Source organism: Moschus berezovskii, chromosome 9 (genome assembly GCF_049115385.1).
Source record: "Moschus berezovskii isolate FMDL1 chromosome 9, NW_MosBer_1.0, whole genome shotgun sequence".
NCBI lineage: Eukaryota > Metazoa > Chordata > Mammalia > Artiodactyla > Moschidae > Moschus > Moschus berezovskii.
Window position 1 is genome coordinate 100,407,815 of NC_142468.1, and position 144,179 is coordinate 100,551,993.

The 144,179-nt window shown below is 38.1% G+C and overlaps 5 protein-coding genes and 8 pseudogenes across 5 annotated transcripts; all 13 read left to right on the forward strand.

The window, feature by feature from the left end:
- The window catches only part of LOC129563257 (olfactory receptor 4K2-like), a 953-nt pseudogene extending 652 nt beyond the window's left edge, over nucleotides 1–301 (forward strand).
- A 15,697-nt stretch (nucleotides 302–15,998) lies between these two features.
- LOC129563400 (olfactory receptor 4K15-like) lies at nucleotides 15,999–16,962 on the forward strand (annotated as a pseudogene).
- An 11,508-nt stretch (nucleotides 16,963–28,470) lies between these two features.
- LOC129563362 (olfactory receptor 4K15-like) lies at nucleotides 28,471–29,467 on the forward strand (annotated as a pseudogene).
- A 10,597-nt stretch (nucleotides 29,468–40,064) lies between these two features.
- LOC148776666 (olfactory receptor 4K5-like) lies at nucleotides 40,065–41,035 on the forward strand (annotated as a pseudogene).
- A 9,501-nt stretch (nucleotides 41,036–50,536) lies between these two features.
- LOC148776667 (olfactory receptor 4K1) lies at nucleotides 50,537–51,472 on the forward strand. The gene has a single exon (XM_088840366.1). It carries the CDS (start codon nucleotides 50,537–50,539, stop codon nucleotides 51,470–51,472), a length of 936 nt encoding a protein of 311 aa, XP_088696492.1.
- A 6,910-nt stretch (nucleotides 51,473–58,382) lies between these two features.
- On the forward strand, nucleotides 58,383–59,307 carry LOC148776668 (olfactory receptor 4K1-like; annotated as a pseudogene).
- Nucleotides 59,308–61,779: 2,472 nt separating this feature from the next.
- LOC148776669 (olfactory receptor 4N2-like) lies at nucleotides 61,780–62,715 on the forward strand. Its single transcript, XM_088840367.1, has one exon. It carries the CDS (start codon nucleotides 61,792–61,794, stop codon nucleotides 62,713–62,715), a length of 924 nt encoding a protein of 307 aa, XP_088696493.1. The 5' UTR covers nucleotides 61,780–61,791.
- Nucleotides 62,716–67,409: 4,694 nt separating this feature from the next.
- On the forward strand, nucleotides 67,410–68,405 carry LOC148776670 (olfactory receptor 4K15-like; annotated as a pseudogene).
- An 8,702-nt stretch (nucleotides 68,406–77,107) lies between these two features.
- LOC129563079 (olfactory receptor 4K5-like) lies at nucleotides 77,108–78,076 on the forward strand (annotated as a pseudogene).
- Nucleotides 78,077–87,155: 9,079 nt separating this feature from the next.
- Nucleotides 87,156–88,091, forward strand: LOC129537449 (olfactory receptor 4K1-like). Its single transcript, XM_088840368.1, has one exon. It carries the CDS (start codon nucleotides 87,156–87,158, stop codon nucleotides 88,089–88,091), a length of 936 nt encoding a protein of 311 aa, XP_088696494.1.
- A 7,148-nt stretch (nucleotides 88,092–95,239) lies between these two features.
- LOC148776671 (olfactory receptor 4K1-like) lies at nucleotides 95,240–96,062 on the forward strand (annotated as a pseudogene).
- Nucleotides 96,063–124,286: 28,224 nt separating this feature from the next.
- On the forward strand, nucleotides 124,287–125,396 carry LOC148776672 (olfactory receptor 4K15-like). Its single transcript, XM_088840369.1, has one exon. The coding sequence runs from the start codon at nucleotides 124,353–124,355 to the stop codon at nucleotides 125,394–125,396; it is 1,044 nt and encodes a 347-aa protein (XP_088696495.1). The 5' UTR covers nucleotides 124,287–124,352.
- A 10,576-nt stretch (nucleotides 125,397–135,972) lies between these two features.
- On the forward strand, nucleotides 135,973–137,039 carry LOC148776673 (olfactory receptor 4K15-like). Its single transcript, XM_088840370.1, has one exon. It carries the CDS (start codon nucleotides 136,065–136,067, stop codon nucleotides 137,037–137,039), a length of 975 nt encoding a protein of 324 aa, XP_088696496.1. The 5' UTR covers nucleotides 135,973–136,064.
- The last annotated feature ends 7,140 nt before the right edge of the window (nucleotides 137,040–144,179 follow it).

Sequence of the window (144,179 nt, forward strand, 5' to 3'; positions counted from 1 at the left end):
TGTTATTGTCTTGGTTACTATCAGAAATCATTCTTCAAAAGGAACGTCTAAAGTTCTTTCTACCTGCACAGCTCATTTCATTGTTGTCTTCATGTTCTTTGGGCCCTGCGTTTTCATCTATATGTGGCCACTAAGCAGTTTTCTGATAGACAAGTTTCTATCTGTGTTTTATACCATCTTTACTCCCATTCTGAACCCAGTAATCTATACTTTGAGAAATCAGGAAGTGAAAACAGCCATGAGGAAACTGAAGAATAAGCTTCTAAATTCTTACAAGGCAACTCCATTGCATTATTTTTAGTTTTAACATCTAGTTTTATTCCTGGGTATTAATTGCCACATTTTTTTGTGTGCACACAGTACACATTAGGCTTTTATTTCTCAAGCTATTATCAACTTGAAACTGCCAAAATTTGTGAAATCACAAGTTCATGTTAAAACTATCCTCATACATGTATTTTAAATACATTTTAAATTTCAGAAAAGCAAGCTGGCAGAAGCAAATTTTTCCAGCTGCAAAGAATATCTATAAAAATGTCAAGAGTGATTGCTTCAGTTAGGAAATTCAATATTAGCATTCTATTCATTGGAAAAGAGGAATAGAAAATGAGAAGAGGAAGTATTGATCAAAAGATAACTAGAAGATAATGACATTTACATACAACTAACAACTGAGTTACTCAGAGAATTCTAAAGTATGACAAATTAGTAAGTTTCTGTATGCCTTACAAATTCAATACTGCTATAGGAGTAGCCTCTGATCAATCAACAATGATTATCTATGCACATTCCTGACATGACTACTTAACATTTAAACAAATTTGTGAGTTCTATTAAAGAAAGTCTGAGTATATTTCATTATAAATGTTGATGAAGTCCAAAGTGAGTGCTGTAAGTAGACACTCACTTTTAGCTGATAAGAAACACATTCATGATAACTCCTTCTCATAATACAGACTGAAAAAAGAGGCTAGAAAATTCTGCCAGTAGAAGATATTATGAAATGAGTTTCAAAAGAGTACACTTGCTTCATACAGACCCTAATGTCAGTTTAATGCCTGGAAAGTTGAAACTGGAATGAAATGAAAGATACAGTATATGATAGGGAATTAATGGAAAGTTTATGCTTTTCGAGGAGAAGGGGACGACCGAGAATGAGATGGCTGGATGGCGTCACCGACTCTGTGGACATGAGTTTGAGTGAACTCCGGGAGTTGGTGATGGACAGGGAGGCCTGGTGTGCTGTGATTCATGGGGTCGCTGGAGAGTCGGACACGACTGAGCGACTGAACTGTGCTGAACTGAAAGTATTATATTGTTTTACACTTTTGTTAAATTACTTCTTCCTCTTAATATTTGGATGCAAAAATAAGAAATTTGTGATTAGTAATACATTATCAATATAATAAGTATATTTCTGTCAGGAAAGTTTTTTGTTTTGTTTTTTTTAATACTTTTAAGTAAGTTATAGGTTCTTAGAGTCGGACACGACTGAGCGTCTTCACTTTCACTTTTCACTTTTTCATGCATTGGAGAAGGAAATGGCAGCCCACTCCAGTGTTCTTGCCTGGAGAATCCCAGGGACGGCGGAGCCTGCTGGGCTGCCGTCTGTGGGGTCGCACAGAGTCGAACACGACTGAAGCGACTTAGCAGCAGCAGCAGCAGGTTCAAAATTAGACTGAAGGTACACAAGGAATCATTACCACCTGCTGGCAGATACTGGAAATGCAGGCATTGAAAGTCATGGTATCTCCTGGATGCTTTACTTTGCAAATCATTGGCTTGCTGCTGCTGCTGCTGCTAAGTCACTTCAGTCGTGGCCGACTCTGTGTGACCCCATAGACGGCAGCCCACCAGGCTCCCCCATCCCTGGGATTCTCTAGGCAAGAACACTGAAGTGGGTTGCCATTTCCTTCTCCAATGTGTGAAAGTGAAAAGTGAAAGTGAAGTTGCTTAGTCGTGTCCGACCGATAGCGATCCCACGGACTGCAGCCTACCAGGCTCCTCCATCCATGGGATTTTCTAGGCAAGAGTACTGGAGTGGCTTGCCATTGCCTTCTCCAGAATCATTGGCTTAGTTGATGGCAAATCTTAAAGAATTAACTGTTATTTGGAATTTACTGAATTATACTTATAAAATATGGTGTCCAATATATTATCCAATTTGTATTTACAAGAGGAAAGATCAGTTACCACCACAGTGTTTGATAAATATCAAGTTGTTATTCTTTCCTGGCATTATTGAACAAACAGAGAAAACCAAGAATTATATATGCATTAAATACCACTAACAAGAGAGAATTTACGAAAATGAAATTCTTAACTTTTCATTTTAAGCCAAATGATGAGAAATATGTTTTGCTTCCTTAGTGTGTGTTTTTAATTTTATTAATTAAAGGATTAAACTAAGGGATGCTTACAGTTTAAAAGTGTGATATTGTGTTTAAACTAGGCATTTTTGAAAGTGTTGAATAAAATCATCTGCATTATTAACACAAGAATAAAGTGTGTCTATAGCTGCAAAGTAATAGCTTAATTCTATTTGAAATAGGGATACAGATGGACAAATTTTGGTTGTATGCATAAATTTTCTCTGTTTCAGTTACATGTGCAAATATGTTCAGGATTAAAGAACTCATTTATATAGAATTTTCCTATCTGTTGTTTTAGAAATGCTCCAAGTAATGCTTTCAAATAATATCTTTATTTGAACTGGAATTATGTTTTTAAATGAACTGCTTTTTGCAAGATAAAACTGTGGAGTCTTTTTAAAGGGATGCCATCAATCTTCAGTGCTTATGTGGATAATTCTAAAACCCAAGGGCATTTGCCAAACTCTCAACAGTATAACTCATCAGCAGATAACTCTGTAAGGCAAGTCAATAATGAGATTGAGTAGTTGGATTGATAGTAGGTTTTTCTAGCTGAGAATGAAAACGACCATAGGTAGCCTCTGGACAACTTCCATATATAAAGAGAACTACCACTTTCTCTGATTGCTCAGCATGAGGAGTCATCATACAGGATACTTCTACACATTACAGAAACACTAAAAACTTAATTAGGAGCCACTGGTGGATTATTTTATTGCCGTGTCTCCTCAACATGCTGCTGACACTCTTTAACCAAGGGTAAATACAGTCTAATGGCCACAGGCTCCTAAAACAGGTAAGATGGTGCCATTTGCCACTAGGGTATCTAAAGGCAGAAATAATGTTTTATAAAGCAGGCTAGATGAAGAGAAGCCAGTATAAACATACCAGGTTGAGGATAGCTTTAAATGATCTGAATTTCCAATAACACATTTAAGGGAACATCGGGACATGGAGAATTTACAAGAAGAGTATGTTGACAAACAACTTCATATTCCCTTAGGTGTTTGGGAAGCTTGGCAATACCAAACCTATGAGTTCTTAAAAACTGTAAAAGCTGTTTAGTACAATTAAGCAATATTATCAAATGCAGGTGAAAAAAAAACTGTAAAGTCATGTCTAGATGAAACGACAAAATTTAAATTGTAAACCACTAAGGAATTGGATATAAAGGAAAGTTATGACCAACCTAGATAGCATATTAAAAAAGCAGAGACATTACTTTGCCAACCAAGGTCCGTCTAGTCAAGGCTATGGTTTTTCCCGTGGTCATGTATGGAAGTGAGAGTTGGACTGTGAAGAAAGCTGATCGCCGAAGAATTGATGCTTTTGAACTGTGGTGCTGGAGAAGACTCTTGAGAGTCCTTTGGACTGCAAGGAGATCCAACCAGTCCATTCTAAAGGATATCAACCCTGGGGGTTCATTGGAAAGACTGATGCTAAAGCTGAAACTCCAATACTTTGGCCACCTCATGCAACGAGTTGACTCCCTGGAAAAGACTCTGATGCTGGGAAAGGTTGGGGGCGGGAGGAGAAGGGGACGACAGAGAATGCGATGGCTGGATGGCATCACCGACTCCATGGACATGAGTTTGAGTGAACTCTGGGAGTTGGTGATGGACAGGGAGGCCTGGCGTGCTGTGATTCATGGGTTCCCAAAGAGTCGGACACGACTGAGCGACTGAACTGAACTGAACTAATGACAATAAAATCCAAAAATGATATACACTTTATATACTTCCAAAAATATTTGAGGAACATTTCAAAATATTATACAGTGTGATGATGGTGAATTTGCATTGAAGGTTAAGGTTTAGACCCCTCCTCTGCATGCGTTTCTTCAAAAGCTCTGGAATGAATCCCAGCAACAACTTGTTCACTAATTTTGAATCTTTTTTTCTTACAGAAGTCACCTTATATTACCTAAACTTTGGGCTCTGCAGAACCTGGATCTACCCTGAGTGTAGAGGTTAGACTGCTACAAAAATGTTAGACTCGGGCATGTTTCTACCAGGGTTAAATGCCTGTTTTACAGTTTGTTGGTGCTGTAAACTCGGGCAAGATACATAACGTACCTTTGCCTCAGTTTCTGCATCTGTAAAAGAACATGGCAATGGTACCTACATCACAGCGTTTTTTAAGGGATAAAGGAAGTTATTCATATAAAGCACATAATATGCATTCAATAAATGTTCCGTTCCGTTCAGTCGCTTAGTCGTGTCCGACTCTTTGCGACCCCGTAGACTGTAGCCTACCAGGCTTCTCCGTCCATGGGATTCTCCAGGCAAGAATACTGGAGTGGGTTACCATTTCCTTCTCCAGGGGATCTTCCCGACCCAGGGGTCGAACCCGGGTCTCCCGCATTGGAGGCAAACGCTTTAACCTCTGAGCCACCAGGGAAGCCCTCAATAAATGTTATTAAAGTATAATTCTAAACAACTCTGGGTATTTTTAAGGAACTTGGTACTTTCCTGAGCTAACAATTGACATGTTTAATTTGACAGGTAAATTTTTACTTTATAAATTTAAAATATTTGTGTCTGTATTGTTATTGTTGTTGTCCAGTTGCTAAGTTGTATCTGACTCTTTGCGACCCCATGGACTATGGCCTGCCAAGCTCCTCTGTCCATGGGATTTCCCAGGCAAGAATACTGTGTTGCCATTTCCTCCTCCAGTGAATCTTCCCGACCCAAGGACTGAACCCACATCTCCTGTATTGGCAAGCGGATTCTTTACCACTGAGCTACCAGGGAAGCTCCTTAGGTCTGTATATATGTACATAAAATTAATGTGTATTAATTAACTAGGAAAATTAAAAGTATCTTCCACTAGAAAACTACACTGGTTCTAATATTAATTCAAACCTCTAGAAACTTGTTTTTCTCACTGGTAATAATTTTTGTGAACCAAGAGAACTTCTAAATTGTTGTTTTACTACTATGTGATTGCTTCTATACAATGTATAATTATTAAATAATTGATTTTAGACTGGATTTTCACCACAATCGGCCGGAATAAGAAAGGTGATGTTTGATCCTCTGTATTATTAACGTGAAGACATAGATAAATGCACAGATTAGTGAATACTAACTTAGATAAGTATAACTTGTATATGAACTTGTGTTTATGTGAAGAATTTTTCTGCATTGATAAAGGCATGGGATAATGCAGTTACTGGACTCTGGTGCCAAGTGGAAGAAGTTCTTGGTAGATGCTATTATTTCAACATGTTTATACTCTTTGTAGATGTGTTTCCAAACTTAAACAATGACCAACAACAATGAAAAGCAAAATAACCTTGCTTTTCAAATGAACTTTTAAACAAAACACTTAAAGCAAAATTGACGAGAAAGTTGAAATAACCCTATTCTCTTCCCATGTTTTCCTTATTATTTTACTTGGTTATTTTTGGATGCATGAATCCAGATGGAAAACAAGGAGGAAAAAGCAGTCATGTAAATATAATTCATGTGAACGTCTTGCATTTTTATATTTTACTCTGGTAATTTACTCTCAGATGACAATAAAATCCACTGAGCAGTTTGACAGTCTTTCTTATTTGCTTCAGTAGTGATGATTAATTTATAAAGACCAATGTACTTCTTATTGTGAATTATGTTCAATGCTATTAGTTATACCATGAGGTAAATATGCACAACTTATGATGGATTCAGAAGAACCGACATCCAAATAAGTTTGGAACTGTGACATGGATCATGGGTTAATGCAATCTGTATGGTTGCTGGTATAATTCAGTTGACATTTTATCTGCTTCTTTCTGATTTTTGTTAAATAGAAACATGTATACATATACACATGCACGAATCCCAACATCTATTAATAGCATGTACTAAAGTATCATGTTTGTGTTTTATATTTTACTCTGGTAAGTTACATTGCCAGTGTATGGAGATTTACATTTACTATCTCTTTAAAATTTGCTTTGTTATTAAAGAAAATATTCAGGCCTAGAGGGTCCAGGTTTTTTCTTATCTCTAGTAGCCTTTTTATGGCTACTAATCTCTAGCCTATCAGCAATTTGCCTGACCCTGGTTTTTGCCTTATAATTGTGCTGAGACTCTCAAGCCATCAATAAAAGTTCAGTTTTCCCCTTTTCATCATCCACCACCCACCAAAGGAAACTGAAAGGAGAAAGTGTATCTTAGACTGAAAATGCCAGTGCTTGAAAGCACACTTACAAATTTGTTTTAATCCAATTAAATATGTATCTATTAACTTTCATCTTGTCTGGTGTAATTATATTACTTAGCCTTCAGTGAAGAAAACAGAAACCACTGTTCCCATTGCTTCCTATAGCTTGCATTACCACCTGAACTACCCCCCGACACCCAAACAGGTCTTGGAAAAACTGTCTTCCATGAAATCAGTCCCTGGTGCCCAAAATGTTGCTGATCACTGCATTCAGTTCAGTTCAGTCGCTCAGTGGTGTCCGACTCTTTGCGACCCCATGAATCACAGCACACCAGGCTCCCTGTCCATCACCAACTCCTGGAGTTCACTCAAACTCATGTCCATTGAGTCGGTGATGCCATCCAACCATCTCATCCTTTGTTGTCCCCTTCTCCTGCTTTCAATCTTTCCCAGCATCAGGGTCTTTTCAAATGAGTCAGCTCTTTGCATCAGGTGGCCAAAGTATTGGAGTTTCAGCTTTAGCATCAGTCCTTCCAATGAATATTCAGGACTGATTTCCTTTAGGATGGGACTGGTTGGATCTCTCTCCTTGCAGTCCAAGGGACTCTCAAGAGTCTTCTCCAACACCACAGTTCAAAAGCATCAATTCTTCGGTGTTCAGCTTTCTTTATAGTTCATCTCTCACATCCATACTACTGGAAAAACCATAGCTTTGATTAGATGGACTTTTGTTGGTAAAGTAATGTCTCTGTTTTTTAATATGCTATCTAGTTTGGTCATAGCTTTTCTTCCAAGAAGCAATTGTCTTTTAATTTCATGGTTATAGTCATCATCTGCAGTGATTTTGGACCCCCCCCCAAATAAAGTCTCTCACTGTTTCCATTTTTCTGCATCTATTTGCCATGAAGTGATGGGACTGGGTGCCATAATCTTAGTTTTTTGAATGTTGAATTTTAAGCCAACTTTTTCACTCTCCTCTTTCACTTTCATCAAGAGGCTCTTCAGTTCCTCTTCGTTTTCTGCCGTAAAAGAGGTGTCATCTGCATATCTGAGGTTATTGCTATTTCCATCAGCAATCTTGATTCCAGCTTGTGCTTCATCCAGCTGGCATATCACTGCATTAGATATTTACCAAACCACTGGAACAAATAGAGAAGTAGGACTTGGGGGTTACTACTAGTGTTGTTGGGTTCCAGAATAGACCCCAGTAGTGAGATTTGAAGGTCAAAAGCTTCAATCCTTATGCTACTGCCACTGCCCCACTATTCTCAACACCCATGCAGCTAGTGCAAAGTCACTAGAATACAGGCCAGGCTGCCACAATTACTTCTCTCTTGCATCTCATCATCTTGCTCACCAGCAGTGATTACATTGGTGCTGCCATCTGCCTCGAGCCAGCCTTCTTAAGCTCATGTTGGTGCATCTAATTGGTGGAACCTAATTTGCACAGAAAACCTTCGCTAAAAACACCAGTTTATAGATTTCAAGTTTTTTATGCAACAGAAAACACCCTGGAGGAGGATGGATTGGAGGCTGAGTCAATCAATAATGCCTGTCATACTAATATTCATTTTTTATCACCATAACCTTTCTGTTGTACAGTAAAACCAAGGTTAAAAAATACAACAAATGCATACCCTAATGAAATTTAAGGCACTCACGATTATAACTACTTCTCAGATGAAAAACAGAACTTCAACCCAGAAGCCCTTGAGAACTTATCCTCATCAATAGAGATCCTATTTGGATCCTGGAGTCATTTTGTATCTGCTGTCCCTACCTCTCATTTCACACAGGCTTTCACAAATGGAGAAAATTAAGTCTGCACTGAAGCAATTAAAATAATTTTTCTGCAAAAAGACTACATGGCTCTTCTTTGCTCTAAAATAAAAAAAAGGAAATAGGTGAATATATTGTGAACTAGCTCAAGCAAGGCAGAGATTGACCTTTCTCTGTGCCTGTTTTACCTAAATCTCAATCGTAAAGCACACACACCCGAAAAGAAAGGGGAGAAAAACATTTATACAGACTGAGGGCTTTCTCTGAACCAGATCACTACTCCTTTATCTGTGGTCTAGGGCAGGGGTCTTCAAACTCGGGATAATGCCTGATGATCTGAGGTGGAGCTGATGTAATTAGGACAGAAACAAGAGAGTGAGTGAAAGTCGCTCAGTCCTGTCTGACTCTTTGTGACCCCATGGACTGTAGCCAGCCAGGCTTCTCTGTCAATGGAATTTTCCAGGCAAGAATACTGGGGTGGGTTGCTGTTCCCTTCTCCAGGGTACATTCCCAACCCAGGGATTGAACCCAGGTCTCCCACATTGCAGGCAAATTCTTTACCATCTGGTGCACTAGGGAAGACCAAGAACACTGGAGTGGGCTGCCTTTCCCGTCTCCAGGACAATAAAAATAAAGTGCACAATAAATGTAATGCATTTGAATCATCCTGAAACCATCCCCAACCCCTGTTTGTGGAAAAATTGTCTCCCATAAAATCAGTTCCTGGTGCCAAAAACATTGGGGACCATTGGTCTAGGGGATAGCTGTTTCTGGCTAATTATATAAGGTAATCTGTCCACAGTACAGTTTTGGCCTCTTGGACCAATGGTTCATTTCCTTGTTCATTGTTGTAAAAATGTTTCATAATGAAATAAACTTTCAAACATTGATTCACATTAATGTTCTAACCTGACTGCACTCTAAAAATGTCTGCTTTAAGAGGAAAAAGGTTACCTTCTGCACTGAATGTACTAGCCAGCACTTCCAATTCACATAGCAATGCCTCCATCTTCTTTATAAATCACCTGCCAACAACAGCAAAACAAGAATGGTAATATAAGCATTAATAAATGCCAACTTTTCAGCTTTTTCTTAATTTCCAAAGACTATGCAGATTCTCTTAATCCAAGATGCTATTTAAAAATACTTTCTCAATAACTTACAAATCAAATGGTTTTCCAACAATTGTGGAAAAAATCTGCAAAGATTCATCTACAGAACACTAACACCTGAAAACTAAAGAATGTGTGCTCTTTCCAGGAATTCATGTACCATTTACAAAAATGTAATTAACATGTGGGCTTTAGAGTCTCAATAAATACAAGAAATTCTATTATTATACAATGCATTATCTAATTACAATTCAATAAAATATGAAACGATAATAGTCTTCCCTTCCCCAACCCCCTTCCCCTTAAAAAAAAAAATAGAACCCTGTGCCTTTGGAAATAAGAAAATGAATTTTGTAGGTAAGTCATGAGTTAAAAAAAAAGTAATGGCAATGAAAAAAAACATTTAGAGCTCAGTAATACAAATAGGGTACTATGCTCAGTCACTCAATCATGTCCTACTCTTTGCCACCCCATAGACTGTAGCCTGCCAGGCTCCTCTACCCATGGGATTCTCCAGGCAACAATACTGGAGTGGGTTGTCATTCCCTTCTCCAGGGGATCTTCCCAACCCAGGGACTGAACCCAAGTCTCCCACATTGCAGGTGGATTGTGTACCATCTAAGCCACCAGGGAAGCCCAAGAATACTGAAATATCTTATCTCTTCTCCAGGGGAACTTTCTGACCCAAGAATTGAACTGGGGTCTCCTTCATTGCAGGCAGATTCTTTACCAGCTACCAAAGTTCCTGGGAACATTTTTAGTTATAAATACCATGTTAAAATATAAATAAAATTGTAAGCTTAGTGTTCTACATAAGAAATTAGCAGTGGGGGATGGGGGGCTTCCCTGGTGGCTCAGTGGTAGGGAATTCACCTGTCAATGTAGGAGACACAGGTTCTATCCCTGATCTGGGAAGATCCCACAAGCCATGGAGCAACTAAGCCCATGGGCCACAACTATTGAACCTGTACTCTGTAGCCCCGGAACCCACAGCTACTGAGCGCGCACATTGCGGCTACTGAAACCCAAGTACCCTAAAGCCCGAGCTCCACATTAGGAGAAGCCACTGCAAGAGAAACCTGCATATTGCAACTAGAGAGTAACCCCTGCTGGCAGCAACTAGAGAAAAGCCCAAGCAGCAATGAAGACCCAGGACAGACAAAAATAAATAAATCAAATTATTTTTAAAAAAAAAGGAATTAGGGAGAAAAGAACTAATGAAGAATGAAAGAGTAAAAGGATAAAAATTATAAAGAAGTAATGGATAAAATTTATAAAGAGCAGAAAATAATGAAATTTCCTGTGGCTCCTTCTGTGAATCTAGCTTAAAACCAATGAGGATACTAGAAGAAAAGGGCTTCTGCAAAATTTTGTTTCTGAACAACTATAAAATCCAAATATCAGTTTGGATTTTATGAGGATAGCTGAACTACTAAGAGTGACATGAAATAAGGAATTCATTATAAAGATCAGACTTTACACAATAATTAGACAGTGGGAAATACTAAGTACAGAAGGTAGGTTGTTGCTTCTGAAGCTGAAGTTGAATGTATGTCAGCAAGATTGATGACTGAGAAGGTGTGGCATCTAAAGTGGGTTGACAGCTTATAATTGACAGCATAAAATCGGGTCTTCTATTTTTCTACTCTGATCATCTCCTCACTGGCGTGTCCAATTCATTTACATCTAATTCGATGATTGATATGGTGCAGCTAAAAGTTGGTGATTTGATTGCTATGTGTCCCGTGTCTGTCTGATCATGCTACTCCCTTTAATAATTCAGGGCTTTCCTCCCAATGGCTTTTTAATTTTCCTAGGAGAAAATTTAACACTATGTAATATTTCTTATACAGGTAAATCCTATACACTCTAGATTTAAGCCATATTACATTTTGTTTAATTCTTTAATTTTACATCTTCACCAAATTTTGCCTCTCTACGTATAGACACTGGCTTATTTTCTGAATAAAAATGTCCCCAATCTGTCCACCAACCTGGCTAAATTTGGCTCATTCTTTATATATCAGCTGAAATATTCCATAAATTTCTTATTAAGACCACAACTTCTATAATGTACCCACACCACTATCTACTTCTTCTGTGGTAAAACAAGTACGATTTTACTTTAGTTCTTTGTTAAGACACCGGCTCTCTGCCTTAGAATATACATATCCTGTGAAGTCAGGAACTGTACTATCATGTACCCCAATGTATTCCTAATTTCCAGTTTAGTAACTGAAAATTAGTATTAAATGACCATTTGATGAAGAGATGCAATAATACATTGTTATGAAATGAGTTCAAATTGACTTGGACTTTAACTCAAGAAGCTTTTAATACAGGACAACAAAAGAATCTATATAACACAAAGAATTTGTGATATAAATATAGTTAAAAGCAGCAGTCACTTTTTAACTTCTTAATAATTGAACATTGAGGAAATATACAAGACACAAGAAAACGTCTACATGTTCCTCTCCATGTATTCACTACCCAGCTTCAATTCTTATCAACAGATGTCTCATTGTGGTTTTTTCTCTATGCTTCAAAGTAAAATTGCTGAATGCAAGGGTCAATGATGTATATGATTTTATAGATACTGCTAACTGCACTTCTATAAGTTTCTGCATTTTGCAACCCACTCGCTGTATATGAGAGTGTCTCTAGCCTGGTCAAGACAGTATGATGTGAAATCTTAAATTTTTGCCAGTATGTGAGAGAGATATTTCAGTATAGTTCTACTTTTAAAACAGAAGTTCTTCAAATAAAAACAAGTGACTTAGTGCATTTATCAGTGAAAGAAAAATATACTGAGTTGGTCAAAAAAGTTCATTTGGGTTTTTCCATAACATCTTATGGAAAACTCCAAAGTAACTTTTTTGGCCAACCCAATAGTTCTTGGACAGGCCAAAAAAGGGAAAGAAAAGACCAGGACTGAATAAAATATCAAGGACCTATGCTATCCATGTAATCATTGGAGATTAGAAAATGGCCATCAATTCACATGCTGAGGAGATTAAACAATTAAAGAATATTATATAAAAGTAGAAGATGACAGATTTACCCAAACGAATTTGTTAATTTCCTAAAAAAGCTTAAGTTGCCACATTTTCTTAAGGAGAAGAAAACTGAAGACATCAATAGATATGGAACACAATGAAAAAGAGGTTAAAGATGCTACCCTATAAATCACAGGACACTTTCAATTTTAAGTACAAAATCTTCCAAAACCTCAAAGAACAGATAATGCTAGGGAATAAAAATTCTTTTCTGAGTATTTTGACTCGTTTTATGAGTCTTTCATTGTCTCAGCACCAAAACTGGATGTAGATAGCACATCTTCAAAACACTACAGGTCAGTTTCACTTGTAAATCTATGTGTAAAACTCCTACATTAAAAAATGAGAACATCAAACCCAGGTTATGATATTCTCATATAATATGTTATAAACAGGATTTATGCTAAGTATGCAAATATATTCACATTGAATGCTCTATTAATGATTTTTAATAGTTGAGATTAAAAGAGGACTTTATTATATATTCTTATTGTGGGGGATCAGATGTTCTCTGCTGAGTTTTTCCATATTCTCATTAAGGTGGAAAATATCACTAAAGATCCAATTCTTCATAAAATATTTCATAAGTTCTTGTGTCAGATTTCCCTAAATCAATTTGAAGCACAGTGCCTGTCATCAGTGGAGGTAAGATGCAAGGTCAGAGCTCTGGGAGCTGAGGGAAAACGGAAAATGATTTGGTTCTCTGAACTGAAACCATTTTCTCTATTCAACAAACCAGCAAACATCTAATGACAAAGAATCACCATGGGACACATTAGACCTCCCACAGTCCCAGTTCACTCCCTAGTCCTGAACCAAATAGAGAAATAATAAATTGAGCAAAAGGTGAAATAAAGTGTTGTAAAGAAGAGGTGGTTTGACTAAGTCAATATTTTTTTTTTTTTATAGTTTTACATCTGATTCAGCTTTGTTATAGGAGCATTTGATTTGAAAGAAACCAAAACTTGTTTCAACTTTCTTGAGATCTGTAGATAAGTAAACTTGGTATGTTTTCTTCATTTAGTGTCAAGCACTTGCTTGATCCACTTGCTCGGGATTTCTTTCTTTAAAAAGCGTTGGGACCTTTAACTAGAGAAAGAAACTTGGAGCAATGACTTGTGATGCTTGGACTTATAATTTAGTTGAAATTCTTTTGCCTCAACCACATAATATTTACATCCATGTTGGTCTGGCACATAAAATTTTACTTTGATTATGATGGAAAATGGTTTAAAGATCTGTATCTGTAATATTTAAGCTAAATTTTAAATTTTATTTTAAGGTCTTCTGAGCAGAGGAGGTTTTCTAGAGGCATATCCATGTGCATGCTAAGTTGCTTTAGGTGTGTCCGACTCTGTGTAACCCCATAGGCAGTAGCCTGCCCGGTTTCTCTGTCCATGGGATTCTCCAGGCAAGAATACTAGAGTGGGTTGCCAGTTCTTTCTCCATAACATTTTGTATTTATAGCGGTTCATCCCAGTCCAGTCCAAAACATAGACAAAAATGGCACTCAGTAGGATACAGTGTTACTCTCCCTGAGGATTTCTGGCATTTTTCTTCTCCTTCTTCCACATTCATTAATTTCTCATTCAATTTCACGAATAGAGAGTTGTCATTTCATAGGAGACTGACAAAATTAAAAGGTATGATCAAGAATGCTTACTTAGACCTATACTTACTCCTTTTGGTTACAAATTCCCTTCCCCACAAGAGAATGCAATAGAGGACGCCCGTTCCACTCCAGGTGACAGTTAGTGACCTAAATATCCTTTGGAATGCTTAGGTTATTTCATCACAGCATTCATTGTTCATTCTCTTGATTATTTTTTTACATTCACATTTTTGGGAGAATCTTTGCAAAGCGTCAGATAGCAATAACTCATCTAGAAAATATTATCAGAGAGTAAAATTTTCCAGGCTAATACATTTTAAACCTAAACTTATCTCTTTAAGCAAAATGCATTAACCAAATATATATGACCTCCTATCTTTTTAACTAGAAAGGGCCCTTATTATCAAGTTCGTTTATGGTACATTAAATAATATTAAATGTGACTTTACATCAACTGTCTAAACTCAGCTCCTGTCATCTTCCAATCTGGATAATTCCATTTGTCACAAACTCTTAAACCATACTTTTTAGATTCTATTAGAGACTCTATTATCAAGGATTGTGGTAAGGGTTTTAAAGCCCTGGGATGAGGTTCTGGATGTGTTGCTGACTAGTAATATAATATTGAGCACATTAGTTAACTTTTCTAATACTCAATTTCCACATATGAAAAATATGGACAATAATCATCTCCTCACCAGATTATTATAAGTACTTTAATGCACACAAAATGTATGTGAAAACACTTCCAAACTAAACAGTTTTGCCCACTGACATTATGCTTTTTACACTATTTTTTATAGATACTGACCCTTATCACTTCTAATTATAACATAGAAAATGAAAAGTGAGAAACTTTTTCTTAAAAAAAAAAGCAAATTTTTTTAAAGGAATTCTCAAAGTCTATCTTCTTAAAAGCTCTCTCTGCATTCTTCCAAAGAAGCTGCAGAGAGAACATAGGCAGAAAGGATTATTTTATAATCTATTGACAAAGTGTTTATTTGCTCAATTGTGTATTATCTTGTTATTCGTGTTTTCACTTATTGCTTATCTCAACTTTTGTCTAATTAGAAATCGTTGTGTAGCTGGATATTTTTTAAAGGATATATCTTATTTCACTAGGTCTGAGAAATTCTAGACAAAACCTAGAAATTCCATATACTGAATAAAAGTCATCTTTTGGAAGGTTTCTGAATTGATAAGTGAAATGCTACACTTGACCTTCAAATGATCTATGTTAATAAATCAGATCTTTGCATTTCATGGCTGTCACCTTATCTGTTGATATTCTGTACTATATTCTGGTCATCTCAGTTTACTTCTTTTCATATGATACAATGTTAGCTTCAAAGGACCGTATTTCAAACCAAAACAGCTATAATAACTTCAGAGACAACATATATTAAATGGTTTTAATGATGTGGTAGTGGAAATTAAGTAATAGAGAAAGGATAGAGGCAAGAGGAGAGAGACCCTCACAGTAAAAATCACAGTTCTTTTCCTTGTAAGTGTGGCCTCTGAGACTTCTCTAAGAATTGAAGCTGCTTGTGGATAATCCCAAATGGATAATGACAATTAGCCAGGCAAGAAGGCAATACAAAATTCTGGATACCTTAGCTCCTCCTATTAATTGTTGTATTTGCAATGTAGATTTATTTTTTTGCTTAGCATCATATTTGACGCACAAATGTATAAAATAAAGTGTTGATTTACTGCATCTGCACCTCTTAGCTATCCTTCATCAGTAAGGATAATTGAGAGAAGGATCTCTTTGTTAAAATTATAGATAAAACATTTTCTATTAGGAGCAACTCCAGAGCATTTTAAATGAATGTTTAGAAGAACCCTTTAGGATCAGGGTCTACTTTTCCTGCTCTTGATAAAGATCAATGTTTCTCTTTGTAGGTACTTCATGAACCAAGAAAATAATTCTAGGGTGGCTGAGTTTGTGTTGCTGGGGCTCTCCAGTTCCTGGGAGCTCCAGTATTTCTTCTTCATGTTGTTTTATTTCTTGTATATCCTCGTTGTGCTGGGCAACCTCCTCATTGTACTCACAGTGATCTCTGAACCTGCCCTGCATACACCTATGTACATAATGCTCAGTAATCTTTCCATTTTTGATGTCTTTCTGGCCACTTATGCAACCCCCAAGATGATTCATGATTTCCTTCATGAACCCAAGACCATCTCCTTTGAGGGCTGCATGGCCCAGATATTCTTACTCCATGTCTTTGCTGGTGGTGAGATGGTGCTCCTTGTAGCTATGGCATATGACAGATATGGAGCCATATGCAAACCTCTCCATTATGCAACCATCATGAACTTGTGCAAATGTACAGGTCTGGTAGTAGGCTCTTGGGTGATTGGGGTCATGCACTCCTTGAGCCAACTAGCTTTCACTGTAAACCTGCCCTTCTGTGGTCCAAATGTGAACAGTTATTACTGTGGCCTTACTTTGGTCATCAGACTTGCCTGCTTGGATGTGTATGTCCCTGAAGTGTTGATGCTTTGGACAGTGGTCTCATGGGGGTGGCTTCATTCCTGCTCTTGCTGGTCTCCTACGCGGTCATCCTGGTCACTGTGCAACGCCGTTCCTCAGTGGACATGACCAAGGCCCGCAGCGCTCTGACTGCCCACATCACTGTGGTTACCCTCTTTTTTGGGCCCTGTATCTTCATCTATGCCTGGCCTTTCAGCAGCTTCCCAGTGGATAAAGTCCTTTCTGTGTTCTCTACAGTGTTCACACCTATACTGAACCCCATTATCTACACATTGAGAAACAGGTGAAATTGGCAATGCGTAAACTGAAGACCCGCTATGTATGTTCCAGGCTGCCTTCTCAACTCTCTCCCCTAAGACTAGATGTGTTGAGGTGAGTAGACAGAAACATACTCAAGGAAACATGGATTGTCTCCTTTCTTGGTGACCACCATCGTTTTTTAAAAATACTTTATTTGCTTAAAGTGATAAAGGTAATACAAGTTCTTTGTTAAATATCTATAGTAAAGAAGCTTATGTACAATTATGCATTCTCTAGCTACAATTATTTTTGATATAGTTTTATAGTTTATAGTTAATTTGCTTATATTTGCTACCTAATGTCAGTGACAAGATATTTCACAAACTATTGTATAATTTAAATTGTATGAGTATGTTACCAGCACAAACACAGACATATAGATCAATGGAACAGAATAGAGAGCCTAGAAATAAACACATGCAATTATTGTCAATTTGTTATTGTTTAGTTGCTAAGTCATGTCTGACTCTTTGTGGCCTAATGGGCTGCAGCACGCCAGACTTCCCTGTCCTTCACTTTCTCCTGGACTTTGCTCAAATTCATGTCCATTGAGTCAGTGATGTTATCTAATCATCTCATCCTCTGCTGCCCTCTTCTCCTTTTGCCCTCAATCTTTCCCAGCATCAGAGTCTTTTTCAATGAGTTGGCTCTTCGCATTAGCTGGCCAAAGTATTGGAGTTTCAGTATCAGCATCAGTCCTTCCAGTGAATATTCAGGGTTGATTTCCTTTAGGATTGACTGGTTCAATCTCCTTGCAGTCCAAGGGACTCTCAAGAGTCTTCTCCAACACCACAATTCGAAAGTCGTCACGGTTCTGCACTCAGCAATTCTTCTGTGCTCACAACTGCACGTGAGTACTGGTAAAAACATATCTTTGCCTATTCAGACCTTTGTTGGCAAAGTGATTTCTTTGCTTTTTAATATGCTGTCTAGGTCTGTCAGAGCTTTCCTTCCAAGGAGCAAGGATCTTTTAATTTCATACCTGCATTCACTGTCTGCAGTGATTTACATTCAGAAAACAAAGATCATGGCATCTGGTCCCATCACTTCATGGGAAATAGATGGAAAAACAGTGGAAACAGTGTCAGACTTTATTTTTGGGGCTCCAAAATCACTGCAGATGCTGATTGCAGCCAGGAAATTAAAAGATGCTTACTCCTTGGAAGGAAAGTTATGACCAACCTTGATAGTATATTAAAAAGCAGAGGCATTACTTTGCCAACCAAGGTCCGTCTAGTCAAGGCAATGGTTTTTCCCGTGGTCATGTATGGATGTGAGAGTTGGACTGTGAAGAAAGCTGATCGCCGAAGAATCGATGCTCTTGAACTGTGGTGTTGGAGAAGACTCTTGAGAGTCCCTTATACTGCAAGGAGATCCAACCAGTCCAGTCTTCTAGAGGAGATCAATCCTGGGTGTTCATTGGAGGGACTGCTGCTGAAGCTGAAACTGCAATACTTTGGCCACCTCATGCGACGAGTTGACTCACTGGAAAAGACTCTGATGCTGGGAAAGGTTGGGGATGGGAGGAGAAGGGGACGACGGAGAATGAGATGGCTGGCTGGCATCACCGACTCTGTGGACATGAGTTTGAGTGAACTCCGGGAGTTGGTGATGGACAGGGAGGCCTGGCGTGCTGTGATTCATGGGGTCGCAGAGAGTCGGACACGACTGAGCGACTTAACTGAACTGAACTGAACCTACATCAAAGGAAGCAAGAATATACCATCGAGAAAAGACAGTCTTATCTATTCAAGGCACAACCATTTACTTTTCTGTATTTTGTTAGCAGATGAAGAATTATTCAAATAAATAGTGTTTTAATTTTGGGAACATTTCTGTTTCCTTCTCATTTTATAGTAATTAATCTGTCCTCCTACAATTAAAATTTCCCTCTTGAAGTATTAATTAGTAATTCTAATAATAATATATTCTCCTTTTAAGTAATCTTTTCCCAGTTATTTTTAAGGGATATTTGATCAATACATACATTTTATGTATCAGAATATGTGGTAGAAAATACCATTATAATAGCTAGTAGAATATTCACCATGCGAGAGGTATTGCTCTAAACACATTTCATCTTGTTAAAAAAAAAAAATAAAGGCAGTCTCTTCAATGAGTGGGGCTGGAAAAACTGGACAGCTACATGTAAAAGAATAAAATTAGAACATTCTAACACCACATGCAAAAATAAACTCAAAATATATTAAAGACCTATATAAGACTAGATCCATAAAACTCCTAGAAGAAAATATAAGCAAAACACACTTTGACATAAATCGTAGCAATATTTTTTGGACCTATCTCCTAAATCAAAGGAAAAAATAAACAAATGGGACCTAATTAAACTTAAAAGCTTTTTCACACCAAAGGAACTGATCAACAAAACAAAAACACAACCTACTGAATGGGATAAAATATTTGCAAATATGGCTGATAAGGGGTTAACAGCCAAAATATGTGAGAAGTGTCATACAATTCAGCATCAAATAAAGCAATGACCTGATTTAAAAATGGACAGAAGAACTGAGTAGACATTTTTCCAAAGAGGAAATGCTGATGGCCAATAGGTAGATAAACAACGAGTGGTGAGGATCTGGAGAAAAGGGAACCCTTGTACACTGTTGATGTGAATGTACATTGGTATAGTCACTGTGGGAAACAGTATGGAGGTTTCTCAAGAAACTAAAGAATAGAGCTACCATGTGACCAAACAATTTCACTTCTGAATATATATTCAAAGAAAACCTCCTTCCCCAAACACTAATTCAGAATGATACATGAACCCCAGTGTTTGTAGCCTCATTATTTACTATTGCCAAGATATGGAAGCAACCTAAGTGTCCATCAACAGATGAACAGATAAAGAAGAAGCAGTATACTTATATATACAATGGAATACTGCTCAACCATTTGCACCAGCATAGATGAAGTTTGAGGGTGTTACACTAAGTGAAATAAGTCAGACAGAGAAACACAAGCACTGTATGATATTACTTACATGCAGACCCATAAAAGATTTATACACACAGACATGAACTTTAGACACTTGGCAATAAGACAAGGACAGCAAAGGGTGAGACTGAGGCATCACTGACTCAGTGGACGTGAGTTGAGCAAACTCTGGGTGAGAGCGAAGGACAGGGAAGCTCGGGGCGCTGCAGTCCATGGGGTCACAGAGAGTTGGACATGCCTAGGGGACTGCACAGCAATAACAATAAAATTAGAACAAAACCTCCATCATACCTGTTATGAATCAGGTAATTGCTGAGCCCTAATGTGGTGTCTGAACGTTGGTTTAAAGGGCAGCAAACTGAAAAGGCAGTTATTTTGGAGATTATTAAGCATTACGATCCAAAAGCACACTATGATGTCACTCCAGTGACAACTTCTTACCTGGTAAGTTTCCATGCTTCCAGTCTTAGCCTTCAGTATACTCTAATATAGCAGCCAAAGTAATCATGATAAAATTTGTCACTTCTTTGCCCAAAACACTCCAAAGTGTTCCTCCATTTCCTGCACGTTGAAACTAAAGTTGTCAAGACCAACTCTAAGTCCCAATACCCTTATCCCTTGTTACCTTTCTGATCTTAACTCCACCACTTCTCACACTTAACCCCGCTTCAATCATCCTTGTCTTGTTACTGTTTTTGGAAATTCCAAGCACCTATACCAGGCTCTTTGCATTTGATATCCCCTCTTTGTGGAAGAAACTTTCTTCCTTTTGAAATCTGTATGCTTATCTCTTCATTTCCTTCAGGTTTCCTCTTAAAGTAATCTTTTCAGTGAAGTTTTCTGTGACAACTCTATCTACAAGTGCAATGTTTTCAACAATACTTATCATGTTTCACTGTTTTATATTTTGCTCCATAGCACTTAAACTCATTATATCATGTACTTATTTCCTTACAATAGATTTGTTTGTTTCTCCCAACTACCCAGTAAAAGCTTAAGTGAGGACAGCAGCTTTGTTTCATTCACTGCTACATCCACTAAGCTTGGAAAATTCCGTGGTAATTGGTTCAGTTCAGTTCAGTTCAGTCACTCAATCATGTCTGACTCTTTGTGACCCCATGAATCACAGCACGCCAGGCCTCCCTGTCTATCACCAACTTCCGGAGTTCACTCAAACTCACGTCCATCGAGTCGGTGATGCCATCCAGCCATCTCATTCTCTGTCATCCCCTTCTCCTCCTGCCCCCAATCCCTCCCAACATCAGAGTCTTTTCCAGTGAGTCAACTCTTCTCATGAGGTGGCCATTTGGTAGGCATGCAAAAATGTTATTGAATAAATTGGTCTTAATGCTATTTAAAGCAAAAAAGAAAAGAAAAACAAACTACTCTGCATAAACATAGTGGGAGTAAAAAGCTACTCATTCCACAACTGATATTTAATCCTCATTTCTTTCTCCAAACCATAGAAAGGTTCTAAGCAAAAATGCTTCCCCTTCCCTCCCCACCCTCATACAATGCTATATAAACAACCGGAAATGAATACCTAAGTCTATCAAATATTCCTACCGCAGGAAGCAGCACCCTTTTTCTGATACTTCCGCTGACTGAGCAAATCTGTAGAAAAGTTTGAGTTTTCAGTCAGGAAGCACAGTTTTTAGAGTCAAATCTTTCCCACAGTTTAACGTTCTTGAATCCCATTTCATCATGTACAGAAGAAGGAAACCTAGCTAAATTAATTTTTTTCTCAGCCATAAAAAAATAAGCACTGGAACACTTTTATTTATTATGGAATTGAGGGATCTTGATGTTTTGAACTGTGGTGTTGGAGAAGACTCTTGAGAGTCCCTTATACTGCAAGGAGATCCAAACAGTCCATTCTAAAGGAGATCAATCCTGGGTGTTCACTGGAAGGACTGATGCTAAAGCTGAAACTGCAATACTTTGGCCACCTCATGCGACGAGTTGACTCACTGGATAAGACTCTGATGCTGGGAAAGGTTGGGGGCGGGAGGAGAAGGGGACGACAGAGAATGAGATGGCTGGATGGCATCACCGACTCTGTGGACATGAGTTTGAGTGAACTGCGGGAGTTGGTGATGGACAGGGAGGCCTGGCGTGCTGTGATTCATGAGGTCGTGGAGAGTCGGACACGACTGAGCCACTGAACTGAACTGAACTATGAAAACAGATGAATGTAAAGCTAACATGATTATAGTGGATTGGAGGAGATAAGATTTGGAGTTTTCAGTCCCCTTTAAGAGCACATGGGGGCATCTGCACAACACATCCAGGGTTCCATGAATCAGAGTTTGAAATTCCATGGGCTGTAAAGTCTTCCTGGCTCTTCCAGGATTTTTACATTCTGATTTGTCTTCTCATTCTGATTTCCCTCCCTCTCTCACGGTCCTTGCTTGCAATCAACTGAATAAGTCTGAATAACTTATTCCTGTAATGTTTAATCCCTTTGTTCTTCTTTGCACATACCCATCTTGACTTCCGAAGGCATATAAGGAATTCCTGAGGTATAACTTCCAATTGCAATTATTCTCCTCTAGCCTTTCTCTCCTCTTGTCATTTCCACAACCATCAGATGCATGCTGCTGCTGCTGCTGCTAAGTCACTTCAGTCGTGTCCGACTCTGTGTGACCCCATAGACGGAAGCCAACCAGGCTCCCCCGTCCCTGGGATTCTCCAGGCAAGAACACAGGAATTGGTTACCATTTCCTTCTCCAATGTGTGAAAGTGAAAAGTGAAAGTGAAGTCGCTCAGTCGTGTCCAACCCTTAGCGACCCCACAGACTGCAGCCTACCAGGCTCCTCCGTCCATGGGATTTTCTAGGCAAGAGTACTGGAGTGGCTTGCCATTGCCTTCTCCGATCAGATGCATACTCCTAATCATATTCTCCTATACTGAAATTGTGAGTCGCATTTCATTTTCCAACAAATCAATTACAGAACCCTCAGTTGGTTCAGTTTAGTTCAGTTGCTCAGTTGTGTCTGACTCTTTGCGACCCCATGGAGTGCAGCACACCAGGCCTCCCTGTCCATCACCAACTCCCTGAGTTTACTCAAACTCATATCTATTGAGTCGATGATGCCATCCAACTATCTCATCCTCTGTCGTCCCCTTCTCCTCTCATCTTCAATCTTTCCCAGCATCAGGGTCTTTTCAAATGAGTCACTCTTCGCATCAGGTGGCAAAAGGATTGGAGTTTCAGCTTCAACAGCAGTCCTTCCAATGAATATTCAGGACTGATTTCCTTTAGGATGGACTGGTTGTATCCTAAGGGATGCAGTCACTTGCAGTCCAAGGGTCTCTCAAGAGTCTTCTCCAACACCACAGTTCAAAAGTATCCATTCTTCGGTGCTTAGCTTTCTTTATAGTCCAACTCTCACTTCCATACATGATTACGAGAAAAACAGTCTTGACTAGACAGACCTTTGTTGGCAGAGTAATGCCTCTGCTTTTTAATATGCTGTCTAGGTTGGTCATATCTTTTCTTCCATGGAGTAAGCGTTTTTTTATTTCATGGCTGCAATCACAGTCTGCACTGATTTAGGAGCCCAAAAAATCAGAGTGTGCCACTGTTTCCACTGTTTCTCCATCTATTTGCCATGAAGAGATGGGATTGGATGCCATGATATTTTTTTTCTGAATGTTGTGTTTTAAGCCAACTTTTTCATTCTCCTCATTCACCCACATAAAGAGACTATTTAGTTCCTCTTCGCTTTCTGCTGTAAGGTGGTGTCATCTGCATATCTGAGGTTATTGATATTTCTCCTGGCAATCTTGATTCCAGCTTGTGCTTCCTCCAGCCTAGCATTTCTCATGATGTACTCTTCATATAAGTTAAATAAGCAGGGTGACAAAATATAGCCTTGATGTACTCCTTTTCCTATTTGGAACCAATCTGATGTTCCATGTCCAATTCTAACTGTTGCTTCCTGTCCTGCATATAGGTTTCTCAAGAGACAGGTCAGGTGGTCTGACATTCCCATCTCTTGAAGAATTTTCCACAGTTTTATTGTGAGCTACACAGTCAAAGGCTTTGGCATAGTCAATAAAGCAGAAATAGATGTTTTTCTGGAACTCTCTTGCCTTTTCGATAATCCTGAGGATATTGGAAATTTGATTTCTGGTTCCTCTGTCTTTTCTAAAACCAGCTTGAACATCTGGAAGTTCATGGTTCACATATTGCTGAAGCCTGGCTTGGAGAATTTTAAGCATTACTCTACAAGCGTGTGAGATGAGTGCAATTGTGTGGTAGTCTGAGCCTTCTTTGGCATTGACTTTCTTTGGGATTGGAATGCAAACTGACCTTTCCCAGTCCTGTGGCCACTGCTGAGTTTTCCAATTTTGCTGGCATACTGAGTGCAGCACTTTCACAGCATCATCTTTTAGGATGTGAAATAGCTCAGTGAAACAAAGCCATGCCATGTAGGGCCATCCAAGATGGACAGGTCATGGTGGAGAGTTCTGACAAAATGTGGTCCACTGGAGAAGGGAATGGCAAACCACTTCGGTAGTCTTGCCTTGAGAATCCCATGAACAGTATGAAAAGGCAAAAAGATAGGACACTGAAAGATGAACTCCCCAGGTCGGTAGGTGACCAATATGCTACTGGAGATCAGTGGAGAAAGAACTTCAGAAAGAATGAAGGGATGGAGCCAAAGCAAAAACAACACCCAGTTGTGGACGTGACTCATAATAGAAGCAAGGTCCGATGCTATAAAGAGCAATATTGCATAGGAACCTGGAATGTTAGGTCCATGAATCAAGGCAAATTGGAATAGTGAACATTGACATTTTAGCAATCAGTGAAGTAAAATAGATTGGAATGGGTGAATTTTACTCAGATGAACATTGTACTTACTACTGTGGGCAGGAATCCCTTAGAAGAAATGGAGTAACCATCATGTTCAATGAAAGTCTGAAATTCAGTACTTGGATGCAATCTCAAAAATGACAGAATGATCTCTGTTCATTTCCAAGGCAAACCATTCAATATCACGGTAATCCAAGTCTATGCTCTGACCAGTAACAATGAAGAAACTGAAGTTGAACGGTTCTATGAAGACCTACAAGACCTTTTAGAACTAACACCAAAAAATGATGTACTTTTCATTATAGGGGATTGGAATGCAAAAGTAGGTCCTCCCTTAGGTAATAAAAAAAAAAGTATCTTAGACTATCTTCTGATCAAAGGAAGCTCTGGTATTTTTATCTTTCTCTGGAAAGTCCTTATAGTGAGGCTTTCTTATTTTAAGGCATTAAAGTGAGGGATAAGATATTTCCTATTACAAGGAACATGCAAAAGAGATTAGCTTATTTATAAGGTTCCTTAGTCTGGTATTAGACTAACTAGATGGAATAGAAATTTCATGGAGTTATTCCAGAGGTATGCTGAAAATTTTCATTCCTTACCTTCCCTCACCCTTTTAGTGATATTTAAAAGGTATTTGTAAAAAAGATATGCATTAATATGTGTCTTCATAAATACACATTAAAAAGATGAAGAGTCCATTAGAAAATGGGCAAAAGACGTGGAAAAGCAATTGTGGAGTGAAAAAAGTACAAATGGACAATTCAGGGATTAGTGGTTAACCCCACTAATAATCATTAAATACATTCATATATCAGTGAGATGCATTTTCTTTTCTTTGGGGAGCTGTATTGTGTGGCTTGTAGCATCTTAGTTTCCTCACCAGGGATTTAAACCAGACCCACAGCACTGAAAGCATGGAGTCCTAACCACTGGACTGCCAGGGAATTCCCAAGATGCAGTTTCATATAGCAAATTATCAAAATTAAAAAACCAAACTATAATACACTGTCTTGTCAAGAAGATGGGAGGTGAAGAATGGGCATTCTGAAATATCATTTTAGTGAGATAAATTTTGGTATAGTTAATTTAAAAACTCTGAAGTGCATAATTATAACGATGTATCCTAAATAAATAATGTATATAATCATAAAATTATGTTGAAGAAACCAGTACTCGAGAAACCAAACACCACACTTGGAGAGTTGGAGAACTCAGGTTTATTATGCTGGTGGGCCCAGAGGAGTTATCACTCTAAGCTCTGAGCCCTGAACGAAGGGGTTACAGAGCTTTTATACATGGACAAGCATGATTAAGTGGGTTTGCCGGTTTGCAGGGGCTGGGCGATTGCAAAGAACAGGACAAGGGTGAGTGAGATAAGCTCCAGTTCCTAGTATTGTGAGTCCCCACTTTCTGAGACCTACGCGATCCAGACTTTGCAAGGAGCAAGCTGAGTTACAGAGGCAGAAGGAGTAGGAGGCTATGTAAAATTTTAACGTTTTCTCTTCCGTTATAGCTAAATAAAAGCAAGGTTATTATACATTAATAATAAAGAAAATTTAAAATGTCCATATAATAAAATACAACAAATATATTTTAAAAGTGGTATAAAATCACTCTATTGACCTGGGAGATATTTATTATATATTGATAAGTGGTACGTTTAAAATAATATGTACTGTGTATGTAATGGTATACCTTTTATATATACAGTTATCTCTGTGTTCTCATCACAGATACTTTTTATTCTTATTCTTTACTTGACTTTTCTGATTGGAAAGATAACATATGCTTATCGCAGAGCAACAACAAAAAACTTCAGCAAACATAAAAATTATAAGGCATAAATTTATTGCATTCTTTCACTCAGAGATAACCACCATTAACACTTTAGGGTAGACCTTTATAAGCTTTTCTGTGAGTATAACATTAGCAAGAGTTTTGTATACAGATGATTTTAGTACATGGGTCTCAGACTGCTCTAGAAAGTTTCCTTAATTTCAGATAAAGAAACAGAGGTTTGGACAGTGAAGAACACTACTTTATCTGCCTGCAGGTTTTACCAGGTATCTGTGGAAAGGAGTGTGATGACCTTGAATTCTTAAGTTGGAGCAGTCAAAAGGGGAAAGGTCCACTGAGTTGATGGTCAAAGGAAAGTAGAGACAGAAGAACTAAGTGAAGTGCAGTTATAGTCGCTCAGTGGTGTCTGACTCTGTGACTACAGAGCCTGTAGCCCACCAGGCTCCTCTGTCCGTGGAATTCTCCAAAGATAGACTTTATTTACTATCTTGATTATTTTGCCTAAGGTGGAAAATGGTCTTTGTGTAAAGAGGTGCCACTAAAGTGCATGGAATAACCATTCTCTTAAGTGGGATGATATCAAATATCACACTTTGATATTTACGTACTACATTAATTAACACATGCAAATATTTTATCATAGATGAAACAAAGGCATTGTACCTAACAACTGTTGAATAGCTTTTATGGGCCAAGTATTGTTATAAGTTTAACAGAGGAGGACTTTATGAGGCCTTCCCCCACAGCCTCTGCTTTAGCTACTCTCTGAAGTACCTAGGTAATAGTATTTGATGCACATTTCCTGAGTTGTTTTATCCAATGGAAGATGCTAAGTACTTGATGACCAGGAGCGCATAGCCCCAGGCCTCCTGGAGCCTAAGGACTGGTATTGTTAACCCCTTTGGCACTACCCTGTTGCCTTGCCATCAGCCAATCAGAGGATTGTGCATGAGATGGATGATCACAAACCGTGTGACCCTTCTCCCTCATCTGGCTTTTAAAAATGCCTATATTTTGGGGCTTGAGTCACCCATCTCCTTTCATGGCCCTTCTATAAAGCTTTCTCTGCTACAAACTCTGATATTTTGGTTTGTTTGAACTCTCTGTGTGTCAGGTGCATGAACTTGGGCTAACAGTAAGTGTTTTATCTATTAATATTATATAGATATTCCCTACAATCCAAAAATAGGGCATATCAGTGAAACATTTGCAAGCAAAAATGCATAAAGTGAAGCAGTAATTACCTTAGGACATAACTTGCTAATGGATGCACAAATGACCTGAGATAAAACACAGACACTCCCAGATACAGTTCACAGGTATGCTGGCCAGATGCTAAGAACCTAAGTGTAGTCCTGGGAAGAAGCTTGGCAGTGCCACTTCTTGCTATTCATGGATCTTGACACCTCTATAACAACTTACTGTAAAATAAATGCCAAACACTATTTTTGCTTTTATCCATTTTTTATAAAAGCAAAAGTCTTCTTTGAATTTATGTTAGCAACACAGGCACTAATACAAGTCTTTTTCTGTAAAGCAAACTTTCAATAAGCAAGGGACACTTGTAATTCTTTTAATTTTTACAAAAATCTTATGAGTCATATATTATTATTTTCTCCAGTTTACAGTTGCAAAAAGTGAAGCCCAGAGAGTTTAATTAATATACCCAAGGTCATATTGCTAGAAATTACAAGGCATAGTATTTGAAAGCTGTCAGTATGAATCTAGAGTTTCTTTCTTGTTTCAGGAATTGAGATGTCTGGTAAACTTCTATTTTTAGAATAAAACTATCATGCTCCAATGCAGAGATGAATGCCAAGTTATCCAGTCATTAAAAAATAAATGATTGTATACAACATGTATTTAATGTGCTAATAAGGAATGTAAGTATGTTGAGAGGGATTTGACACCAAGCTTGGCCTTGCTCATTTTCTCTCCCAATCCTATGATATATTTCTATTTTACTTTACAGGAACATTTCCGACCCAGTTTCAGAAATTTGAAACCATGGACCAAGAAAATAATTCAGGAGTGACTGAGTTTGTGTTGCACAGTCTTTCAGGTTCTCGAGAGCTACAACTTTTCTATTTTGCATTTTTTACACTTTTCTATTTATCTGTTGTGCTGGGGAACCTGCTCATAGTGCTCACAATCTTCTCTGAACCCTCCCTACACACAGCCATGCACTTTCTACTCAGTAACCTCTCCTTCACTGACGTGTGTCTGTCCACCTTTGCTTCCCCCAAAATGATTGCTGACTTCCTCGTGGAGCACAGGACCATCTCCTTTGAAGGCTGCATGGCCCAGATACTCTTCCTGCATGTCTTTGCCAGTGGTGAGATGATGCTCCTTGTGGCCATGGCATACGATAGATACGTGGCCATATGTCGCCCCTGCATTATGTCACCATCATGAATGTGCGCAAGCGCATCAGCCTCGTGGTGGGCTCCTGGCTCACTGGGGTTCTGCACTCAGTCGGTCAGTTGGTCTTCACAGTAAACCGCCCATTCTGTGGCCCCAACAGAGTGGACAGTGTTCTCTGTGACCTGCCCCTGGTTATCACACTTGCCTGCACAGACACCTTCACTCTGGAGGTCCTGATGCTGTCAGACAGCGCTCTAATGGCCGTGTGCTCCTTTGGGCTCTTGCTGGTCTCCTGCACGGTCATCCTGGGCACTGTGCGGCGGCGTTCCTCAGCGGGCATGGCCAAGGCAAGGGCCACCCTGACTGCCCACATCGCCGTAGCAACCCTCCTCTTCGGGCCCTGCATCTTTATTTACGCCTGGCCTTTAGCAGTCCCCCAGTGGATAAGCTCCTCTCAATATTTTATACAGTTTTCACTCCTCTTTTAATCCCCTCGATCTACACCTTGAGAAATAAGGAGGTAATATCAGCAGGGCAGAAACTGGGGCACCAACAGGCGCGTTCCCAGCGGTCTTCCAGTTCTCCTTTGGGGCGAACACAGCCCGTGATGATAGCCAGGTCGGTGTGCCCTCTTCTGTGAATTACTGCTGTGTCTCAGATACCATCGGACACATTTTCTTCCTTTTCCTATCTTTTGCTTATAGAACAGCAAACTAGCTATCTTACATAATAGAAGAATAGGACACCCTGTCTTTTGCTTGTGAAATAATTTTTTTACATTTCATGGCAAAATTATAATGTTGGGAAGGGGTGGGGTGTATTTTTCCTATTACCCTTGTGAGGTCTTGTGGATAAACTAGTAAAAAAACTGACACAAAGATTAACAGGGGAAAAAGAAACACATTTTAATTCATCCACGTGAAGCTCTCATAGAGATGAAACCTAATAAGAGGCCAAAGTAGGCAGCTTTTATACATTTTCGACAAAAAACAAACAAAAAACAACAAATTTGTGAGGAATTGACAGGACAAAGAAACTTAGGATTTGGGTGCCCAGTTAGTGAAGAATCTAAGCAGAGTTTGCACTTGGGACAGTAAAGTAAAGAAGTAACCAGGTTTGCTTCTGTAGGCTTCTTGGTCCAATTCCCTGTCTTTGGTGATAAGTGTGTCTTTCTACCTCCAGATACAGAGGGTGCAACCCCTCATATAAGAGAGTTCATACTTTCAGCAGACAGACATGTAGGTCAGTCAGAGTGTCCTTCTTGCAATGGTCATTTCTTAAGTAACTTTAAGAATCAAAATAGTAACTTTAATAATCAGTATGCCACTGAGGCACATTTTGAGGCAACCTACTATGGAGAAGGCAAAGGCAACCTACTCCAGTACTCTTGCCTAGAAAATCCCATGGACAGAGGAGCCTGGTAGGCTACAGTCCATGGGGTCGCACAGAGTCGGACACGACTGAAGTGACTTAGCAGCAGCAGTAGCAGCAGCACTATGGACACCAACCATAATATTAAAAGTCTTCTTTTTCTAAGGGGACCCTTGTAGATTATTGATGGAAATGTAAATTGGTGCAGTAAAAAACAGCATTTAAAAAAACTAAAAATAGAACTGGCATATGATTTAGCAATTCCACTGTACACACACACACACACATCTGGAAAAAATGAAAGGACTAATTCAAAAAGATATACACACCTTGATATTCATAGTAGCCCTGTTTACAATAGCCATTATTAGAAGTAACCCAAGTGTCCATCAATAGATAAATGAATAAAAAAGATGTTATTATATATATATATATATATATATATAAAGCAATGGAATATTACTCAGCCATATAAAAGAATGAAATTCTGTCTTTGGCAGCAACGTGGATGGACCTAGAGAATATTACATTTAGTCAAATAAGTTAGACACAGAAAAACAAATACACTATGATATCATTTATGTGCATTATTTAAAAAGTAAGCAAATGAAGGCATACAGTAAAACAGAAACACACTCACAGATATAGAAAGCAAACTAGTGATTACGAGTGGGGAGAAGAAATGGGAGAGGGGCCTGTTAGGGGTCTGAAATTAAGAGATACAAATGACTGTGTGAAAGTGAAAGTGAAGTCGTTCAGTCATGTCCGACTCTTTGTGACCCCGTGGACTGTAGCCTACCAGGCTTCACCATCCATGGAATTTTCCAGACAAGAGTATTGGAGTGGGTTGCCATTTCCTTCTCCAGGGATCTTCCCAACCCAGGGATCCAACCCAGGTCTCCAGCATTGCAGGCTGTCTGAGCCACCAGGGAAGCCAAAAATACACAAATGACTGTTTATAAAATAGATATGCAACAGGGATGCACTGTATAGCACAGAGTATTATAGCCATTATCCTGTAATAACTTCTAATGGAATATAAACTGTAAAAATACTGAATCAGTATGCTGTACTCCTGAAGCTAATATAATATTGTAAATCAACTATACGTCAATAAAAGTCTTCTTTTCCTAAAAATAAGTGATCAAATTCAAGCTTCTTCCAATCTACTTGGTAAATATGGAGATGTACAAAATACCCATATGGATAATATGTAAATGGTATTTTCAAGTTTTAGGATAGTAATAATTTACAGTTATTGTCTAGTCATCATTTTATCTGGTATCATTATTGTCATAAATTTTACAGATGAGGAGAACTTGGCACAGTTCTCACCATTTTAGTTGACAGAATAAGTCCTTCTGATTGTAGACCTCATTCCCTGTCTCTTTCTTCATATATGTATACAAACACAAACAACTGTATTCCTTGCTATTCAAGCTATATTTATCTGAACTAAGGAACTAATTACACTGAGATAAATTTTTTGGCAGATTATTTCTTGCAATCTAAAGTCTCATTGCAAACGAATCAAACTTAGAGGTCAAAGAGCACATAGGTTATGTTGCAGAACTCATCTGAACTCAGAAACCAAATAGATTTGCATATTTACTTTAACAATGTTACAAATACTAAAATGTGACGCCACAAGTAATGTTTACATATTTCAGTGTATTAAATCAAAGTTCAGAATTGACACTTAAAGTTGGGGATTCAAAGAGTACATACAAAAACAGACATCTCTCCATATATAAAGAGAGGACTTTTTTCTGATAGTGTTAAATGTGTGACTTTGCTCGATGTATTCTCCCCCCTATCTCCATGTCATGCCCTCTTAATTTACGTTGACCAATAAAACATAATTGAGAATACATATTTTAAGGCTCTCTAAAAGTATAAAATCATTATTTTGAATTTTCAAAAGAAGGTTACATTTTCGAACTAAATTTAACATTCAATTTTTACTCATAGTGTAACCTTCTTTCACCAATTAGAAAACTGAGAGTGTCATACAAATTAATTTAGTTGAACACACTCATAATTGGCAAGAAGAAGAAATGATTCAAGTAAACTTCTTTTTTTTTTTTTCTTGAAGTTAATACACCTTTGCTTGACCTCATCAGGTAATACAAGGTAGAGTGAGGCAATCAGCTGTTCACTTCAGTCACAGGTATGAGTGTGGAAACAACCCCATGTGAGATCAGAAGTCACAAGCAGGGCAACTGCAGGTTCTGAAAGGAGACCTGATTGGGTCCATGCCGGAAACTAGGCAGCTATCAGTGCTTGATTCAAGAGAATCTCACCTGGTGGGACCAACCAACAAATTACCTCCAGTCTCTGGCCCAAGGTAATTTGCAAGAGCACCTTTTCATCCCTCATGTAGGCCTGTGGAACTCATGCTGATAAAGACTCATGACTCATGGTAGCTGCTGCTGCTGCTGCTGCTGCTAAGTCACTTCAGTCGTGTCCGACTCTTTGTGACCCCATAGACGGCAGCCCACCAGGCTCCCCCGTCCCTGGGATTCTCCAGGCAAGAACACTGGAGTGGGTTGCCATTGCCTTCTCCAATGTGTGAAAGTGAAAAGTGAAAGTGAAGTCGCTCAGTCATGTCTGACTCGTAGCGACCCCGTGGACTGCAGCCTACCCCTCCGTCCATGGGATTTTCTAGGCAAGAGTACTGGAGTGGCTTAGCTACTGACAAGAATTTTATGAAAAATAAATTCACCCAGTTCTGTGACTTGAGTTTTAGTATTACATGACTTGAAAGTTATAATACTGAATTTAACTTCTGACTTCTGGTCTTTAAAAGAAAGTCCATGACCAAAGGCAAATTATGCTTTTGATATACCATATATAGAAGAAATAATTGTATGGAATAGGATTTAATGCCAATTATATTTTAAGCAGTTTTAGACTCATTTTTCCTCCGTAACTTTACCATTCTGTAAGGTTTTGTTGATTCTTCTGTGAAACATAGACCTAAAAGGTAACCAAACATAGGCGTGTATAATACAACAATGGGAATGATAAAGCAAAACATATATTCAATGATCACATAAAGTTTATAAATTGTACTTTTATATATCATCTCATTCCATCCTTACAAAATATCCATGAATTAGAAAACCAAGCTTATACCTCTATTGGCAACACTATTGAAACTTTAAAGAATAATAAAAATACATAGGAGTTTTTGGTATTATTTAATAGAAATGAAGGACTTCATGGTATCTGAAATAGTGGAAGTTTTGGGAGGGGGATGTTGATGGAAAGTGACTGTAGGTCATGAAAATGATGGGCAGTGCTTGGCTATCAGGGGTAAATTTTGTTTGCGCAGGACTGTTTGGGTCTGGGAACTTCAGTGAAAGTATGGACTAGCAGAGAAAACTAAGTAGTACAAGGAAAAGACCAAAATATCTGTTTTCACTCTGAACTTATGGATATAAAAAGGCTTCCTCTTGGAAATTACAATAGTAGGATTACCTACATATAAGTTTAGAGTTTGAATTTATATGCTGTGTATATTTTGAACACAATTACCTGATAAAATCACATATGATATTGAGAACTCAGGGGCTTCCATGGTGGGCAATGGTGAAGAATCTGCCTGCCAATGCAGGACGTGAAGGAGACATGAATTCGATCTCTGGGTCAGGAGGATCCCCTGGAGGAGGAAGTGGCAACCTCCTCCAATATGCTTCCTGAAGAATCCCATGGACAGAGGAGCCTGGCAGGCTACTGTTCATGGGGTGGCAAAGAGTCGGACTCAACTGAGCACAACACAGTACTCAGTATTGAGAACTCAAAGGGACAATGAAGTTTGGGTGGCTTTTGGAAAAGCAAAAACAAAATTGTTTCTGAAGGATCACATGGATTTAGACACATGAAGTCCTGCTTCTGAATGCAGAAGAATTGATGCTTTTGAGCTGTGGTGTTAGAGAAGACTTCTGAGAGTCCCTTGGACTGCAAGGAGATCCAACCAGTTCATTATCCTAAAGGAGATCAGTCCTGGGTGTTCATTGGAAGGACTGATGTTGAAGCTGAAACTCCAATACTTTGCCCACCTGATGTGAAAAGCTGACTCACTGGAACAGACCCTGATGCTGGGAAAGGTTGAGGGCAGGAGGAGAAGGGGACGACAGAGGATGAGATGGTTGGATGGCATAACCGACTCAATGGACATGAGTTTGAGCAAGCTTCAGGAGTTGGTGATGGACAGGGAGGCCTGGCGTGCTGCAGTTCATGGGGTCGCAAAGAGTCAGACACGACTGAGCGACTGGACTGAACTGAAGTCCTGCTGAGTTTGAGTTCACAGTCAAACTCACAAAACACGAGGAACATATCCCCAGTAAACAAGAGTCAGCAGACAAAATAGATTAACCTCCCCCTCAAATCAGTAGTAAATCTATTAGATATATAAGAAATATGTTCAAAATGACTAAATATATATATAGCAAATAAAAAGGAGAAAATATTACCATCATAAAGTAAAAGCAGGTGACTTCTGCTTAGGGTAAAAAGAATAGACATAATTTTCCATAGTCCTCCTGCTAAATACAATTATAATAGTGGACATGATCTACAAAACGAACATTATAAGAAGGGAGACTGGATAGGGGCCCAAGGAATGACATTATATAACTTAAAAAGCCAACAACTCAGGAACTCTAATGAGAAAAGAAAAAAAAAATCCTAACAAAATCTTCATTCAAGCTGAAGAACCAAGAAGGCAGCTGGCAAGACAGAAAACTTCCAAAATAATTTCTCTACTCCAGCCAAACACCATACCAAAAAATCTTTCATCCCACTTCACACTTGCAAAGGCCAATGGATAGCTTAGACTCCTATCCCTGGCCAAACTGTAAAAATGTACCCAAATCCCCCCACCTCCTGAGATGGTGTCAGAGGAGGGCATGGAGGGAGCCAGAGCTCTCATCTTTGTCAGACTATAATCAGTTCCTCCTCCCTTGGTGTAAGTGGGTAGCAGCATCAGCCTCCAATCCCTCCCAGCCAGGTAGTATTGAAGGAGACCTCAGGAGGAGCCAGAACTCTCTCCCACCCAGCAATGACTAGAAGCTCCTCACTTATCCTTGGGTATTGAGAATCCAGACTTCTATCCCCACTGGACCTGAGAAGGTGTTGTTCCCCCATCTTCATTTTTTTTTTTCCTGTAAAAAAAAAAAAAAAATGTGGGTTGAGTCTCTCTTATCATCAAAGATGTCATGCTCATCACATGATTTTTATTGTGCTTTTATTTTACTAACCATAGAAGAAATGGGTACTAGCTTTTAGGTAGAGAATGAGGCCCAGTGATTCACCATCATTCCCACATACAAATGGAGAAACTGAGATTCAGAAATTGTGTTTTACCCAAAAGAATATGGCTGGTTAGCCCCTAAGTTCAAATATTTCTCCAGGCATGTAGGCAGGTAGTGAGGTTGGGTTCTCTGAAGAGTTAGAAGCCAAGTACAGTGAGGGTGCAAAATAAAGAGCAGACTGGTTTCCCTTTAAGCTAAGGATAAACAGAGGCTAAATTTGTGGAAAACATGTGGAAACCCATCCAACAAGGAATATACATAGTTATGATTCCAATCCCTTCAAGTCTTTGCTCAAATAGAATGTATAACAGGTACCCGTCAGAGCAATTTATAAACAAGCGAACTAAACAGACTGCTTTAAATAAGGTTAGTGAGGTTTGTTATGTAGATTCCTTGGTGTCATCTCAGGTGGTAAGGATCTGGAGTTGTCTCTGATTAACTTCTGACCTTCCTGGTAGAAAGGAGAAGGGAACACCCACACAAATGTATGTCCTGGATTTAGGCAGATAGGGAGGACAGAGAGCTTTGCTTATATCTGTTTCTTCTCAATTGTCCTGAGATTAAAATGATTCTTAAGCCAAAGTGGCATATTTCAGGGTGGTATATTTTGCTACCTTTCACAGTGTTTTATTACTAATAACGATGAAGGAAATATAGCAAAACATTAAAATATGGCAAAGTTGAACACTATACAAAGGCATTTAACAGTTCTCTTTGAGTATACTTGAAATGTTAAAGTAGTTTTACAGAAGGGTAAACTGAGGCTCAGAGTTAAATGATTTACCTAATAACTTATTCTTAGTTATTAATAGAGTTGGGACACGATTGAGCGACTGAACTGAACTGAAACTGAGGCTGAGTTGAATGATTTACCTAATAACTTATTCTTAGTTATTAATAGAGTTGGGAACAAGAATCTACCTCCTTTAAGTTCTTATTCTTTGTCCTTTCCTCTGTATACTGCCCAAGGGCTGAAAGACTCTCCCTTTTTCTCCTCTGATTCTATGGCCCTCATTATAATTGTCAGCAGCGTGGGATGCTATTTACTTTGTTCCAAAGGGAATATGTAGTGGAAAGTATTAATAATACCCATTGGAAGATGAACCTTTGCTATCTATTGCGACATCTCCAAAGCCTCAGTTGGTCACTTAGATAAAACCATGCACTATTCCAATTTGACAGGAGAAAAAGGCATCTATGACCAGGTGGAAAAAGTTAATCCCACAATAGAAAATTGAAGAGTTCAATTTACATCTCTGATATATCTTATATCAGGTAGGTTATATCTAACAAAAATGTACATAAAAAATAGATTGTGTCCAGGTACGTATTGCATTATTACATTGTGCCTCAAAGAGAATCCACAGATGGGAGGAAAATGTATTAGAAGTAACAGAAAATAAGTCAAGATGAGAATGTTCATGTGTTTTAGCAGGTTTGGAAGAATTTGTGAGAGATTATGTAAGAAGGTGAAGTATTCTTGGGCAGATTATGACAAACTCCAATTGTACCTTAAAAAATCCAATATGGCATGCTTACCTAGCACCTGAATAAATAAACATGAAAATCAAGGCTATATATTTCTTTGTGGATACAGGCCTATGAAGGAAAACTATAAAAAAATTGTGGAAATGTTAATACCAAATTCAGCTTATAGTTTTGTGGTTGTATATCTTTGCATCAATGATTTACTTTACACTCTGTAAAAGTGGGTTTTACAAGATTTATTTAAACCTATAGAAATACTGTGCAAATTTCTTAAGATTCTCATTATTTTTTATCACTTTTTAAAAGCTTAGTAAACAGACTGCTGTTTATTTCCAATACAAAAGATAAGTAATTTCCTCTATGCTGCAATTCAAAGGGATTATTTTATTCCCTTTGAATTTGTTGGTTGGATTATGGGCACTGGTTTTAACAACTCAAGTATGAGCATGTATTATTAATGAGATGAAGTATTTTTGTTCCGTGTGGAGATGAAGTTTATGTAGGCAGTTTATGCTTTGTAGACAATTTACTGGGAAGGCCTCTGAGCACAGGGAGATTAGAAGAGAGAAATACTAAGCAAATGATAGATATGGAGTGGAATATATTTCAGTGAGCACTAAGTGCGTTTATGGAAAGTCTACTCCATGCAGAATATCTGCACTATATCCTGTGAGCTGTACATACGATGCACAAGTATTCAAGCATCGCTCCATGTGGTGGGAAATGTTAGCTACCCACAAACTCTTACCTTAAAAGAGCAATGATATACATGTAAGTAAAGCACCTCAACAAAATTAGGAGGTGAGAAATTTCAGCTTAAGTTCTGTGAAGACTTTTTGAGGAGATGACATTTGCATTGGAATAGACCATCTATTTGTGAAAGATAGGAAAAAATGAATAGGTAGTGTTTACCAGCTTAATAAATGATTGAGTGTGTCTTTGCTAGAGAGCAGTGTAGATAAAACAGACGAAACCATGTATACTTTGTTGTCAAGGTAAAGAATTTAAAATTTATTTTTTCACTTTAACGAGTAATGAGATGTTACAAGTGGAAGAGAGAGGAAAAAGTAAGGTTTACAGCCTGGAAGAATAACAGTGACAGTTACACAATGAAAAATCCTGGAAGGGGAAACGGTTGAATTAGGAGAAAAGTTGTGAGCCAGAAATGTACCTTATTCTCATAACTGATACACACTGTGCTGTGTGCTCAGTTGCTCAGTCAAGTCCAGCTCTTTGTGACCCTGTGGATCATAGGCCGCCAGGCTCCTCTGTTCACGGGATTTCCCAGGCAAGAATATTGGACTGGGTTGTGATTTCCTTCACCAGGCTATTTCCCAACCCAGGGATTGAGCCTCCATCTCCTGCATTGGCAGGCGGGTTCTTTTTACTAGTAGTCACCAGGAAGCCCATATAATGGAATATTACTAATTCCTCCAGGGGATCTTCTTGACCCAGGGATCAAACTCGTGCCTCGTGTCTCATATCTCACGCATTGGCAGGCAGGTTCTTTAGCACTAGCAGCACCTGGGAACCCCTTTATACACGTTGTATTCATACAATAAACATTTTCACTAGGTAGAGTTCATAATTTTATGTATAAGTTCATAAACTTGAGCAAGAACAACTTTAGAGATGGGGAAACAGAAAGAAAGTGAGTCCACATGGAAAAGGTAGTAAAATAATGTATGGTATATTTCAGAATACTGCAATTACATACTGTTATAAACACTGTTGCCACTAACACATTCATTTAATTTTTAATTTTTTAAGATGGATTCTCTTAATAGTTCGACTCCAGAGATGTAGGATGAATAAATTCTGGAGATCTAACATACAGCATGGTGACTATAGTTAGTAGTAATGCATTATATATTTAAAATTTGCTGAGAGACTGGATTTTAATTGTTTTACAAATGAAAATATAACTATGTGGGATAATGGATATGTTAATATTAGCTTGATTGTGATAATAATTTCACAGTGTATACAAGTACCAAAATATCACACTGTATACCTTAAATATGTTTTACTCATCAGTTATTACTCAATAAAGCTAGAGAGGGTGGGATTGAGAGTCTAGGACGATATCCCAGAGACAGAGTGAGACTTTAACTTCTTATATGAAATAGGCAGTTGAACACATATATGCTCTTACATGGGGGTAAGATCACTTCTCACTCTAAGGTTCATTACTATAAATGTGATCAATGGTTAATTGTGAGAACAAATACAGCTATAAATAGAGCTTCCTGAAAGTTTTTTTTTTTTTTTTCAGTTCAATGGAATTGGATTTATATAGCAGGGCTATATTATTACAGGGAAGAAATGAAATGCAAGTTTGAAATAATTCTCAGGATTATTCTGATTCCAAATAAATATATTTAAAGGAGCATGGGGCATTTATAATTCAATTATTTTTTATTTCTCTATGCTGAAACAACTAGTCTTTAATTATGAAGATGTCTTAATAATCTCATGGAGGACACTAGGCAAGGGGATCATAAATTATTCTAAATCTAATCTTTATAGGCAAGCATAATGGAAAATTTAGGTTTTGTTTTTAAATTATTAAGCAAAGACGAGTTTTAGATAATTAAGATAAAGTTATAGTATGTATTTTAAGAAATTATGCAAAAGAGTAATTGACAGTCTAGGTTGCAACTATAGACCTGGAAAATATATATTCAACAGTATCTCCTTAGTAGGAACTGTTTAAATTGTTATTATTCCTGCAATAGTAGTAAAGTTTTGTTTACATTGTGATCATGATAAGTTAGGTCATGAATGAGCTTCTTTACTACTGTGTGAAAGATCATTAAGACTATCCCAAAACTCAAGGGATTCTAATGAGACTGGTAAAATTATTTGGACATTCTCACAAGCTCCTTCTGACTCTTCAGATATATTATCATGGTCTCTTCAAAATTTTTCATTCAGCAAATATGCATTATATCTGGTATCTCAGAATCCTTTACATTAAAAGTGTTATAGTTTGTAATTCTGATTCCCCCAATTTCCCTTCTTCAGGATTGTTTCAGAGCAAGTCTGCAGCCTGGATCCATGGATAAGGTCAATTCATCGGTGGTGTCTGAGTTTGTGTTACTGGGACTCTCTAGTTCTCAGGAGATCCAGATTTTCTTTTTTGTTTTCTTCTCTGTGTTATATGTGGTCATTGTGCTGGGAAACCTTCTCATTATCCTCACAGTGACTTCTGACAACAGCCTGCACTCTCCCATGTACTTTCTCTTGGGAAACCTTTCCTTTGTGGACATCTGTCAGGCTTCCTTTGCTACTCCTAAGATGATTACTGATTTTCTGAGTGAACACAAGACCATCTCCTTCAGTGGTTGCATAGCTCAGATTTTCTTCACTCACCTCTTCACTGGAGGGGAGATGGCGCTACTTGTCTCCATGGCCTACGACAGATACGTAGCCACATGCAAACCCCTGCACTATGTCGTCACCATGAGCCGAAGGACTGCGCTGCTCCGGTAATGATCTCCTGGGCTGTGGGCTTGGTGCACACACTAAGCCAGTTGTCATTTACTGTGAATCTGCCTTTTTGTGGGCCCAATGTAGTAGGCAGCTTTTTTTGTGACCTCCCTCGAGTGACCAAACTTGCCTGCCTGGACTCTTACGTCATTGAAATCCTGATTGTAGTCAATAGTGGAATCCTTTCCTTAAGCACTTTCTCACTCTTGGTCAGCTCTTACATCATTATTCTCATCACTGTCTGGTTTAAGTCTGCTGCTGCAATGGCCAAAGCATTTTCTACTCTGGCTGCCCATATTACTGTAGTAATAGTATTCTTTGGACCTTGCATATTCATCTATGTGTGGCCCTTTACCATCTACCCTGTGGATAAAGTTCTTGCCATATTTTATACCATTTTCACTCCCATTCTAAACCCTATTATTTATACATTAAGGAACAAAGATACGAAGACTGCCTTGAGGAAAATTATGACCCATTATTTGAGGCCCAAGAAAATTTCTGAAATGCCAGTAATAGTGAGGAATTCCCTTTATTAAGACCAAATTCATTCAAATTCCACAAATCAATAGTCTGTTTATAAATATTTTCAACATGCTTGCATGGTATATCTTAAATGTGGTGAAAATAACGAAGAAGATGATTTAGAGATATTTAGTGGATATTAAGTTTTTTCCCTGATATCATCTTAGCAAAAGTTACATATCCAAGAATAGGAAAAAAAAATCATGACTACTGGTTCTGGAGATAAGTTATGGGATGGTTGTATATAGATACCATAGATGCTTTAGTTATAGGTAAATATAAATAGGATGGGAAAAAAGAATGAGTAGCTGATTCTTTGGTGGGGATAACTTTAGACATTTTAAAAATCTTATGAGTTTCCTAATTTACATGCCTAAGAATCAATATAGGCAAATAATGTTCAAGATTCTGAAACTGAATTTTCCCATCCAGAGGACAGCAGCTTCACTGATTTAAGATAAGTGCATAAAATTAAGTGAAGATTCTTCAGCTAAGAGATTTCTCCTCCAATATCAATTATGCCTATCCCATATTATTTTCCAATAATTAACAGTGCTTTAAAGTATGGAACTAAATATAATTGGAAGTTTACTTTTCAAATATTTAGTGGGCTTTCTCTGATCAGTTAAGGAAATGCCAGTTTCCTCTGAAATTACTAGTTGTAGAAGACAGAAGAATCTTTAAAGCTGACCAATTCAACACTGACTTTTCAGTCTGTTCTATAAGGAGCTGTGCAGCACTCTTTGTATGTGGGCCAAATACAAAGTTCTTTGTTATAATGATCAATGTTAAACATACATCCTGGTTAGCAATCAGGACCCCACAAATGGATCTCTACCCTGGACTCTGGGGACAGTTAGGAAAATTATTACTGTTGATTAGACCTTCTAATTTTACTTTCCCAAATTTCTCAATTCATACAAGGCAAATAGATTATGGAAATATTAGTCTCTCTTTTATGCTAAGAATGAAAACTCTAATTTTGCACTTTATTGTTTGCCTTTTTTATTTATTGTTGCACTTTATTGTTCAGTTATACATTGTAATGTGAAGGCATTGGTTTTTAGTTTGGGTAAACTGATTTGGTAGGTAATTTTTGACATTGAAATCTATATGCCATATATCAGTTCAGTTCAGTTCAGTCGCTCAGTCGTGTCCGACTCTCCGCGACCCCATGAATTACAGCACGCCAGGCCTCCCTGTCCATCACCAACTCCCGGAGTACACTCAAACTCATGTCCACAGAGTCGGTAATGCCATCCAGCCATCTCATTCTCCGTCGTCCCCTTCTCCTCCCGCCCCCAACACTTCCCAGCATCAGAGTCTTTTCCAGTGAGTCAACTCGTCGCATGAGGTGGCCAAAGTATTGCAGTTTCAGCTTTAGCATCAGTCCCTCCAATGAACATCCAGGATTGATCTCCTTTAGAATGGACTGGCTGGATCTCCTTGCAATATAAGGGACTCTCAAGAGTCTTCTCCAACACCACAGTTCAAAAGCATCGATTCTTCGGCGATCAGCCTTCCTCACAGTCATATATATAACATTGAATTAATCTTAAATTTGTATCTTAATGAACTTCTTGAAATAAAATGCTAAATATTAAGAAATGGAGTCTGAATTCCCAGAGTTAATTTCACAGAAGAAGAAATGTTCGTGTCAGAGGACTCCAAATTTTGAATTTTTCCACATGGCCTCACTTACATTGTATGTAAATGAACAAAGTATCTTTACAAGGTCTTGCTCAAGGAGATATAAAGTGCTATCTATATCTCAACTAAGTTTTTTTAAAGAATGTCTGGAAAGCCAGCAATTTTTCTTGTAGTAGAGAAAAACACATTTTGTTCTTAATTCTTTATGTAATCTCTTTACGAGCTGCATATTCCAGGTCCTACCTTTAAATGTTGATGAATTTGACAACTTTCTTAGCAGTAGATACGATTTCAGATAAGTTAGAAGAATTTCCAGCCCATGTGTGCCAAGAAAAAGAGCAATGGTAACAATTATGTCTGGTGATTCCTTTTATCAGAAAAGGTAATAAGAAAGGTTAGAAGAAAATTACAAGTATTCCTTTAATAAAAAGTATATTTTCCCTTTCTGAAGGAGGGCATGGCAACCCACTCCAATATTCTTGCCTGGAGAATCCCATGGACAGAGGAGCTTGGTGAGCTACAGGTCATAGGGTTGCAAAGAGTTGGACACTACTGGAACGACTTAGCACACACATATTTTTTCCTTAGCTCATTTCCTTTTTTAAAAAAAATGTGTATTTTTGATGTGAACCATTTTTAAAGTTTTTAAAAATGTCGGGAAGTCCCTCCTTTGTCTATTTCTTGACAAAGAAGCTTTATCAGTTAACAGTTTAGCAGGAGAAAATCAAACAAAATTTAGTAACATACATACATGTGAGAGACCCGGAAAACTGGGTAACTCACCAAAATGGCTAAAACCTTCACCTAAATACTGCCTGCAGGTAAAGAGAAAAGAGGATGTTGGTGATAGAGGTATGGTGAGAGGAAGGCAATTTACATGGAAATACAAAAGCAAATGTTTGGAAAACGAATATTTGCTGAGCTGTGCAGAGACAATGGGACACTGAGAAGAATCTTAACAAACAGACTTTGCTGTGTTCCTCCCGGCTATACACCTAGTTCATATTATAGCTATCAAGGTGACAGTGTGTTGCGATAAGTCACTTCAGTCGTGTCTGACTTTGCAACCCTATGGGCTCTAGCCCGCCAGGCTCCTCTGTCCATGAGATTTTCCAGGCAAGAATACTGGAGTGGGTTGCTGTGCCCTTCTCCAGGGGATCTTCCCAACCCAGGAATGGAATCCAACCCAACAATGGAAACTTGTCTCTGCATTGGCAGGCGGATTATTTACCACCAGCTGGGAAGCCCATCAAGCTCCCTTCCTAAAACAGATCCTGTCTACATTCTTGAGGCAGTTAAAGGGAATATCAAAGTTTCTTCCTGAGTCTTTGCATCTTACTTGTCTTCATCTCAAAATAATTCTCATGCCAAAGGAATATTTTGGGGTAGCAAATTGTGCTTCCCTACTGATGCTGGGAAAGGTTGGGGGCGGGAGGAGAAGGGGACGACAGAGAATGAGATGGCTGGATGGCATCACCGACTCTGTGGACATGAGTTTGAGTGAACTCCGGGAGTTGGTGATGGACAGGGAGGCCTGGCGTGCTGTGATTCATGGGGTCGCGGAGAGTCCGACACGACTGAGCGACTGAACTGAACTGAACTGACAGCTATTTTAACGATAATCTTTTTTTCTTTTCCTGCAAGCGAAAGAAACTAATTCTGACCATTCAAAGCGCAAAGTTACTATTATAAGAAGTTAGTATAAAGAAACAAATGCTGCCTTCTGTATCAGCTTTGAAAGGACCAAACCCTTCTCCACTGCAGTCACCTGCTGCCAGCGCGCCTGAGAGGGCTCGGAATGGAGAAACACTGGCAGCACACGACGCTGTGGATGCTACCTCTAGATGGCCAAGATGCCCTTTGAAGGACAGTTTTCAATGACCTCAGCTTCTTGTATTTTTCCACACATAGAAAAGCACTAAAAGCATTAATTTGATGTGTCTGTTCCTTTGTAATTAGCAGTAATCTGCTATTTTGTTTGACCACATGTTTTTCTCAGCAAAAGAAATTTGTACTCTGGCTCCTCCCTCACTTCTTCAGACAATTCCTCAGAGTTCTTTGAGACACTGTCTCCTGGGCTGTTCTCCATGTTTTTCTGGTGGCTCCGATGGTAAAGAATCCACCTGCAATGCCGGAGCTTGTGGTTCGATTCCTGGGTTGGTGAGATTCCCTGGAGGAGTGCATAGCTACCCACTCCAGTATTCTTCCCTGGAAAATCCCTGTGGAAGAGGTGCCTGGTGGGCTACAGTCCATGAAGTTGCAAAGAGTTGGACTCGACTGAGCAACTAAGCAAAGCGCTCCTGGGCTATAGTCTTCAGTAAGGTCCCTGAATAAAATTTAACTCACAACTTTCATGTTGTGCATTTTAATATTAGTCAATGTGTGTCCATATATGGTGTGTCCATATGTTTGGTTTGTAGAAATGTGTGCTTGATAATTTTACCAATCTTATATTTCCCTTGTCAGGTTCTTAATCTTACACATATTCATCTATAAAAATAGTGTAATAATTTAATCACTGAATGTATTCCACCACACTAAAACATTATACATCTTTACTCTCAAATTCATGGATACTTGGGTTGTTTCCAGTATCGATCCCTCTCAATCAATGCTGCAGTACATGCCATTGTTCTTGTGTCCTTAGGCATGTGCACATTTTACTCGCGTTTGAGTACACACACACACTTAGCATATACACATGCAAAGTGATAGGAGAAATCTATTTCAATCTCGTTCTTTAAAGATGACCATTTAAAACCTACATCTACATCACAACCTTTGGAAATCTAGACAATGTATTATATAAAATATAGTTGAAAAGACTTGTCCACTAAAAATATAGTCACAAACTCAAAGTAGAGAATTATTTTATTTGGTGGGAATGTTTAGGACTCCAAGCCTGGGAGACAGCATCTCAGTAGCTCTGAGATAACTTCTCCAAAGAGGCAGGAGAAGGAATCAGGCTATATACAAGTTTGCGGCAAAGTGGGTAAGCAGTCTGAACATCAAAGACTATTCCTAAGTAGTAAGGAAAACCAGATATCATGGGAAGATGCAAGGCTCAGGCTCACTGAATTCATTGCTTTCATATGCATCTCAGCTATCTAGGGCCAAATTCTGTTTCTAGTTTGTTTACATCTTTAATTCCTTGTTCACCATATGGAGTGGCAGGTGTGGCAAATGGCTATTTCTGGCATCCCCCCAGCTCTTCAGCGATTGTCATACGGGGTAGGATGGTGGCATCTGCTGGATCACAGGCATTCTGCTCTGTTTTGGGAGCCCTCATCCACATTTGGAGCCCAGAAATCGCTGATGACTCAACATTTCTTATTTATTGATATGACAGGAGATATTTTCATTTCACAGACAGCTGAAATATTTTGGGAGAGAAATAGATTTTTCATGTAGAAGATATGGTACTGCTAAGTCACTTCAGTTGTGTCCGACTCTGTGCGACCCCATAGACGGAAGCCCACCAGGCTCCCCCGTCCCTGGGATTCTCCAGGCAAGAACACTGGAGTGGGTTGCCATTTCCTTCTCCAATGTGTGAAAGTGAAAAGTGAAAGTGAAGTCGCTCAGTCATGTCCGACCCTTAGCGACCCCACGGACTACAGCCAACCAGGCTCCTCCATCCATGGGATTTTCTAGGCAAGAGTACTGGAGTGGCTTGCCATTGCCTTCTCCGGTAGAAGATATGAGGGTGCCTTAAAATATTTGAAGAGACATTATGTTTAAGTGGGAGTAGGTTTTCTTTATTAAACTACAGATGGTAGAACCAGTTAAGCACTCTAACAATAGACTAAGTGTCCTGTGAAATAGTGGGCTCCTTGTGATTGGAGGAAACCACTCTGAGGCTGGGTGATCATTTGTAAAACAGTATGATTGTTTTCTTGGGCTTCAAAATTAGTGCAGATGGTGACTGCAGCCATGAAATTAAAAGATGCTTACTCCTTGGAAGAAAAGCTATGACCAACCTAGACAACATATTAAAAAGCAGACATTACTTTGCCAACAAAGGTCCATATAGCCAAAGCTATGGTTTTCCCAGTAGTCTTGTATAGATGTGATAGGTGCACCATAAAGAAAGCTGAGTGCCGAAGAATTGATGCTTTTGAACTGTGATGTTGGAGAATACTCTTTAGAGTTTCTTGGAGAGCAAAGAGATCAGACCAGTCAATGCTAAAGGAAATCAGTCCTGAATATTCATTGGAAGAACGGATGTTGAAGCTGAAACTCCAAAACTTTGGCTACCTGATGTGAAGAACTGACTCACTGGAAAAAGATCCTGATCCCTGATGCTGAGAAAGACTGAAGGCAGGAAGAGAAGGGGATGACAGAGGATGAGATGGTTGGATGGCATCACCGACTTGATGAACCTGAGTTTGAACAGGCTCCAGGAGTTTGTGATGGACAGGGAAGCCAGGCGTGCTGCAGTCCATGGGGTCACAAAGAGTCAGACATGACTGCAACTGAACTGAACTGGACTGATGATTGTTTTACTGACAGAAAGTTCAGTTCAGTTCAATTCAGTCGCTCGACAGAAAGTTAGGAATTGAAAAATTACTTTGCTGACTAGGAATCAGAGATAAATTATCTTTTGCTTTCATACACACCAACTCGTTGGTAATAAACTTTTTTCCTTTCTTTTCCACTCCTGGAAAAATTATTTTGTAAAACATGATTACTCCCACTGTTGGATGACATCAGATCTCTAAAGGGTGATTTCTCACTTCCCCAAAGAAATCAGTTTCCTGGATTGAGGATGGAAAGCTTTATATTGCATTACCTTAGATATTGTGATTGTATAGTCCAGGACAAGAGGAGCAGAGCCTTCACTACTTCAGGACAAGAACTGAGGGGTATGCTTTTGCACAGCTCAGTTCAGGGACAAGTTTAAATGCATCAAGTCAAGAGTATATTGAAAATATTTTTAATATGAAGGGCAGCCAAGTTGATAATAATAGGATTAATATTTGATAAACAAAAGGAAGTATGATATAACCATTATCTGTCCCTTATATGCCATTTTTATGCTTTCTATTCAGAAGATAATTGGCCATTTGTTAAAACGATTATTTGCTATCACAATTTGCCTAGAATGAAGAAGGTGTAACTATATAATGGCCAGTAAGGGTATCCTTTACTGCTTTTGCTCTGCTGTTAGGCAAACAGGTAATTAGCTATTGTAAGACAAAATAATGAAAACAAATTTATGCATGTTATGGTTTTGGAGATCTATTAACATAATTTAGAGATGGCTATGGATGTAACATCAACTTCTGTGTCTCAAACTTGGTTTTACACCAAGAATGAGGAAATTCTCCTATAGCGTACTTTGCATTTCGAAAGCATTTCTTCTGAAGTACATTGACAATAAAAAGGTGTATGATTCATTAATAACTTTCTGGTGCTCTGTGCCTAGCCCAAGGAATTGTGAGTGACTTTTATAAACTCCACATATTTCCATAACATAACCGCCTCTGAACTTAGAATTTTAGAGATGAAAATAGCCTTGGAAATAATCTAGTTCTACCTTCCATAGGCAGTCACGCAGCTGAAAAGTGACAAAAGTTAGTTGTTCTTTTTTTTTTTTACTAATGGGTACTACCTTAAAAATTAAGAAGAAAATGAGATATAGCATTGACCCTAGTCTATTCTACTTGGATTAAGAAATCATAGGAAACTAGGGTGGAAAAGATTTTGTAGTTGTTTCCTGTATTTTGAAAAGTGAAATGACAAATCTTATCATCTATTAGATACTTTGTAGAAAATTTGGATATTTCAGAAATACTTTTTTAAAAGATGAGACGATCTTTAAATATTGAATAAATACCACTGACTACAGGTTATTAACCACTATGCTTTCCCTTCCTCCTCTTCCTTCTACTCTCCTCCTTCTCCTCTTCTGCCCCCCTTTTCTCCTCTTCCTCCTCCTTATTTTCTTCTTATCTTCATCTCTCTCTCTCTCCCTTTCTCCCTCTCTCTCTCTTTAATGTTATTCCACTAAATTATCATGATATTTGTCAGGCTTTATCTAGGAGACTGAAAGTTACATGAAGTCCATCATGGCCTCAAATTTTATATGTTTAAAATTAATAACTGTAGCTTTGTAGGATCATTTTTAGTTTTAGAAATGGAATTTCTTTCCTTTCCAATGTTTGTTTGTCTCCTTCTCTGCATCGCTCATGTAAATACATGTTCAGAAAAGCCAACACTGGCCCAAATCTTCCACATGGAGAAGAGAATCACATAATGGAAGCTTTTAATGAGGTCAGTTCTTGCCTTTTTAATCTGTTTCTATTCTTGAGTAACTTAAGTTTCTGATTCCCCTTAAAACTAGAGATTGTAAATCAAATGCACTGAGTATTCTTTGAAAGGGTAGAATTTAGTGCCTCAGCAATCAGGTTATAATCACATAAATTAAAGCTTCTAACAGTGTAAATATTTTTAATTGGTTAATTTATTGGTTCAGTTTTGCTTTTAAGCTTTTAAATATCTGTTGTATTAGTTATATCTTTCACTGAAGTATACAGGGTGTAGAACTTCAATCAGTATAGTGACAAATTAATACCTCTTGTGTTGTGTTGGATACACAGGGCTAAAGCCAAAAATGTCTTCTGATCCACAAGAGGTTGTGCAGGGTTTCCTTCTGGGATCAATTGCCCACATGGTGCCCAATGTAATAAAGCAAAATGTCAAAAATCAATTTAGAGGCTATTAACACATTACTTAAATTTTCTCTTTTGAAAATCTATTATGTGTTCAAAATGCACCACATATAGTCATATAAAATATTTCCAAAAGAACAAACAGATTTTGATAAATCCAGGTGTGTCAGGCATGTTTGGGAAGAGACAAAAGGCAGAGTTGGACGAGATTGAAGACACATAGGTGACTCATTCACTGATGGTATTTATGCAACAGAAGGTGAACTCTGATTAACTATTGTTCAAAGGATGAAAGGAACATTCTCGTTCTTGATTTTCACAGAAACTTTCAGAGTATTACCATTGCCTCTTCTTTCGACATGGTCACAAATTGCTTCTATTAAGCTTTCTAAAGCAGTGTCACTTTATGATTCTCAGTTTGGAGAACATTCATGTAACCCACTAGAATTACATTTAAGGCTAATTGAATCCATGATTTACTCCTAACCTACCATTCCCAACTTCATTTTTACTGTTCCTTAGCACACCCTCCTCCAGCCAAGCCACTGAGCTCATGGCTCTCTGAATATGCCTTTCATGTTTTCACACTTGTAGCTTTAGTTCTGCTATTCCCCATGCTTAAAATAGCCGTTTCCTTCAGTTTTGCCTAGCAAATTACAAGCTTTTAAATAGTTTTAGCTAAAATGATACATACCCCATGATATGTTACCTTACCACTTTGGCATAGTTAATTTCATTTTGCTAATATCTATGGTATTATTTTGGAGAAGGAAATGGCAACCCACTCCAGTGTTCTTGCCTGGAGAATCCCAGGGATGGCAGAGCCTGGTGGGCTGCCGTCTATGGGGTCGCACAGAGTCGGACACGACTGTAGCGACTTAGCAGCAGCAGCAGCAGCATGGTATTATTTCATCAGGTATTGTTTGCATGTTTCTGATTTTATATTTTTAATTTTAATATGAATATCTTATCTCTCTATGATAGGATCCATATCTAATTATCTTTGTTTCTCACTTCTGCTTTCCACAGCAGACATAGATGTTAAATACTAGTTTATTGACTATTTACATAGTCTCATTAAGTTAACTTTTAATTGAAAACTTACCATATTTCTTTGGTATATATACTAGATAGGTGTCAATCATTGTGACATTTTCCTGATTTTTTTTACTTAGGTAACAGTAGATTGGAAACATGGCTCACACAAATGAATCAATGGTGTCTGAGTTTGTGCTTCTGGGACTCTCTAATTCTTGGGAACTTCAGCTTTTCTTCTTTGCCATCTTCTCAATAGTGTATGTGGCATCAGTTCTGGGCAACATCATGATTATTGTTGTTGTTTCCTCTGACGCCCATTTGAACTCTCCTATGTACTTCCTGCTCAGTAATCTATCTTTCATTGATATCTGCCAATCTAACTTTGCCACCCCCAAGATGCTTGTGGACTTTTTTGTGGAGCACAAAACTATTTCCTTTGAGGGTTGCATGGCCCAAATATTCCTTCTTCACAGTTTTGTTGGGAGTGAGATGATGTTGCTTGTAGCTATGGCATGTGACAGATTTATAGCCATTTGTAAGCCTCTACACTATAGCACAATTATGAATCGAAGACTATGTATAATTTTTGTGTTTATTTCCTGGGCTGTGGGTATTCTTCATTCTGTGAGCCACTTGGCTTTTACAGTGGATCTGCCATTCTGTGGCCCCAATGAGGTAGACAGCTTCTTTTGTGACCTTCCCATGGTAATAGAGTTGGCTTGCATGGATAGTTACGAAATGGAAATTATGACCCTAACTAACAGTGGCCTGATATCACTGAGCTGTTTTCTGGCTTTAATTATTTCCTACACTGTCATTTTGATCACTGTCCGTCACCGTTCCTCCAGCGGATCATCCAAGGCACTTTCTACATTAACTTCCCATATCACGGTGGTCATTCTTTTCTTTGGGCCTTGCATTTATTTTTATATATGGCCTTTTAGCAGACTTTCGCTGGATAAGTTCCTTTCTGTGTTTTACACTGTTTGCACACCCCTGTTGAATCCCATCATCTACTCTCTGAGAAATGAAGATGTTAAATCAGCCATGAGAAAATTGAGAAACCGTCATATGAGCTTCTGGAAAAACTAGGACACACCATGAAGGAACATAAATATGCAATGGAAATGAAAAGCCCCTACTGGATCACAGCATCAAGCCAATTATTTTTGCTAATGACTGGGGTTATTCAATTACAGAATTAGATTTTTTCCCCAACTGCAAAGGAATTGCATAAAACCAGTTCTTGGTTTGCTATTTAATTTTGACCACTTTTTCATACTTCATAATTCTAAAGTACAAATTCTCTTGAAAATATTTAGTAACCTTTCAAAATATTTTATAAATAATTTAGAGATTCTAATCTACAAAAAAAGCTATTCATGTTACTAAGTTTGTGATTCTCTTCAATTGAACTTGTGTAATTTTTATGCCTTGTAATCAAAACATGCAAATAAATTATGTTTCTGTTAGGCTCTATCAACTTATTCATAATATTTTTTTCTATAAATTGACATGGTGGAAAAACATTGTTTTAAAACATAGATTTCACCTCACTTGTATACATTTCTTGCATGATTTTTAGCTTATCTTTTCCTCATGTATTGAAAATTTTTGGTTATTTATAGTTTTTCCTATCTGCTGCTATGTCCCAATAAATTTTTTCTGTTTTTTCTAGATTATTTGATATACATATCTATTCATTACAAAACTTTTTCTAGATATTTGTTGCTATCAGCAGCATACTTATCTATTTCCCTAGTCTACTTATTTTTAAGTAGAAAAAGTTAGTTATAATGAGTTCTACATTAGTCATAAAAATTGCAAATATCTTTGAAATTGTCTGCAAATACATCAGATATAGAATATTTAAATTCACAGAAAAAGTCAATTTCTTATGTACCTAAAACATACAAATGCACAAAAATGACAAAATTTTTTTGAAACTCGGATCTATTCTTTCTTATTTCTTGGAACACAGAAGAGAGAATGTAAAATTCTTGTACTTGTAATAATGCTTTGCAAGCATGCTAAGTCGCTTCAGTCATGTCCGGCTCTTTGCGACACTATGGACTGTGGCTTGCCAGGCTGCTCTGTCCATGAGATTCTTCAGGCAAGGATATTGGAGTGGATTGCCACGCCTTTCTCCAGGGAATCTTCCTGACCCAGGGATTGAACCCAGATCTCTTATTATTTCCTGCATTGGCAATCAGGTTCTTTACCACTAGCACCACCTGGTAATAAGGTTTTAAAATCTGTGCTGGAGAAGACTCTTGAGAGTCCTTGGACAGCACGGGGATCAAACCAGTCAATCCTAAAGGAAATCAGTCCTGAATATTCATTGGAAGGACTGATGCTGAAGCTGAAGCTCCAATACTTTGGCCACCTGATGTGAAGCAACACATCATCTGAAAAAGATGATGGGAAAGATTGAGGGCTGCTGGGAAAGATTGAGGGCAAGAGGAGAAGAGGACAACAGAGGATGAGATGGTTGGACGGCATCACTGACTCAATGGACATGAGTCTGAGCTAACTGTGGGAGATAGTGAAGTACAGGGGAGCTTGGCATGCTGCAGTCCATGTGGTCACAAGGAGTCAGAAGAGACTTAGTGACTGAACAACAAATTATTGTTTCATTCGCTGGCCAAAGGTTTCTTATGTACTTCTCCCTTTGTCTTATGAAAAAGGCCTTATAACAAAAAGACTAAATGTATTCTACAAAGAAAAAAGTTGCTTAACAGAAAATAGAAAGCCTGCAATTGTCATCACATTGGGTTCAGTATTTTAATTATATTTTAAAACATAACTTAGTGACTGTGTGTTTAGATATTAACTCTGCATGATAAATCAGAGCCAGCTGACTCTTAGATATAGACAGTCTTTTAGAACCATGATACTAATTATTAGCTAAGAATTCTTGGAACTTTAGAGTTCAGGTCAAATTCATTTGTACAATATCAAACATGGTAATGTTCCTTTAACATGACTTTTTTTTTTTTAAACGAATTTTATATAGTGCCAAAACATTTTAAATATGTAATAACCATTAATGCATTCATGATATTGTTCGTAGTATTTTTTTCCCTTTTAACTCTGACTTGCAGGTGAAAATGGAGAGTTGCCAATAGTACCCTTGAAAAACTGTCATTTAGCTGCTCTGATCCTCAATAGTCAAATACTGAGGTAGAGGAGGAGTAGGTGACACAAGGAAAAATGGAGGTGAGGGAGAACAGTAGGAGAAAGAGGGAAATTAGAATTTGTGAGTGGTCATTTGATTTGGCCAGTTCCTTGTACTACCAGAGACACGTTCTTCCACTTTCTAATCATTGTTGGGTCTACTTGGGATTTTAGTGATTGGGAACAACCTGTCACATTGAGTTTGATAAAAAAATTCAGAAGTCAAAAAGTTAAAAAAATAGTTGGCAAATATGACTGCGTTAATTCCCACAAAAGTTTTAGTTTCTTTTTTTTTAAAATTCTATCACAAATAAAGTCAAAAGAAAAATTAGGTGACAAGCAGTATTATCTACAGGGGTAATATCTTTAATTTGTAAAGAGGTTTTATAAGTCAGTAAGCAAATACCCATGGCATCCAGTCCCGTCACTTCATGGCAAATAGATGGGGAAACAATGGAAACAGTGAGAGACTCTATATTTTTGGACTCCAAAATCACTGCAGATGGTGACTACAGCCATAAAATTAAAGGACACTTACTCCTTGGAAGAAAAGTTATGACCAACCTAGATAGCATTTTAAAAAGCAGAGATGTTCCTTTACCACCAAAGGTCCATCTAGTCAAACGTATGGTTTTTCCAGTAGTCATGTATGGATGTGAGAGTTGGACTATAAAGAAAACTGAGTGCCGAAAAATTTATGCTTTTGAACTGTGGTGTTGGAGAACACTCTTGTGTCCCATAGACTGCAAGGAGATCCAACCAGTCTATCCTAAAGGTTATCAGTCCTGAATATTCATTAGAAGGACTGACGCTGAAGCTGAAACTACAATACTTTGGCCACTTGATGTGAAGAACTGACTCATTTGAAAAGACCCTGATGCTGGGAAAGATTGAAGGCAGGAGAAAAAGGGGACAATGGAGGATGAGATGCTTGGGTGGCATCACCAATGTGATGGACATGAGTTTGTGTAGGCTCCAGGAGTTGGTGATGGACAGGGAAGCCTGGGGTGCTACAGTCCATCAGGTCGCAAAGAGTCAGACACGACTGGGTGACTGAGCTGAACTGAAGCAAATACCCTTAAGGTAACTGCCTGCTTTATTTTAAAGGTTGGCATGACTTATGGTTTTATTTTATTTTTAAAGATCAAACTGGAGGAATCGATTTGAAAAAGTCAATGGTAAAAGTTCAGATGATCAGAAGATCTTGAAACATTTGAGGAGAAAAATGATGACGGTTTAGACAGGGGAGTTAAAATGAATATAATGAATATAATTTAATAAATGGAATATTTTGGAAGAATACAAAGTAGTATATAGAAAAAGACTGAGGAAAAAGAAGGTACTAAGTTTCTGGCTGAAAATGCTGAGGCAAAAGAAATGCCATTAGCTGGGGATGGGGAATAGGTTTGGAAACAGAAGAATTGAAATATCTGTGAAATATTAAAGAGAAAGATATCAAGAAGGAAGCTGGTCTATCAATAGAGAATTCAGAGAAACCTGGGCTTCTTTATTGGCTCACCAAGTTTCCCTTTCTTGCTGCCACCTGCTCTTCTCTGTAGACTTCAGTCCTTTCACTGCTCTGAGACCTCTTTCCACAATATCCAAAAGCAAACTACTTGTGTATCTAAGCAGTTTTACCCACTGTATGCCCAAATGACTTTCTTTTTGATTCTGATGTTTGGTTAAGTAATGAGCAAAGACAATGAAAATATTGGATTTTGAGGGGTAGCTTATTATAAGATATGTAGTTTCAAAAACTTCATCATAGATATTTCCATAAAAAGATAAAAGCAAAGGATTAAAGAAAAGATTCTAATTATCTTAGGCCCATTGGAGACTGATATTTCTTATGATACAGATTCCTGCTCTGGGCATTTAGGCTGGTGTTTATTGTCTTTGCCACTTTAGACAAAGGCACATGGAGGGAGACAGCTTGTTAAACAAGAGTAACTGGTGTTGCAGACTCCTAGGTCACTACATTTCCCTCTTGTGATATGTACTTTTGCTTTCAAATAAACGCTTTTATCATCTTGTTTTTAGAAAAACAACTTGAAGTATGTTAATAATTCCCACAGCAAGATGACCTCACTAAAGGAAGTTTTTTTTAATGGGCTATTGCAGTCCATGGGATTGGTTATCTGAGATTTGGGGGCATGTAGTATGGTATTCAAACATTGTCTTATGGGCTCTTGTGACTCAATCTTTTTTTTTTTTTTAAAGCCAATAGGTTTTGGAGGCTTCTTTTCTTCAACCTATTATTGCTCCCCTGTGATTTCGCTCAAAACTGTTATGTGGAATTTAATCACATGAAGCAAAAAATTAAATATAGATATTAGCATTCAGAGTTAAAGGGATTCTGGGCTAAAGTATTTATAGAATTGAGATGACAAGATTCTGTAATAGCCTATATGGGACAAGAATCTGAAAAAGAATGGATATATGTATATGTAGAATTGAATCACTTTGCTATACACCTGAAACTAACACAATATTGTAAGTCAGCTATACTCCAATATAAAAGAATTAAATTAAAAAAAAGAGCTTGGAGTTTGTATATGAGATTCTAAAATCTGAAATAAAACATTAGACTTATTTGATTATTGTCACTGCTAACACGTCGATGCTTACCAGGTGAAGGTAAGCATATAGCTAAATTATTTTGAAAAAATAGATATGGTGATAGAGAATAGAATCGGGCAAAAAATTGTCATTTTAATAACAATAGATTTTGCATTTATCACTTCGAAAACTCTTGTCAAGCCTTGTATATACATTGATACACTATAGGAAGATGTTTTAAAAGGCATAAGATTCTATGAGTAACACAAAAAAGTAATTAGTAATTTTTATATTTTAAAATGCGGATGTGGATGTCTTACCTTTACTAAATAATACAATATATCTCATGCAGCTATCATTGAATGTGACTACAGACACAGAAAAATTTTCTCAGTTTCTGAGATCTGGCCATAAACTTCATTTCTAGGGTTCTTACAAGAAATCACAGATCATTTCAATTTTATTTTGAATGACACAATTATCACCACACATTTAAATAAAAATATAAATTGCTTTTCAAATTCTGTATACAGAAGTATATGTATAGAATTTGGAATGCAATTTTATATCTGTATTTCTTTTTAGAAAACAAGAAAGACTAGGTTTTTAGTGTGTGTCCATATTTTAAGACTGAATTCCGTTCCGTTCCGTTCAGTCGCTCAGTCGTGTCTGACTCTTTGCGACCCCGTGGACTGTAGCCTACCAGGCTTCTCCGTCCATGGGATTCTCCAGGCAAGAATACTGGAGTGGGTTACCATTTCCTTCTCCAGGGGATCTTCCCGACCCAGGGATCGAACCGGGATCTCCCACATTGGAGGCAAACGCTTTAACCTCTGAGCCACCAGTGAAGCCCAATTAACAGACTGAATTAACAGCTTTCTAAAATTGTTTAAGCCTATGAGGCAGATTATTGTTCAAAAAAGTCGATTATGCCAATTTCATAGTAAGGTTAAAAGCTAAGTTTCCATTATTTAGTTTCTAATAAACCAGCCAAAATTATACTGATGTTTTTCAAGAGAATGCTTATTTCACATAAACAATTTATTGCACGTTTGCTATTCCTTTTGTCTGAAGTAGATTTCCTCAAGGCTTGCTCTTCATTTTCTTTAGTTGCTGCTGAAATGTAACCTACCCAGAGAGGCTTTTATGATCACTTGGTTAGTCCATATTCCTTTGCCCTGCTTTATTTTCTCTGAAGCACTTCTCACTAAATGACATATTTTGTCTCCATTGCCTCTGCCAGTCCCACCATTTCTTTAGGATATAACCAAATGAAGGTGGGGCACATTTCCCCTCCTTTTTTTCACATTGCTTTGGCTCCAGAGTCCATAAGGTTGAATGGTGCAGAGCAGGCAATTTGTATTATTTGTTGAGTTAATATATAAATTATGTTTTCAGTTGACTTTGGAAAAACACTTTTGTTATTGTGAAAAACTCATCAGAGAAAGAAGAGATTAAAAAATGACCAGCAAACATAAGTGGTACAAATATGTTTAAAGAACAAACATATCACAGTAATTAAATTACATTCAGTTCCATCTTTGAAGTGCTTTGAAGGTCTGATTAAATAATATTATATTCAACTATTGTGAAAAGGAGATCATATGGAGAGAAATAAAGAGTGATTGAAAAGAACATATGCTTCTGAGGTTCTCGGAAAACATTTTAACTACTAAATCATATAAAACTCAAATTGTTTTAATATAGAAAAGTGAAAGTAATTTGTCACTCATAGTAGCTTAACTTGTTACAAATTAATTTCTCTCTCTTATTATCACTGCAGATTTTCTCAAATGCATGGACACATCTCACTTATTTCTCCAATGTCATTGCAAGAGTAACTGGTCTGATTTTCATCTCTTTGCACTTGGCCTAAATTTCTTGTCCCTCCAAGATTCTGTAAAAGGCATCAGATTCATCTTTTGAATTTGTAATCTGAATGTATAAGTATGGTACATGGGACTTTCAAAGTGCTATTGAGATCTTGCACACTTCTATAAAAAGTGTATTGGTATATAATATCAAATCAAATTTTCCCTTCCTTCCATATTGACAACTATTAATTGGGTAAATCTTTATCCATCTTTTATCTAGCCAATCCATAAATGCAAAAGTAAATGACAATTTGTATAGTTGTGTAACACAAGGAAAATATAAATTCCTAGAAATAATAATAATACCCTTATCTGTTATTTTTTTAAATAATTTTTTTTTTTCTTTAGATAACTTGAGCAGCCCAGATTCAGTTAATGGATGGATCAATAAGTTAGTGGTTACTGAATTCATTTTGTTGGGCCTGTCTAGCTCTCGGGAACTCCAGCTCTTCCTTTTCTTTGTCTTCTCTGTGTTTTATGGTGCTGCAGTGTTGGGAAACATTCTTATCATTCTCACAGTGATTACAGACTCTCGATTGCATTCTCTGATGTACTTTTTTCTTAGCAATCTCTCCTTCATTGATGTCTGTCAGGCTACATTTGCCACTCCCAAGGTGATTGCAGATTTCCTCAGTGAACACAAGACCATCACTTTCAAGGGATGCATGTCACAGATTTTTTTCTTGCATGTTTTTGGGGGCAGTGAGATGGTACTTCTTATTGCCATGGCCTATGATAGATATATCGCTATATGCAAACCTCTGCATTACATGACCATCCTGAGCCGAAGACTGTGCACTGTCCTGGTGGGGGTCTCCTGGGCCATTGGCATCTTGCTTGCACTCAGCCAGTCACCTGGTATTCACAATAGATCTTCCTTTCTGTGGACCCAACAAGGTAGACAATTTCTTTTGCGATCTCCCCCTCGTGATTAAACTTGTCTGCTTGGACACCTAGGTTTTAGAGATCCTGGTGCTCACAAGTAGTGGCCTGTTGTCACTTATCTGTTTTCTCCTTTTGCTCATTTCTTACACTATCATCCTTGCTACTGTCCATCGCCAAGCCTCTGGTGGGACATCCAGGGCACTTTCCACTCTGTCTGCCCACATTACTGTTGTAGTTCTGTTCTTTGGCCCATTAATCTTTATCTACATTTGGCCCTTTGAAAGCTTCACAGTTGATAAATTTATCTCTGTGTATTTTACTGGATTCACTCCTCTTCTTAACCCTATGATTTACACCCTAAGGAATAAAGATGTAAAGGAAGCCATGAAGAAACTAAGGAACCAACATGTGGGTTCCAAGGAAGCCTTTTAGACAACTGTGATGAAGCAACACAAGTCCTTTCTTCTTGTTCTTTGTAATGCCCATGTGTAGTTGTTATCACTGTGTTTCTATCATAATTAGTCTTTCCGGTTATAGGACCTGATTTGTCACTCTAAAGTTGGCAAATGCAATGCAGAACTGCATATTATGTTACCAGTTTTGATATTCTGTGGCTTACTTCATCTTCCCTGAAATGGTAACTGTGCTGTGCTGTGCTTAGTTGCTCAGTCATATCTGACTCTGGGACCCCATGGAGCCTGCCAGGCTCCTCTGATTCTCCAGGCCAGAATACTGGAGTGGGTTGTTATGCCCTCCTTCAGGGGATCTTCCCAGCCCAGGTATTGAACCCAGGTCTCCCACATTGCAGGCAGATTCTTTACTGTCTGAGACACAAGGGAAGCCCCCAAACAGTAGCTACATACATTAAAATTTATAATGTCCTTTATATAAGTCTTGTTAAAAAATCTTGCAACCTTTTAAAGATATCTCCATATTAAATCAGATTAGCAAACACATCTAACTTGACTGGAGTAGCATAGAAAGCAATTTAGTGCTAAAAATAGAAACTGCTTTGACATTATAAGCTAAATGAAAATTGCTTTCATAAGTTATAGTTTATAATTATTTCAGCTAATAACTTGATTCCTATAAGTAGTTGCAAATATTCCACATTCATAAATAAGGCAATACTGTTCATAAATTTTAAATTATATTTATTATTTATGTTAAATTTTAAATACCCCAAATACTATAGTATTAATGATAGGACTGAGTTTTGATGCTCTGAATTTGAAGCAAATAACATATCAATAGCATCATCACGGAGAAGGCGATGGCACCCCACTCCAGTACTCTTGCCTGGAAAATCCCATGGACCGAGGACCTGGTAGGCAGCAGTCCATGGGGTTGCGAAGAGTGGGACATGGCTGAGTGACTTCACTTTCACTTTTCACTTTCATGCATTGGAGAAGGAAATGGCAACCACTCTAGTGTTCTTGCCTGGAGAATCCCAGGGAGGGCAGAGCCTGGTGGACTGCCGTCTATGGGGTCGCACAGAGTCGGACACGACTGAAGCGACTTAGCAGCAGCAGCATCACCAAGGCCATAATTCAAATTATAAGAGTAGTCTTATGCTTTCTGGGACAACTGTCATAGCACTTTACAGATTTTATTTATATCATTGATAATAAACCTACCAGCTAAAAATAATTATAGGATATCTAAACAGGCTGATTGCAGCCGTGAAATTAAAAGACGCTTACTCCTTGGAAGGAAAGTTATGACCAGCCTAGACAGCATATTAAAAAGCAGAGACATTACTTTGCCAACCAAGGTCCGTCTAGTCAAGGCTATGGTTTTTCCCGTGGTCATGTATGGATGTGAGAGTTGGACTGTGAAGAAAGCTGATCGCTGAAGAATTGATGCTTTTGAACTGTGGTGCTGGAGAAGACTCTTGAGAGTCCCTTGGACTGCAAGGAGATCCAACCAGTCCATTCTAAAGGAGGTCAGTCCTGGGTGTTCATTGGAAGGACTGATGCTAAAGCTGAAACTCCAATACTTTGGCCACCTCATGCAACGAGTTGACTCATTGGAAAAGACTCTGATGCTGGGAGCGATTGGGGGTAGGAAGAGACGGGGACGACAGAGAATGAGGTGGCTGGATGGCATCACCGACTCGATGGACATGAGTTTGAGTGAACTCCGGGAGTTTTAAGAAAATGGCAGGTTACAATCCATAGGGTTGCAAACGAGACATGGCTTTGCGAAGAACAACAGCAATAAGGAATTGAGACTCAGAGAGTGCAATGAAGTCGTGTAGTTCAAGGATGGAGTGGCTACATAACAATGCTTCTCCAGGGATACAGTGGGAACCCACCTCTAAAGTATGAGGAAAGTAGAGTTATTGTTGGAAACTGGTCACCAGCTTGGAGTCAGGGCAATACAAGGACACCAGGTCAGAGGACGACAATAAGAGAAAACAGGGAGCAAGGCAGAGAGTTGCTAGCAGGCAGAAAATGGGAATTCCACAAACGTTTGTGTTGGTGGACGAGGAGAAAAGTGTGTAATTCCAAGCAAGCTGCTAAGTCTCAAGCACAGTACAACCACCAAAATGCGAAGATCTTGATATTTGGAGTTCTGTTATATCTCAATCAGGAAATTTTTCCTATGACTCAAGAAGGCAGGAATCCCAAGAAGGTATCGGACACTAGACCCTGAGAGTGGACCGCAGTGCTGGAGAAGCGCATGGCTGAATGGGAACAAGACCGTAGCTTTGAGGAAGGTGATTTGTTTGTTTTCAATCTAGAGGAGGGAAACGTTCAGTGTTTCCTCAGGATATTGGAAAGGGTTGAAAGATTGTCTATAACTGAAGTGGTGAATAGGTCAGATATTTGTAGTTAGACAACAACATGAGTCTAGATGTGAGAAATTATAATAACAAGAAACTCTGCTCTTTAGGTACCGTGGGCAGACAGGATGGAGACTGAGAACAGTACTGTGGTGACAGAATTCATCCTTGCTGGTCTGACCCAGTCTCAAAATATTCAGCTTCTGGTGTTTGTGCTAGTCTTACTTTTCTGCATCATCATCCTCCCTGGAAATGTCCTCATCATCCTCACCATCAGGTCAGACCCCGGTCTCACGGCCCCCCTCTACTTCTTCCTGGGCAACATGGCCTTCCTGGATGCATCCTACTCCTTCACTGTGGCTCCCAGGATGCTGGTGGACTTCCTCTCTGAGAAGAAGGTGATCTCCTATAGAGGCTGCATCACTCAGCTCTTCTTCTTGCACTTCCTTGGAGGAGGGGAGGGATTACTCCTTGTCGTGATGGCCTTTGACCGCTACATTGCCATCTGTCGTCCTTTACACTATTCAACTGTCATGACCCCTAGAGCCTGCTGTGCCTTGCTGTTGGCTCTGTGGCTTGGAGGCTTTGTTCATTCCATTATCCAAGTGGCCCTCATCCTGCGCTTGCCATTCTGTGGTCCAAACCGACTGGACAACTTCTTTTGTGATGTGCCGCTGGTCATCAAGCTGGCCTGCACTGACACCTTTGTGGTGGAGCTCCTGATGGTCTTCAACAGTGGCCTGATGACCCTGCTGTGTTTCCTGGGGCTTCTGGCCTCCTATGCAGTCATCCTCTGCCGTGTGCATGGTTCCTCCTCCGAGGGGAAGAGCAAGGCTCTGTCCACATGCACCACCCACATCATCGTTATATTTCTCATGTTCGGGCCTGGCATCTTTATCTACACCCGCCCCTTCAGAGCCTTCCCAGCTGACAAGGTGGTTTCTCTCTTCCACACAGTGATCTTTCCCCTGTTGAACCCTGTGATTTATACTCTTCGCAACCAGGAAGTAAAAGCATCTGTGAAAAGGCTCTTTAGTCAGCACTTAGCCTGATAAAAAGTGGGAAAAATGAATATGAAAATAATGACTGGAGAATTTCGTGTGAAATTAAGGTATTCTCTTTCCAAACACTACTTTTATTGATCACCTCCTATTTGTTGAGACTGTACTAGGCCTTGGGAGTAAGAGCTACTACTGGGACAGCTAAAGTCACTGTTCTCTGAAGTTACAATCTAGTAGGAATAGACAGCCAATAACGTAGAAAATAAACAGTATAGTTTCAAGAAGATATATATCCCTGAAGGTACTAAAAATAAAGGCAAAATATTCAATAGCAAGTGTGAGATGGGGGTAGTGAATTTACTTTTAGTCTTGAAGTAGGTCCTTTAAAGGAGGTGATGTTTTGGCTGATATCTGGATAAACTGAATATGCCAACTGTGCAAACATGGGCAGGCAGAGCCTTCCAGGCAGATGGAACAGGTATGGCAAAAATCTGAAGACAGTAATGAACTTGGTATATTTGATGAGCACAGCAAAGGTCAAATTGCCTGGGATTTAATAAGTGACTGTATAAGCGGTTGGCATTCATGTTGGAGATACTGACAATGTCCAGCACATAGACGGCGTTATGGAGTGAACATAAAGAGCTTCATTTTAAATAATGACAATAAGAATCCACTCTAAACAGCAGAGCAATTTCTCTAGTAAGGTTCAAAAGGGATTCAGGGCTGTAAACTCAAGATTCTGAAGACATCAAAGAGTTGAAAATATTATTAAAAGGGAAATGTTATGCGTACATCTTCGAAAGGAATTAAACTCTAAATTTTTCTTCAATAATCACATAGAGGAAGGCAAATAAAGCAGGTCATTTTCATATAAAAAACGTCGTGGAAACATCACTGTCTTTTTTGCCATGACTTCATAATTAGTCCTATCAGATATTTATGACTCCTAACTGTTTAGAGCAACCCACTCCAGTGTTTTCGCCAGGAGAATCCCAGGGACAGGGGAGCCTGGTGGGCTGCCGTCTATGGCATCGCACAGAGTCGGACACGACTGAAGTGACTTAGCAACTGTTTATTGATCTCATCTGTAATTGACTTCACACTGAGTGTGATCCTGACGGTTCTTTGGTGTAACAATCAGGAATCTATTGCATTCTAATTACTTAAAAATGATTTAATATAGAGAATTACATGCTTATGAAACAGTTTCAAAGCTTGGAAGAACAGATTATAAACTGGATATCCAGAGATGACTCCCAGAACAGCACAGGAGACCTAGACTACAAAGAGAGCTCTTCTTGCTACAACCTTTGTCACCTGTTGTCTGAAAAATACCACCATGTTAGCCTAGGACCAGGGTCAAGATGTTGATCCACAGCCACTCTGTACTTATCAGATCTTCTCAAGATAACAGAAGCCTCTCCTGGTACTGCCTCTCTGCCAATGGCTTAACCAACTGAATGGGTAGCATCCAAAACAAACCTGGAACCAAAATGCATGGGATTAATTTTTTATATTTTATTTTAAATAATCAAAATTAAAATGCTTATGATTTAATATAAATATAAATATGGTTTAAAATAAACACAAATCACACACATAGTAAAATATGCATATTATGGAAAAGAGCATTTTCTTTTCTGAAATATCTCCTTCTCAATCCTACTTTCTATCACGGCTTCCCTGATAACTCAGTTGGTAAAGAATCTGCCTGCAATGCAGGAGACCCTGGTTTGATTCCTGGGTCAGGAAGATACGCTGGAGAAGGGATAGGCTACCCACTCCAATATTCTTGGGCTTCCTTTGTGGCTCAGCTGGTAAAGAATCTGCCCGCAATACGGAAGACCTGGGTTGGGAGGATCCCCTGGAGGAGGGCATGGCAAAGCACTCCAGTATTCCTCCCCCCACGGACAAAGGAGCTTGGCGGGCTACAGTCCGTGGAGTCACAAAGAATCACACAACACTGAGCAATTAAACACAACACAGCACAGCTACCTGTGTATCTACTCACTTACCTGCATCTCTCCTGAGACTGGGTGACCTGATGCTTCTCCTACAAAAGCTGATTCCTCCATCTGTGCATCAGACTCCATTCCATCTTTCCTACAAAGGACCATTACTCCTTTCTCTCTTCTGAACCATTAACTTTTTCCTTCCTATTGCATCCCCTTGGCATATGTTTCTTTGACCTTAAATAAAATCATTTTGTCAGCTTTCTCCTTCCACATCTTATCTCATTTTTTCTTCCCCTTTAGAGCCAAGCTCAAGAGTGTTTTAGAAATATTTATAGACTTTTAAAGAGCAGCTTTATATTTATAGGAAAGTTGAGCAGAAAATACAGTTTCACCTGCCCCACATCATATATACATACTTTTCCCATTAATATCTTGCATTAGCGTGGTACATCTGCAACAACTGATGAACCAATACTGATACATTATTTTAAAATAAAATCCATAGTTTATATTAGAGTTTGCATTTTCTCTGCAGTTCTATGAATTCTGACAAATACATTTCATCTATTCATCATTTACGGTATCATACAGAGTAGTTTAGGCACCAGAGATCAAATTGCCAACATCCGATTGATCATGGAGAAAGCAAGAGAGTTCCAGAAAAACATCTATTTCTGCTTCATTGACTATGCCAAAGCCTTTGACTGTGTGTACCAATAAATTGTGGAAAATTCAGAAAGAGATGGGAATACCAGACCACCTGACCTGCCTCTCGAGAAACCTGTATGCAGGTCAGGAAGCAACAGTTAGAACTGGACATGGAACAACAGACTGGTTCCAAATAGGAAAAGGAATACGTCAAGGCTGTATATCGTCACCCTGCTTATTTATATGCAGAGTACATCATGAGGAACGCTGTGCTGGAAGAAGCACAAGCTGGAATCAAGATTGCCGGGAGAAATATCAATAACCTCAGATATGCAGATGACACCACCCTTATAGCAGAAAGTGAGGAGAAACTAAAAGCTTCTTCATGAAAGTGAAAGAGGAGAGTGAAAAGTTTGGCTTGAAGCTCAACATTCAGAAAACTAAGATCATGGCATCTGGTCCCATCACTTCATGGGAAATAGATGGGGAAACAGTGGAAACAGTGTCAGACTTTATATTTTTGGGCTCCAAAATCATTGTGGATGCTGACTGCAGCCACGAAATTAAAAGACGCTTACTCCTCGGAAGGAAAGCTATGACCAACCTAGATAGTATATTAAAAAGCAGAGACATTACTTTGGTAACAAAGGTCCATCTAGTCAAGGCTATGGTTTTTCCCGTGGTCATGTATGGATGTGAGAGTTGGACTGTGAAGAAAGCTGATCGCCAAGGAATTGATGATTTTTTTTTTAATTTTTATTTAATAAATGGTACAAAGCACAATGCCAAAAATATTAAGTTAAAATTTCACCAAATGAAAAAATACTATAGAATACACAGTTGTAAAAAGCTACATTAAGTTATTTTACAACTGCCTCAGGCTGCAGAAACAAAAAAAAACCCAATGCCGTACCGAAAGAATTGATGCTTTTGAACTGGGGTGCTGGAGAAGACTCTTGAGAGTCCCTTGGACTGCAAGGAGATCCAACCAGTCCATCCTAAAGGAGATCAATCCTGGGTGTTCATTGAAAGGACTGATGCTAAAGCTGAAACTCCAATACTTTGGCCACCTCATGCGACGAGTTGACTCACTGGAAAAGACTCTGATGCTGGGAGGGATTGGGGGCAGGAGGTGAAGGGGATGACAGAGAATGAGATGGCTGGATGGCATCACCGACTCAATGGACATGAGTTTGAGTGAACTCCGGGAGTTGGTGATGGACAGGGAGGCCTGGTGTGCTGTGATTCATGGGGTCGCAAAGAGTCGGACACGACTGAGCAACTGAACTGAACTGAGATATTCCCTACGATCCCCAAATAGGGCATATCAGTGAAACATTTGCAAGCAAAAATGCATAAAATGAAGCAGCAATTACCTTAGGACATAACTTGCTAATAGATGCACCAATGACCTGAGATAAAACACAGACACTCACAGATACAGTTCACAGGTATGCTGGCCAGATGCTAAGAACCTAAGTGTCGTCCTGGGAAGACGCTTGGCAGTGCCACTTCTTGCTATTCATGGATCTTGATGCCTCTATCACAACTCACTGTAAAATAAATGCCAAACACTATTTTTGCTTTTCTCCTTTTTTTATAAAAACAAATGTCTTCTTTGAATTTAAGTTAGCAAAACAGGCACTAATATAAGTCTTTTTCTGTAAAGCAAACTTTCAATAAGCAAGGGACACTTGTAATTCTTTTAATCTTTACAAAAATCCTATGAGTCATATATTATTATTTTCTCCAGTTTACAGTTGCAAAAAGTGAAGCCCAGAGAGTTTAATTAATATACCCAAGGTCATATTGCTAGAAATTACAAGACATAGTATTTGAAAGCTGTCAGTATGAGTGTAGAGTTTCTTTCCTGTTTCAGGAATTGTGATGATGGTAAACTTCTACTTTTAGAATAAAACTATCATGCTCCGATGCAGAGATGAAAGCCGAGTTATCCAGTTATTAAAAAAATAAATGATTGTATGCAACATGTATTTAATGTGCTAATAAGGAATGTAAGTATGTTGAAAGGGATTTGACACCAAGCTTGGCCTTGCTCATTTTCTCTCCCAATCCTATGATATATTTCTATTTTACTTTACAGGAACATTTCCGACCCAGTTTCAGAAATTTGAAACCATGGACCAAGAAAATAATTCAGGAGTGACTGAGTTTGTGTTGCACAGTCTTTCAGGTTCTCGAGAGCTACAACTTTTCTATTTTGCATTATTTACACTTTTCTATTTATCTGTTGTGCTGGGGAACCTGCTCATAGTGCTCACAATCTTCTCTGAACCCTCCCTACACACAGCCATGCACTTTCTACTCAGTAACCTCTCCTTCACTGACGTGTGTCTGTCCACCTTTGCTTCCCCCAAAATGATTGCTGACTTCCTCGTGGAGCACAAGACCGTCTCCTTTGAAGGCTGCATGGCCCAGATATTCTTCCTGCATGTCTTTGCCGGTGGTGAGATGATGCTCCTTGTGGCCATGGCATACGATAGATACGTGGCCATATGTCGCCCCTGCATTATGTCACCATCATGAATGTGCGCAAGCGCATCAGCCTCATGGTGGCTCCTGGCTCACTGGGGTTCTGCACTCAGTCGGTCAGTTGGTCTTCACAGTAAACCTCCCATTCTGTGGCCCCAACAGAGTGGACAGTGTTCTCTGTGACCTGCCCCTGGTTATCACACTTGCCTGCACAGACACCTTCACTCTGGAGGTCCTGATGCTGTCAGACAGCGCTCTAATGGCCGTGTGCTCCTTTGGGCTCTTGCTGGTCTCCTGCACGGTCATCCTGGGCACTGTGCGGCGGCGTTCCTCAGCGGGCATGGCCAAGGCAAGGGCCACCCTGACTGCCCACATCGCCGTAGTAACCCTCCTCTTCGGGCCCTGCATCTTCATTTACGCCTGGCCTTTAGCAGTCTCCCAGTGGATAAGCTCCTCTCAATATTTTATACAGTTTTCACTCCTCTTTTAAACCCCTCGATCTACACCTTGAGAAATAAGGAGGTGATATCAGCAGTGCAGAAACTGGGGCACCGACAGGCGCGTTCCCAGCGGTCTTCCAGTTCTCCTTTGGGGCGAACACAGCCCGTGATGATAGCCAGGTCGGTGTGCCCTCTTCTGTGAATTACTGCTGTGTCTCAGATACCATCGGACACATTTTCTTCCTTTTCCTATCTTTTGCTTATAGAACAGCAAACTAGCTATCTTAGGTAACAGAAGAATAAGACACCCTGTCTTTTGCTTGTGAAATAATTTTTTTAAATTTCATGGCAAAATTATTTATAATGTTGGGAAGGGGTGGGGCATATTTTTCCTATTAACCCTTGTGAGGTCTTGTGGATAAACTAGTAAAAAAACTGACACAAAGATTAACAGGGGAAAAAGAAACACATTTTAATTCATCCACATGAAGGTCTCACAGAGATGAAACCTAATAAGAGGCCAAAGTAGGCAGCTTTTATAGATTTTCGACAAAAAACAAACAAACAAAAAACAACAAATTTGTGAGGAATTGCAGGACAAAGAAACTTAGGATTTGGGTGCCCAGTTAGTGAAGAATCTAAGCAGAGTTTGCACTTGGGACAGTAAAGTAAAGAAGTAACAAGGTTTGCTTCTGTAGGCTTCTTGGTCCAATTCCCTGTCTTTGGTGATACGTGTGTCTTTCTACCTCCAGATACAGAGGGTGCAACCCCTCATATAAGAGAGTTCCTACTTTCAGCAGGCAGAAATGTGGGTCAGAGTGTCCTTCTTGCATTGGTCATTTCTTAAGTAACTTTAACAATCAAGATAGTAACTTTAATAATCTGTATGCCATTGAGGCACATTTTGAGGCCTACTATGGACACCAACATTAATATTAAAAGTCTTCATTTTCTAAGGGAACCCTTGTAGATTATTGATGGAAATGTAAATTGGTGCAGTAAAAACAGTATTAAAAAAAACTAAAGATAGAACTGCGATATGATTTATCAATTCCACTGTACACACACACACACACATCTGGAAAAAATGAAAGCACTAATTCAAAAAGATATACACACCTTGATATTCATAGTAGCCCTGTTTACAATAGCCATTATTAGAAGTAACCCAAGTGTCCATCAATAGATAAATGAATAAAAAAGATGTTTTATATATATATAATATATATAAAACAATAACAATAATATATATTAATATTAATATAAAATATTAAATAAATATGTTAAATTTATTAAATTTATATTATATTAAATACATATTAATAAATATATAAATTATATACAAAATATATAAATATAAATAAATAATATTAATATATTAAATAAAATATAAAATATTAATATAAAATAATAAATTGTATATATATAAAACAATGGAATATTACTCAGCCATATAAAAGAATGAAATTCTGCCTTTTTTAGCAATGTGGATGGACCTAGAAAATATTACATTTAGTAAAATAAGTTAGTCGCAGAAAAACAAATACACTATGATATTACTATGTGCATTATTTAAAAAATAATACAAATGAAGGCATACAGTAAAACAGAAACACACTCACAGATATAGAAAGCAAACTAGTGATTACGAGTGGGGAGAAGAAATGGGAGAGGGGCCTGTTAGGGGTCTGGAATTAAGAGATACAAATGACTGTGTGAAAGTGAAAGTGAAGTCGTTCAGTCATGTCCGACTCTTTGCGACCCCATGGACTGTAGCCTACCAGGCTTCTCCATCCATGGAATTTTCCAGACAAGAATACTGGAGTGGGTTGCCATTTCCTTCTCCAGGGTATCTTCCCAACCCAAGGATCCAACCCAGGTCTCCAGCATTGCAGGGTGTCTGAGCCACCAGGGAAGCCAAAAATACACAAATGACTGTGTATAAAATAGATATGCAACAGGGATACACTGTATAGTACAGAGTATTATAGCCATTATCCTGTAATAACTTCTAATGAAATATAAACTGTAAAAATACTGAATCAGTATGCTGTACTCCTGAAGGTAATATAATATTGTAAATCAACTATACGTCAATAAAAGTCTTCTTTTCCTAAAAAAAAGTGATCAAATTCAAGCTTCTTCCAACCTACTTGGTAAATATGGAGATGTACAAAATACCAATATGTATAATATGCAAATCGTATTTTCAAGTTTTAGGATAGTAATTAATTTACAGTTATTTTCTAGTCATCATTTTATCTGGTATCATTATTGTCATAAATTTTATAGATGAGGAAAACTTGTCACAGTTCTCACCATTTTAGTTGACAGAATAAGTCCTTCTGATTGTAGACCTCATTCCCTGTCTCTTCTTTCTTCATATATGTATACAAACACAAACAACTGTTATACAAACACAAACAACTGTATTCCTTGCTATTCAAGCTATTTTTATCTGCACTAAGGACTGTGAAGAAAGCTGATTGCCAAAGAATTGATGCTTTTGAACCGTGGTGTTAGAGAAGACTCTTGAGAGTCCCTTGGACTGCAAGGAGATCCAACCAGTTCATTATCCTAAAGGAGATCAGTCCTGGGTGTTCATTGGAAGGACTGATGCTGAAGCTGAAAGTCCAATACTTTGCCCACCTGATGCGAAGAGCTGACTCTCTGGAACAGACCCTGATGCTGGGAAAGGTTGAGGGCAGGAGGAGAAGGGGACAACAGAGGATGAGATGGTTGGATGGCATCACCGACTCAATGGACATGAGTTTGAGCAAGCTTCAGGAGTTGGTGATGGACAGGGAGGCCTGGCGTGCTGCAGTTCATGGGGTTGCAAAGAGTCAGACACGACTGAGTGACTGGACTGAACTGAAGTCCTGCTGAGTTTGAGTTCACAGTCAAACTCACAAAACACGAGGAACATATCCCCAGTAAACAAGAGTCAACAGACAAAATAGATTAACCTCTCCCTCAAATCAGTAGTAAATCTATTAGATATATAAGAAATATGTTCAAAATGACTAAATATATATAGCAAATAAAAAGGAGAAAATATTACCATCATAAAGTAAAAGCAGGTGACTTCTGCTTAGGGTAAAAAGAATAGACATAATTTTCCATAGTCCTCCTGCTAAATACAATTATAATAGTGGACATAATCTACAAAACGAACATTATAAGAAGGGAGACTGGATAGGGGCCCAAGGAATGACATGATATAACTTAAAAAGCCAACAACTCAGGAACTCTAATGAGAAAAGAAAAAAAATAAATAAATCCTAACAAAATCTTGTTCATTCAAGCTGAAGAACCAAGAAGGCAGCTGGCAAGACAGAAAACTTCCAAAATAATTTTTCTACTCCAGCCAAACACCATACCAAAAAATCTTTCATCCCACTTCACACTTGCAAAGGCCAATGGATAGCTTAGACTCCTATCCCTGGCCAAACTGTAAAAATGAACCCAAATCCCCCCACCTCCTGAGATGGTGTCAGAGGAGCCAGAGCTCTCATCTGTGTCAGACTATAATCAGTTCCTCCTCCCTTGGTGTAAGTGGGTAGCAGCATCAGCCTCCAATCCCTCCCAGCCAGGTAGTACTGAAGGAGACCTCAGGAGGAGCCAGAACTCTCTCCCACCCAGCAATGACTAGAAGCTCCTCACTCATCCTTGGGTATTGAGAATCCGGACTTCTATCCCCACTGGACCTGAGGAGGCGTTGTTCCCCCATCTTCATTTTTTTCTTTCCTGTCAAAAAAAAATGTGGGTTGAGTCTCTCTTATCATTAAAGATGTCATGCTCATCATATGATTTTTATTGTGCTTTTATTTTACTAACCTTAGAAGAAATGGGTACTAGCTTTTAGGTAGAGAATGAGGCCCAGTGATTCACCATCATTCCCACATACAAATGGAGAAACTGAGATTCAGGAATTGTGTTTTACCCAAAAGAATATGGCTGGTTAGCCCCTAAGTTCAAATATTTCTCCAGGCATGTAGGCAGATAGTGAGGTTGGGTTCTCTGAAGAGTTAAAAGCCAAGTACAGTGAGGGTGCAAAATAAAGAGAAGACTGGTTTCCCTTTAAGCTAAGGATAAACAGAGGCTAAATTTGTGGAAAACATGTGGAAACCCATCCAACAAGGAATATACATATTTATGATTCCAATCCCTTCAAGTCTTTGCTCAGATAGAATGTATAACAGGTACCTGTCAGAGCAATTTATAAACAAGCGAGCTAAACAGACTGCTTTAAATAAGGTTAGTGAGGTTTGTTATGTAGATTCCTTGGTGTCATCTCAGGTGGTAAGGATCTAGAGTTGTCTCTGATTAACTTCTGACCTTCCTGGCAGAAAGGAGAAGGGAACACCCACACAAATGTATGTCCTGGATTTAGGCAGATAGGGAGGACAGAGAGCTTTGCTTATATCTGTTGCTTCTCAATTGTCCTGAGATTAAAATGATTCTTAAGCCAAAGTGGCATATTTCAGGGTGGTATACTTTGCTACCTTTCACAGTGTTTTATTACTAATAACGATGAAGGAAATATAGCAAAACATTAAAATATGGCAAAGTTGAACACTATACAAAGACATTTAACCGTTCTCTTTGAGTATACTTAAAATGTTAAGGTAGTTTTACAGAAGGTTAAACTGAGGCTCAGAGTTAAATGATTTACCTAATAACTTATTCTTAGTTATTAATAGAGTTGGGACATGACTGAGCGACTGAACTGAACTGAACTGAACTGAAACTGAGGCTCAGAGTTAAATGATTTACTTAGTAACTTATTCTTAGTTATTAATAGAGTTGGGAACAAGAATCTACCTCCTTTAAGTTCTTATTCTTTGTCCTTTCCTCTGTATACTGCCCAAGGGCTGAAAGACCCTCCCTTTTTCTCCTGTGATTCTATGGCCCTCATTGTAATTGTCAGCAGTGTGGGATGCTATTTACTTTGTTCCAAAGGGAATATGTAGTGGAAAGTATTAATAATACCCATCGGAAGATGAACCTTTGCTATCTATTGCTACATCTACAAAGCCTCAGTTGGTCACTTAGATAAAACCATGCACTATTCCAATTTGACAGGAGAAAAAGGCATCTATAACCAGGTGGAAAAAGTTAATCCCACAATAGAAAATTGAAGAGTTCAATTTACATCTCTGATATGTCTTATATCAGGTAGGTTATATCTAACAAAAATGTACATTAAAAAATAGATTGTGTCCAGGTACGTATTGCATTATTACATTGTGCCTCAAAGAGAATCCACAGATGGGAGGAAAATGTATTAGAAGTAACAGAAAATGAGTCAAGATGAGAATGTTCATGTGTTTTAGCAGGTTTGGAAGAATTTGTGAGAGATTATGTAAGAAGGTGAAGTATTCTTGGGCAGATTATGACAAACTCCAATTGTACCTTAAAAAATCCAATATGGCATGCTTACCTAGCACCTGAATAAATAAACATGAAAATCAAGGCTATATATTTCTTTGTGGATACAGGCCTATGAAGGAAAACTATTAAAAAAATCGTGGAAATGTTAATACCAAATTCAGCTTATAGTTTTGTGGTTGTATATCTTTGCATCAATGATTTACTTTACACTCTGTAAAAGTGGGTTTTACAAGATTTATTTAAACCTATAGAAATACTGTGCAAATTTCTTGTTAAGATTCTCATTATTTTTTATCACTTTTTAAAAGCTTGGTAAACAGACTGCTGTTTATTTCCAATACAAAAAATAAGTAATTTTCTCTATGCTGCAAATCAAAGGGATTATTTTATTCCCTTTGAATTTGTTGGTTGGATTATGGGCACTGGTTTTAACAACTCAAGTATGAGCGTGTATTATTAATGAGATGAAGTGTTTTTGTTCCGTGTGGAGATGAAGTTTATGTAGGCAGTTTATGCTTTGTAGACAATTCACTGGGAAGGCCTCTGAGCACAGGGAGATTAGAAGATAGAAATACTAAGCAAAATGATAGATATGAAGTGGAATATATTTCAGTCAGCACTAAGTGCGTTTATGGAAAGTCTATTCCATGCAGAATATCTGCACTATATCCTGTGAGCTGTACTAAGATGCACAAGTGTTCAAGCATCGCTCCATGTGGTGGGAAATGTTAGCTACCCACAAACTCTTACCTTAAAAGAGCAATGATATACATGTAAGTAAAGCACCTCAACAAAATTAGGAGGTGAGAAATTTCAGCTTAAGCTCTGTGAAGACTTTTTGAGGAGATGACATTTGCATTGGAATAGACCATCTATTTGTGAAAGATAGGAAAAAATGAATAGGTAGTGTTTACCACCTTAATAAATGATTGAGTGTGCTTTGCTAGAGAGCAGTGTAGATAAAACCAGACGAAACCATGTATACTTGGTTGTCAAGGTAAAGAATTTAAAATTTATTTTTTCACTTTAATGAGTAATGAGATGTTACAAGTGGAAGAGTGAGGAAAAAGTAAGGTTTACAGCCTGGAAGAATAACAGTGACAGTTACACAATGAAAAATCCTGGAAGGGGAAACAGTTGAATTGAGGAGAAAAGTTGTGAGCCAGAAATGCACCTTATTCTCATAATTGATACACACTGTGCTGTGTGCTCAGTTGCCAGTCAAGTCCAGCTCTTTGTGACCCTATGGATCATAGGCCGCTAGGCTCCTCTGTCCATGGGATTTCCCAGGCAAGAATATTGGACTGAGTTGTGATTTCCTTCTCCAGGGTATCTTCCCAACCCAGGGACTGAGCCTCCATCTCCTGCATTGGCAGGCGGGTTCTTTACCAGTAGCCACCAGGAAGCCCATATAATGGAATATTACTAATTCCTCCAGGGGATCTTCTTGACCCAGGGATCAAACCCGTGTCTCATGTCTCATGCATTGGCAGGCAGGTTCTTTAGCACTAGCAGCACCTGGGAACACCTTTATACACATTGTATTCATACAATAAACATTTTCACTAGGTAGAGTTCATAATTTTATGTATAAGTTCATAAACTTGAGCAAGAACAACTTTAGAGATGGGGAAACAGAAAGAAAGTGAGTCCACATGGAAAAGGTAATAAAATAATGTATGGTATATTTCAGAATACTGTCAATTACATACTGTTATAAACACTGTTGTCACTAACACATTCATTTAATTTTTAATTTTTTAAGATGGATTCTCTTAATAGTTCGACTCCAGAAGTCCACAATAATGTATATACAAAATGTGGATAAGTTGAAATGTTTCTCGGAACATTCTTCCAATAAAAATATAGGAAATGATTTTCTACTTGAGGGCTTCCCTGTGTGGATTGTGATTGCATCTGGATCTAAATGAGCACTGATCAAAAAGTATAGAGTTTCAGATATGTAGGATGAATAAATTCTGGAGATCTGACATACAGCATGGTGACTATAGTTAGTAGTAATGCATTATAAATTTAAAATTTGCTGAGAGACTGGATTTTAATTGTTTTACAAATGAAAATATAACTATGTGGGATAATTGATATGTTAATATTAGCTTGATTGTGGTAATAATTTCACAGTGTATACAAGTACCAAAATATCACACTGTATACCTTATATATGTTTTGCTGCTGCTGCTGCTGCTAAGTCGCTGCAGTCGTGTCCGACTCTGTGCGACCCCATAGATGGCAGCCTATCCGGCTCCCTCGTCCCTGGGATTCTCCAGGCAAGAATACTGGAGTGGGTTGCCATTTCCTTCTCCAATGCATGAAAGTGAAAAGTCAAAGTGAAGTCGTTCAGTCATGTCTGACTCTCAGCGACCCCATGGACTGCAGCCTACCAGGATCCTCCAGCCATGGGATTTTCCAGGCAAGAGTACTGGAGTGGGGTGCCATTGCCTTCTCCGAAATATGTTTTACTCATCAGTTATTACTCAATAAAGCTAGAGAGGGTGGGATTGAGAGTCTAGGACGATATCCCAGAGACAGAGTGAGACTTTAACTTCTTATATGAAATAGGCAGTTGAACACATATATGCTCTTACATGGGGGTAAGATCACTTCTCACTCTAAGGTTCATTACTATAAATGTGATCAATGGTTAATTGTGAGAACAAATACAGCTATAAATAGAGCTTCCTGAAAGGTTTTTTTTTTTTTCAGTTCAATGGAATTGGATTTATATAGCAGGGCTATATTATTACAGGGAAGAAATGAAATGCAAGTTTGAAATAATTCTCAGGATTATTCTGATTCCAAATAAAATATATTTAAAGGAGCATGGGACATTTATAATTCAATTATTTTTTATTTCTCTATGCTGAAACAACTAGTCTTTAATTATGAAGATGTCTTAATAATCTCATGGAGGACACTAGGCAAGGGGATCATAAATTATTCTAAATCTAATCTTTATAGGCAAACATAATGGAAAATTTAGGTTTTGTTTTTAAATTATTAAGCAAAGATGAGTTTTAGATAATTAAGATAAAGTTATAATATGTATTTTAAGAAATTATGCAAAAGAGTAATTGAGAGTCTAGGTTGCAACTATAGACCTGGAAAATATATATTCAACAGTATCTCCTTAGTAGGAACTGTTTAAATTGTTATTATTCCTGCAATAGTAGTAAAGTTTTGTTTACATTGTGATCATGATAAGTTAGGTCATGAATGAGCTTCTTTACTACTGTGTGAAAGATTATTAAGACTATCCCAAAACTCACGGGATTCTAATGAGACTGAACAAATTATTTGGACATTCTCATAAGCTCCTTCTGACTCTTCAGACATGTTATCATGGTCTCTTCAAAATTTTTCATTCAGCAAATATGCATTATATCTGGTATCTCAGAATCCTTTACATTAAAAGTGTTATAGTTTGTAATTCTGATTCCCCCAATTTCCCTTCTTCAGGATTGTTTCAGAGCAAGTCTGCAGCCTGGATCCATGGATAAGGTCAATTCATCGGTGGTGTCTGAGTTTGTGTTACTGGGACTCTAGTTCTCAGGAGATCCAGATTTTCTTTTTTGTTTTCTTCTCTGTGTTATATGTGGTCATTGTGCTGGGAAACCTTCTCATTATCCTCACAGTGACTTCTGACAACAGCCTGCACTCTCCCATGTACTTTCTCTTGGGAAACCTTTCCTTTGTGGACATCTGTCAGGCTTCCTTTGCTACTCCTAAGATGATTACTGATTTTCTGAGTGAACACAAGACCATCTCCTTCAGTGGCTGCATAGCTCAGATTTTCTTCACTCACCTTTTCACTGGAGGGGAGATGGCGCTACTTGTCTCCATGGCCTACGACAGATACGTAGCCACATTCAAACCCCTGCACTATGTCGTCACCATGAGCCGAAGGACATGCGCTGCTCTGGTAATGATCTCCTGGCTGTGGGCTTGGTGCACACACTAAGCCAGTTGTCATTTACTGTGAATCTGCCTTTTTGTGGGCCCAATGTAGTAGGCAGCTTTTTTTGTGACCTCCCTCGAGTGACCAAACTTGCCTGCCTGGACTCTTACGTCATTGAAATCCTAATTGTAGTCAATAGTGGAATCCTTTCCTTAAGCACTTTCTCACTCTTGGTCAGCTCTTACATCATTATTCTCATCACTGTCTGGTTTAAGTCTGCTGCTGCAATGGCCAAAGCATTTTCTACTCTGGCTGCCCATATTACTGTAGTAATAGTATTCTTTGGACCTTGCATATTCATCTACTTGTGGCCCTTTACCACCTACCCTGTGGATAAAGTTCTTGCCATATTTTATACCATTTTCACTCCCATTCTAAACCCTATTATTTATACATTAAGAAACAAAGATATGAAGACTGCCTTGAGGAAAATTATGACCCATTATTTGAGGCCCAAGAAAATTTCTGAAATGCCAGTAATAGTGAGGAATTCCCTTTATTAAGACCAAATTCATTCAAATTCCACAAATCAATAGTCTGTTTATAAATATTTTCAACATGCTTGCGTGGTATATCTTAACTGTGGTGAAAGTAATGAAGAAGATGATTTAGAGATATTTAGTGGATATTAAGTTTTTTCCCTGATATCATCTTAGCAAAAGTTACATATCCAAGAATATGAAAAAAAAAAAAAATCATGACTACTGGTTCTGGAGATAAGTTATGGGATGGTTGTATATAGATAGCATAGATGGTTTAGTTATAGGTAAATATAAATAGGATGGGAAAAAAGAATGAGTAGCTGATTCTTTGGTGGGGATAAGTTTAGAAATTTTTTAAAAATCTTATGAGTTTCCTAATTTACATGCCTAAGAATCAATATAGGCAAATAGTGTTCAAGAATCTGAAATTGAATTTTCCCCTCCAGAGGACAGCAGCTTCACTGATTTAAGATAAGTGCATAAAATTAAGTGAAGATTCTTCAGTTATGAGATTTCTCTTCCAATATCAATTATACCTATCCCATATTATTTTCCAATAATTAACAGTGCTTTAAAATATGGAACTAAATATAATTGGAAGTTTACTTTTCAAATATATTGTGGGCTTTCTCTGATCAGTTAAGGAAATGCCAGTTTCCTCTGAAATTGCTAGTTGTAGAAGACAGGAGAATCTTTAAAGCTGACCAATTCAACACTGACTTTTCAGTCTGTTCTATAAGGAGCTGTGCAGCACTCTTTGTATGTGGGCCAAATACAAAGTTCTTTGTTATAATGATCAATGTTAAACATACATCCTGGTTAGTAATCAGGACCCCACAAATGGATCTCTACCCTGGACTCTGGGGACAGTTAGGAAAATTATTACTGTTGATTAGACCTTCTAATTTTACTTTCTCAAATCTCTCAATTCATACAAGGCAAATAGATTATGGAAATATTAGTCTCTCTTTTATGCTAAGAATGAAAACTCTAATTTTGCACTTTATTGTTTGCCTTTTTTATTTATTGTTGCACTTTATTGTTCAGTTATACATTGTAATGTGAAGGCACTGGTTTTTAGTTTGGGTAAATTGATTTGGTAGGTAATTTTTGACATTGAAATCTATATGCCATATATAACATTGAATTAATCTTAAATTTGTATCTTAATGAACTTCTTGAAATAAAATGCTAAATATTAAGAAATGGAGTCTGAATTCCCAGAGTTAATTTCACAGAAGAAGAAATGTTCCTGTCAGAGGACTCCAAATTTTGAATTTTTCCACATGGCCTCACTTACATTGTATGCAAATGAACAAAGTATCTTTGCAAGGTCTCGCTCAAGGAGATATAAAGTGCTATCTATATCTCAACTAAGTTTTTTTAAAGAATGTCTGAAAAGCCAGCAATTTTTCTTGTAGTAGAGAAAAACATATTTTGTTCTTAATTCTTTATGTAATCTCTTTACGAGCTGCATATTCAAGGTCCTACCTTTAAATGTTGATGAAGTTGACAACTTTCTTAGCAGTAGATAACAATTTCAGATAAGTTAGAAGAATTTCCAGCCAATGTGTGCCAAGAAAAAGAGCAATGGTAACAATTATGTCTGGTGTTTCCTTTCATCAGAAAAGGTAATAAGAAAGGTTAGAAGAAAATTACAAGTATTCCTTTAATAAAAAGTATATTTTTCCTTTCTGAAGGAGGGCATGGCAACCCACTCCAGTATTCTTGCCTGGAGAATCCCATGGACAGAGGAGCTTGGTGAGTACAGTTCATAGGGTTGCAAAGAGTTGGACACTACTGGAACGACTTAGCACACACATATTTTTTCCTTAGTTCATTTCCTTTTTTAAAAAAATATGTGTATTTTTGATGTGAACCATTTTTAAAGTTTTTAAAAATGTCGGGAAGTCCCTCCTTTGTCTATTTCTTGACAAAGAAGCTATATCAGTTAACAGTTTAGCAGGAGAAAATCAAACAAAATTTAGTAACATACATACATGTGAGAGACCCGGAAAACTGGGTAACTCACCAAAATGGCTAAAACCTTCACCTAAATACTGCCTGCAGCTAAAGAGAAAAGAGGATGTTGGGGACAGAGGTATGGTGAGAGGAAGGCAATTTACATGAAAATACAAAAGCAAATGTTTGGAAAACGAATATTTGCTGAGCTGTGCAGAGACAATGGGACACTGAGAAGAATCTTAACAAACAGACTTTGCTGTGTTCCTCCCGGCTATACACCTAGTTCATATTATAGCTATCAAGGTGACAGTGTGTTGCGATAAGTCACTTCAGTCGTGTCTGACTTTGCAACCCTATGGGCTCTAGCCCGCCAGGCTCCTCTGTCCATGAGATTTTCCAGGCAAGAATACTGGAGTGGGTTTCTGTGCCCTTCTCCCGGGGATCTTCACAACCCAGGAATGGAACCCATCCTTCCCAACCCAACAATGGAAACCTGTCTCTGCATTGGCAGGCGGATTATTTACCACCAGCTGGGAAGCCCATCAAGCTCCCTTCCTAAAACAGATCCTGTCTACATTCTTGAGGCAGTTAAAGGGAATATCAAAGTTTCTTCCTGAGTCTTTGCATCTTACTTGTCTTCATCTCAAAATAATTCTCATGCCAAAGAAATATTTGGGGGTAGCAAATTGTGCTTCCCTACAGCTGTTTTAACGATAATCTTTTTTTCTTTTCCTGCAAGCGAAGGAAACTAATTCTGACCATTCAAAGCGCAAAGTTACTATTATAAGAAGTTAGTATAAAGAAACAAATGCTGCCTTCTGTATCAGCTCTGAAAGGACCAAACCTTCACCACCGCAGTCACCTGCTGCCAGTGCGCCTGAGAGGGCTCGGAATGGAGAAGCACTGGCAGCACGCGGCGCTGTGGATGCTACCTCTAGATGGCCAAGATGCCCTTTGAAGGACAGTTTTCAATGACCTCAGCTTCTTGTATTTTTCCACACATAGAAAAGCACTAAAAGCATTAATTTGATATATCTGTTCCTTTGCAATTAGCAGTAATCTGCTATTTTGTTTGACCACATGTTTTTCTCAGCAAAAGAAATTTGTACTCTGGCTCCTCCCTCACTTCTTCAGACAATTCCTCAGAGCTCTTTGAGACACTGTCTCCTGGGCTGTTCTCCATGCTTTTCTGGTGGCTCCAATGGTAAAGAATCCGCCTGCAATGCTGGAGCTTGTGGTTCGATTCCTGGGTTGGTGAGATTCCCTGGAGGAGCGCATAGCAACCCACTCCAATATTCTTCCCTGGAAAATCCCCATGGACAGAGGTGCCTGGTGGGCTATAGTCCATGGAGTTGCAAAGAGTTGGACATGACTGAGCAACTAAGCAAAGCACTCCTGGGCTATAGTCTTCAGTAAGGTCCCTGAATAAAATTTAACTCACAACTTTCATGTTGTGCATTTTAATATTAGTCAATGTGTGTCCATATATGCTGTGTCCATACGTTTGGTTTGTAGAAATGTGTGCATGATAATTTTACCTATCTTATATTTCCCTTGTCAGGTTTTTAATCTTACACATATTCAACTATAAAAATAGTGTAATAATTTAATCATTGAATGTATTCCATCACACTAAAATATTATATTTCTTTCAGTTCAGTTTAGTTCAGTTCAGTTGCTCAGTCGTGTCTGACTCTCCGCGACCCCATGAATCACAGCACGCCAAGCCTTCCTGTCCATCACCAACTCCCGGAGTTCACTCAAACTCATACTCTCAAATTCATGGATACTTGGGTTGTTTCCAGTATCGATCTCTTTCAATCAGTGCTGCAGTACATGCCATTGTTCTTGTGTCCTTAGGCATGTGCACATTTTACTCGTGTTTGAGTACACACACACACTTAGCATATACACATGCAAAGTGATAGGAGAAATCTACTTCAATCTCATTCTTTAAAGATGACCATTTAAAACCTACATCTACATCACAACTTTTGGAAATCTAGACAATGTATTATATAAAATATAGATGAAAAGAATTGTCCACTAAAAAATATAGTCACAAACTCAAAGTAGAGAATTATTTTATTTGGTGGGAATGTTTAGGACTCCAAGCCTGGGAGACAGAATCTCAGTATCTCTGAGATGACTTCTCCAAAGAGGCAGGAGAGGGAATCAGGCTATATACAAGTTTGCGACAAAGTGGGTAAGCAGTCTGAACATCAAAGACTATAGCTAAGTAGTAAGGAAAACTAGATATCATGGGAAGATGCAAGGCTCAGGCTCACTGAATTCATTGCTTTCATATGCATCTCAGCTATCTAGGGCCAAATTCTGTTTGTAGATTGTTTACATCTTTAATTCCTTGTTCACCATATGAAGTGGCAGGTGTGGCAAATGTCTATTTCTTGCATCCCCTCAGCTCTTCAGCAAGTGCCATGGGGGTTAGGATGGTGGCATCTGCTGGAGCACAGGCATTCTGCTCTGTTTTGGGGGCCCTCATCCACATTTGGAGGCCAGAAATCGCTGATGACTCAACATTTCTTGATTATTGATATAGCAGGAGATATTTTCATTTCACAGACAGTTGAAATATTTTGGGGGAGAAATAGATTTTTCATGTAGAAGATATGAGGGTGCCTTAAAATATTTGAAGAGACATTATGTTTAACTGGGAGTAGGTTTTCTTTAAACTACAGATGGTAGAACCAGTTAAGCACTCTAACAATAGACTAAGCTGTCCTGTGAAATAGTGGGCTCCTTGTGATTGGAGGAAACCACTCTGAGGCTGGGTGATCATTTGTAAGACAGTATGATTGTTTTCTTGGGCTCCAAAATCAGTGCAGATGGTGACTGCAGTCAGGAAATTAAAAGATGCTTGCTCCTTGGAAGAAAAGCTATGACCAACCTAGACAACATATTAAAAAGCAGAGACATTACTTTGCCAACAAAGGTCCATATAGCCAAAGCTATGGTTTTCCCAGTAGTCTTGTATAGATGTGATAGTTGCACCATAAAAAAGCTGAGTGCCGAAGAACTGATGCTTTTGAACTGTGATGTTGGAGAATACTCTAGAGTTTCTTGGAGAGCAAAGAGATCAGACCTGTCAATGCTAAAGGAAATCAGTCCTGAATATTCATTGGAAGGACTGATGTTGAAGCTGAAACTCCGAAACTTTGGCCACCTGATGTGAAGAACTGACTTACTGGAAAAAGATCCTGATCCCTGATTCTGAGAAAGACTGAAGGCAGGAAGAGAAGGGGACGACAGAGGATGAGATGGTTGGATGGCATCACCGACTTGACGGACCTGAGTTTGAACAGGCTCCAGGAGTTTGTGATGGACAGGGAAGCCAGGCGTGCTGCAGTCCATGGGTCACAAAGAGTCAGACATGACTGTGCAACTGAACTGAACTGGACTGATGATTGTTTTACTGACAGAAAGTTAGGAATTGAAAAATTACTTTGCTGACTAGGAATCAGAGATAAATTATCTTTTGCTTTCATACACACCAACTCATTGGTAATAAACTTTTTTCCTTTCTTTTCCACTCCTGGAAAAATTATTTTGTAAAACATAATTACTCCCACTGTTGGATGATCAGATCTCTAAAGGGTGATTTCTCACTTCCCCAAAGAAATCAGTTTCCTGGATTGAGGATGGAAAGCTTTATATTGCATTACCTTAGATATTGTGATTGTATAGTCCAGGACAAGAGGAGCAGAGCCTTCACTACTTCAGGACAAGAACTGAGGGGTATGCTTTTGCACAGCTCAGTTCAGGGACAAGTTTAAATGCATCAAGAGTATATTGCAAATATTTTTAATATGAAGGGCAGCCAAGTTGATAATAATAGGATTAATATTTGATAAAAGGAAGTATGATATAACCACTATCTGTCCCTTATATGCCATTTTTTATGCTTTCTATTCAGAAGATAATTGGCCATTTGTTAAAACAATTATTTGCTATCACAATTTGCCTAGAATGAAGAAGGGGTAACTAGATAATGGCCAGTAAGGGTATCCTCTGCTGTTAGGCTTGCAGGTAATCAGCTGTTGTAAAACAAAATAATGAAAACAAATTTATGCATGTTATGGTTTTGGAGATCTATTAACATAATTTAGAGATGGCTATGGACGCTTGCTCCTTGGAAGGAAAGTTATGACCAACCTTGATAGTATATTAAAAATCAGAGACATTACTTTGCCAACCAAGGTCCGTCTAGTCAAGGCAATGGTTTTTCCCGTGGTCATGTATGGATGTGAGAGTTGGACTGTGAAGAAGGCTGACCGCCGAAGAATCGATGCTTTTGAACTGTGGTGTTGGAGAAGACTCTTGAGAGTCCCTTATACTGCAAGGAGATCCAACCAGTCCATTCTAAAGGAGATCAATCCTGGATGTTCATTGGAGGGACTGATGCTAAAGCTGAAACTGCAATACTTTGGCCACCTCATGCGACGAGTTGGCTCACTGGAAAAGACTCTGATGCTGGGAAAGGTTGGGGGCGGGAGGAGAAGGGGACGACGGAGAATGAGATGGCTGGATGGCATCACCGACTCTGTGGACATGAGTTTGAGTGAACTTCGGGAGTTGGTGATGGACAGGGAGGCCTGGCGTGCTGTGATTCATGGGGTCGCGGAGAGTCGGACACGACTGAGCGACTGAACTGAACTGAACTGACTGATGGATGTAACATCAACTTCTGTGTCTCAAACTTGGTTTTACACCAAGAATGAGGAAATTCTCTTATAGTGTACTTTGCATTTCGAAAGCATTTCTTCTGAAGTACATTGACAATGAAAAGGTGTATGATTCATTAATAAATTCCTGGTGCTCTGTGCCTAGCCCAAGGAATTATGAGTGACTTTTATAAACTCCACATATTTCCATAACATAACTGCCTCTGAACTTAGAATTTTAAAGATGAAAATAGCCTTGAAAATAATCTAGTTCTACCTTCTATAGGCAGTCATGCAGCTGAAAAGTGACAAAAGTTAGTTGTTTTTTTTTTTTTACTAATGGGTACTACCTTAAAAATTGAGAAGAAAATGAGATATAGCATTGACCCTTGTCTATTCTACTTGAATTAAGAAATCATAGGAAACTAGGGTGGAAAAGATTTTGTAGTTGTTTCCTGTATTTTGAAAAAATGAAATGACAAATCTTATGATCTGTTAGATACTTTGTAGAAAATTTGGATATTTTCAGAAAAACTTTTTTAAAAGATGAGACGATCTTTAAAAATTGAATAAATACCACTGACTACAGGTTATTAACCACTATGCTTTCCCTTCCTCCTCTTCCTTCTACTCTCCTCCTTCTCCTCTTCTGCCCCCCTTTTCTCCTCTTCCTCCTCCTTATTTTCTTCTTCTCTTCATCTCTCTCTCTCCCTTTCTCCCTCTCTCTCTCTTTAATGTTATTCCACTAAATTATCATGATATTTGTCAGGCTTTATCTAGGAGACTGAAAGTTACATGAAGTCCATCATGGCCTCAAATTTTATATGTTTAAAATTAATAACTGTAGCTTTGTAGGATCATTTTTAGTTTTAGAAATGGAATTTCTTTCCTTTCCAATGTTTGTTTGTCTCCTTCTCTGCATCGCTCATGTAAATACATGTTCAGAAAAGCCAACGCTGGCCCAAATCTTCCACATGGAGAAGAGAATCACATAATGGAAGTTTGTAATAAGGTCAGTTCTTGCCTTTTTAATCTGTTTCTATTCTTGAGTACCTTAAGTTTCTGATTCCCCTTAAAACTAGAGATTGTAACTCAAATGCACTGAGTATTCTTTGAAAGGGTAGAATTTAGTGCCTCAACAATCAGGTTATAATCACATAAATTAAAGCTTCTAACAGTTTAAATATTTTTAATTGGTTAATTTATTGGTTCAGTTTTGCTTTTAAGCTTTTAAATATCTGTTGTATTAGTTATATCTTTCACTGAAGTATACAGGGTGTAGAACTTCAATCGGTATAGTGACAAATTAATACCTATTGTGTTGTGTTGGATACACAGGGCTAAAGCCAAAAATGTCTTCTGATCCACAAGAGGTTGTGCAGGGTTTTCTTCTGGGATCAAATGCCCACATGGTGCCCAATGTAATAAAGCAAAATGTCAAAAATCAATTTAGAGGCTATTAACACATTACTTAAATTTTCTCTTTTGAAAATCTATTATATGTTCAAAATGCACCACACATATTCATATAAAATATTTCCAAAAGAACAGACAGATTTTGATAAATCCAGGTGTGTCAGGCATGTTTGGGAAGAGACAAAAGGCAGAGTTGGAAGAGATTGAAGACACATAGGTGACTCATTCACTGCTGGTATTTATGCAACAGAAGGTGAACTCTGATTAACTATTGTTCAAAGGATGAAAGGAACGTTCTTGATTTTCACAGAAACTTTCAGAGTATTACCATTGCCTCTTCTTTCGACATTGTCACAAATTGCTTCTATTAGGCTTTCTAAAGCACTGTCACTTTATGATTCTCAGTTTGGAGAACATTAATGTAATCCACTGGCATTGCATTCAAGGCTAATTGCATCCATGATTTACTCCTAACCTACCATTCCCAACTTCATTTTTACTGTTCCTTAGCACACCCTCCTCCAGCCAAGCCACTGAACTCATGGCTCTCTGAGTATGCCTTTCATGTTTTCACCTTTGTAGCTTTAGTTCTGTTATTCCCCATGCTTAAAATAGCCGTTTCCTTCAGTTTTGGCTAGCAAATTACAAGCTTTTAAATAGTTTTAGCTAAAATGATACATACCCCATGATATGTTACCTTACCACTTTGGCATAGTTAATTTCATTTTGCTAATATCTATGGTATTATTTCATCAGGTATTGTTTGCATGTTTCTGATTTTATATTTTTAATTTTAATATGAATATCTTATCTCTCTATGATAGGATCCATATCTAATTATCTTTGTTTCTCACTTCTACTTTCCACAGCAGTCATAGATGTTAAATACTAGTTTATTGACTATTTACATAGTCTCATTAAGTTAACTTTTAATTGAAAACTTATCATATTTCTTCTTTGGTATATATACTAGATAAGTGTCAATCATTGTGACATTTTCCTGACTTTTTTTACTTAGGTAACAGTAGATTGGAAACATGGCTCACACAGATAAATCAATGGTGTCTGAGTTTGTGCTTCTGGGACTCTCTAATTCTTGGGAACTTCAGCTTTTCTTCTTTGCCATCTTCTCAATAGTGTATGTGGCATCAGTTCTGGGCAACATCATGATTATTGTTGTTGTTTCCTCTGACGCCCATTTGAACTCTCCTATGTACTTCCTGCTCAGTAATCTTTCTTTCATTGATATCTGCCAATCTAACTTTGCCACCCCCAAGATGCTTGTGGACTTTTTTGTGGAGCACAAAACTATTTCCTTTGAGGGTTGCATGGCCCAAATATTCCTTCTTCACAGTTTTGTTGGGAGTGAGATGATGTTGCTTGTAGCTATGGCATGTGACAGATTTATAGCCATTTGTAAGCCTCTACACTATAGCACAATTATGAATCGAAGACTATGCATAATTTTTGTGTTTATTTCCTGGGCTGTGGGTATTCTTCATTCTGTGAGCCACTTGGCTTTTACAGTGGATCTGCCATTCTGTGGCCCCAATGAGGTAGACAGCTTCTTTTGTGACCTTCCCATGGTAATAGAGTTGGCTTGCATGGATAGTTACGAAATGGAAATTATGACCCTAACTAACAGTGGCCTGATATCACTGAGCTGTTTTCTGGCTTTAATTATTTCCTACACTGTCATTTTGATCACTGTCCGTCACCGTTCCTCCAGCGGATCATCCAAGGCACTTTCTACATTAACTTCCCATATCACGGTGGTCATTCTTTTCTTTGGGCCTTGCATTTATTTTTATATATGGCCTTTTAGCAGACTTTCGCTGGATAAGTTCCTTTCTGTGTTTTACACTGTTTGCACACCCCTGTTGAATCCCATCATCTACTCTCTGAGAAATGAAGATGTTAAATCAGCCATGAGAAAATTGAGAAACCGTCATATGAGCTTCTGGAAAAACTAGGACACACCATGAAGGAACATAAATATGCAATGGAAATGAAAAGCCCCTACTGGATCACAGCATCAAGCCAATTATTTTTGCTAATGACTGGGGTTATTCAATTACAGAATTAGATTTTTTCCCCAACTGCAAAGGAATTGCATAAAACCAGTTCTTGGTTTGCTATTTAATTTTGACCACTTTTTCATACTTCATAATTCTAAAGTACAAATTCTCTTGAAAATATTTAGTAACCTTTCAAAATATTTTATAAATAATTTAGAGATTCTAATCTACAAAAAAAGCTATTCATGTTACTAAGTTTGTGATTCTCTTCAATTGAACTTGTGTAATTTTTATGCCTTGTAATCAAAACATGCAAGTAAATTATGTTTCTGTTAGGCTCTATCAACTTATTCATAATATTTTTTTCTATAAATTGACATGGTGGAAAAACATTGTTTTAAAACATAGATTTCACCTCACTTGTATACATTTCTTGCATGATTTTTAGCTTATCTTTTCCTCATGTATTGAAAATTTTTGGTTATTTATAGTTTTTCCTATCTGCTGCTATGTCCCAATAAATTTTTTCTGTTTTTTCTAGATTATTTGATATACATATCTATTCATTACAAAACTTTTTCTAGATATTTGTTGCTATCAGCAGCATACTTATCTATTTCCCTAGTCTACTTATTTTTAAGTAGAAAAAGTTAGTTATAATGAGTTCTACATTAGTCATAAAAATTGCAAATATCTTTGAAATTGTCTGCAAATACATCAGATATAGAATATTTAAATTCACAGAAAAAGTCAATTTCTTATGTACCTAAAACATACAAATGCACAAAAATGACAAAATTTTTTTGAAACTCGGATCTATTCTTTCTTATTTCTTGGAACACAGAAGAGAGAATGTAAAATTCTTGTACTTGTAATAATGCTTTGCAAGCATGCTAAGTCGCTTCAGTCATGTCCGGCTCTTTGCGACACTATGGACTGTGGCTTGCCAGGCTGCTCTGTCCATGGGATTCTTCAGGCAAGGATATTGGAGTGGATTGCCACGCCCTTCTCCAGGGAATCTTCCTGACCCAGGGATTGAACCCAGATCTCTTATTATTTCCTGCATTGGCAATCAGGTTCTTTACCACTAGCACCACCTGGTAATAAGGTTTTAAAATCTGTGCTGGAGAAGACTCTTGAGAGTCCTTGGACAGCACGGAGATCAAACCAGTCAATCCTAAAGGAAATCAGCCCTGAATATTCATTGGAAGGACTGATGCTGAAGCTGAAGCTCCAATAATTTGGCCACCTGATGTGAAGCAACACATCATCTGAAAAAGACCCTGCTGCTGGGAAAGATTGAGGGCAAGAGGAGAAGAGGACAACAGAGGATGAGATGGTTGGACGGCATCACTGACTCAATGGACATGAGTCTGAGCTAACTGTGGGAGATAGTGAAGTACAGGGGAGCTTGGCATGCTGCAGTCCATGTGGTCACAAGGAGTCAGAAGAGACTTAGTGACTGAACAACAAATTATTGTTTCATTCGCTGGCCAAAGGTTTCTTATGTACTTCTCCCTTTGCCTTATGAAAAAGGCCTTATAACAAAAAGACTAAATGTATTCTACAAAGAAAAAAGTTGCTTAACAGAAAATAGAAAGCCTGCAATTGTCATCACATTGGGTTCAGTATTTTAATTATATTTTAAAACATAACTTAGTGACTGTGTGTTTAGATATTAACTCTGCATGATAAATCAGAGCCAGCTGACTCTTAGATATAGACAGTCTTTTAGAACCATGATACTAATTATTAGCTAAGAATTCTTGGAACTTTAGAGTTCAGGTCAAATTCATTTGTACAATATCAAACATGGTAATGTTCCTTTAACATGACTTTTTTTTTTTAAACGAATTTTATATAGTGCCAAAACATTTTAAATATGTAATAACCATTAATGCATTCATGATATTGTTCGTAGTATTTTTTTCCCTTTTAACTCTGACTTGCAGGTGAAAATGGAGAGTTGCCAATAGTACCCTTGAAAAACTGTCATTTAGCTGCTCTGATCCTCAATAGTCAAATACTGAGGTAGAGGAGGAGTAGGTGACACAAGGAAAAATGGAGGTGAGGGAGAACAGTAGGAGAAAGAGGGAAATTAGAATTTGTGAGTGGTCATTTGATTTGGCCAGTTCCTTGTACTACCAGAGACACGTTCTTCCACTTTCTAATCATTGTTGGGTCTACTTGGGATTTTAGTGATTGGGCACAACCTGTCACATTGAGTTTGATAAAAAAATTCAGAAGTCAAAAAGTTAAAAAAATAGTTGGCAAATATGACTGCGTTAATTCCCACAAAAGTTTTAGTTTCTTTTTTTTTTTAAATTCTATCACAAATAAAGTCAAAAGAAAAATTAGGTGACAAGCAGTATTATCTACAGGGGTAATATCTTTAATTTGTAAAGAAGTTTTATAAGTCAGTAAGCAAATACCCATGGCATCCAGTCCCGTCACTTCATGGCAAATAGATGGGGAAACAATGGAAACAGTGAGAGACTCTATATTTTTGGACTCCAAAATCACTGCAGATGGTGACTACAGCCATAAAATTAAAGGACACTTACTCCTTGGAAGAAAAGTTATGACCAACCTAGATAGCATTTTAAAAAGCAGAGATGTTCCTTTACCACCAAAGGTCCATCTAGTCAAACGTATGGTTTTTCCAGTAGTCATGTATGGATGTGAGAGTTGGACTATAAAGAAAACTGAGTGCCGAAAAATTTATGCTTTTGAACTGTGGTGTTGGAGAACACTCTTGTGTCCCATAGACTGCAAGGAGATCCAACCAGTCTATCCTAAAGGTTATCAGTCCTGAATATTCATTAGAAGGACTGACGCTGAAGCTGAAACTACAATACTTTGGCCACTTGATGTGAAGAACTGACTCATTTGAAAAGACCCTGATGCTGGGAAAGATTGAAGGCAGGAGAAAAAGGGGACAATGGAGGATGAGATGCTTGGGTGGCATCACCAACGTGATGGACATGAGTTTGTGTAGGCTCCAGGAGTTGGTGATGGACAGGGAAGCCTGGGGTGCTACAGTCCATCAGGTCGCAAAGAGTCAGACACGACTGGGTGACTGAGCTGAACTGAAGCAAACACCCTTAAGGTAACTGCCTGCTTTATTTTAAAGGTTGGCATGACTTATGGTTTTACTTTATTTTTAAAGATCAAACTGGAGGAATCGATTTGAAAAAGTCAATGGTAAAAGTTCAGATGATCAGAAGATCTTGAAACATTTGAGGAGAAAAATGATGACGGTTTAGACAGGGGAGTTAAAATGAATATAATGAATATAATTTAATAAATGGAATATTTTGGAAGAATACAAAGTAGTATATAGAAAAAGACTGAGGAAAAAGAAGGTACTAAGTTTCTGGCTGAAAATGCTGAGGCAAAAGAAATGCCATTAGCTGGGGATGGGGAATAGGTTTGGAAACAGAAGAATTGAAATATCTGTGAAATATTAAAGAGAAAGATATCAAGAAGGAAGCTGGTCTATCAATAGAGAATTCAGAGAAACCTGGGCTTCTTTATTGGCTCACCAAGTTTCCCTTTCTTGCTGTCACCTGCTCTTCTCTGTAGACCTCAGTCCTTTCACTGCTCTGAGACCTCTTTCCACAATATCCAAAAGCAAACTACTTGTGTATCTAAGCAGTTTTACCCACTGTATTCCCAAATGACTTTCTGTTTGATTCTGATGTTCGGTTAAGTAATGAGCAAAGACAATGAAAATATTGGATTTTGAGGGGTAGCTTATTATAAGATATGGAGTTTCAAAAACTTCATCATAGATATTTCCATAAAAAGATAAAAGCAAAGGATTAAAGAAAAGATTCTAATTATCTTAGGCCCATTGGAGACTGATATTTCTTATGATACATATTCCTGCTCTGGGCATTTAGGCTGGTGTTTATTGTCTTTGCCACTTTAGACAAAGGCACATGGAGGGAGACAGCTTGTTAAACAAGAGTAACTGCTGTTGCAGACTCCTAGGTCACTACATTTCCCTCTTGTGATATGTACTTTGCTTTCAATTATAGACAAATAAACGCTTTTATCATCTTGTTTTTAGAAAAACAACTTGAAGTATGTAATAATTCCCACAGCAAGATGACCTCACTAAAGGAAGTTTTTTTTAATGGGCTATTGCAGTCCATGGGATTGGTTATCTGAGATTTGGGGGCATGTAGTATGGTATTCAAATATTGTCTTATGGGCTCTTGTGACTCAATCTTTTCTTTTTTTTTTAAAAAAGCCAATAGGTTTTGGAGGTTTCTTTTCTTCAACCTATTATTGCTCCCCTGTGATTTCGCTCAAAACTGTTATGTGGAATTTAATCACATGAAGCAAAAAATTAAATATAGATATTAGCATTCAGAGTTAAAGGGATTCTGGGCTAAAGTATCTATAGAATTGAGATGACAAGATTCTGTAATAGCCTATATGGGACAAGAATCTGAAAAAGAATGGATATATGTATATGTAGAATTGAATCACTTTGCTATACACCTGAAACTAACACAATATTGTAAGTCAGCTATACTCCAATATAAAAGAATTAAATTAAAAAAAAGAGCTTGGAGTTTGTATATGAGATTCTAAAATCTGAAATAAAACATTAGACTTATTTGATTATTGTCACTGCTAACACGTCGATGCTTACCAGGTGAAGGTAAGCATATAGCTAAATTATTTTGAAAAAATAGATATGGTGATAGAGAATAGAATCGGGCAAAAAATTGTCATTTTAATAACTCAATAGATTTTGCATTTATCACTTCGAAAACTCTTGTCAAGCCTTGTATATACATTGATACACTATAGGAAGATGTTTTAAAAGGCATAAGATTCTATGAGTAACACAAAAAAGTAATTAGTAATTTTTATATTTTAAAATGCGGATGTGGATGTCTTACCTTTACTAAATAATACAATATATCTCATGCAGCTGTCATTGAATGTGACTACAGACACAGAAAAATTTTCCCAGTTTCTGAGATCTGGCCATAAGCTTCATTTCAAGGGTTCTTACAAGAAATCACAGATCATTTCAATTTTATTTTGAATGACACAATTATCACCACACATTTAAATAAAAATATAAGTTGCTTTTCAAATTCTGTATACAGAAGTATATGTATAGAATTTGGAATGCAATTTTATATCTATATTTCTTTTTAGAAAACAAGAAAGACTAGGTTTTTAGTGTGTGTCCATATTTTAAGACTGAATTCCGTTCCGTTTAGTCGCTCAGTCGTGTCTGACTCTTTGCGACCCCGTGGACTGTAGCCTACCAGGCTTCTCCGTCCATGGGATTCTCCAGGCAAGAATACTGGAGTGGGTTACCATTTCCTTCTCCAGGGGATCTTCCGGACCCAGGGATCGAACCGGGGTCTCCCGCATTGGAGGCAGACGCTTTAACCTCTGAGCCACCAGTGAAGCCCAATTAAGAGACTGAATTAACAGCTTTCTAAAATTGTTTAAGCCTATGAGGCAGATTATTGTTCAAAAAAGTCGATTATGCCAATTTCATAGTAAGGTTAAAAGCTAAGTTTCCATTATGTAGTTTCTAATAAACCAGCCAAAATTATACTGATGTTTTTCAAGAGAATGCTTATTTCACATAAACAATTTATTGCACGTTTCCTATTCCTTTTGTCTGAAGTAGATTTCCTCAAGGCTTGCTCTTCATTTTCTTTAGTTGCTGCTGAAATGTAACCTACCCAGAGAGGCTTTTATGATCACTTGGTTAGTCCATATTCCTTTGCCCTGCTTTATTTTCTCTGAAGCACTTATCACTAAATGACATAATATATATTTTGTCTCCATTGCCTCTGCCAGTCCCACCATTTCTTTAGGATATAACCAAATGAAGGTGGGGCACATTTCCCCTCCTTTTTTTCGCATTGCTTTGGCTCCAGAGTCCATAAGGTTGAATGGTGCAGAGCAGGCAATTTGTATTATTTGTTGAGTTAATATATAAATTATGTTTTCAGTTGACTTTGGAAAAACACTTTTGTTATTGTGAAAAACTCATCAGAGAAAGAAGAGATTAAAAAATGACCAGCAAACATAAGTGGTACAAATATGTTTAAAGAACAAACATATCACAGTAATTAAATTACATTCAGTTCCATCTTTGAAGTGCTTTGAAGGTCTCATTAAATAATATTATATTCAACTGTTGTGAAAAGGAGATCATATGGAGAGAAATAAAGAGTGATTGAAAAGAACATATGCTTCTGAGGTTCTCGGAAAACATTTTAACTACTAAATCATATAAAACTCAAATTGTTTTAATATAGAAAAGTGAAAGTAATTTGTCACTCATAGTAGCTTAACTTACAAATTAATTTCTCTCTCTTATTATCACTGCAGATTTTCTCAAATGCATGGACACATCTCACTTATTTCTCCAATGTCATTGCTAAAGTAACTGGTCTGATTTTCATCTCTTTGCACTTGGCCTAAATTTCTTGTCCCTCCAAGATTCTGTAAAAGGCATCAGATTCATCTTTTGAATTTGTAATCTGAATGTGTAAGTATGGTACATGGGACTTTCAAAGTGCTATTGAGATCTTGCACACTTCTATAAAAAGTGTATTGGTATATAATATCAAATCAAATTTTCCCTTCCTTCCATATTGACAACTATTAATTGGGTAAATCTTTATCCATCTTTTATCTAGCCAATCCATAAATGCAAAAGTAAATGACAATTTGTATAGTTATGTAACACAAGAAAAATATAAATTCCTGGAAATAATAATAATACCCTTATCTGTTATTTTTTTAAATAAATTTTTTTTTCCCTTTAATAACTTGAGCAGCCCGGATTCAGTTAATGGATGGATCAATAAGTCAGTGGTTACTGAATTCATTTTGTTGGGCCTGTCTGCTGCTGCTGCTGCTAAGTCACTTCAGTCGTATCCGACTCTGTGTGACCCCATAGACGGAAGCCCACCAGGCTCCCCCGTCCCTGGGATTCTCCAGGCAAGAACACTGGAGTGGGTTGCCATTTCCTTCTCCTGTCTAGCTCTCGGGAACTCCAGCTCTTCCTTTTCTTTGTCTTCTCTGTGTTTTATGGTGCTGCAGTGTTGGGAAACATTCTTATCATTCTCACAGTGATTACAGACTCTCGACTGCATTCTCCAATGAACTTTTTTCTTAGCAATCTCTCCTTCATTGATGTCTGTCAGGCTACATTTGCCACTCCCAAGGTGATTGCAGATTTCCTCAGTGAACACAAGACCATCACTTTCAAGGGATGCATGTCACAGATTTTTTTCTTGCATGTTTTTGGGGGCAGTGAGATGGTACTTCTTGTTGCCATGGCCTATGATAGATATATCGCTATACGCAAACCTCTGCATTACATGACCATCCTGAGCCGAAGACTGTGCACTGTCCTGGTGGGGGTCTCCTGGGCCATTGGCATCTTGCTTGCACTCAGCCAGTCACCTGGTATTCACAATAGATCTTCCTTTCTGTGGACCCAACAAGGTAGACAATTTCTTTTGCGATCTCCCCCTCGTGATTAAACTTGTCTGCTTGGACACCTAGGTTTTAGAGATCCTGGTGCTCACAAGTAGTGGCCTGTTGTCACTTATCTGTTTTCTCCTTTTGCTCATTTCTTACACTATCATCCTTGCTACTGTCCATCGCCAAGCCTCTGGTGGGACATCCAGGGCACTTTCCACTCTGTCTGCCCACATTACTGTTGTAGTTCTGTTCTTTGGCCCATTAATCTTTATCTACATTTGGCCCTTTGAAAGCTTCACAGTTGATAAATTTATCTCTGTGTATTTTACTGGATTCACTCCTCTTCTTAACCCTATGATTTACACCCTAAGGAATAAAGATGTAAAGGAAGCCATGAAGAAACTAAGGAACCAACATGTGGGTTCCAAGGAAGCCTTTTAGACAACTGTGATGAAGCAACACAAGTCCTTTCTTCTTGTTCTTTGTAATGCCCATGTGTAGTTGTTATCACTGTGTTTCTATCATAATTAGTCTTTCTGGTTATAGGACCTGATTTGTCACTCTAAAGTTGGCAAATGCAATGCAGAACTGCATATTATGTTACCAGTTTTGATATTCTGTGGCTCACTTCATCTTCCCTGAAATGGTAACCGTGCTGTGCTGTGCTTAGTTGCTCAGTCGTATCTGACTCTGGGACCCCATGGAGCCTGCCAGGCTCCTCTGATTCTCCAGGCCAGAATACTGGAGTGGGTTGTTATGCCCTCCTTCAGGAGATCTTCCCAGCCCAGGTATTGAACCCAGGTCTCCCACATTGCAGGCAGATTCTTTACTGTCTGAGACACAAGGGAAGCCCCCAAACAGTAGCTACATATATTAAAATTTATAATGTCCTTTATATAAGTCTTGTTAAAAAATCTTGCAACCTTTTAAAGATATCTCCATATTAAATCAGATTAGCAAACACATCTAACTTGACTGGAGTAGCATAGAAAGCAATTTAGTGCTAAAAATAGAAACTGTTTTGACATTATAAGCTAAATGAAAATTGCTTTCATAAGTTATAGTTCATAATTATTTCAGCTAATAACTTGATTCCTATAAGTAGTTGCAAATATTCCACATTCATAAATAAGGCAATACTATTCATAAATTTTAAATTATATTTATTATTTATGTTAAATTTTAAATACCCCAAATACTATAGTATTAATGATAGGACTGAGTTTTGACGCTCTGAATTTGAAGCAAATAACATATCAATAGCATCACCACGGAGAAGGCGATGGCACCCCACTCCAGTACTCTTGCCTGGAAAATCCCATGGACCGAGGACCTGGTATGCGACAGTCCATGGGGTCGCGAAGAGTGGGACATGGCTGAGTGACTTCACTTTCACTTTTCACTTTCATGCATTGGAGAAGGAAATGGCAACCACTCTAGTGTTCTTGCCTGGAGAATCCCAGGGAGGGCAGAACCTGGTGGACTGCCGTCTATGGGGTCGCACAGAGTCGGACACGACTGAAGCGACTTAGCAGCAGCAGCATCACCAAGGCCATAATTCAAATTATAAGAGTAGTCTTATGCTTTCTGGGACAACTGTCATAGCACTTTACAGATTTTATTTATATCATTGATAATAAACCTACCAGCTAAAAATAATTATAGGATATCTAAACAGGCTGATTGCAGCCATGAAATTAAAAGACGCTTGCTCCTTGGAAGGAAAGTTATGACCAGCCTAGATAGCATACTAAAAAGCAGAGACATTACTTTGCCAACCAAGGTCCGTCTAGTCAAGGCTATGGTTTTTCCCGTGGTCATGTATGGATGTGAGAGTTGGACTGTGAAGAAAGCTGATCGCTGAAGAATTGATGCTTTTGAACTGTGGTGCTGGAGAAGACTCTTGAGAGTCCCTTGGACTGCAAGGAGATCCAACCAGTCCATTCTAAAGGAGGTCAGTCCTGGGTGTTCATTGGAAGGACTGATGCTAAAGCTGAAACTCCAATACTTTGGCCACCTCATGCAACGAGTTGACTCATTGGAAAAGACTCTGATGCTGGGAGCGATTGGGGGTAGGAGGAGACGGGGACGACAGAGAATGAGGTGGCTGGATGGCATCACCGACTCGATGGACATGAGTTTGAGTGAACTCCGGGAGTTGGTGATGGACAGGGAGGCCTGGCGTGCTGTGGTTCATGGGGTCGGACACGACTGAGCGACTGAACTGAACTGACTGAAATAGACAGTGATTTGTTTAATTCATGTGAGAGTTTAATTTCACAGTAATCACAGAAAGTGCACATATTAATAATTATGAAATATATCCCATACTTTAAAAAAAAATTAAGTGAAATTTCAGAAACATCTCACCAAATCAGGGAATGACTGTGATAAAGAAGGTGAGCATAATTGATTCAGCCCCTTATTAGTCACACAAGCACATGCAGTAAGTGCCATAGAAAGGATAAAATCTTCAAAACACTGATTTTCAGGTAAGTTATACTGTTGTTTGATACACATGAGGCATTTGGAGTGATGAAATAGGAAACTAGTGGAAAACTAGATTGTCCTTACCTCAGTCACATCTTTGAGACCTTGTACCCTGCAGCAATCTGATCTCCTTATCACATTTGTTGTCCACACGTGAGGGTGTGAGGTTACTTCATTGGATATGACTTTAATAAACTTAAATTTATTAAAAACAGGCTATATGAATATTATTCAAATGAGAAATGACAGGTTTTACAAAAGAGGCAAAGCCATAGTTCCGTGTTCAGTAAAAGATTTCAACTGAAGTCAAGATATCTATTAAAAAGCTCATTACCAGATAATAAAAGCAAGTGAAGGGTATAATAGACATCATAAACATATGTTTATAATGGTATGTTATAAACATATGAAGTGTTAATAGTCTCAGTGTGGTAATGTTCAGCTTTGTTCAATTCAATGTAGCTCAATACTTTTTTACTTAATTTATGCCGATGTTGTGGTCAGAGGAGATTAAGAAAGAACTCTGGCTTCATATAAATGACTGAACATTAAGGAAACAAAGACTCACAGAACTTACTCTGTATTCAAATTGCAGAAGGGTATGACCAGCAGAGCACATTTTTCTGGCCAACCACCAGAAAACCTCATAATTGATACCAATTTAATGAATTGCCCTAGTGCAAGTTTTGGCCCACAGACTTACAGACCCAGAAATGCCAACTTGTTGATAATTGCAAGAAACTTGGGGGAATTTGTCAAGTTCCACTGAAATTGTAATTATAAAACAAATCAAATAGTCACAGCACTGTAATTAGAATAGATATCGAATTATTAGTTAGTGCTTTTGGTGAAGCTATGTTGGTTACTTGATTGACACAAGATCATCATACTCTGATAACCTGACAGAGAAACACCACCTGAACAACGTTGGGGTGGGCACTGTTATGATTTGCCTTGGTGATTCCCTCTCTTATTTCCCTGTACATTCAGGACTAAATATAGTCTTTTTCAGGGTGTGCTAATACCTCTCACCAGATTAAAATGAAAATTTACTGGCCTAAGAGTCACTGTAATTGAATTGAAGAGAATTGACATATGTTCTATACATTATATATGTTATAAAACCTAATTCTCAAATGACAACCATATTTTACTATTTCTAAACACTTATGAGTCATATATCATAGGCAGAAAATTTCATGAAAAGCTATGCAAATGATAAACACAAACAGAAAAAAAGTCAATCTATTAGGTAGTAAAAATATAATTTAAAACAAGAGAGAAGTGTTATGTTCTCTGTTATACTGATAAGGAATAAAATAAGACTGAAAATGTGGAAATATGGAAGTTCTCTTTAGTCAAAAATTGCTGATAAATTTTTAGAAAGCAATCTGGTATATTTATCAAAATATGTCTGTATTTATAACTTAATAAATTTATCTAGGCATCTTCTATCTTTAGTAAATAAATTCCCAGTTCTCAAGCACAAAATTAAATATTTATAAATATTATACATTATGGACTCTAGAAAATAGAGTCCCCATTAAGAACTGGATAAAGCTAGTCATAAATAAAAAAAAACTGTGACTCTTTTCATGTAAGAATGCCATTGAAGACTGAGATTGATATTTCTTCCCCTTTCTGGAAGAGCATTCATCCATCCAATGAAACCAGAATAAACTTCATTCTAAAATTTGACAGGCATCATTATAAGGGAATTTTTTAAGCCAATTTCACTTAAAAAGAAGTATAAAAAATTCCTTTAAAAACAGCAATAGAAATTCAAGAATATGTAAAAACAGGAAGCAAAAGTGATGATCTAGTTTAAGATACCCAGAAATATAATATTGGTTTGAAATTTGACTATCATTCAATATAATTCACTTTACTAACAAAATACAAGAAAAGAAACATATGATTATCTCAATACATGGGAAAAGTCTTTAAAAACAGTCATTGTTGAAAAACAAAACTTTCATTAACTAAGAACAGAAAAGAATATCTATGGCTGAAAACTTCAATGAGGCACAAAGCATTTAACAGTACCTATAAATAGCATTGTTATCTACTAAACTGAAGTGCTAGTTCAGAAAACAAAACACTGACAACAAAATTTAAAAAAAAATTATAAACAGGAAGTAGAAGGAGGTGGGATTCACAGCAAATTGAATTCAGATAAACTTTAAAGATTAACTAAGTGAGTAGTCAGACTTCGTTTTTTTGGGCTCCAAAATCACTGCAGATGCTGATTGCAGCCATGAAATTAAAAGACGCTTGCTCCTTGGAAGGAAAGTTATGACCAACCTTGATAGTATATTAAAAAGCAGAGACATTACTTTGCCAACCAAGGTCCGTCTAGTCAAGGCAATGGTTTTTCCCGTGGTCATGTATGGATGTGAGAGTTGGACTGTGAAGAAGGCTGATCGCCGAAGAATCGATGCTTTTGAACTGTGGTGCTGGAGAAGACTCTTGAGAGTCCCTTATACTACAAGGAGATCCAACCAGTCCATTCTAGAGGAGATCAATCCTGGATGTTCATTGGAGGGACTGATGCTGAAGCTGAAACTGCAATACTTTGGCCACCTCATGCGACGAGTTGACTCACTGGAAAAGACTCTGATGCTGGGAAAGGTTGGGGGCGGGAGGAGAAGGGGACGACGGAGAATGAGATGGCTGGATGGCATCACCGACTCTGTGGACATGAGTTTGAGTGAACTCCGGGAGTTGGTGATGGACAGGGAGGCCTGGCGTGCTGTGATTCATGGGGTCGCGGAGAGTCAGACACGACTGAGCGACTGAACTGAACTGAACTGAAGTGAGTAGTTAAAAAAAATTCACCCTGAAACATTTAAATACTGCAACCTGGAGAACTTTATACTAAGTGCAATAAACCAGACACAGAAGAATAAATATTACATGGTATCACTTATACAAGAAATCTAAAATAGTCAAAATCATAGAAAATCTCATAGAAACAGAGAGTAGCAGTTGCCTGAGGGGGAGGAAAACAGGGAGATACTAGTTTAGACAAAGGAGTTTCTATTAAAAGATGAAAAGCTCTGGAGTTCTAATACATCATGGTGACCATAGTAAACAATACTGCATTTTACACTTGAAATTTGTTTAGAGAGTATGTTTTATGCTGAATGTTATTACAAAAGAGGCAATACCTATAAAAAAGAAACTTTTAGAGGTAACGGATATGTTTTTGACACACATTGTGGTGACAGTCTCACAGGTGTATAATTATCTTCAGACTCAGTAAACTGTATCAATTAAAAATTTACAGTATTTGTATATCAGTCATACATCAATGTTTCTTTAAAGATTAAAGCTCCACATCTAACAAAAAAATAAAACATGACAAAGTAAATGATATAACATGAAGTGAATATTTTAAATTAAAACAGTATATAAAAAAAGAAGTATACTTATATGATAAGATGTTACAATATCATTTAATAAAGTGGAAGATAAAAGTTATAGATCAATTTAAAGGTAAAATAAAACCAACAGAAAAAATAGAAAACTAAAAAAAGAAATCCAATAGAGGACAGAATGAGTAGGAAAAATGAGCAGATATAGATAAAATAAAGGGCTTCCCATGTGGCTCAGCTGGTAAAGTATCCACCTGCAATGCGGGAGACCTGGGTTTCATCCCTGGGTTGGGAAGATCCCCTGAAGAAGGGAAAGATTACCCACTCCAGTATTCTGGCCTGGAGAATTCTTGGGGTCCCAAAGATTAAATAGGAAAAAAAAAATAGCAAGATAGTAGATATACAGTCATTAAAGTAATTACATGTGAAAGGTCTAAGGACTTCACTAAGAGACAGATACTGTCAAGGTGAACCACAAGCAAGAACCAGCTATTTGCTGTGTATAAGGAATCAACTTTAAATATAAAGACATAGACTGCTCAAAATAAAAGGATGGAGAAAAGACATACAATGCAAACAGTAATTATAAGGGAACCAAAGAAATCACATCAATATCTGACTCTGAAGACTTCAGAACAAGAAATATTACTGAGAATAAAGAGAGACATGCTGTGATAGTAAAGAGCTTAATCCATCAAGAAGGCATAATGATCCTAATCTGCTCGCACCTGTTTGATGAGCTTTCAATACATTGAGCCAAACATTTCTTCTAAATTTATTTATTTGTTTTTGTGTAGCAGAGTTTTATTAAAGTAAGAAAAGGAACAGAGAAAGTTTCTGACATAGATATCAGAAGGGGAGCAGAGAAAGCCCACTTGCTAGTGCTAGCACGGGAGTTATATACTTTTAAAATTAGCTATTACAATAAGTCAAAAGAATGTCTCAAGGTTGCAAAGATCTTACTAGACCCACTCCCATAGTTTACATTTTAAGATAACAGGATTAGCCAGAGGTTTTCAGTTCTGAACTGAATTGTTCAGTCGCACAGTTGTGTCTGACTCTCTGTGACCCCATGGACTGCGGCACGCCAGGCCTCCCTGTCCATCACCACTCCCAAAGCTGACTAAACTCATGTCCATTGAATCAGTGATGCCATCTCATCCTATGTCGTTCCCTTCTCCTCCTGCTTCAATCATTCCCAGCATCAGAGTCTTTTCAAATGAGCCAGTTCTTCACATCAGGTGGCCAAAGTGGTGGGGTTTCAACTTCAGCTTCGGTCATTCCAATGAATATTCAGGACTGATTTCCTTTAGGATAGACTCATTGGATCTCCTTGAGTCCAAAGAACTCTCAAGAGTCTTCTCCAACACCACATTTCAAAAGCATCAATTCTTCAGCGCTCAGCTTTATTTATAGTCCAACTCTCATATTCATACATGAACACTGGAAAAACCATAGCCTTGACTAGACGGACCTCTGTTGACAAAGTAATGTCTCTGCTTTTAAATTTGCTGTCTAGGCTGGTCATAGCTTTTCTTCCAAGGAGCAAACGTCTTTTAATTTCATGGCTGCAGTCACCATCTGCAGTGATTTTGGAGCCCAGAAAAATAAAGTCAGCCAATGTTTCCACTGTTTCCCCATCTATTTCCCGTGAAGTGATGGGACCAGATGCCATGATCTTAGTTTTCTGAATGTTGAGCTTTAAGCCAACTTTTTCACTCTCCTCTTTCACACACATAAAGAGGATCTTTAGTTCCTCTTCGCTTTCTACCATAAGGGTGGTGTCATCTGCATATCTGAGGTTATTGCTAGTTAGTTCTCCTTGAAATCTTGATTCTAGCTTGTGCTTCATCCATTCCAGCATTTCTCATGATGTACTTGGCATATAAATTAAATAAGGTGGATGGCAATATACAGTCTTGATGTATTCCTTTCCCAATTTGGAACCAGTCTGTTGTTCCATGTCCAGTTCTAACTGATGCTTCCTGACCTGCATACAGATTTCTCAGGAGGTAGGTCAGATGGTATTCCCATCTGGTATTCCCATCTCTTTCAGAATTTTCCACAGTTTATTGTGATCCACACAGTCAAAGGCTTTGGCATAATCAATGAAGCAGAAGTAGATATTTTTCTGGAACTCTCTTACTTTTTCATGATCCAGCGGATGTTTGCAATTTGATCTCTGGTTCCTCTGCCTTTTCTAAATCCAGCTTGAACATATGGAAGTTCATGGTTCACATACTATAGAGGCCTGGCTTGGACAATTTTGATCAATACTTTGCTAACGTGTGAGATGAGTGCAATTGTGCGGTTGTTTGAATATTTTTTGGCAGTGCTTTTCTTTGGTATTGGGATGAAGACTGACCTTTTCCAGTCCTGTGGCCACTGATGATTTTTCCAAATTTGCTGGCATATTGAGTGCAGCAATATCACAGCATCATCTTTTATGACTTGAAATAGCTCAGCTGGAATTCCATCACCTCCACTAGCTTTGTTCATGGTGATACTTCCTAAGGCCCACTTGAGTTTGCATTCCAGGATGTCTGGCCCTGGGTGAGTGATCACACCATCATGATTATAAAGGTCGTGAAGATCTTTTTTGTATAATTCTTATGTGTATTCTTGCCACCTCTTCTTAATATCTTCTGCTTCTGTTAGGTCCACACCATTTCTTTCCTTTATTGAGCCCATCTTTGCATGAAATGTTCCCTTGGTATCTCTAATTTTCTTGAAGAGATTAGGCTGTGTTCCCTCCCTGTTATTTGACCTGAGGCCATGCCAAAGCCTTTGACTGTGTGGATCACAATAAATTGTGGAAAATTCTGAAAGAGATGGGAATACCAGACCACCTGACCTGCCTCTTGAGAAACCTGTATGCAGGTCAGGAATAAACAGAACTGGACATGGAACAACAGACTGGTTCCAAATAGGAAAAGGAGTGCGTCAAGGCTGTATATTGTCACCCTGCTTATTTAACTTATATGCAGAGTACATCATGAGAAACACTGGGCTGGAAGAAGCACAACGCTGGAATCAAGATTGCCGGGAGAAATATCAATAACCTCAGATATGCAGATGACACCACCGTTATGGCAGAAGTGAAGAGGAACTAAAACGTGTCTTGATGAAAGTGAAAGAGGAGAGTGAAAAAGTTGGCTTGAAGATCAACATTCAGAAAACTAAGATCATGGCAACCGGTCCCATCACTTCATTGGAAATAGATGGGGTAACAGTGGCTGATTTTATTTTGGGGGGCTCCAAAATCACTTCAGATGGTGATTGCAGCCATGAAATTAAAAGACGCTTACTCCTTGGAAAGAAAGTTATGATCACCCTAGACAGCATATTAAAAAGCAGAGACATTACTTTGCCAACCTAGTCAAGGCTATGGTTTTTCCAGTGGTCATGTATGGATGTGACAGTTGGACTGTGAAGAAAGCTGATCACTGAAGAATTGATGCTTTTGAACTGTGGTGCTGGAGAAGACTCTTGAGAGTCCCTTGGACTGCAAGGAGATCCAACCAGTTCATCCTAAAGGAGATCAGTCCTGGGTGTTCATTGGAAGGACTGATGATAAAGCTGAAATCCCAATACTTTGGCCACCTCATGCGAAGTGCTAACTAATTGGAAAAGATCCTGATGCTAGCAGGGATTGGGGGCAGGAGGAGAAGGGGACGACAGAGGATGAGATGGCTGGATGGCATCACCGACTCGATGGACATGAGTTTGGGTAAACTCCGGGCATTGGTGATGGACAAGGGAGGCCTGGCATGCTGGGATTCATGGGGTCACAAAGAGTCGGACACGACTGAGTGACTGAACTGAACTGAAACTGTGGTGTAAGTAATGAAGATAATGGTTCAGTTCAATTCATCTCAGTCACTCAGCCGTGTCCGACTCTTTGTGACTCCATGAATCACAGCACGCCAGGCCTTCCTGTCCATCACCAATGCCCAGAGTTCACTCAAACTCATGTCCATCGAGTCGGTGATGCCATCCAGCCATCTCATCCTCTGTTGTCCCCTTCTCCTCCTGCCCCCATCCTTCCCAGCATCAGAGTCTTTTCCAGTGAGTCAACTCGTCGCATGAGGTGGCCAAAGTATTGGAGTTTCAGCTTTAGCATCAGTCCTTCCAATGAACACCCAGGATTGATCTCCTTTAGAATGGACTGGTTGGATCTCCTTGCAGTCCAAGGGACTCTCAAGATAATGGTAACCTCCTTCAAAAGGTCCCATGCACACACTGCTGCAGGCAGTGCCCCCAAGCCTGCAGCAGGCCACCACTGACCCTGAGACTCCCTGGACACTCAAGAGCAAGAAGATTTTCAGGAAGGAGAAACTGTCCTCAAGCAGGATGCATTGTTGTTATATAATCCTTATGACAGAGTTCAAACTGAGTTGTTTGTTGTATAATCATCAGTTCTCAGCTTAAAGAAAAAAATGATTTATGTGACTAAGGAATGTATAGGAAAAAAAGATGGTTGTCCTTTCTGCCTCCTTTAGAATTCCAGACCACTATCTCTGTTTCAAGAGCCTCAGACCCCTTTCTCCTCCTCGTGGAACCCCGGAGTTCTTATCAACCTGCCTAGGAATTGACTCCCCCATTCCCTTCTTTTCTTTTAGGAGAATTATGTTGCCTAGAGAAAGGGGCGGAGAAGGCAATGGCAAGCCACTCCAGTACTCTTGCCTAGAAAATCCCATGGATGGAGGAGCCTGGTAGGCTGCAGTCCGTGGGGTCGCTAAGGGTCGGACCTGACTGAGCGACTTCACTTTCACTTTTCACTTTCACACATTGGAGAAGGAAATGGCAACCCACTCCAGTGTTCTTGCCTGGAGAATCCCAGGGACGGGGGAGCCTGGTGGGCTTCCGTCTATGGGGTCACACAGAGTCGGACACGACTGAAGTGACGCAGCAGCAGCAGCAGCAGAGAAAGGGGCATCATTTTCATTCCATAACTACTTCCTGCTGTGATGGGGTGCTGGCCCTAAATTGTTGAGGCAATACATTCTCCTAACCCTCGTATTGAGGGTTTCTGATCAAGAGGCCCCAAGTTGGAGGAGTCTGTGGCACTCGTAGGAGCCTGAACAACCAACCATTTGTAACTTAAAAGCTTTCAAATGGTTAAAAGCAAATCCAGTTACACAGTTACAGATGCAGGAAGCAAACAGTAAAGACAGAACAATTAGACTTAATAAGATTAAGATAGTTTTCCACCGTGGGGAGCTACTTAATGTTTCCCAAAGTGAGATGACTGAGGCTTCAGGAGAATCCATAGCCTGAATCATCTTGTTCATGTGTTTAGTAAAGTGAGTAACATTAGTACTCATATTGGATATGAATAACAGCACAAGTTCCTCCTTGTGCAGCCCTTAGAATATCTAAGGCCAATCTGTTTTGTAAAACTGCCTTTCTAATTTGTATTTGTTCAGCATTAAAGGCTGAAAGTTAATCAGAGCATCAGCTCATGGCATAACATCTGATCTGTAGTTCCCAGAGATGGAACTAATATTACAGCCAGATAATCATGCCAGTGAAATACATATCTTGCCCAATGAGTTTTAAGGTGTGGCAGATTAGTAGGCTTCTCTGGAAGCTCTGAAAATATGAAGCCAAGAGTAAAAGCTAGACCTAGGGTGCATCTCCCTATCCAACCAGGGGGAAGCCATGCCCATAGGTAAGAGCCTCATATCCAGTAGATCCCATCTGGTGCAAGCCAGCGTGACTGAGAGATCCAGTCCCAATCAGTGCCTGGCCAGGCAAAAGGAGGACTTGAGCTGGGATTGGAAAACACAGGAATGATTACATTGCATATTTCTTGAGGCAAAAATCCCAATTGTTTGTAATCATTATAATTAAGTTGTCAGCTAACTTCTGGTAAGGCTTTATTTGTTCCCAGCATATGAGAGCATTAGATAGTAGGTGTCCCTTTATAGGAGTTAGCCATGTGACCTCATCCCATATTTGATAAACATCAGGTAAAAAACCACCAGATCTAGACCCATTTACCTTCATAAGTGCAGCAAAATAGTCATTAAACCAAAATAATGTATAGTCAAAGTTGAAAGTCACATTGTGTCCATAGTTAAGGTACAATATGTTACACCAGTCCATCTTAGGATTGTTAGATGTCATCACAGAGTTGAAGAAAGTCCTTTCCTTGAAGCGGAGAAACCCATCATGGGAAGCCTTCAATTGATGAGAAGGGAAGTACTCTGCAGACCTAGCAAGTATGTTGATTGTGGAATGCAGCGTAGGAACGAGCCCAGGACAGGAAGGCATTGTCTTGAGGGTCAAACTGCAGACTCAGGGCTTTTGGAGTCAGCAGAGCAAGCCAACATAGACTCTCAGGCCCATCTTGGTTCCTGGCTCAAACAGCAGCTCAGTACAGTTCAGTTCAGTCACTCAGTACTGTCCGACTCTTTGCGACCCCATAAATCACAGCACGCAGGCCTCCCTGTCCATCACCAACTCCCGGAGTTCACTCAAACTCATGTCCATCGAGTCAGTGATGCCATCCAGCCATCTCATTCTCTGTTGTCCCCATCACCTCCCACCCCCAATCGCTCCCAGCATCAGACTATTTTCCAGTGAGTCAACTCGTCGCATGAGGTGGCCAAAGTATTGGAGTTTCAGCTTCAGCATCAGTCCTTCCAATGAACACCCAGGATTGATCTCCTTTAGAATGGACTGATTGGATCTCCTTGCAGTACAAGGGACTCTCAAGAGTCTTCTCCAGCACCAAAAGCATCAATTCTTCGGCGATCAGCTTTCTTCACAGTCCAACTCTCACATCCATACATGACCACGGGAAAAACCATTGCCTTGACTAGACGGACTTTGGTTGGCAAAGTAATGTCTCTGCTTTTTAATATGCTATCTAGGCTGGTCATAACTTTCCTTCCAAGGAGTAAGCGTCTTTTAATTCCATGGCTGCAATCAGCATCTGCAGTGATTTTGGAGCCCCAAAAAATAAAGTCTAACACTGTTTTCCACTGTTTCCCCATCTATTTCCCATGAAGTGATGGGACCAGATGCCATGATCTTGGTTTCTGATTGTTGAGCTTCAAGCCAACCTTTTCACTCTCCTCTTTCACTTTCATCAAGAGGCCTTTGAGTTCCTCTTCACTTTCTACCATAAGGGTAGTGTCATCTGCATATCTGAGGTTATTGATATTTCTCCCGGCAATCTTGATTCCAGCTTGTGCTTCTTCCAGCCCAGCGTTCTTCATGATGTACTCTTCATAGAAGTTAAATAAGCAGGGTGACAATATACAACCTTGACGTACTCCTTTTCCTATTTGGAACCAGTCTGTTGTTCCATGTCCAGTTCTAACTGTTGCTTCCTGACCTGCATACAGGTTTCTCAAGAGGCAGGTCAGGTGGTCTGGTATTCCCATCTCTTTCAGAATGTTCCACAGTTTATTGTGATCCACACAGTCAAAGGCTTTGGCATAGTCAATGAAGCAGAAATAGATGTTTTTCTGGAACTCTCTTGCTTTCTCCATGATCCAGAGGATGTTGGCAATTTGATCTCTGGTGCCTCTGCCTTTTCTAATACCTGCTTGAACATCTGGAAATTCATGGTTCACATATTGCTGAAGCCTGGCTTAGGGAATTTTGAGCATGACTTTACTAGTGTGTGAGATGAGTGCAATTGTGCGGTAGTTTGAGCACTCTTTGGCATTGCCTTTCTTTGGGATTGGAATGAAGACTGACCTTTTCCAGTCCTGTGGCCACTGCTGAGTTTTCCAAATTTGCTGGCATATTCAGTGCAGCACTTTCACAGCATCATCTTTCAGGATTTGAAATAGCTCAATTGGAATTCCATCACCTCCACTAGCTTTGTTTGTAGTGATGGTCTCTAAGGCCCACCTGACATCACATTCCAAGATGTCTGGTTCCAGGTGAGTGAGCACACCATTGTGATTATCTTCATCGTGAAGATCTTTTTTGTACAGTTCTTCTGTGATTCTTCCCACCTCTTCTTAATATCTTCTGCTTCTGTTAGGTCCATACAATTTCTGTCCTTTATCGAGCCCATGTTTGCATGAAATGTTCCCTTGATATCTCTAATTTTCTTGAAAAGATCTCTTGTTTTTCCTATTCTGTTGTTTTCCTCTGTTTCTTTGCATTGATCCCTGAGGAAGGCTTTCTTATCTCTCTTTGCTATTCTTTGGAACTGTGCAGTCAGATGCTTATATCTTTCCTTTTCTCCTTTGCTTTTCACTTCTCTTCTTTTCACAGCTATTTGTAAGGCCTCCTCAGACAGCCATTTTGCTTTTTTGCATTTCTTTTCCATGGGATGGTCTTGGTCCCTGTCTCCTGTACAATGTCACGAACCTCCGTCCATAGTTCATCAGGCACTCTATCTATCAGATCTAGTCCCTTAAATCTATTTCTCACTTCCACTGTATAATCATAAGGGATTTGATTTAGGTCATATCTGAATGGTCTAGTGGTTTTCCCTGCTTTCTTCAAGTCTGAATTTGGCAATAAGGAGTTCATGATCTGAGCCACAGTCAGCTCCTGGTCTTGTTTTTGCTAACTCTATACAGCTTCTCCATCTTTGGCTGCAAAGAATATAATCCATCTGATTTCGGTGTTGACCATCTGGTGATGTCCATGTGTAGAGTCTTCTCTTGTGTTGTTGGAAGAGGGTGTTTGCTATGACCAGTGCATTCTCTTGAAAAAACTCTATTAGCCTTTGTCCTGATTCATTTCGTGCTCCAAGGCCAAATTTACCTGTTACTCCAGGTGTTTCTTGACTTCCTACTTTTGCATTTCAGTCCCCTATAATGAAAAGGACATCTTTTTTGGGTGTTAGTTCTAAAAGGTCTTGTAGGTCTTCATAGAACTGTTCAACTTCGGCTTCTTCAGCATTACTGGTTGGGGCATAGACTTGTATTACTGTAATATTGAATGGTTTGCCTTGGAAACGAACAGAAATCATTCTGCTGTTTTTAAGATTGCATCCAAGTACTGCATTTCAGACTCTTTTGTTGACCATGATGGCTACTCCATTTCTTCTAAGGGATTCCTGCCCACAATAGTAGATATAATGGTTATCTGAGTTAAATTCACCCATTCCAGTCCATTGTAGTTCACTGATTCCTAGAATGTTGACGTTCATTCTTGCCATCTCCTGTTTGACCACTTCCAATTTGCCTTGACTCATGGACCTAACATTCCAGGTTCCTATGCAATATTGCTCTTTACAGCATCAGACCTTGCTTCTTTCACCAGTCACATCCACAACTGGGTATTTGTTTCGCTTTGGCTCCATCCCTTCATTCTTTCTGGAGTTATTTCTCCACTGAGCTCCAGTAGAATACTGGGCACCTACCGACCTAGGGAATTCCTCATTCCGTATCCTATCATTTTGCCTTTTGCTACTGTTCATGGGGTTCTCAAGGCAAGTATATTGAAGTGGTTTGCCATTCCCTTCTCCAGTGGACCACATTCTGTCAGACCTCTCCACCATGACCCGTCCCTCTTGGGTGGCCCCACATGGCATGGCTCAGTTTCATTGAGTTAGACAAGGCTGTGGTCCATATGATCAGATCAACTAGTTTTCTGTGATTATGATTTCAGTGTGTCTGCCCTCTAATTGACTCAAAGCCTGGGTCAGAAGTTAACCTCCTGGTAATGTCTGTTGGAAAGCTAAAAGCTGAGTCACATAGTTAATTTTAATGCCTCAGGATCTATGATAATATCTGTGCATTAAAACACTCTGTCATAGAGACAGTATCTTTTTCTTAGTGGCAGTTCAAGTCCTCATTAAAACTATGGGTAGAACTTTAAACCAACTGTGTGTTTCCTGAGTTAGCTTACACAGATGCCTCTTAATAATGTCATTAGCCTTTTTGACTTCTTCTGAAGATTGGAGTCTCCAGGAAAAGTGTAAGTGATATTCTATTCCTAGAGCTTTAGACACCCCTTGAATTACAACAGCTTTAAAAGTGGAGCATTGTTGCTCTGAAATTTAGAGTTTAAGATCCCACTTACATCAGGAGAAGTCAATACAGTAAGATTTTGCCCATTAATAAACTTATGAGCTTTCAGGTCAGTTCAGTTCCGTTGCTCAGTCGTTTCTGACTCTTTGCGACCCCATGAATCACAGCATGCCAGGCCTCCCTGTCCATCACCAACTCCTGGAGTTCACTCAAACTCATGTCCATCGAGTCGGTGATGCCATCCAGCCATCTCATTCTCTGTTGTCCCCGCCTCCTCCCGCCCCCAATCCCTCCCATTATCAGAGTCTTTTCCAGTGAGTCAACTCATCGCATGAGGTAGCCAAAGTATTGAAGTTTCAACTTTAGCATCAGTCCTTCCAAAGAACACCCAGGATTGATCTCCTTTAGAATGGACTGGTTGGATCTCCTTGCAGTCCAAGGGACTCTCAAGAGTCTTCTCCAACAACACAGTTCAAAAGCATCAATTCCTTATGAGCTTTGCTGCTACTGCTGCTGCTAAGTCACTTCAGTCGTGTCCGATTCTGTGCCACCCCATAGACGGCAGCCCACCAGGCTTCCCCATCCCTGGGATTCTCCAGGCAAGAACACTGGAGTGGGTTGCCATTTCCTTCTCCAATGTGTGAAAGTGAACAGTGAAAGTGAAGTCACTCAGTCCTGTCCGACTCTTCACGACCCCGTGGACTGCAGCCTACCAGGCTCCTCCATCCATGGGATTTTCCAGGCAAGAGTACTGGAGTGGGTTGAGCTTTAGGCATTAGTAAAACAATAGTAACAATTACCCTTAAATTATGTGGCCATAGCCTTTATTTTCGGTAACAAACAAACTAAACTCTAATCCTGTGGGCAAGCTCAAAGTTGGAGCCTGCAAGAGAGCAATTTGAAGAGCCTTAAAAGCCTTTTGGGAGAAGGCAATGGCACCCCACTACAGTACTCTTGCCTGGAAAATCCCATGGACAGAGGAGACTGGTGGGATACAGTCCATGGGGTCGCAAAGAGTCGGACACGACTGAGTGACTTCACTTTCACTTTTCACTTTCATGCATTGGAGAAGAAAATGGCAAACCACTCCAGTATTCTTGCCTGGAGAATCCCAGGGATGGGGGAGCCTGGTGGGCTGCCATCTATGGGGTTGCACAAAGTCGGACATGACTGAGGCGACTTAGCAGCAGCAGCAGCAAAGGCCTTTTGAGGAGCTAGAGACCAAACCAACTTGTCAGTTTGGGCCTGCTGAGTCTCAATTGTAAGTCTATATAAAGGTCAGGCAAGTTCCCTATAACCTGGAATCCATATGTGGCCATAGCCTGTAATGCCCAAGAATCCTCTCAATTGTCTTAAAGTAATAGGTAGAGGATGATCTAATATAGATTTAACTCTAGAAAGCATCCTTCAAATCAATGATTGAAAAATATTTGACTCGTCCAGACAGCCCCATTATGGTAGTGGATCAGGAGGAAAGCAGACCAGGGGCTTTAGTGAGCAGAAAGTTGCCCCAGTGTCCAAAAGAAAATCAACTTATTGGCCCTCCACAGTTATTAATACTCAAGGTTCCTCAGGTGTTAATAGGATGGGAGCTTGTGTGTGGACCCCCGGGGCACCTTCGGTCCCGATAGTCGTGAGAGTACAAGCCCTGGGGCCTACACCTCAGAGGGCAGTCTCTTCTCCAATATGGTCCTTTGCAGACAGGACATGGAGCTGGGGACGGCTTAGATGCCTGAGGGCAATCCCGCTTGAGATGCCCCTCCTTTCCACGGTAATAACAAGTCCGTCCCTTTTCACCTGGGTCCCTCTGGGCACTTTTTTCTCAGGCTGTTTCAGAGCAGGTCTAACAGCCATTATTGGGGCTTCAGTCTTTTGCCTGGTTCTTTTTTGCCTCTTATTTTCTTCCTCATATTTTCTACCATAATATCCTGTCTGAGCCAACTGCAGCAGTTTTTCTAAAGACTGATTTGGTCCAAACTCCTGTTTTTGTGACTTAGGGAAGATATCTGGAGCTGGCTGAATGAGAAATCTATCTTTTAAGATCATTCCTCCTTCTGCACTTTCAAGATCAACATCAGTAAACTTGTGGAGACCTCCCATGGTCTATCTAGGAATTTACCAGGAGTGTGTGCTTGCTTAAGTCCTTCAAGAGTACATCCAGCAAAGCAGCTCTGTTATTGGAACTACTTGGCTCCCAGTTGGAAGGAGGGCTATTCTGTGTTCGCTCTTTCCCCTTGTCTCACGTTCAAGCCATTCATCTCCAAAAGTACTAACTTCCCCCAAAACTCAAGTTTTCGAGTCAGGAATCAGTGTCTGTCCCAAGACATACATAACATCTCTCCAAGTAAGGTCATAAAGTTAGTCCTGTAAAGTCTTCTATGTACTTTTTGGATCCTCTAAATAGTCTTGACCGAAACTGGGACTGTTTGAACTTCTAGGGAGACTGAGGCAACCCTTCCTAGAAGGTTGCCCTGATTCTCAGCCTGTTCAGTTGGGAGCCCCAGATAAAGGGGTAAAGTAAGAGAACAGGAGGGAGCTGAAGGTTTCACATGCAAATCTGCACCCTTAGGAAATAGTCTGGCATGTCTTTCAAAAGAGATAAAGAGAAACACATATGTCACTTCTACCAGTTTCCCTTATTTTCTACAGAACCGGTCTAGTTGTAAAACAGTAATATTTGAGATCCTTTAGCAGGTCAGCGTTCCCCGTCTTCCAAAGGATACTGTGGTCATTCAGTATCACAGAAGAAGATCAGATATGTCTTTTTAAACTTGGAGAATCAAACTTGTCCCAGCTTGTTTTTTAAAATACATTTTAAAGGTGTGGTTCTCCCATCTGTAAGAGAGAAAAAAGCGGCATCCACAGCCATGGCTTCTTTCCACCGGAGACGTCCCTCCCTGCTCTAGATGGGGGTGTAGACAGACTTGCCACCAAAGCATCCCTTCCCTGGTCAGACTTAGTCTGTCCCTTACTGATGCAGGCATCTTACTCATACCGGTTCTTACCTGGTTCTACCACCTCGGCGGGGTGGAGATGCACCAGGGGTAGACCTGATGGTATCCCAGATTGATTTATTTCCATACAACCAAGACCTTTGTTTGATTTGCCCTTTTCTCTAATGCCACCGGGGTGGAGCAGAGTAGCTTTTTGGAATGTTTCCCAAGCTAGGACTACTAGGGGAAGCATCCGTCTTACGTGTGTCTGTGCACATTCCTGAGTACAGTCCTAACCACAGTAGAAGCGGTGAGTCATTAAGGGGTGAGCAACAACCAAGATGGCCCTTCTGAGTGTCACCACGACAGTATATATGATAGCAAAAGAGGTGGTGGAGGGTCGGCCAGTGAGGAAAAAGTGATTTTTGTCCTCAAGCTATTAGGGCCAATCCTTCCAGTTCATTCCCACAGATTCCACAAAAGAATATGTAAGGAATTGAGACAAAAGCCACCTGAGAGCCTCCTCTGGTCCACTAAGAGCTGGCGCTACCAGAGGAAGAAGCCCACTGTACTTCCAGTCTGAACAGATCCTGGCAATTTCTGATCTGTGTCCTCAAAAATCTCATGGTCACCAGCAGTGCTTCTCTCCATATAGACAGGCAGCACAGCCATGACAGAGACTCACTTTCAGGCTGCTGGCTCCTGAGGCAGGCAGCCAAGAGAGTAATCTCTAGCCTGAGAGATATTCCTGGAGCTAGACTTACAGCTAGCTCCATACATGCTCCTAGTAACTTTCAGCTCCTAGCAAAGCTAGGCGCTTTCATACTTGGGATCTAAGTGAAAGTACATAGTAACAGCATGGATCACAAGTCCCTAGAAAGTCTATGATCTGACAGATTAGGTTAGTAGTTCTAATTCCCCATGCAATTACGAAATGGTCAAAGAGACCAGGAATAGTTGACCGAGAAAGGAAAGTTAGGTCCACATGCTTTTCCCATTTCTGGCTTCTCCCCTCTCAGGGACATTGGGTGTCTCTTGGCACTGACAGGTCGGTATAAATCCCTGATAAGATTCCCCTTTTTGGGACTGCCTTCAGTCACTACAAGGCACCGCGAAACCACAAGCAGGGCTCATCACTTGTTTAATGCAGGGCGTGTCATTCATTCACACAAGCACACCATAGAGTTAATAAAGGAAAGCAGAAAACGTGCAGACTGAGAAAGCAGAGAGACTAGAGCTCTGAGTGTGCTTACCTTGTCTTGAAGATCCCGGACAAACCCCCAAGATGCTAGCTTACTGTGAAAGACGTCAGATTTGTGATCTCCGAAGAAGATTTAACATTGGGCCCAGGGACCAGGCTTGCTCACTCAAGAGCTTTTGTGTAGCAGAGTTTTATTAAAGTAAGAAAAGGGACAGAGAAAGCTTCTGACAAAGACATCAGAAGGGGGATGGAGAATGACCCCATTTCCTCTAAGTTTATTTTAAAGCACACATTCAGTTAAGAAACAGACTTTAAATTTTCTACAATATGGGAATAATTATTTTATTAAATCTAGAAATTTGGAGGAGGATGCATCTGCTAAAAATGAAATGTGCAAATTACATGTAACAACCAGGGGAAAGGTTCATGATTCATGTTTAGAAAACACTCAGTTCAGTTCAGTTCAGTCGCTCAGTCGTGTCCGACTCTCCGCGACCCATGAACCACTAGGCATTAAAAAAAACCTATATAAACAGGGTGATCCCATCCATCAAAATAAATGATATTTAGGAATTAAGTATAGGAATATTAGAGAAGTAGATATCACCCATATTGATGATTTTGAGCCTAAATGTTTCCTAGAATGATAAGGATAACATTAACAGTATTGGTATTTTGGTAAAGATATATTTAGGGAAAATGTGTTAATTTGGAGGGTTTCCCTTTTAGCTCAGATGATAAAGAATCCACCTGCGATGCAGCAGACCCTGGTTTGATTCCTGGGTGGGGAAGGTCTGCTGGAGAAGGGATAGGCTACCCTTTCCAGTATTCTTGGGCTTCCCTGGTGGCTCAACTAATAAAGAATCTGCCTGCAATAATGGAGACCTGGATTAGATCCTTGGGTTGGGAAGATCCCCTGGAGAAGGAAAGGCTACCCACTCCAGTATTCTGGCCTGGAGAATTCCATGGACTGTATTGTTCATGGGGTCACAAAGAGTTGGACGTTTTGGAGATGACAAATTTGTGGTTCAGAGGTGTCTTGTGATACATTTTGGAACTTTAGAGGTGTATACTTAGGGCTCTTTCTTATAAGGGAGTAAAGTTACTTAAATGTATTAATCATCCAGCAGGAGACCCTAAGAAGAAAATGATTACAAATGACAGACTTTTGGAAATTATCTACAGGAAAAGGATAGTAGAAACGATAGATATCAAGGGTACTAGGAAGTACTTGTCAACAAAACATTTAGGAGTGCTTTAGATGCATGTGTCTGGGAAGAGATGAATAATCAGTTTAGCTCTAATCATGACATCAAAATGTTCCAAACTGTGGAAGAGGAATGATGGTAGAGAAGAAAGGGCATTTGGCAAGGGGTTAGAAAGTGGTATTGGTCAGTATCAACTGAATCAAACAGTAATTCTTCGAGAGCTCTTTCAACCAATCTATAAATTTAAGATGTCGGACTAGTTGACTTTAGTGTCCACACTAATTTCAAAATTCTATGTTATAATAGGGAATTCCTTTCTTTATCATTTTATATTTTGTCCTTTCTCCCCAAGGAGGGGAACATCATAGCTTCACTTAGCTATAGTTTCCCTAAAAGCTTGAACTAAAAAGTTTAAATTTCTGGAAATTACTTAAAGTTTTTTTACTAAAATCTACTCAGCATGATAAAATGTTTCTATTATAAAAGATCTTCCCCTGCCTTACCTTGAAACCAAGTACATGGATCTTCTAGAGCTATTAACATACCAAGATGGTACACTGCTGTGTAGTACACAGAGGCAAAAAAAATGGCTCCTCATCAATTTTTGACACCCCCAAAGGCCCTGTTCTAAAACTCTCCTGAAGCAGAAAGGACTAGCTAGCAAAACTACTCATGGCTCTTCTTTCCACCATGTTACATTTTTTCCAATAGGACAAAGCATTTCCATGAATCCTCCTGTTTTGTCCATTTGTGAATCCTCAAGGTGATATACTGTAATTCTTGTGAGCAAACAAACTCTCATGCAATCAGTCCTAATGAAGGTAATTTCGGTTATTACAAATCTCTGTGTCCCATGGTCACTACAATCTAGTGACGTCAAATCACTAATTAGCTTCTCACACTTGTGGTGGTTTTTCTTATATCTGTGTGTTGAGGACAATGATACTTCAAAGTGTAAATGGTAAAGACTGAAGTCCGTAAAGACATGGGTTCAGTGCATTTGCCCCCATCCAATGGATCCTGAAGAATGTTGTTTTTTTCCTGGTAGGTACAAATATTTTTGTACCTAGAGGTACAAAATCGAGGCTATTCTAGAGGCTAGGCACTAGAAGAGTGCTGTTTTTCCTCAGCCTTCTAATTCAATTAGAACAGAGAACAAAGAGAAGCAATCATACTCTACTCTTTCAATCTTGGATTATTCTATGTCCATTTTGCTTATTATTGTTGCCCTATATCTATATCTGAAAAGTAATAGACAGCTGTATTTCTTTACTAAAACCAGGACGAATTTCTTTTTTGATTGAATATGCTTTTATTTTAATACAACATTTTGTAATAATTTTTATAATGGAACTAACACAATTTGGGGATTATGCTTTCAAAAGGCAGAGAATTAGAGAATCATAAAGATTAGGAGGAAGAGTTCTTATCCATTTTTGAAAAGAAATGGTGCACTTTCATACTGGTCAGTTCAGTTCAGTTCAGTTCAGTCGCTCAGTCTTGTCTGACTCTCCGCGACCCCATGAATCACAGCACGCCAGGCCTCCCTGTCCATCACCAACTCCCGGAGTACACTCAAACTCATGTCCACAGAGTCGGTGATGCCATCCAGCCATCTCATTCTCCGTCGTCCCCTTCGCCTCCCGCCCCCAACCTTTCCCAGCATCAGAGTCTTTTCCAGTGAGTCAACTCGTCGCATGAGGTGGCCAAAGTATTGGAGTTTCAGCTTTAGCATCAGTCCCTCCAATGAAAATCCAGGACTGATCTCCTTTAGAATGGACTGGTTGGATCTCCTTGCAGTATAAGGGACTCTCAAGAGTCTTCTCCAACACCACAGTTCAAAAGCATCGATTCTTCGGCGATCAGCTTTCTTCACAGTCCAACTCTCACATCCATACATGACCACGGGAAAAACCATAGCCTTGAATAGACAGACCTTGGTTGGCAAAGTAATGTCTCTGCTTTTTAATATACTATCAAGGTTGGTCATAACTTTCCTTCCAAGGAGCAAGCGTCTTTTAATTTCCTGGCTGCAATCAGCATCCGCAGTGATTTTGGAGCCCAAAAAAATAAAGTCTGACACTGTTTCCACTGTTTTTCCATCTATTTCCCATGAAGTGATGGGACCGGATGCCGTGATCTTTGTTTTCTGAATGTTGAGCTTCAAGCCAACATTTTCACTCTTCTCTTTCACTTTCATCAAGAGGCTTTTGAGTTCCTCTTCACTTTCTGCCATAAGGGTAGTGTCATCTGCATATCTGAGATTATTGATATTTCTCCCAGCAATCTTGATTCCAGCTTGTGCTTCTTCCAGCCCAGCGTTCCTCATGATGTACTCTGCATACAAGTTAAATAAGCAAGGTGACAATATACAACCTTGACGTACACTTTTCCTATTTGGAACCAGTCTGTTGTTCCATGTCCAGTCCAGGTTGGTAGGTGCCCAGTATGCTACTGGAGCTCAGTGGAGAAATAACTATAGAAGGAATAAAGGGATGGAGCAAAAGCAAAACCAATACCCAGCTGTGGATGTGACCATTGATAGAAGCAAGGTCCGGTGCTGTAAAGAGCAATATTGCATAGGAACCTGGAATGTTAGGTCCATGAGTCAAGGCAAATTGGAAGTGGTCAAACAGGAGATGGCAAGAGTGAATGTCGACATTCTAGGAATCAGTGAATTAAAATGGACTGGAATGGGTGAATTTAACTCGGATGACCATTATATCTACTACTGTGGGCAGGAAACCCTTAGAAGAAATGGAGTAGCCATCATGGTCAACAAAAGAGTCCGAAATGCAGTACTTGGATGCAATCTTAAAAATGACAGAATGATTTCTGTTCGTTTCCAAGGCAAACCATTCAATATTACAGTAATCCAGGCCTATGCCCCAACCAGTAATGCTGAAGAAGCTGAAGTTAATCGGTTCTATGAAGACCTACAAGACCTTTTAGAACTAACACCCAAAAAAGATGTCCTTTTCATTATAGGGGACTGGAATGCAAAAGTAGGAAGTCAAGAAACACCTGGAGTAACTGGCAAATTTGGCCTTGGAGCACGGAATGAAGCAGGGCAAAGGCTAATAGAGTTTTGTCAAGAGAATGCACTGGTCATAGCAAACACCCTCTTCATAGTGGTAAATTGCCTAAAATTGCAGTTATTTAGTGAGAGGTAGAGTCAGAACATTGGAGAAGGAAATGGCAACCCACTCCAGTGTTCTTGCCTGGAGAATCCCAGGGACAGGGGAGCCTGGTGGGCTTCCATCTATGGGGTCACACAGAGTCAGACACGACTGAAGTGACTTAGCAGCAGCAGCAGAGTCAGAACATACATTTCAGTGACTCAGGCTATAACTTCTTGTATAGTCCATGATATCTTTAGACATCACCTGCTGATTTGGGTTTTAGGCTATTTTAAAGCTTATAATTTAGAATGGCTTTTGTTGAGTCATGACAAAAAATACCAATGTAAATAAATTATGAAAATAAAAATCTCCTGCTGAATATATGCCTTACTTGTGAAAAGAGAAGATATGTCCTATATGATTACTGTATTTTAGACTCTTACTACTATTATGATAAACTTACTACATGGTAAATTCATTATTTCACAAAATAATATTCAAGTATTATTTGAATATTTGATTCAAGTATTTAATGATTATATATCTCTGAGAAGCAGGGGGAAAGTTACCTACACTTTGAATCAAGAGAAAGTAAGATAAGGGGAAGAAAAAGCCTAAATATTTCCTAAACATGGTTCTGATAAATGACACTATATTCTTGATATTTCAATATTTTTACAGACCCAAAATCATATAAAAACCACTATCATTGGTGATGCTTCCTAAAAATATTCTTGCTAATTAAAAACAAAGTTTATATGAAATTGTAGATTAAGTTCACTCAGAGCTTCCCCTTGAGAAGTGTTTGAATCCCTCAAAAATTTCATCTATTCTCAGGACCTGTCAGATGAGGTTAAGTTGAAAGAAAGCATTCTCCTAGAATATGTGGGTAAATACCCGGGGCAAATTCATATCAATGTATGGCAAAACCAACCAATATAATATTGTAAAATAATTTGCCTCCAATAAAAAATAAATTAACTACAAAAAAAAAAAATTCTATACTTAAAGCTTCAGTGGAGACTAAAAACTAATTCTCTTCATGTATGCTTATTGATATTTAATTGGTTTTAATTTCTGGAGGTCTTTGAAAGTCATTTATGCTAAATTCTTTGCAAAATTGTAAAATAGCAGGGCTTTTTTGGGGGGGAGGGGAGACATTTCTTCCTTTTTACCTCTTGCTTTGTCTTTTAGATTCCGGACTGCTCCAAATACTCCCTGTTACTTAAGTTCTGCGTTAGGACACAGCATGCAGGTTGATGTCCCCTTAAACAGCCCATCCTGTCTACAAGCATCTCGAGTCTATTTCCTACTTATTTAAAAATAAACGTCTTTATAACTCATTTCTTCAAGGCCAGGTCTGTTTTCTTAGAAGATGTAGAAGTAACAACTAAATCTGATCCATGAATTAATAGCTATCGATTATAAGCTTTCTCCACACTTTTCACTTCATCTTAGGTAAATGAAAGCATTTTGTCAGTATCCTTTTGAAGATGACACACAAGCTTTGTCTCCACAGAGTTGGTTAAATCTCTGATCTGGATTTACATGGAGAAGGTAAAGGCAGCGGAAATGTGGGAAAGCTTGTAAAAGATGTATCTCTGACTGGTAAGAGTTTGGTGGCCTCTGTAAACTATACTCAATTATTTCACTTCATCTACCAGTATTAAGTTCTGAGATAGAAGTATTGGAGAAATAATTATTTGATAGAATTTCATATAGAAGGGGACTGAGGGTCACCTAGTAAATCTTATATGCATGTTAATTTATCTTTAATTATTATAAGAAATGACAAATTGGTGTTTACATGAACACATCTACTAATTGGAACTCATTCTTAAATGAGACAGATAACACCATCTTTACCAGTAAAATAATCTGAAAATAGTAATAATTATTTATTCTGGTCTGAAACAATACATTATTCAGAACATTTGCATATATTTAATCATTACAATTGATTAAAGATGTGTCACTGATGTCATTGGTTAAGAAACATTTTCAATGTCTCCTTGAGAGCAACATCATTTTCTATAGTTGATATTTGAGGATATTTGAACCCTGAAAGACTAAATGTTCAGAGTCATATAGCTGCCCAATGACAACTGTTTTTATTCTAACAGCTTTATGTTTCTATTAGTACAGTAGTTTTATTAGATGTAAAAAGACAGTCCAATTCCTCTAAAAAGGAGTGAAGGGAAATGAGGATTCAGCATCTTCTCTAAATGAAAATAGGGATTATAAATATTAATAAATGAGCTTCGGGGAGGCAAGTTATAAACCTAAGTGATCTATCACCAGCTCATGGCACAGAGCCCTGGGGAAAATGGACAGCTATGTACTTAGAGAATAAATGAACTAAAGAAGAATGAACTTTATTAGAAGTAAAGGATTTATACTTAGACTAATTAATTCAGTTTCTTTTGCTCACCACTTTGATCTTGTATACTAAGCTCAGATGTTGATTGAATCAGTTCTACCAGTATTCTATCTGGAAAGCAGTATCCTTTCTTTTCCTGGGAACCCCAAAAAGCCAATGACAGTGAAGAATACAAGTATGCAAATGACTCAATGGGAGAGTGACTCTTAGGATGACTGTCTCACATAATAGATTTTATTCTAAAGATGTCAGAATGTCTTCTCACAATGACTTCTGCTGCCCCTTTCTGTTCTAGCACCAAAAGATCTCCCTTGGAAGCTCCCTGTGCTTAAGACTTTGCTTTTTCTGATAGGGCAGATATGAACCCTTATTTGCTGGTTTTGTTAGATATTAAGTCTTGCCCTGTATCTAAGGATTCAGTATAGGATTCATGTCAGGGATGTAAGAGTCAGGGTGTTTTCCAGGGAGGATACATCAGGGTGGGTTCCTGGAGTTGACTTGCTAATACGAAACTCCCGAGAAATGATGAGGAGGGGAGAATGGCACTGAAGAGAATGTGGTGGCTCCTTAAATATAAAGTTGTTTCTATGTGTAATTTTACTGGCCACCTGTTTTGACTTCAACCTCTGCTCGTTAGCTTTTTGAACAGCCTGGGATCATATTTGGATATAATCTGAGATAAAATGTGAATTAATTCTTTGGTAGATTTTCTAGAGAATTAGAGATTTGAAATATACAGGTGAGTCCCTGAACTTGGTTCCTGGGGGTTGAAATTATTCATTATATACCCTGTCTTTATGTGTAAACATTCCAGTGAAACTCAAAGGGTACTAGGCAATTTTTAATTATAATCTAAGAAGACATTAATTTAAAAAATTGCAGATGAGTAGAAATCAATAAAAGATACTCTTTCCTAAGACCTAATTTAGATCCAGAGAAAGGTTCTTCAAAATCGTATGCTTCATTACATTTAATCACACAACTTTTCCAAGTTTTTTTAAAGTTAAAATAGCATAAAAGGGAGAAAGTTCTGATAGAATAGAAAATAACTGAATAGAAAAGAAAAAAACAATTTCCCTATGATACAAATTTCTTACTGATTACTTTTATGCAATACAATTTTTAAGCCTTGCCAAATCAAATAAAATATCAATCATAATTCAATAATATGTCTACATTACTAACACCAATGGCTGAGTTTAAAAAGCTTAATATCTTTGGGGAATAAACTGGGAGGAACTAACACTATATTCTTTCATATGATAGAACTGCATGAAGAGATGAATCACAGCTCTAGGAAGACTTACAATAAACTCTGGATCTTTAAGTTTTGCTGTGGTTTTGCGTTTTAGTTGAGATAATTTGTAACTCAATAGGGAAAGGAATAAGATTTAATTATTCAAGGCAATGAGTTCCTATGAACTCTCTCACATAATGTAATGCCATCTTTTCTTCTCCTATTTAATTTTTTGAACATATATCACATACACTCAAAAGCACATGGAGCAGAAATATGTATCTTGATACATTTTCACAAAGTGAATACTCCTATATAACTATCAACCACATCAAGAAACAGAACATCACCAGCAGTTCAGAAGGCCCTTCCTATCCTTTCTGTCCCCAATTTCCCTTTAAGGATAATCATTATTGAAGCTTTTTCAACCCTAGAGATTAGTTTTACCTATTTTTGAAATTTATTTCAAAAAGTTAGCACAGTATACACCTCTTTGTATCTAACTGTCTTGGTCAACATTAAGTCTGTGAAAATATCTTCCTTTGTGTTAGCAGTTCAAAAAGGATTTATGTTCTTTATTGCAGAAAAATGATTTAGTCTCTGTAGATTCTTAGACTGGATTTCTGTAATGTCAAAAAAATTTCAGATACTCAATTTCATTTTTAAGTTCGTTTATTCCATTTGTTAAATTGATGTAATCGGATATGCCAGGTGGTTGAACATCTCTCCCCTCCATCCTTCTTGAATAGTGTTGTCGTGCTCTCTATATGATCTTTGATGATATGTGAAAATTTAGATACAAATATAAATAGAAACTAGAGTCCTAGGGTATGAAGCAGAACTGGGAAATCAAACCCATGCTCAGTTCACTGATTGATATCTGTTTCTCTCACATTCAGGTGACTAAAGAGAAGTCCTTTCCAAAGTCAATGAATGAGACAAATCACTCTCAGGTGACTGAATTTGTGTTGCTGGGACTCTCTAATTCCCAGGAGCTCCAACCTTTCTTGTTTCTCATATTTTCACTACTCTACCTAGCAATACTGCTGGGCAATTTTCTCATCATCCTCACTGTGACCTCAGATTCCCGCCTTCATACCCCCATGTACTTTCTGCTCGCAAACCTCTCTTTTATAGATATATGTGTTGCCTCCTTTGCTACCCTCAAAATGATTGCAGACTTTTTGGTTGAACACAAGACTATTTCTTTTGATGCTTGTCTGGCCCAGATTTTTTTTGTTCATCTTTTCACTGGCAGTAAGATGGTGATTCTTGTATCCATGGCTTATGATCGTTATGTTGCTATATGCAAACCTCTTCACTATATGACAATCATGAGCCGCCGTGTATGTATTATTCTTGTACTCATCTCCTGGTGTGTGGGTTTCGTCCATACTACTAGCCAGCTGGCATTTACTGTTAACTTGCCTTTTTGTGGGCCTAATCAAGTGGATAGCTTTTTCTGTGACCTCCCTCTGGTGACTAAGTTGGCCTGCATTGACACTTATGTTGTCAGCCTACTAATTGTTGCAGACAGTGGCTTTCTTTCTTTGAGTTCCTTCCTCCTGTTGGTTCTTTCCTACACTGTGATACTCATCACAGTTAGGAGCCACTCTTCTGCTAGCATGGCCAAGGCCCTCTCCACACTGACTGCTCATGTCACTGCGGTCACACTCTTCTTTGGACCATGCATCTTCATCTATGTGTGGCCCTTCAGCAGTTATTCAGTTGACAAAGTCCTTGCAGTGTTCTATACCATCTTTACTTCCATTTTAAACCCTGTTATCTATACTCTAAGGAATAAAGAAATGAAGGCAGCTATGTCAAAACTGAGGAGTCGCTATCTGAAGTCTGGCCAGGTTCTGCAGTCATAAGAAATATCGTATTTCTGGAAACAAAGTAAATTCACAGGACTGTTAACACTGTAGCTGTGTCTCTACATATTTACAGATGGAATCACTGTCATGTTCAGTTCAGTTCAGTTCAGTTCAGTCGCTCAGTTGTGTCCAACTCTCCGCGACCCCGTGAATCACAGCAGGCCAGGCCTCCCTGTCCATCACCAACTCCCGGAGTTCACTCAAACTCAAGTCCACAGAGTCGGTGATGCCATCCAGCCATCTCATTCTCGGTCGTCCCCTTCTCCTACGAATGGAATCACTGTCATGTTAAAACCAATTATTTTAACCAGTGGGAAGCATTGATTAAGTTGAAGTAAAGGTTAATGGTGATAATGAAAAATACAAGAAACCTTAGCAATTTTCATCTTTTCTTCTTTCTATTATGTTTACTTGTCTTTTTGACATCTTTTCCTCCTTAATTTTTAAAATTTAAATTTGTTTTAAGATAAAGAGCTACTGATGTGATATCAATGGTACAATATCTTTAACTTTATAAACTGTAAATACATGGGGCCTTCTTTGGTTGGAAAAAGTATTGTTTATACCACAAAGAACAGAATTATTTTTACTGTGTATAAATAAGGCAATGCACTGTTTTACAACAACTTTTCAAAATTGGAAGAATAGTGACGTGAACTTTCTGTTTTGCCATTTTATGTTCACTCTCCTGCAATAGCAGGAGAATATTGTGAATACTGTTCCGAGTCATTTGTTTGGTGACTTATCATTGGATTGTTAGTTTTCAAGGGGTTCCTCCACCAGCTCCATTTTTCCTTGTAAACTTCCCTGCCATTTGGGTCATATGAATTCCAATTAAATGGAAGTATTCACAAGATACAAGGTCATTATGGGATTCACTAGCAAGATCAAATAGATGAGCATCAATGATAACTCTAAGGGTTCTGGAGGAAAATTTTGTACTCTACAACTGAGCACCATCCACCATTTGGAAAGCAGATCGTAGAACCCTATCAGGATTTATTCTGAATTAAGTTCCTGACCATGATTTAACAAGTGACTATGTGACTAGGATTTCCCACCATTTAAAAAAATCACAATTTCTATCATTCACTAGTTTTACATCAATGTCCATTATATGCCATTCTCCATAGAGAAGGCAGTTAAGGTCTGGGGAAAGGGTAATCTATTAGCCCACTTTGGTTCTGTATCCCCCCAGTACTTACATAACAGAGACATGAATCAGCTGGAATTTAGGTTATGGATCAGATGGTAAAGAATCTCCCTGGAATGAGGATACCTGGGTTCTATCCCTGGGTTGGGAAGATCTCCTGGAGAAGCAAATGGATATCCACTCCAGTATTCTTGCCTGGAGAATTACACGGACAGGGGACCCTGGCAGGCTACAGTCTATGGGTTTGCAAAGAGCTGGACACAACTAAGCAACCAACATATACTCTGAATCTTTGGATTCCCTTTCATGAAGGCTTTTTGACTACAACTACTCTTAAAACTTTACCTGTAAGTAGAAGAGATTGATATTGAGAACTTGCCAATCAGTTCCTCCTCCACAGGTGGTAGTAAATTGTCTTTACAGGAATGAAATTTTACTCTAGATATGAATTTTCTCTCTCTGCTTGTAGTTCTTCTTCCAAGATCACTATCCAAGGCCTCAGAAAGGGTCTGATTTATGTATTTAGGATTCTACAAAGATTACCTGTGCAACAGATTTTACTCTGACAAATATTGTAGCAATAGACACAAGACCATGAGATCAATTTTCCTGAACAATTCCAGGCTCAAAGAACAATTGAACGTACAATCAGATGCCCAGAAAAGAGTCTAGCATTATGATTATACCTACTTGGAAACAATGAACTCTAACATATGATATATGCATTGAGTGCTGAGTGCTCAGTCATGTCTGATTCTTAGCAACCCCATGGACTGTAGCCCATGAGACTCCTCTGTCCATGGGATTTCCCAGGCAAGAATACTGGAATGGGTTGCCATTGCCTTCTCCAAGGGATCGTACTAACCTAGGGGTCAAATCCATATCACCTGCATTGGCAGGTAGTTTTTTTTTTTACCAATGAGCCACCAGGGAACCTGTATGCACTGAACTAGCAGTTAATTGTAACATTGTGTTATCAACTTTCTATATACAGTTTTGAAAAATATAGAGTAGAAATAAGAATGTTCCTCTTTCCACCATTCTTAGTGATCTATTTATGAATTTTTTGCTTCTTGCCACTGCAATTCCAGGCTTTGCTATACTGAAGATTCTGATTGCCAGAAGAACAACACTAATGAGAAATACACTATGATTTCCACTGAGCCAAATCTTTGCCAACTGCTTGACCACATTGGGATTTTCATGTTAATAGACAAGCAGCCCAAAAAGGGGGAGTCACTGCATTAACTAGAATAGATGACATAGTTAATACGTGGAGCTAAATAATGTCAGTAAGTTCAGTCTCTCAGTCATGTCTGATTCCTTGTGACCCCTTGGACTGAGGCATTCCAGGTTTCCCTGTCCATCACCAACTGCCAGAGCTTGCTCAAACTCATGTTAATAAGGCAGACTGCAAACACATATCACAGTAAGACATAGAAGAAAAACCTATAAGAAGTTAATTAATGATCAGGCTACCACTATAGGAACTGAGCCTTGATCTTCCTTAGAAGCCCTTGATGAACCACATGTCCCAGTACCATGATGTTTTGATTACTATAGCTTTGTAATATAAGAAAGGGGAGGGAAATTTATTGAAAGAAATAATGACAGAAAATGTCCCAAATATGAGAAGGAAAATGAACATCCATTTCCATGATACCTAAAGAACCGAAATAAGTTGAACATCAAGACATCTTCACTAACATATATTATAATCAAATTGTCAAAAGTTAAAGACAGAGGGAATTTTGAGAATGGCAAGAGAAAAGATACTCAAGACATAAAAGGGAATTCTTATAAGTCTATATGCAGATTCCCCTGCAGAAACATTGCAGACCAGGAAATAGTGAGACAATCTATTCAAAATACCTGAGAGAGAAAAGCTTCCAGTCAAGCTGAGGACCTTATCCCTGACCATCTTGCTGAATGTCACTCCACTCCACATTTATGTATTTGTTCAGCCTCAGCATACATGCAAGTCAGTTTTAGAATTAGTAATATATACTCCCTGAGAAACAACTTTACCAAATATAGTACAGTGCTAATGTATAATTATTTTTAACTTTAAACTTTCAGGTTAAAATTGGAATGCTCCAGTTATGTAGGGTGGTTCCTTTTCCCCCTTCCTCCTTCAGTGCAGTTATGTCATACATTTCTAATAGACTTAGAGCTGTTTTTCAGATTCCGAATTCTAGGAGGGATGCCCGTACAACCTGGTTGATGTTCTGCTTGTTTGCTTATTTGTTTATGCTTGCTACTAAAATTAAACACTTATTTACATGTCTATGAGTTTTGAAAAATACATAAGGTCATTTATCCATCAGACTTGTAACATACAGAACAGTCGGAGGGCCACTTTTAATGTAAAACAATCAAGACATAAAGAAAAGAATAGGGAAAAAATTTTAAATGCATTTACATTTCCTTCCATAGACATCAAATGTTTTTATTGTACCATAGCTGCTTCAGATCTTTAAAAGTATATGTAATATCACTGATCCAGTTGAAAAAAGTTTCATCTTACTTCCTGACTATTTCTCTTATCTTCCATTCAAATACTACTCAGAATTTGGTGTTTATCACTTCCTTGGATGTTTTGGAACATTTATTGTCCATAATTATTTAAGCCTGTGAAATCATTTAAATTGTGTCATTTCATTTTTAAACTTTCTTAATGTTCATATATAAAATTCAATTTTAATTGTTGGCAGTATGCCATTGTGTTAAAATATTATATTTTTTTAATTTCCCCATTTATAAATACTTAGATTATCCTCTTATTTGAAAATATTTTAACATACGACATTGTGCATGTATCCTCATGCATGTAAAATTTTTACTAGAGTATACAGAAAGCTGAGTTTGCTGAATGGTACAGAATCCCATCTTCCATTCTTTAAAAATGACCAGTTATAAATTACAGCAGAATCTCTGAAGACAGTCAGGGATGTAACACATATAAAATATCTAAAATATGGTCTAATAGACTATAGGCATATTTGTCCAGGAAATAGAAGATTTGTCATGGAGAAAAAATGAAAGCATCTTCAAATATTTGAAGAACAAATATGTTGAAGGAGGAGATTTCTTCAACTATAGGTGGTAGAACCAGTTGAACATGATAACAACAGACTAACTGTCTTGCAAAGTGGTGGGCTCCTTGTGACTGGAGAAAGCCTTCCCAAAAGTTGGTGATCATTTATAAGACTGTATGATGTCTCTAATGATAGTCAGAAAGTTGGGGGTCAAAAAGCTTACTCACTAGGAGTTTGAGTGATAATCAAACAACATTTTGCTTTCATATGTACCACTTAGTTGGTTGAAGTTTTTTTTCTTTCACTGTTAAAATTATTATGTAAAATATAATTATTCCCACTGCAGGATGACTTCACAGTTTTATAAAGGGTGATATTTCACTTCTCCAATGAGATCAGTTTCCTGGCATCCTGGTAATATAAAATGTCATATCTTAGGATACTGCAATTATATGATTGAAAGAAAGAGGAGCAGAGCCTGCACTATGTTGGCACAGAACCTGAGAGGCTTAGCACATTTCAGTGCAGAGACCAATTTAAAATCATGTCAAGAGTCTATTGAAAATGCATTCAACATGAAAATTCACAGGTTAATGGAAGATTAGAAGAGTCAGAGAAACAAGGACTGGGAGAATTATTAGAACGTGTAAGTATCATAAGTACATTTTGAACAGGTTTGCTTGGAATAGGGAAATAAATAGTAAGCTGTTTTCTAGATGTAAAATTGACAACTGGAATTCGGCAAAAGAAAGTCACTGTTGTCTCAAACTGGAAACCCCATCTAAAAGAAGCAAATTTCTGTTCTTTTCTCTCTGCATATAACATAGACTCTCCTACTGCACTGGTTTAGGGATAGCCCTGATAGGAACAGGATTAAAATTTGACGAATTGAGGGAAGTATATTATAACCATTATCCATGCCTTCTTTGCTCCTTTTACACTTTATAGTCAAAGGATATTTAGACACTAATAGCCTGGTGGGCTACAGTCCCTGGGGTCAAGAATTGGACACGACTGAGGACTTCACTTAAGTCTGTATTTACTGCCTATCAAAATTTACCCGGAATGAAGACAGGAATTGCTGTCCTTTATTGCATTTTGCTTTCAATCTTATAGGAAAGTAACTTTTATAAGATACATTATGGACAGTAAGAATTATGCCTACTCATGTTCTCAGAGTTCCACTGATTCATTCTAGAAGTATCAAACTTCACCTAAAACCAGGAGGGAAAATTTATTTTATGATGGCTTTGCAGTCTGAAAATATTTTTATGCCTGAGATTTATTGGCAGCGAGAAAATATATAATTCATCAACTAAAATGCTGATGGACTTTCTAAGGAAATTCTAAGAAATTTGAGCGATTTTTCTGAAATTCACATGTTACCATTACATAACTGCCTCTACATTTCTAATTTTAAAGAAATGAAAATATCCTTGGAGATTATTTCGTCTTATTTTCTAAGCTAATAAATGGAAGAAGATTATTTATATATACTAACATGTGCCTATCTAAATTATCAAAAAACAATGAAAAATATTATATTGACCTGGTCTGTAACACTTAATAGTAAAGTCATTGTGGAGAGGATATTCTAGTTACTTCTTTTGTTTTGAAAAGTAACTGACAATTCTACTGGGGAGATGGATATTATATGAAATAAGTTTCAGGAAATTTTTAGAGATAAGACAATCTGTACAGTAGATAATGAGTGATAACACTTCCTTGTGTAACATTATAAAACTCGGGCTTTCTTCTCTCTTCAGCTCCCATGCCTGCCCTTGGCCCTCTACCCAAACCTTCTCTCTGAGTGTCTATTATGTTCAGCATACATATCTCTCATCACTCATTACTATAATCTCCTAATGTCAAATCCCCAATTAGTTTCTAATCATTGCAAAGGCTTTCCTTCTATCTGTATGCTGAAGTCAATGATGTTTCAGAGTGTAAATGGTTAGAGTGAAGTCTTAGAAGACCTGTAGTCTCTATTTTGGCCTTTATGTAAAGGCTTCTGCAAAATTTTGTTTCACTTGTAGATGCTACAAGGCATAGCACAAGGAGGGAGTTGTGCTGCCTTAGACTCTTTATTCAGTCAGAAGAGCAGAGAAGACAATTTTTCTCTACCTTCTTCTTGGATCTTCTTAGGTTCTGTGTCCATTTTATCTATTAACAAATGTCTGAATACCTGACCCTGCAGAGTAATTGATGCCTAAATTTCTTTGATGAAATCATCATGATTTTATCTTTTCTTTTTTTTTAACCATATATACATGAGTTTGAGTGTACTCCGGGAGTTGGTGATGGACAGGGAGGCCTGGCGTGCTGTGATTCATGGGGTCGCGGAGAGTCGGACACGACTGAGCGACTGAACTGAACTGAACTGAACTGTTTCCATCAGTGTAACCAGTTAAATTTTTTTTTTTTTTTTTTACATTTAAGCAATTTGCTCTCTGGGAATATTTCCTTTTTTCTTAATTTAAAAAAAATATTTATTTTAATTGGAGTCTAATTACTTTACAATATTGCTTTGGTTTGGCCGTACATTGACATGAATCCACCCCGGGTGCACATGTGCTCCCCATCTTGAACCCCTCTCCCTATACCATCCCTCTGGTTCATCCCTGTGTACCAGCCACGAGAATGCCAGAGAATCATAGGCTATTATGGTTAAATAAGTATAGTTCTCATCTGCCTCCTTTTTTCAAAGAGAAACTGAGTACTCGAAGGGTTGTGTGATTTGTCTAAAGTTTGGTAAGATGGTGGAAAAGAAGTAGAAAAGATTTTATCCTAGGCTAATGTTCTGTCTATATCATATGATACCTTTGGATGTCTTTTCTTGATGTGCCTTTCAGGCTATTTTAAAGCCTATAATTTAGAATGGTTTGCTTATTCAAGTCAAGAAAATATTAGTAGATATAAAACACATTTATAGCTACTAGATATAGTTATTAGATAGAAATAACTAATGAAAGTAAGAATCACCTGCTATGTACTTAATTGTGAAAAAAAGTGTACCGGAGTGACTTTCACTTTCACTTTTACTTTCCTATATGATGCCTATGTTTGAGAATATTATCACTAATGTTTTCATTCATGTGTGCTCAGTCATGTCCAAGTCTTTGCAACCCTATGGACTGTAGTCCTCCAGGCTCCTCTGTCCATGGGATTTTCCAGGCAAGAATACTGGAGTGGGTTGCCATTTCCTTCTCAGGGCATCTTCCTAATCCAGGGATCAAACCCATGTCTCCTACATTGGCCGGCAGGTTCTTAACCACTTGAGTCATCGGAGAAGCTCCACTAATATGGTTAAATCTATTATATTGTTACAGGATAAAATGTCTGATTCAATTATATGAAGATCATACATATCTCTGAGGAGGGAAAAATTAATATGTACTTTAAGGGGAGTAGGAAAAGAAGGAAGAATTTTAAAATTTTTCTAAGCATTATTTTGAGAAAATGATTAAATTTCCAGACAATTCAGGAACTATACAGATCTAAATTTCATGGAAATAACTATACTTGATTGTGTTTCCAAAAAATAAAATTTGGAGTGCATTTGATTAATATTTCTGACTGAAATGCTTTCTGATCATAAAAAGAAGGCTTACATGAAAAATTATATCTGGAGTTTCGAGTTCCTCCTGGATATCAATATTTTAACTGTTTGATTAATTCCATTCATATCTCTGGAGGCTATGTTGGAAGGTCACATTTCCCAAGGATATGTGGCTGGAATGTAGGTCAGGATTCAGTCTTCTTTATGTGACCTTTAGTGAAGTTTTATTGATTTTTATTTCTAGAAGTCTCTACAAATTGCTGTGATGGCCAACATATTTCCTTATCTACTGCTATCATAAAGAAAAGCAATGTAGCAACAACTAGGCTAAATTCTGCACAACATTTGAAAATTTATTTTCATCACTTCTTTGCTTCTTTTTACTACCTCTTTTACCACTCTCAGATTCCTGAGAGCTCCAAGTGCTCCCCCAGCTACGAAGGGCTTCCATCAGGATACAGCATCCAGCCCTGTCCCACATCCTTGGAGACAAGTCCACCCCAGGTACAGGCACTGTGCCTCCTAACTTTTAGAAGTAAAGCTGTTTTATGGCTCATCATCTGAGGGCCATGTCAGTTTTTCTTGGTAAATTGTGCCTGACAACTAAATCCTTTCCAAGACTTAATGACCATAGATAAAGATGTGTGCACACTCTTCATTTTATCTTAGATAAGAGGCAGCATTTTATTTGTGTCTTTCTGAGGACCATACAACAGTGAGGGAACAGGAAAGGAGAAGAGCATGGAAAAAGTAGACAGTCAAGAAAGTTTCTGATATTCTTTCTAACTCTAACTTTAAGCTGGTAGAGTTTATTGGCATCTGTAAATTATACTCATGCCTACTTTATCTTACCTATCAGGCATAATATTTCAACAATAAAAAGTATTGGAGAGAGGCTTTATTTCATAATATTTAGGAAATGGAGGAATCTGCAAGCCACCTAGCAAAAACTCCTATGATTTCATGAATTCACTCTAAAGTATTAAAAAAAAATTTACATGAGCCCATCCAGTAGAGTAAACTTGTTCTTTGAAAAGTTAGATAACACCATCCTTGAACAGGCATTATTGTAAGAAAGAAAATACTCTGATATGAAATAAGACATTATTAAGAATGCTCACATATACATGGTTTTTACACTTGATTAAAGATTTATCATTTATGAATTTTTTCTTTTACCAAACATTTCCAGTGTCTCTTTCAGGATAACATTATTCTCAATGTTTTATTTCTGAGAATAATGAACCCTGAACAATTAAATAACTTGCTCAATGCCATACAGCTGCCTGAAGATACAGTTGTGATCTTAACCTAGAATATTTTCCCAATAGGTTTATGCTTCCATTATAGTATAGTACTTTATTGGGTATAAAAGTAGTATCTTTTTATTAAGTGATAAAGCTATTCTTATTTCATTTAATAAAGAATGTACTGGAGATTCATAGAAAAAGAAGGTCCATCACCTTCTTTAAAAGGAGTAAGGATTATAATATTAGTAAAGAATTTTCAGGAGGGAAAGTTTTAAATCTAACTGCTCTATCACCATCCTACCTAGCTCAGTGTTCTGGGAAAAATGGATAGTTAAATTATTATAAAATAAGTTTACTAAAAATAAGAATGGATTTATATTGCAAAAAACTTAGAACTTTGTTTGCCCCAAATCTTCATCCTGCATTCTTAAGAATGGAGGTATTGATTTAAGAGCTTTTCTGAGGTCAATGAGCTACTCTGTAACAGAAGAGGAAATAGATATAATCTATATGTTTATCCTTCACAGTTTTTTTCTCCCCGTTGGAGCATAGATGAGAAAGCTAAACTTTCTTCCTCTTATGTCCATAGCCCCCTATCATAAGAGAAAAAACTGAAAAGATGAAAATATTCATTTATTATGCAAATCTCAATGATTTATGACATAAAATATACAATCATCGTCCACTAATGCTGAGTTGTGAAAGATTGTTTCTGAAGAAGCCAATGCCCCAAACTATCTTACTAGGAATGAGAAAAGAATTTTAACTGTTACAGCAGGAGGAGGTTTTTAGAACGGACAAGGGAAAGAAAAAGAAAGTCCCCTTTTTTCTGGACATCCTAAGAAGCCATTCAACTGAGTCAAAATCAGACCATTACTAGCAATCCAAAAGCCCTTCCAATGTTTCCTTCTGTCCCTTTAATCCCATCAAGGAAAACTGCTATCCTAGCTTCAAATACTATAGACTTGTTCGTCTGTCTTTCAACTTCATTTAAATAGAGAAATAGAACATTTACTCTTTTGTGTTTAATGTCTTTTGCACATTAATTTTGTGAAAATGTATTTCCTTCTTGTAGTAGTTCACACATTTGTCTCTTTTTAAGAGTTCTTATTTTATTTAGTGTAGAAAAAATGACATTTTGTCTCTGTAGATAATAATAGTGGATTTCTGAGATATATAAACAGCTTTTCAGATATTTATTTATAACACTCACTTGTAAATCTCATTTGCAAATTAGCTTACTTAACTTAATAAACTTAAGCAATTAATGAATCAGTTGGTTGAAATTCTCTCCACCAACCTCCCAACCACCACCCTCCTCTTCTAGAAAACTTTTGGTTCAATATCCCATCCTGACTCTGTTCTCCTTTTGATTACTAGATCACTGTCTCTATTTAGACATGTGTGAGGTCTATGGACATGAGTTTGGGTGAACTCCGGGAGTTGGTGATGGACAGGGAGGCCTGGCGTGCTGTGATTCATGGGGTTGCAGAGAATCGGACACGACTGAGCGACTGAACTGAACTGAACTGAGGTCTAACAAGTACATTTGAGTAGAAACTAGTCTCTCTAACTGAACTGGAAAATTAAATCATAGTTAGTTCATTCACTGATTTCTATTTCTCTCCTATTCAAGTGACTGAAGAGAAGTCCTTTGCAAAGTCAATGAATGAGACAAATCATTCTCGGGTGACTGAGTTTGTGTTGCTGGGTTTATCTAGTTCCCAGGAGCTCCAGCCTTTCTTGTTTCTAATATTTTCACTGCTCTACCTAGCAATATTACTGGGAAACTTTCTCATCATCCTCACTGTGACCTCAGATTCCCGCCTTCATACCCCCATGTACTTTCTGCTTGCAAACCTCTCTTTTATAGATATATGTGTTGCCTCCTTTGCTACCCCCAAAATGATTGCAGACTTTCTGGTTGAGCACAAGACTATTTCTTTCGAAGCCTGCCTGGCCCAGATTTTCTTTGTTCATCTCTTTGCTGGTGGTGAAATGGTGCTCCTTGTGTCCATGGCTTATGACCGTTACGTTGCCATATGCAAACCTCTCCACTACACGACAATCATGAGCTGGCGTGTGTGTATTACTCTGGTCCTCATTCCATGGTGTGTGGGTTTCATCCATACTACTAGCCAGCTGGCATTTACTGTTAACTTGCCTTTTTGTGGGCCTAATCAAGTGGATAGCTTTTTCTGTGACCTCCCTTTAGTGACCAAACTGGCCTGCACAGACACTTATGTTATCAGTTTACTAATAGTTGCACACAGTGGACTTCTTTCTTTGAGTTCCTTCCTCCTGTTGGTTCTTTCTTACACTGTGATACTCATCACAGTTAGGAGCCACTCCTCTGCAAGCACGGCCAAGGCCCGCTCCACACTGACTGCTCATATCACTGTGGTCACACTCTTCTTTGGACCATGCATCTTCATCTATGTGTGGCCCTTCAGCAGTTATTCAGTTGACAAAGTCCTTGCAGTGTTCTACACCATCTTTACTCCCATTTTAAACCCTGTTATCTATACTCTAAGGAATAAAGAAATGAAGGCAGCTATGTCAAAACTGAAGAGTCACTATCTGAAGTCTGGCCAGATTTCTGCAGTCATAAGAAATGTTCTTTTCCTAGAAACAAAGTAAATTTATAGAACTGTTATTACCACTGTAGCCTGTGGCTAGACATTTACAAATTGAATATCTGTGATATCAAAACAAATCATTTTGACCAATGAGGAGGACTGATTAACTTGAATTAAAGAGTAATAATGATTCAAAAGACATTGAATGACTTTTACTTATTTTTATACTTTCTTCCTCCAAATTTGTGCTTTTATTCCTTTTTTTCTATTTCCTACTTTTTATTTAACTTCTTTAAGATACAGCCTTATTTTGGCATTATTTTGAGAGAGGGATAACTTAGGTATGGCATTGGGTTTTTTTTCTTTTTGCAGCTTGAGTCAGTTGTAAAATAACTTAATGTAGCTTTTTGCAACTGTGTATTCTATAGTATTTCTTTCATCTGGTGAAATTTTAACTGTTAATGTTTATGGCATTGTGCTTTGTACCATTTATTAAATAAAAATTTAAAAAAAAAGATAAAGCTTTTGAAAACATTAAGAATGGAATTTATATTTGAGTGGTAATTAAACTGTATATTTCCCTCTCAAAATAGTACTGCTCAGATGCCAGTTTTGGAGTAATAATAGGTACATAACACTTTATCATAGAGATAATAAATCTATTTGCATATATAATGTATGATATACCTAAGTAATAATGCATTTCTCACTGTACTATGTAACTGACAGCTTGAAGACAATTCTTATTGTCTAGTAAGGTGTAAAGTGGCCTGGTTGTACAACAGAAAGCATTTATATTCAACACTTTCACAAATCCTTGTTCATGTAGCTTAATATGCACTATTTATGGAAAACAATTCAGAGGATAAATGTGCCAGTGTGTTCTGTGTTTGGTTATCTTAATTTCTGTTTAATACTGATAAAATAATCTGGAGAATTTCAGAGATGAATTACGATTCTTTACCTCTTGTCTTCACAATGACGAGAGACTGACTAAGATAAAACGCACTCTCTCCCCCAGGTCTTCATGATTCCTGCACTTTCAGATAGGAGTTAAAGCCACTCAGTCGTGTCCAACTCATTGCAACTGCATGGACTATGCAGTCCATGGAATTCTCTAGGACAGAACACTGGAGTGGGTAGCCTTTCCGTTGCACAGGGAATCTTTCCAACCCAGGGATCAAACCCAGGTTTCCCACATTACAGACAGATTCTTTATCAGCTGAGCCATAATGGAAGCGCAAGAATACTGGAATGGGTAGCCTTTCCCTCTGCAGTGGATCTTCCTGACCCAGGAATCGAACCAGGGTGTCCTGCATGGCAGGTAGATTCTTTACCAACTGAGCTATCAGGGAAGCCCTTCAGATAGGTAGGGTAGTTTTCAAATAGATACTTGGTAGAAACTATCATATTTCTATGTGGACATTTTCTTCAGTTAACATCTTATTTTTATATTGCCTAATGCATGTCCAGAAAATGACAGAATCCTATTTTAAGGCCTTAGGAATAGTCATGAATTTATCCCTCCCCAATTACTTACAAAATCAATATTTTTTTAGGATTTCCTACTATATGCTATTTTGGGTTTTTTTCTCTTGTATTGTACTTTTATGTAAAAAACAAATGACATATCATTCCAAAACAGTACTAATTGCAACTGAACTGACACTGTATAATCAGAAACGTGGTAAGAATTTTATGTCTTTTAAGCTTTAAAATACCTCTATAAGATATTCTTAAAGATAGAATAAAATAGCTTTAAAATACCTCTATAAGATATTCTTAAAGATAGAATAAAATAGCTTAAAATCAAGAATACTTTATCCCACAAGATTATCATTTAGATTTGAAAAAGAGATAAAGAGGTGTACCAATAAGCAAAAGCTAAGAGTTCATAACACTAACCTTGCTGACTCATTGGAAAAGATCTTGATGCTGGGAAAGATTTAGGGCAAGAGGAGAAGCGGGTGATAGAGGATGAGATGGTTGGATGGCATCACTGACTCAATGGACATGAGTTTGAGCAAACTCAGGGAAATAGTGAAGGACAGGGAAGCCTGGCATGCGGCCATTCATGGGGTCACAAAAAGTTGGACATGACATAGCAACTGAACAGTAACAAAGCAAAAAATAAATATCCAGGAATAGACATAAGAATATTAGAAAGGAAAACTCTCATTGATAATAACAAAAATATAGTTAAGGAAGTAGATCAATCACTTTTAAAGCTAATAGGAAGGTTAAAAGACAAAAGTAGTAAAAGTATCTGTAATCATAATAAGTAATTAAGGGATTCATACATAATACAAAAAGATGAAAAATATGATGTCAAAAACAAAACATAAATGTGAGGGAGTAAAAAGCAAGGTGCTTAGAATGCATTCAAACTTAAGAAATCATCAACTCAAAATATACCTGTATAGAAAATACTGTTATATATGAACCTCATGGTAATCACAAACCAAAAATAAAATAGATACATACACAAAAAAAGGAAAAGGAATTCAAATAAAACATGAAGACCATCATCCTATCACAAAAGAGTAGAAGAAGAAAGGAACCAAAAGCCACTATAAAAACAATCCCCAAACAATTAACAAATGACAATAAATACATACCTATTAATAATTACTTTAAATGTAAATGGACTAAATGCTTCAATTAAAAGACACAGAGCGGCTAAATGGATAAAGAAAAATAAGAGTCATCTATATGATGCCTAAGAAGACACAGTTCAGATCTACACACACACACACACACACACACACAAAAAGTAAGGGGTTAAAAAAAGTATTCCATGCTAATGGAAACAAAACAAAAACTGGAATAGCAAAAGTTATATCAGACAAACTTAGACCTTAAAACAAAGGCTATAACAAGAGACAGAAAAAGGACATTGCATAATGACAAAGGGAAAAATCCAAGAAGATTTAACAATTGTAAATATAGGCATCTCGCATCACCGACTCGATGGACATGAGTTTGAGTGAACCCCGGGAGTTGGTGATGGACAGGGAGGCCTGGTGTGCTGTGATTCATGGGGTCGCAAAGAGTCGGACACAACTGAGCGACTGAACTGAACTGAACTGAACCTGCCTGCCAATGCGTTTGATCCCTGGGTCAGGAAGATCCCCTGGAGGAGGGCATGGCAACCCACTCCTTTTTTCTTGCCTGCAGAATTCCATGGACAGAGAAGACTTGTGGGCTATAGTTCATAGGGTTACAAAGAGTTGGGCATGACTGGAGGGACTTGGCATGCACACATGCAAGTACATAGAGCAAATATAAACAAACAAAAAGAAAGAAAAAAAAATCCTCAGTAATAGTAGGGGATCTTAACACCACAGTTTTATCAATGAAGAGATCATTCTGACAGAAAACTAATAGGGAAACACTTGTTTTAAATGACATATTAGACAATTAGATTTAATAGATATACATAGAAAAGTCCATCCAAAAGCAACAGAACATACATTCCTTTCAAGTGCACTTGGAATAGTCTCTAGGATAGATCACCTTTTTGGGCCACAAAACAAGTCTCTACAAATTCAAGAATATTGAATTCATATCAACTATATTTTCTGACCATGACCCATGAGATTACAACGAAAAAAAAAAAAGCTTCAAAAACCACACACATGGAATTTTCAAGGGGGTCATTGAAGAAATAGAAGAGTACACTAAAAAAAAATTGGAGGAAAATGAAAATGAAAACATAGCAATCAAAATCTATGGAACCTGTGATGACGTAGAGGGGTGGGAGGGAGTTTCAAGAGAGAGCGGATTTATGTATACTTATTGCTGATTCACTTTTTTGTATTGCAGAAAGTAATACAACATTGTAAAGCAATTATACATCAATAATAAAATAAGTAAATAAGTTAGATACAAAGTTAAAAAAACATTTATGGGATGTAGGATGAATGATTCTAAAGAGGAATGTTTACAGTGGTATAAGAATACCTAAGAAAACAAGAAAAATCTCAAAAACAAAAACAAACAAAATGCAAAGTTAGTTGAAGGAAGAAGATAATAAATGCCAGAATGGGGGAAAAAATGAAATAACTACTGAAAAAAAATAGATCAATAAAAGTAAAATCTGGTTGTTTGAAAAGAAAAACCAAAATTGATAAACAATTAGCCAGACTCATCAAGAAACAAAGAGCAGTCATATATAAGTAAAATCATAAATGAAAGCTAACAAATACCATTAAAAATACAAAGGATCATACGAGAGTATTATGAATGATTATATGTTAATAAATTGGACGACCTAGAAGAAATGGATAAATGCCTGTAAATGCATAATCTCCCAAGACTAAATCAGGAATAAATACAAACTATGAACAAATTGATTACCAGTAATAGAACTGAATCAGTTATTAAAAATATCTCAGCAAATTTTAGGGCTGGAGGGCTTCACAGGTGAATTCTATCCAAAGTTTAAGGAAGAGTTAGCACCTATAATTCTCACAATATTTCAAAAATTGAAGAGAAAGAAACACTTCTTAACCCCTTATAGAAGGCCAGCATCAATTTCAGACACCAAAAAAAGACAAACACTACAAAAAATTATAACCAATATCACTAATGCACACAAATGCAAAATTTCTCAGCAAACATTAGCAAACTGAGTTTAAGAACATATTGAAAGCATCATACATCATGATGAAGTGAGATTTTCCCCAGAGACACAAAGATGGTTTGCTATCCACAAATCAATAATTTACTACATTAGTAAATTGAAGAATATAAACCATATGATCATCTCAATACACACAGAAAAAACTTTTGACAAAATTTAACATCCATTTACAGAAAAAACTCTGCAAAATGGATATAGGAGGAACACACCTTAACATAATAAAGGCCATATATGTCGAGGCCACAGCTCACATTATATTCAATTGTGGAAAGCTGAAATCATGTCCTCCAAGATCAGGAACAAAATAAGAATGCCACTCCTGTCACTTGTATTCAGCATAGTATTGGAAGTCCTAATGACAACAATCAGACAAGGAAAGAAATGAAAGGAATTCAAATAGGAAAGGAAGAATTAAAACTGCCACTGTTTGCAGATGATATAATACTATCTACAGAAAATCCCAGATGATATAATACTATCTACAGAAAATCCTTAAGTCTCCACCAAAAAACTCTGGAACTAATAAATAAATTCAGTAAAGTTTCAAGACACACAGTACTATATAGAAACATATTGTGTTTCATAAAATAACAACATATCGTTGGAAAGAGAAATTAAGAAAATAGTCTTATTTAAAATTGCACAAAAGAATAAGATACATAGAAATAAATGTGTTTAAAAAAATGTGTATTCTGGAAACTATAAGCCATTGATGAAAAAAACTGAAGACTATTATACAAAAACAAATGAAAAGATATATCATGCTTATGGATCAGAAGAATAAATATTGTTAAAATGATCATACTACCCAGGGAAATGTAAATGATGAGTCACTGTGGAGTATTCCTGAAACAAATCTATTGTAGGCAAACCATATACAAATTTTTAAAAATTTAGAAAAAGGAAAATGTAGATAAATTGAAATTCATCAAAATTAAAACTTCAGAGGACATTTTAAGAAAGTAATGAAACAGTTTATAGAACAAAGAAAATATTTGCAAATCATATCTATGACAAAGGTCTTATATCTAAAATATTAACAACTTATATCACAACAATAAAAAGACAAATAATATAATTTTTAAATGATCAAAGGATTTGAGTATATGTTTTTCCAACCAAGATATACAAAGGGTCAATAAGCACATGAAAAGATGATCAACACCATTAGCAATTAGGGAAAATGCTAATAAAAACCACAATAAGATACCACTTCATACCAACCAGCATGGCTAAAGTAAACAGGAAAAAAATAACAAGTGATGGTGAGGATATGCAGAGATTTGAAATCCAAAGTACATACATTGCTGGTGCGATAGAAAAACTATGCAGTCTTTTGGGAAAACAGTCTGACAATTCTTGAAAATATTAAGTATAGAGCTAACCAATAACCCAGCAATTCCTCTCTCAGGGATATATGCTAGGGAAGTGAAAACATGTTCTTATGAAAACTTACTGATAACTATTCACAACAGGATTATTCATAATAGCCACAAAATGGAAACAACTCAAATATTCACTAACTATTGAATTGTCTATACAATGGGATGTTATACAGCTATAAAAAGGAATTAAGTAATGACACATGCTACAACATATATAAACATTGTGATAAAGGAAAATAAAAACAGTCACCAAAGGCAAGTTATCATATGATTCCATTAATACCGCATCCAGAATAGACAAATACACAGAAATGGAAAGTGGATGTCAGGACTAGAGAGAAGGGAGAGTGGGGAGTGACTGTTACTGGGAAGAAGGTTTCTTTATGGGATGAAAATATTCTGCTTGGGAGTAGGACACACTAGTGTCCTTGGGACAGTTAACAGAACAAATCTAACACATTCTGTCATCACAGTACCTGGGAGTCACTAGCCATTTCATTTGAACCTATAGCAGACAAAAATGGCATGTTAGAAAAAGGCAATGCATGGCTTAGCCTAAATAGAACACTTTCAAAAACAATTCTTAAAATTAAGTGTATATGTAGTGGATAAAAATCAATGGCAAACATCTAGATCTAAAGAAAATTATCACTAAGTCTCATTGAGAAACTGGGAATAATTATAACAAATCAATTTTCATTAGAAAGTGAATACAGCTTGTCATATTTTAATAGACACAATAACATTTAAGTGTTGTTTTGTAAATTTAGCATGTATAATAACTATTGACTCTCTTGAAAAAATTTTGTAATAAATTTTAGTATAGGATAGATTGTATGCATATGTGTGTGATATTGGTAGCAAAATATTAACTAGCATTCAATCAGAATGCTAACAAGTTGACTATTAGCTTATTTGTCTGATTACTTTTGCCTGAAAAATTTTACTATTAATGCAAATTTTTCTCCAATAAAAGAACAAATAAGCATAGCTTTATTAACATTTTATTACATTGAATTAGTTCTTCCTCCTCCTGAAAGTTATTTTTCTACTTCGGCTAATACAGTTGAATATTAATACTTTAATTATTTATTTTCCATATATTATTTCAGCTGTCAATGCAAGTTCTTCAAAGATTTCTTTTAGGCCTTTGATTAAATCTTACAGTCCT

What these genes read in the sequence shown, in the direction of transcription:
- LOC129537449 (XM_088840368.1), top strand. Translation starts at nt 87,156, where the DNA reads ATGGCTCACACAGATAAATCAATGGTGTCTGAGTTTGTGCTTCTGGGA.
- LOC148776669 (XM_088840367.1), top strand. Translation starts at nt 61,792, where the DNA reads ATGGAGACTGAGAACAGTACTGTGGTGACAGAATTCATCCTTGCTGGT.
- LOC148776672 (XM_088840369.1), top strand. Translation starts at nt 124,353, where the DNA reads ATGAAGCAGAACTGGGAAATCAAACCCATGCTCAGTTCACTGATTGAT.
- LOC148776667 (XM_088840366.1), top strand. Translation starts at nt 50,537, where the DNA reads ATGGCTCACACAAATGAATCAATGGTGTCTGAGTTTGTGCTTCTGGGA.
- LOC148776673 (XM_088840370.1), top strand. Translation starts at nt 136,065, where the DNA reads ATGAATGAGACAAATCATTCTCGGGTGACTGAGTTTGTGTTGCTGGGT.